This window comes from Ictalurus punctatus, chromosome 3, assembly GCF_001660625.3.
Source record: "Ictalurus punctatus breed USDA103 chromosome 3, Coco_2.0, whole genome shotgun sequence".
Taxonomy (NCBI): Eukaryota; Metazoa; Chordata; class Actinopteri; order Siluriformes; family Ictaluridae; genus Ictalurus; species Ictalurus punctatus.
In genome coordinates, this window is record NC_030418.2 from 30,140,771 (window position 1) to 30,284,949 (window position 144,179).

Below are 144,179 nucleotides of genomic sequence, written 5' to 3' on the forward strand. Positions count from 1 at the left end.
TAGACTAATCAAGAACTAAACACAGAACAGGTGAACACAATAGGACAACAGGTCACTGACAGGATAGGGGCAGAGACAGTATCAAAAAAAGAAACACTCAAGACGTGTCAGCACATGCCACTGTAAACAAAAGCACATGATATGAAAGAAGCACTTGTCAAGCTAGGAACCAGGAAGAATTTGTGATAGTCTTTATGAAAGAAAAAAATCAAAAGTCTTTATGGAATCCAGCAATTAACATTTATACAATGCAAAACTTTTTTGAAATGACTTTATAAACTGTTAACTTAAATGTATTTGCTAATTAAGCTCTAAGTATGCAAATTTCTGAGAATGGACAGATTTGAGATTGCTTCTCAGAGGGTAGAATATGTATTTATCCATAACCTGTACACTGTACAAATGTCTTAGGCATCCTACATTTTAATATAAATTTTGTCTTGGCAATTTTATACCTGCTGCATTAATGTGTCAGAAGAAAATATATTTTTTTAATAAATAAAAAATATACTTTTTCCCATGACAGATTTGTAATATTGGATCCTCAATAAATAAATGAATGAATAAATGATAAATAAATGAATCAAGTATATTATTTGTATCTCAGTTGTTTAACTGGATTCTCTATCTACTTTCAGGACTTGTGTGAAAATGTTATGATGTTTGAGCAAATATTTATGAAGATATATAGACAATTCTAAAGGGTTCACAAACTTTCAAGCACCACTGTGTATAATTCCCCCCTCAAAAAAAAAATTCAATGTTAAAGAGTAATCTTTGTATTTTGTTAATTAATGGACCATGTTAAGTAATAGACCACGTTTCAGTATGTACCTCTCTAAAAATTTTCTATCAGTTTCGCCGTCATTTTAAATCTATCTCGGCCTCAACCATGGCACCAATATGTAATAACCACCTCTTTCCCCCCATCCTTTACAGATTCCACATTCTCTTTGTGGGAAAAGAAGGGTCTGAAATGCTTTGAGGATCTTTTCATTAATAATGTGTTTGCAAACTTTTCTGAGTTGTCCTCGTCGTCTCACCTATTCCGTTTCTTTCAAATTAGGCAATGTGTCTCCTCCCTATTCGCTGGTTTTCCCTCCTTACCTACAAAGTCTGCATGGGAAGAGGTGTTCAAGCTGAATCCTCATAAGGGTGGCATTATCTCACAGATATATGCAACGATCTGGTCACAGGACGATTCTTACAATATCAAAACCATTAGTGCTTGGGAAAAGGAATTGGGCCTGGAGCTTGAGGATGATTACTGGGGCAGAGTGTTAGATAATATACGTACCACCATGTCCTGTGCTAGACTTTGTTTCATACAATTTAAAGTGGTCCATAGAGCTCACTTCTCTCTTGGAGTAAACTGTCTAAAATATATCCCAATGTTCCCGACGTGTGAAAAATGCAAACTTTCGCCCTGTAACCTGAGTCATATGTTTGCACTCTGTCCCAAACTGCAGAACTTTTGGAACTCTTTCTTTGAAACTATGTCCGACGTTCTTAAAATCAAATCGGATGTCTGTCCTTTAATTGCCATCTTTGGTGTTTCATCTCAGCGTCAGCCTCTGAACCATAAATAAGCTAGTGTTGTGGCTTTGGCATCGTTACTTGCTCGGCGTAGAATATTGTTGTCTTGGACCTCTCCACAACCCCCTCAATATCAGTCTGGCTTAAAGACTTAATGTTCTTTTTAAAACTTGAAAAAATCAAGTACAACATCAGAGGCAGGGGTGACTCATTTTTGGGAAAATAGCAACAATTTATTACCTACTTCAATGATGTACGCACCCTGGAGGTGGATTGAGGAGAGGTAGACGGTAAACACTAATCATCTTACCTCTTTTTTTTTGTGTTTTTCTTTGAATGTTTGTTTGTTATCGTCTTTTGTTTCCCCCCTTTCTTTTGGTTTTGGCTGTGCTTGTTTTGTTGGGGTTGTTGGGTGTGGTGTTAAAATGTGTAAAATGCAAATTTCCAATAAAAATTCTATGATCAAAAAAAAAAAAAAAAAGTAATAGACCACATTTCTGATTTGGAGGGGAAAAAACGAACTCTGGGATTTTACCTGCAGAGACAGACGTGGAGCAGGTTCTCCAAGATGCCAGGAAAACAAGCCAATTCCAGCCAAACTGACATGACAGTGTACTCAAGTGAGTTTATGTGGTTTTAAACACAAAAGCAAGTTATGATTTGTTATAGTTTCTTGCTGGCAGTTTTGCTGTTTACTCGATCGAAACTCAACATACTCAATATAAAGTATAATCAGCAGAAAAAGAAGCGTCCTCTCACATTCAACTGCTTTTATTTCCAGCAAATTTCTTACCATGTGTACATTTTTGTATTAATATAAAACTATTCACCAACTGAGACATAAACTGAACAAGTTTCACAGACATTTGACGAACAGAAATGGAATAATGAGTCCCTGAATAAAGGGGGTCAATATTAAAAGTAACAGTCAGTATCTGGTGGCCTCCAGCTGCTTTAAGTACTACAGTACATCTCATCCTCATGGACTGCACCAGATTGGTCAGATCTTGTTGGCAGATGTTACTCCACTCTTCCACAAAGTTCTCGATCACGTCCGGGGGGACACACGGCTGCATGTCATTTTCCACTGCAAGGACGATGAGCTGTCCTCCCTGTCTCCCTGTAGCACTGTCTTAGGCGTCTTACATTACAGACATTACAGTTTATTGCTCTGGACACATCTGCAGTCCTCATGCGTCCCTGCAGCAGGTCTATGGCATGTTCACGCAGGTGAGCAGGAACCCTAGATATCTTTCTTCTGCTGTTTTTCAGAGTCAGTAGAAAGGTCTCTTTAGTGTCCTAAGTTATTGTAACTGTGACCTTAATCGCCTACCACCTGTAAACTGTTCGTGTCTTAAGGACTCTTCCACAGGTGCATGTGCAATAATCGTTTATAGTTCATTGAACAAGCATGAAAAACATTGTTTAAACCCTTTCCAATAAAACTCTGTAAAGCTCGTTTGGATTTTACACAATTATCTTTTAAATAGAGTCTCCTGAAAAAGGGACATTTCTTTTTATACTGAGTATATATACACGCATAACTTTTATACTGTGTGGCATGGTGGGACAGCTGGGTATTGCTCCGGGGTTGTGTATATATAGGCTGGATAAAACGACATATGAACAGTATGGGTTAAATTCCTTCATGCCGTTGTCATCCTAAAACATTTACTAGCAGACAGGTTCATCAAAACTGGACAGTTGAGAACAAATGGTGAGAACAACAAAAAAAAAATCTTGGTTTTGGTCTTTTTGCAGCCTTCAACTGTCCAGTTTTGGTGAGTCCGTGCCCATGATAGCCTCAGATTCCTGTTTTGGGCTGATAGGAGTGGAACCCGATGTGGTATTTTGCTGTTGTAGCTAATCCACCTTAAAGACCGATGTGTTATTCATTCTGAGATGCTTTTCTGCTCACCACAGTCTGGTCATTCTCCTTTGATCTTTGCCATCAACAAGGCATTACAACCTACAGAATTGTCACTCAGTCAATATTGTTGTGGTTTGTTTTTCGCACCATTTTATGTAAACTCAAACCAGCCCATCTGCTACCAACAACCATGCCATGATCAAAGTCACAGAGATCACACTTTTTCCCCGTTCTGATGTCCGATGTGAACACGAACTGATGTTATGGATTGTGCTGCTGTCAGATGACTGGCTGCTTGGTTAACTGCATACAGTAAATGAGCAGGTGTTCCTTTTAAAGTGGATGGTGAGTGTATACAGACACTATAAACAGAGATTAGGTTTAAACAAATAAGAATATTTCTTTAAACCAAACCGGTTGGCAACCTACTTTACTTTAGCTAGGCTAGATAGACTAGAATGCTATTTAAAACAAACAAACAAACGAACACAAAATAAAGTGCGAACCCCGGCATATGGAGAACATCACAGGAATCTCAATTTCTTCAGAAGTTCACCATAGCAAAGGGCTTGTAAACTTACCAGGCAGATTAAGAGGCAACATTGACTTGCAAAAATGAAGCCCAATAAAAACGTTTAAAGCAAGGCTTTGGGTTTCAGTGCTGACAGACTCGTTATACCCATTTAATAGGTAACAATATATCCGAAGAACGCCTTACGGAATATTTCCTTTGGCTTCTGCACTATATAAACACCAGGTCTGCCAATAGCACACTTACTAACCAGCTAATTGTGCATTAGTGTTTATGCGTTCACCACAGCATGATATGGTCATTCTAAGCCTGTGTGTGTCTGGGTGTTTATGTTGAGAGCCTCTCCTCGAGGGTGGTCCACATTCGTTGGCCGAAAGCAAATAAACTACGAGATTAGTGCGTATTGCTTCTCCACAGGCCTGCAGATAGCATCGCTCTTTCCCATTTCCGGGATAACAAGATAAAAGGTGTGTTTGCGAACCCTGACGTACGATTCACAGCGTGCGAGTTGCCATATTTGAATACGTCAATGGGTCAGAGTGCTTCATCTTTCAAACCGGCTTATAGCATCAGTGCGAGAACACATTTGTCTTGACATGTGTTGATATTTATCTCAGAGAGTGCTGTCAGCTTTCATCATGTGACGTGTGTTCATAAGAAATCAGCTGGTGGCCTCTTATAAGAGAAGCATTCCTTCCTACGTTATTTTGGCTACTGCATTGTAATGTACGTATAGCAGTACCTTATGTGTACCTTTTCATACAGGCTTTACATTGACATTTATTCATATTTATCCAACATAGACTGGTAACAGACCAAGATTTATTCGCTAGCAAGCTGCAAATGAGGGCAATAGGCTTCCTGTCACCAGTAACCTTTTTATTCTGGTCAGGATTACAGTGGATCCAGAGCCTGTCGCAGGGACATTGAGAGTGAGGCAGGAATACACCCGGGATGGGACATCAGTCCATCGCAGGGCATCGTGCACACATTTATAGCCATTCCACCCACTAACATGTTTCTGGGAGCTCAATAACCTGGAGGAAACCCATGCAGAACATGGGACAATTGGGACAGACAGTAACCCGAGCTCAGATTTGAACCAGAGTCCACCACTACCCGCTGCACCACTGTGTTGCCCCAATGCATCTTGATATCTTCAAATATCTTCAAATACTTCCTGTGCACCTGCTGTGTCTTTTTCACACACAGGCTATGTACAAACTGTGTGCATCATACACTAACTGAAATATTACATCTAAAAAAATTGTATTTTTTTTTGTCTTGTTGATCTGAAAGGTTCTATGTGGAACTCTGCAGCAGAAATGTCCCTTTTACATAAGGGTCCAATTAGAAGCCTTTTAGGAACCAAGAACTCCTGGGCTGCACCATAGTGCCTTAACACACCAAATCATGACATCATATAGATGGGGCTCGACAGTTAATCGCTACCCATCATCGTCCCTCATGACGCTCTCCATGCCACCCACACACTCGTCTGTCATAAATGCTACAGCCTATGGTTTGATCAGTTGTTGTTTAGAAAGGTGGAATTTCTGATTTAGTTGACATTTTAATCTAAAATGACCTTACAACTGATTGAATCCAATCCTCTGAGCTGAACCATTAAGGGTGTTGCTCAATAGTATTTCCCTGGCAGTCGGTAAATTTGATGTCAGGACCTTGAGGCGCTAAAACTTCAATGCAACTGTCAGAGAATCTTAATCACTGAAACACAATGGTCCTTTGCAGTCTGATGGCATAAACACAACAGATTTGAGCTGCTTGAAAAGCTCAAGTATAACTACTCCTGATTATTAACGATGCATTAACAAAGAATTAATTAACGTACCCTCAGATGATGTGCTCAAACCTGCAAGTGAAACACTACCGGTGCCATCGAAGCAAAAACAATCCATGAGGTGATGCATAAAAAGGCAAGACACATCCCTCCAGCAATGATTATGTAAGATTCTGTGACCAAGATTTGGCGAGTCTAGCACACAATCACCTAATTGTGCTTCTGGAGTTTTACCACCATGCCAACTTTCAGGCCCAACATACACCTGATCCAGTTAATCAAGGCCATTAAGACTGTCAAAAGTGACAGAAGTAAAGATTGCAACTCAACTCTACAGGGTAGAACATCCCCAGAAGCATCACACATTTGTGTGAGGCTGGAACCTCACACAAACCTAGCACCCATCAACAAAAGGGCCCTTGTATCATCCAGGTAGGTGGCATTGTGCAGGAATACTGGCACCATGTGATGCAGCTCAGAAGGTGAGCAACTACACCCTTAAGGACCAAACCAGGAGGGGGAGAAAAGGGTAACTGTCAGTTCCTCCAACCCTCGGGCGCAAGAAGAACCTGGCGTCTTGGGTCCCAGGCTTGTCACAAACCAGATGTGACTCTTTGATGTGAGCAGGCCTAGCTGCTGTATTTGATGTATGATACCCTTATATCCGTGTGATCCCTTTATATCAGGCCCCTGTCTCTCTCACTGGAGTCGCATCTCTGTCTGATATGCAACACCTACAAAAGTGACAGATTAAAGACAAGGACTGTACTTGTTGGGGATTATGACAATTTGGGAGGTCGGTCTCAAGTGTCGCTTGTTTTGGTGCAGATGCAATGGGGCAAATCCTTACAAAAAAAGAAAAGGATGGAAAAAAATAAAAAAAACACTGCATGGAACAGTCGAGCAACCATTGAACCAGGGAATCACAATATCCCAGCCTACACAGCACCTCTTTGCAATAACCAAGTCGCCAAAGCAGTATGGGCTTCATTTACGACCCGAGAAAGGATGACAGGTCACTCTGTCTTCTTTCAAAGCTTTGACTCTGCTCTGCATATAATCTGATGGACACTGCTGTATTGTCTTTTTACAGACAAGAGCTGTATTTTAATGGAAGGCTTTGAATAAAAGTGAAACCAGATGGGGGGCTAGGAGTTAAAAGCAGATCAAGCAGGTCATGCACTTTCAAACTCAACCCATCGCAGAGGCAGATGAGGTCATTCAATATACCACACAGGGTTTATGGTCCATGTCGTGGCTGCATAATGGAGACATGCTGACAATTCTTATTTAACATGGAGAACACCTACACAATGTGACATTTTTAAAGTGGAGGGCATCTCACTTCTTGTGTACAGAATTGGCCTTTTTGCCCCATAAGGGCGAACACACTTCAAAATCCCAAGTCTCAAGTGAATCAGTGTAATCCCTTTCATGTACAGACAGGCAGAAGCAAAAAACAAACAAACCACAAACTCTGCATAAAGATGTTGTTGGGGGGTTGGGTGCAAGACATCATCCTCAAATCTTCTCCTCCATTTCTGATCCTATTGTCCTGGAGTTAGATCAAGATGACTAAGTTCAGTACCAAAGTTCGATCCAACAGTTTGCCCAGGAATCCGCTTCCAAGTGGTGATCATTTGACCTATACTCAACTAGAATAGATCCGACTAATACGGTTACAGATGAGCATGTGGCAACCGTCTAGGCTGGCACAGGCATGCTAACAGTAAAATAGGTGGTGGTTCAGTGGTTAAGACCTTGGCCTACTAAGCAGAAGGATGAGTTCAAAACCCAGGACCACTAAACTGCTACTGTTTTAAGCTTATCACCTTCATCTGCGCAGCTCAACTGTAAGTTGCACTGGATTCATTCAGTAAATCTACACTTTCACATAGGGACCCGTACAAGTTAGAGCTGCCACTGTCTCCATAAGTTAATGTTGATGAGAATGCAAGATAACGGTTCATTTGAATAAGAAGCATTGTTCAGATCAGAGTTCCTCTAACATCTCAGCGAACAACAAAATTTAATTCCAAAAGACCTGGTGCTTTGAATATGACCTACAGCACCGAAATATATGGCTGTTATCTTCAATCCAACTATTTGCACAGCCATTAAATCATCGCTATCATTAAAAAAAAAACAAAAAACATCTGACAATCAATATCAGAACAGGAAATATCAACACTACCATTTCGACGCCACCTAACGGTTATTTTTATTTATATTTTCAGAGCAGAGATGAGATGAGAACAGAATGACATGACTAAACCTGACACGAAAGGAGTGGAATAGAACAAAACAGATCATACAAATAAATCTGAATGCATTTCAGGGTCAATAAAGCTGTGACTATTAACCAGGCAAGCGTAAGACTTCGAAAATGTGCACCACATCAGGAATGATCAAGCATGACAAGCACTAGATGGATTTGCTTTATAGTGAATTGCTTCAGCATAAGCTTGTCCCGCTTCATTTCAAGACTCCCTGTAGACGCAGTCACTTAAAAATTTACTGCCTTATTTAAATGCCTAGAGATACAGAAGACCTGATCAAAGACAGACACTGGTACTGAACTTGATGTCCTGTGAATGTTTTTCATCCAAGATCCAAGGTATGACTCCATAAAGAAGAGGAAAAAAACAAATCCTAGGTTTAGCACTAGATAATATAAACTTCTAAGCATTTCTTTATATTCCTGCTGTGTTTTTGGAAGTGATTCCAGGGCAAATGTTTGATTGCAATTTGGGACTGAAAGAGATCTAATTGAGGAAGGGGGGGGGGGGGGGGGCATTGCTGCTGGGTTCGGACATTACATCGCAGAGCGATATTCAAAAGAAAGGCGAGGCGGCTCGCGAAAGGGCAGGGAATGATCTCAATGCCTTTCACTTTCACAAGGGTGCCGAGTGCATCTGGGAACCATCTGCTTCAAAATGTGTGTGTGTGTGGATGTGCAGCAAAGTCGTCTCTGTCCAATATAAAGTGCCAGAGCTGCGCTTCGACGGCTGTCGGACACAAGATTGGAAAGAGAAAAAAAAAAGAAAAAAAAAATCGTCACATTGGCGAAGCGGTTTTCACAGCGGTGCACACGTTAACCGTCACTCAAACCGAATAGGAGCACGTTTACAATAATAAATCACTGTTTGAATGAGGGAGAGAGAAAAAATAAATCATTTTCACTTGACAATCACATCCTTTTTGGCTTGGGTGTCTTGGCAGGAATAAAATTAAGACTGCTCATAGAATAGCAATTATTACGCCTGACTTGGTCGGTTTGCTTGGAATGGTTTATTGGAGATGATGTAGTAATAAAAGACAGTGCTGAAGAAGTAAGAAAGGTCAAAACAACAGATTAGAAACTAATGAGTAATCCACATAATTAATGGAGTGACTAATAATAATAATAATAACAACAATAATAATAAAAACAATACAAAGATCCAACTACAGGCTAAAACAATGACAATCAGAAACATTTATAGAAACCATCCATCTTAGTTAGGTAAAACAACTAGGGTGTGTGTGGGTGTGTGTGTGTGTGTGTGTGTGTGTGTGTGTGTGTGTGTGTGTGTGTGTGTGTGTGTGTGTGTGTGGAGTGTCTGTGCACATATTAATAGGCTTTGGACAAGCTAAAAGAAACCATGAATGACCTAGATTTTGTTAAAGGCATTTCAATCACATAATCAACCTTACATCATTAAAATACATTATTCCATAGCGTGACCATCTTAAGTTTGGACCACATAGAAAAACTACTTATTTTCAATATCATAAGTATATAAATATATCAGAGATACACTATATGGCCAAAAGTATGTGGACACCTGACGGCCACACACCCATATGTGGTTCTTCGCCAAACTGTTGCTACAAAGTTAGAAGCACACAATTGTATGAAATGTCTTTGTCATGCGGGAACAGGTTTGGGCCTCTTCCAGATGTTGCTGTAGACAAATTGATCTCCATGAAGACATGGTTTGCCAAAGTTGGAGTGGAAGAACTTGAGTGGCCTGCACAGAGCCCTGATTTGAACCCTCAAACTCACTGAACACATTTAGGATGACCTGGAACCTTCTCGCATGACTTCACTAATGCTCTGGAATGAGCGCAAATCCCCACGGCAACGTTCCGAAATCTAGTGGAAAGCCTTCCAAGAAAAGTGGAGGTTATTACATCAAATCTGGAGTGGGATGTTCAACAAGCACATCTGGTCAGGTGTCCACAAACTTTTAGCTATATACTGCATAATCGCTAAAGAACATCCAGTTAGGCTGCAGATGACCAAACCACATCTGCACTCTGATGAGGTCATGTGACAAACAACCTAAAGAAAGTAACATTGGCAGATGACCTGTTCGGGAAACCGTTTTGACCTCATTTGTTCAACTACCTCTGATTAGGGATGCATCGTTACCGATACTGCTATTGGATAACTCTCCATCTACCTGATACTGTTCTCGTTTACTTTTAAATTCTCTGATGCCAACATCCGACACTGATACTACGTGACGTAATCCTAGTGTATGCTGTCATGCTAATGAACAGATGACAGGAACGGTATTTCTGGATTAATTACGGCAATCAAAGCAAAGCAGACTGCAAACCGTGTGATGTGAAAATAGCAAGAGGAAGAACTATACATCTGTAGCAGCTTCCAACAATACACCTAACTTGGAACAGGGAAGATAAATCATCTTACAGTGTTTAAACAGTATCTCTAATACAGAGTGTAAAGATGGCTGATCGCACAGAGCAGTATTAGTGAGTACGGTCATTCAAAATGGGTGCCATGAACTTTTTTTTTTTGGCGCGCATGCAGAAGTATTCGCGAGTGTGGAACCACTGAAGCATGCATGTAGAAAAATTCTTGACAGCACATCATTTCTGTGAACGCTGAGCACTGAGATGAGGGTCTACGCCTTGGAATCGATGCATCCCTACCTCAGATAAACAGTATTATATTAAGGCAAAGTATCATTCTTTAGTTTTTCATCTTTACATCTTGACAGGCTCAGACAGGGAAAATCTGCGATTCAGCCTTAAATCGTGACACCATTATTACAAAATGTGTTTTGTTACAGTAAGATGTTGAAGTGAAAGTAGTTGTGAAAATTAGGATGATTCAGATCATTTGTAGCAAAACATTTACACTTCGATGATCAATTCTTCAACTGTATAACAGCTTAATATTAGTGAACCGTTTTTTTTTCCTTCCTTTGACAAAGCTCTTCACATGAAACCATTTAATAATGCTTCTGAAATACGACATTTTTCACTGTGGAGTCAATAATGTAAGCGTAAAAAGACATGAATCCATCCAAGAACATTAAAATCACTAAAGAAAAAAAAACTAAAGCAAAAGCAGACAGTAACTTAAAGAACCAATAATGTGTATTGTAAGCAATAAGGTAATATTCAATACACCACTTCCCTATGCAAAGCTGGACAGGTTCGAGTGGTCCCCGTGCATGACCATGTTTCAACATAACCCTTCCACCCCCCTTCCACCCCCCACTTGCAACATCTTTTCCTTTCTTTTGACTGTAACAGAACCATCGTCAGCCTTCATCTCTCCACCCAGGTGATGACTTACGCCTTCTCCAGGGATTTATAGTACTCCTTGAGCACAGTCCAGGCTTTCGGGGCCATGAAGCCGTCCGGTGGGTTCTCGCCCTCGCGTGCCATCTTCCTCATGCGCGTGCCTGAAATGAAGTCGTAGTCCTGGTGGCTGCAGGAAACAAGAACGGAAGAGTAGATTTAGAAACACAGAGGAGAAACGAAACGGCACGGCTGCGATGATGATGATAACTGAACGAGACAACAAGGAAATGAATTCATTATTGAACAGATTAATAACTGTCCCGGTCCCTGATTAAATCTTTCTACTGTATCTTAATCAGCCACGGTAATGCTTTTACGTTACGGTTCCCTTAACGAACATGATTTCCTACGTTTAATAAGGAATAAAACATGACAGGTCATGCTGTTCATGGAAAATAATCGACGATGGGGTGGAATGACGCTGCTCAACATGAAGTGGAGTTACTATTCCTACGTCAAAGTTGATTATTTTCCTATAACAGCATGTCCCAGGTTACATTTATTAACATTAAATAACTTTTTATCCATTTATAGTTACGTCCAGGAAATAAGTTCGCTCGTGTTATCGGCTGCCTCTTCGGCCTCTTGTTTTTTCCTTTCTTGAAATTATAAAAAGACAAAAATGCAGGTTTTACCAATAAACAATCAGTTATGAGGACTTTACTGTGTTGGAAATTTTACCACTTTACCTCCGACTGATAAAGAGCTGACATGAAACTAGAAACTACTTCCTTTTAAAAATTTTTTGCTAAATAAAAGTTCTCACAGAAAACCTCACAATTCACAATTATAGTATGTTGTTTGTTGTTGTTCCTAATTTACAAAAATAAGCAAAAACTAAATTACAGCATGTTCTTAAATGGTGATAACATACTAAACTTTCCAGGTATAAATCTTAAAACCCGTTTCAGTGGTTACTCTACAAATTTACACCTGCAAAAATATTCATTAACATAATGAATTAAACTTATGTAACAATACAATATAATACAACGCAATTATTATTAATGTTAAATGTTACTTATGGTGTATTAATGCTGACGTTCATGGCTGTATTAATAACAAGTCTTTATTGGTCACATATACATTACAGCACAGTGAAATTGTTTTCTTCGCATACCCCAGCATGTTAGGAAGTTGGGGTCAGAGCGCAGGGTCAGCCATGACACAACGCCCCCTGGAGCAGAGAGTGTTAAGGGCCTTGCTCAAGGGCCCAACAGTCGCAGCTTGGCAGTGCTGGGGCTTGAACCCCCTGATCAGTAATCTAGAGCCTTAACCGCCAAGCCACCACTACACCAAATTCATTACACGTTAACGTAAAACGCTACCCAATCCTCTTGGTATACTGAATTTTGCACTATATAATATTTCCAACATCAGTGAGTAAAGAACATTATAATTAAGGACACACTAATCACACTTTTTCCATACTTCTATTTTACGTGAAGGAATTTGCTGATACTAATATAGCACTCGCATCCACTTATTAATCAAGCTTTATCTTTACAACATTCAGCTGCAAAAATATATGAAGCATCAGGTCACAGAGTCACAGTTTGTGCCCTGTACAGCATCTGTGCTGTGGCAATGAACCTGGATTCATGGAATAAAATAGGTCAGGTTGGAAAGTGTCAAATCTGTTCTGATCCTGATCCTAGTATCAGCCCTGACACCAATACACCACATCAGATTCCTACAAAAGGAAATTTATACCACTTATAACATTTAAAGTACTCAAAGTTCACCTGGAACCAAATCATACCAGACTTAAAACTGCTTTAATAAAAAAAAAAAAAAAAAATCAGCAAAGAACAGAGCTAGATATGCAAACACTATTTAAACACACTTTCTCCATTTAAACAAACGCTACAAAGAAATAAACAGAGGTTCGGATATCTGATAAATAACCCGAACCCAGTGTAAATAGAATCTCCTGTGGCATCTGCGCTGAACCGAGGAAGTGAACAAGATGCATGCGACAGATTAGAGATTCTTATATTTACAAAACCATGTTAGGAACACAAATAGACTGTGCCGTGCGCTCCTTCTGTACTGGACTTATGTGTACTTTTTCAACCTCCCTAATCACATAATTTTGTAAAAATGTGGTTTCGTTTTGCTGCGGCTCTGCTCGGATGTCGTTCGTCCACGCGAGTGAAGCGTTTCACATGGCTTCGCCGTCAGGAGCTCTGAAAAATGTCAAAAACTTTCAGAGCCACCAAGCAGTGGAAACAAAACACACCACCACAAACCTGGGACCTGAACCAGCCTTGTGTAAACTCCGACAGTCACAGATTTATTTAATTAGCTTTTTTTTTGGGCTCCGAAACGTCCAACAAGGTCATGGGTTTATTTCATTTCGTCCATGTTTATGAACATTCAGATTCACACGCAGTGAGAATTAATTACACGGGAGATAGGGTCGACCAAAGTCTTCCAAAATACTTAAGCTGATACACTTGCATAGCTCTCGGTCATCTGAATGAGGGAACTGCTAAGAGCTATCTACTTCATTCAGAGCGTAAAAGAGTTACTTTACCAAGAACAAAGCCATAACGAATAGAAAAGGAACAAAGCAGCACAGGTAGTTTAGCAGAATCTGTAACGACGCTGCTCAAAATGATACGACGAGCGTGAAATACACTGATTTATGGATTCGAATCGACAAGCTAAAGGGAACTCGAATCAAAACTGCAGACTCAAAATTGCTAGTAACGGAACCGACAAGGGGGAGGTGGAGTAGCAGGCAACAAACTCGAACTCAGACGAGAAACTTAACATACAGTAAAATGAGAAACAGCTTGGCCTGAGGGAGTCTTTAAGGGAGATCGCAGGCAATTAAGCATAGCGTCCGTATTGGTCTCGGATTTGGGCTGGCCCAGCGTCGCTGTGCTTCAGGGACAGACAGAACGCCATAAATTTGCAAAGGCGCCAAGCGGGGCCCTTTGAAATTCAGATGGTGCGCTGCTCTCGTGGCTCCCCTCCCCAATCACTCACTCAGTGCAGGATGGAAGACAGAGCAAAGGAGGAGAGGGAGGATGGAGGAAGGGAGAAAAGGAGGGAGAAGGGAATGTCAAGCAGCATCCAGTGTATGATAGATCTGGTGTCGGCGTAAAACTCACGATCCATCCCTCACAATCTGTACACACTTTAGAAGATTAGACTGCTTAGTTACTTAAAAAAGAAAAAAGCGCACACATCTTTTAACAGAAGTGTGTTAAATGCAGAAAATAAACAGAGAGTAAGAGGTAGGGAAAATAGTCTGCTGCAGATGTGCCAAAAATTTTCTTTAATATTACTTTTTTTATTTTTTTTTTAACCAGACAAAGAGACTGCATTCCTGGCATTCTCACCAAGGCGCATGAGTTGACAGGGAAAAGGTCACCTTGATGAAGTTGGAGCAAGCAACTTCTAACTTTCACTTCTTGCCGCTTCAGTGAAGTGGCCTTTCTGATTAATTTTGTTCTAGATAGATAACTGATGTATCGATAGATAGATAATTTATTTGTCCTCAAAGACATATGTTTCCACTGTGGGTGCATAGAAAAACAAACACACCACCACCATACATATTAACCATCAAAACAATCACAGACAGAGGGGAGAAGGGGACAGAAAGAAAACATTAGGATCATACACCAAATGCCAGAGCAGAAGATTAGCCAAGTCAAACAAACTATATGGTCAAAAGTATACAAAGACATTCTAAACAATAGTGTGTTTCTAACTTTTAGAAAAACCCAACCGTTTGGCGAACATGACTGTGATGGGCAGGTGTCCATAAACTTTTGGCCTTATATACGGTACAGCGATGCATTTTAATTCACATGAATGAACTCAAAACCTTTGCCATTTCCCTTGACAGAAAGTGAGGCTCCCATGCCCGCGCCTCATTCAAGCAGGAAAACCAGGTCAAGATGACGGCACTGGCCAAAACATTACTGACGTGAGATAGGAGGGAGGGGGAGGGGCTTCCACAGTCGAGTTACAATCAGAAAGTTCAAAACACCTGAGAAAATGGCTAATCGGACCCATCTTATTTTTGGTTGAGGGACGGCGTGGTTGTGGCCGTGGTGGGGGGTTGGTTTGACTGTTCTATGGGTATATTTTCTAAGTGATAACTTGCACTTGCGCACTCTAGTAACTCCTTCGTAATATGCGTGAAGGTTGGCTGGTCTGTAAATGCTGCGGATAAAGCGTAAAAATTGGCACCCCTGTACTTGTTAAGATACTTGTCTCTTAACTCTGCCTTTCTAAACACAACCAATCAAACATTTCTGAGGTTTTTTAGTTCTGCAATTGAAAGACCGAGAAAATGTGTATTTATGCTAGCCTGTGATGGACAACATCATGTGATGGCTTGTCAGAACATGTTCATTTGAGAAGGATGACCTAGCATTCCCAAACAGCTCACATCGAGCATCAAAGCCCGAGCGCTTGGGGCAGACCGAAACACGCGACTGTTGTGTTTCCAAAACGATCAGACGGGACAGACGATTAGAGCTGCGCCTAATTTCTTACAGTTGTGCCAATACGAAATCAAACTAATTATGGCCAGAAACATCTTTCGGCACACTTTGATCGGTAAATAATGCGCCATCGTCGTGCTCATGCCGTCATTCTCACACATCCTCCTCGACACGATTCAGTCAGCGTGGTTTCTGGCACGAGACGGCAGCTCGCTTAACAACGAAGAACGCTATTAATTACACGGCACAATTTCCGTTAGTCATCGTCAGCAGCACCCTTACAGAGCACCGTAATTAGTGGCAGCTCTGATTCTTAGACGACTTCAAAGTACCGGAGAAAAGTTTCCTGTTATTCTTGGCGCTACAATTGGCCGTACATAAACGAAGAGGCCAAACGCACATGGTAGTTACGCTGGGAATTAAAAGCGAGATCCAGTTTCGAGCAGCAAAGGAAAGCACACGGATCCCTTTTAATTCGGTTTGTTGAAGATCAGAGTTTTAGAAACGGCTTATGATATCCCTTATGGAGTAAATACATAAAGTGGACAATTACATCCATGTGCCATGATGAAGAGACTTAAAGGAGCAAGGTGTCATATTAAAGCCCTCTTTTGTTTCGTCTCTGCAATGTAAACATCTACCCCACCCAGAAAGCACGTCCAGTTATGCTCTCGTTGCCTTCTGAACAGATTGGGAGGCTCTTTCGTACCATCAGCCATCAGACTCCACGATGCAGCAATAGCCAGTACCTCCTACTCCACTGACTGAGTCTCACAGAAACACACTCTCAACAGTTAATTACAATTTCACAGATCTTGCACATGTATATAAATACTGAGGATACTGCACATATACATATACAAATAGAACTCTAGCATACGTACATACACACGCATGTGTTTTAGCATTTCTATTAATGCTATTGTATAGGTATACTATCTATGGAAATTACTGTCTTTCTTTCAATTCAATTCAATTTGTGTAGCACTTTTAACAATGGACATTGTCTCAAAGCAGCTTTACAGAAACATATAAACACAGGATACAGATTTTAAGTGTGTGAATTTATCCCTATTGAGCGAGCCGGTGGCGTCAGTGGTGAGGGAAAAACTCCCCAAGATGATATGAGGAAGAAACCTTGAGAGGAACCGGACTCAGAAGGGAACCCGTCCTCATCTGGGTAACAGCGGATAGTGTGAAAGTAAAAGAAAGTTCATTATAGTTTTTATATGAAGTCAGTTTTGTTGAACAAGTCCACTGTTCACTAAAGGAGACCTGAGTGCAAAACTGAATGTGGTGATTGCAGTCCCAAGGCCATTGTAGCAAACGTAGTCCCAGCAACCACAGTGAGAATGTCCATGTGGAAATGAGGTCCAAAACAATTTCCATGGTACTTCAAGCGGCACCGTCCTCACCAATCTCCAGGCTTCTTTCTTTCTTTCTTTGATGCGACTCATCCTACTTGTGCTGCTGTGTCAATTTGAATTTCCCCTACAGGGGGCGGGGGTTCAATAATGGTACATCTTATCTTATCTCCCGAAGATATAGCATGTGTTACACTTTACGGTGTCTAATTTTATGTCAGGACTGCATGATATGTCAATCAGGACTGATTGATTACTATATTCATTACAAAATATTGGTAAAGCTGGAATACGGGTACATTTGAAGAATTCTTCCATTTGAACCAAAAACTTTCAGGCTTTTGACCTCTCAACTCTCCAGAAACAGCTGCGCTCATAAGTTTACATACGTGTAAACGTGACTATTTGTGTAAGCTGTTATTATTTTGTCTTCTGGGAAGTATGTAGCTTATGAAGGGCAAACAATACTTTAAACAAAATATTACCAATTTCATCCTGTTCAAAAGTTTACACCCCCCTGGCTCTAAATGTATGGTGTTACCTTCTTGAGCATCAGTGAATGTTTGCACCTTTTGTAATAGTCGTGTACGAGTCCCTCAGTTGTCCTCAGTGTGAAAAGATGGATCTTAATATCATATAGCCGATGTCGAAAGGGGTTAAATATGCAGAAGATGCTAGAAAGCTAAAGAATGTGCAGGAGCTGGAGGATTTTTCTGAAGAACAGTGGGTAGTTTAACTGCTCAGGACAAACACGGGACTCATGAACAACTCTCACAAAACATGATCATGCAGGTAACGACACACGGTATTAATAATCGAGCGTGTGTAAACCTTTGAACTGGTTCATTTGTGTAAAAGCAGTTATTATTGTGTCTTGTGGACTAGATGTAAACATCTGTTATGTGAAATAACTTATTCATGGATTAATAACTAAATAAACAACAACATGCAATTTCTATGAACATTCTTATTTATTTATTATTAACATTTTGCAGATCCTGCAAGGCGTATGGAAATTTATGACCTCTAAGTTTTTAGGTGAGTTTTCTGAAAACAAACTTAATAAAGTATTGGGAATGTAAGAAGAAAAACAGGATGAGCAATCTTACTTTTTGGGCTCATAAAAGTCCATGGCCTTCTTGACTTTGTTGTAGGCTGCCACTCTGAAGGGCACAATTTCCAGAGAGATGAGCCCGGGTGCCATTGTAAGGACCTTGGCGCCGTGAGTAGGGTCATACAGGTCCTTGCCTGTGTCTGGGTGAGGCATGCCAGCTGGGTCTCGGCCTACGATATAGAAGTTGGCACCGGCTACCATTCGGGCTCTGCAGTGCCACTGCACCTGAGGAAAGAAGGTCCAGAAAAATGTCATCAATAAACATTTTATAAACAATTTAGAAACGGTCTCATTATGTAGCGGTGGCAACATTATGAAGAAGAAAATCTTAACAGGTAGAGGAAAAAAAACATTTATTTTACCACAAAATCCCTTGTGGTGGATTAGACAGCTATTTTTTTTTTAAAGGTGTCTGACAAGCAACAGTTAGGAAACCGCAAAACAAATTCTCCTCCACTTTTTTTTTTTTTAAACCAGAGAGACTACACTTCTACCCACTTGGTTTATGTTGGCTCACAAGACCAAGGTTTGTGAAATGGCAGAAAAATTTGGTCTGAAGTCAAAAGAACCACTACTAGACGGAAATGTGGGCCTTTCACATCCCATGGGCTTTTCCTTTCAGTAAAACCAGCTTGTATGCTAGGTGAATTTTAACTGAAAAAAAATGAATCAATCAAAAATCATAAACGCTACGACTAAACTGTAAATGTTGGCACTTTTATATTCCTGATTAAATGATCCGGTGTCCTCCATTTTAAGAAAAAACAAAAAACAAGACAGAAGTCACTTTGAGAAAGAACAGTGAAGGCAAGAAGCACTGCCAGAAATACAAACTGCAAACTTGTGAGGCACCTGCCAGACTGAACCGAGACAAATGATCAGGACTGCTCTGTATCAGACGAGATATGCTGTTGTGTGAGCGGGCGGATCCCTCACTCGTGACTCGTAGCTCATGCCGAGTGTAATGGCCGCTTCCTGTGGGCTGTTTTAGAGCTCCAGATCCATGTCTGCTCCTAATAAAGCCTTAACGTCCCCAGCCAAATGATTAAAGGACAGCGCACTTAAAAACAGATAGACTATGTTCATTTGATCAGTGACGATTTGTGTCAGGGGGAGTTTCTTGCTTTCTCTCTCTCTCTCTCGCTGACTGAAGTGTGTGTGGGGGCCACTGAGGAATCGGGTCTGGGAAAGCTGGTTGTGTTTAGAAGTGGTGCACAGAGGCATACATCAAATGCCACTGATCATGTGTGATGATCCAGGCTCCGCTCGGAGGCTATGCACTTCAAGATGATGTTGGAGGCGGAGGGAACAGCAGCGCAGTGCATGGGAAAGAATGTATTTAGTTCTGAAAGGAACACTTCACCCCTAAATGCTAATGTTTATTACTGAAGCAAAACAGCACTAGAAGTCAGAAAATGTTGGTACGTCATGTTTCTCACCTCAGTGGGTCCGGCGTACATCATGGGTGAGGGGAAGATGGCCACCACGGTGGAGGCGGGGTCGAGCAGGCCCTCCTCGAGCACGGCGGCATGCTGCCTCATGCGCCACGGCAGCGGCACGTCGTCGTCTTTGGTCCAGCCGCCCAGAGGATGCAGCAGCAGCACAGGACGCCGATAGCCGCGGTCCATCAGGCGTCTGCGTGTATCCTGCATCAGCAACGCGTGCCCGTTATGGACTGGGTTCCTCAGCTGGAACGCAAATACGGCATCTGTTGCGGGAAGAGAGGCGTTGCAAACGCTGTTACGTTCATGTGCTACATGTTTCTAAGTTTGCTAAATGTTTTAAATTAGTCATTCGATGTGGGTGATTTGGAAATAATTTAGATCTTCAACCAGCCATGATGGTATGGTGAACAAGACTTTCAGTGATCAAGAATAAGTCATTCTTCTTCTACATACAGTTTACTGTTGGAAGTCAGTTTCGTGACACGGTTTCGTTTTTTTTTTTTTCCAAATTAGAAAAATACCAAAGAAGATCTTGCTAGCTAACTAGCTAAAATTAGCAGTGCACATAAATGCAGGGACGTTGTAATTACGATGTTGCAAGTGACAAACAGATCCATCTAAAAAGCATTAAATGATACAAACCTTTTTTCCATCTCAAACAATAATTAGAAATGTTTTTTTTTTCTGTAGAGGCTTTTCCCTAATAATTAAGCTGCAATCAGTTTCGATTTAAGCAAAAATGACATCACAGCATTGCCAGATGTAACCGATACAAGTGCACAAGCCCTTAAATTAGCAAAACCAGACAAAGCTATATAATTACATGTTGTAACTAGAAATTTTTCTATAGAAACTAATATAGTATAGAAGATAATATTACTAGTATAATATATAATATTACCAGCATATTAGATATTACTAGTATAGTATATAATATTACTAGCATAGTAGATAATATTACTAGTATAGTATAGTAGATAATATTACTAGTATAGTATAGTAGATAATATTACTAGTATAGTATAGTAGATAATATTACTAGTCGATGTCTCAAATTGTTACCTGCATTCAGTTCTTTAAACTTCTGTTTGAGTTCATTGGGAGTGAAGCGGTAGGTGTCCAGGCCATCGTTCCAGTAGATTCGGTCCAGTACCTGCAGATCTCCTCCCACCAGCCAGTCGCCACTCTCCATCACCATCTGAACCAACACAAACACACTTCCGAATCAGAACTGTCTAGAACCATGACCTTTTTGAATGACTTGCACACAAATGCCCAGATTTAATAGAAGATGACTGCAGGGGACATTTGATTGAAGATGCAAATTGCATAACGTGAGAAAACTCCAGATCAAACTTAGAACAAAACAGATTCAATATTGCAACGTTTTGCCTATAGAAGGCCAGTGTGAAGACCTTTCAAACTTGTTAGATTTAGGTGTAAGACGAAGGGATACGATTCACACTCGCGGCTCATTTAAGGGCCAAGCAAACTCCTAAACATCAAAACTACAGGTTTTATATAGTGTGAACACTGGAAAAAAAACCTTATTGAATTTACTAAATTCAAATGATGCATCAGTTCCACTTCACTGAACTGAGTTATATAATCCAATTTGTTTTTGTACATCCAACATATGATTTTCAAAGCCCTGAGTAAAATCGAACTCTTTGCTCTCACAAAGATGTTGGACTTCTGATCAGAAGGTCGTGAGTTCAAATCCCAGCACTGCCAAACTGCCACTGTTGGGCCCTTGAACAAGGCCCTTAACCCTCAACTGCTCAGCTGTATAAATTAGATAAATGCAAGTCGTTCTGGATAAGGATTTTGGATCTGCCAAATGCTGTAAATGTAAGCTGTAAAAGTTTACGTTAATACTAAGTGAAATGTATTACATAACTCTACATAATAATAATAATAATAATAATAATAATAATAATAATAATAATAATAATTAGAGCTGCAACACCAACTTTGTAACAAGTCCTACCGCTACTTGTAATATATATATTAGAGCTGCATAATATAATCAATAAAATTGATAATAATCAATTATGAAAATTGTTGTCAACGAATTTCATTATCCATTAGTCAGTCTGCACGGGGCACATTTACTCACTATGTTACTTCCGTTCCGAAAACACGCATCGAAGAGCAAATACTAAAGTTGCGTCCCAAATGACGTACTATACACTTACACTATGCACTATGTACACTATGCCCCCCCCTCCCCCGATTAATCGATTAAATCCGAAAAAATAATCGGCCAACTAATCTATTATGAAAATAATTGTTAGCTGCAGCCCTAATAATAATTATTATTGTTATAATAATAATAATAATAATAATAATAATAATAATAATAATAATATTCACTCTACATAATTCACTCTACTAAATAGAAACTTGTATAAACAACATGCGTCACGGCTGCTGCCGACATGCGCACCTGTAGAGCAGGAATCGTATTAAAACGACAAGGAAGCTAAATACATAATTGGTCTGATTAGGTAACTTAACAAGCTTTCGCTTCTCCAATCACAAGGCTCAATCTGCTTGGCCCTCTTTACTGTTTTAAAATTTTCCTCTAGTCGAGCGGCAGACAATTAATCCTTACAACCCTAGAACCTATTTTTAAACATTGGTTGCATAATTCAAGAATGTAACTAATAACGGCCATAAATCCGTTCCTATTTGCATCCGTCATCGTAAATACTATGTATAGTACGCCTCTACTGCACGTGACCAGCTGAAGTCTCCCATGCTTTTGTGCACTATAAAGCTGGTAGAGCTTCTGCGTGTTATCATATATCTGTGTGCCTGGACTTCTCAGGCACAGTTCGGTGGAACCTTTGGCACGCTGCTGCTTTCCCTGTGAAGATCACAAATTCCCTGTCAGTCACACAGGCAATGGGAATAAACAGGAAAAGTGGATTTACCACAAGCAATTGAACCCAGGTTATCCAACCCTGGTCCTGATGACAGACATGCTTCAGCCACGGGAATTCAACCCGTGTATACACACACACACACACACACACACACACACGGTCCAATAACCATCAGTACAGTCATGCAGCAATGTCAAACAGATCTGAGGAATGTCTAACAGTAAGGCGTGGACACATTCTTCTGCCAGACCACAGAACCGTGATACAGTTCAACCACGGATTATTAAACACCAGGCCAAACGTTATAACTACAATTTGCACTAATTTAATTTTGAGATATTAACAAACAATCACTTTCGTTTAAACAGGAGGAGAGCGAGCTGGTGCCAGGCCTGCCCTCTCAGTGCCAGTGAAATTCAGCAGAGCCACATTTTCTCCGTTACGGCACCTAAAATCACCTCCATGCACATTCCAGCGCAGTCGCACAGTGCCAAAGCAAAGCTCTGGGACTGAAAAATCATTATATTTTCACTAGTTTGATACTGCCATTAATACAAGCCTCACCGGTCTTGTGAATCTCTCTGAAGCAGACGGGTCGCTGATCTTCTCCACTGGTGCCACCTTTTCTTTTTTTTTTTTTGCTTGAGAAGCATTCGAATCTACCTGAGCCCCTTGTCCTCGCTCCCAGATGGAAATAATTGTTCAGTATTTACCCAGATATATTTAGAGGAGGAAGGTGAGACGGGTGAAAGCGGAGGAGTGAGGGATCTGGCTTAGTGCTATGTAAATAGAATGCTGAGTGAGATTTCCAAGCAAAACAGATGTGTGAAATGGAGGAAGGTAGGGGATAAGAGGATTACGAGTGTATGAGCACAGAATGAGGGCACAGTAGGTATGCCTCCTATCAGAATGAAAAAGATGTCATTACTGGCTACAGCAAAAGTTTACTGTAAATATGACAACGTTGAGTAGGGTTGAGAGAACGACTCTCACAGTGGCCTTAGAACATGGAAAAAAAAAAATCACATCCGGACCATTAACACAGCATCAAAACCAGTCTCCCATCCATCCAGTTTCTGTACCGCTTATCCTACACAGGGTCTCAGGGGAGCCTGGAGTCCATCCCGGGGACTCGGGGGACACCCTGGACGGGGTGCCAACCCATCACAGGGCACTATCTACAGACAGTTTAGATATGTCAATTAGCCTACAACGCATGTCTTTGGACAGGAAACCGGAGAACCTGGAACCCTGAAGAATGGGAAGAACATGCAAACGCATACACTGGGCGGAGGCATGAATCGAACCCACAACCCCAGAGGTGTCAGGTAAACGTACTAACCACCTGCTGCCCACCATGAGTCTCCCAAAGTGTCTAAATCAATATCTTGATAATGTGCTGTTTTTAAAAAAACATTCAATCGAATAACAATACATGCTGAAGTCTTTTATTCCTCTTAAACCACTGCAACTACCCAATTACTACAGCTTCGTATCATTAAAGAACAATACATTGTACTTTTATCCATTTATATTTACATTTAATGTTGTGGAACAGCCATGAAACAACAGCGAGCTCGTCATGTTACCGCGAAACAGGGACGCACAATAAGTCAGCGAATCTTGAAGATTTTCTCACGACCGAAAACGTTTCTTCTGACTGCTACAAAGTGCTGGCAACGGAGACTCCTTCCATAAATGCTATATAAATGTTTCCTCACAGAATACTTCACCACCTAAACATGTTTTTTAATCTGCTTATGTGGAGGGTCTGCCATACAAGTCCCTGTGCAAATTGTTACTACTATTCGTGCATTAATCTTTACCCGTCATATGAATTCCAGCCATCACTACTGCCCGAGTTTCTGCTACAGAAAACTAACCGACACCTTCTAACCAACCAGAATGGAGAATTCAACATCACCGTGGTAAAATGCTGAGATAAGACCTGCCCTTTAATTCGGTCAAAGCAAAAGGTGTGCAGCTGAACGCGTAGCATCGACCAAAGGAAATTTCCTTTCTTCAGTAACTTTACATTTTTGCCAGTGGTTCCAGATGAAAAAGAGAAAGAAAAGATGGCTCCTCTATCACTGAAGAATAGAAGAATCTATGGAAGAATAGATGAACACTCTCCTAATACTCCTCAGTGTAACATACTGGAAAGTTTTAAACATGGCCTGGTCTTTTACCAGTCTTCAGCTGTCCAGTTTTGATGAGCCTGGGCTCACTGCAGCCTCAGATTCCTGTTCTTGGCTGATAGGACTGGATCCTGACGTGTTCTTCTGCTGTTAGAGCCGATCTCCTTCAAGCTTTCAGTGCGTTCTGAGATGATTTTCTGCTCACCATGGTTGTAAAGAGTAGCTACTTAACCGTTAATGTTTATTAATTAACTATATGTTAAGTTAATTATGGCCATTCTCCACTGACCTCTCTAACCTGCAGACCTGCTTCTCATGGGAGGGTTTTTTTTTTGTGCGCCATTCTGTGTAAACTCCAGAGACTATTGTGGGTGAAAATCCATCACGAAAGCTCCAGGAAATACTCAAACCAGCCCATCTGGAACCGACATCTACGCCACAGTAAAAGTCACAGAGATCGCATTTCTTACGCATTCTGAGGTTTTTATGTGAACATTGGCTGAAGCTCTTGACCTGCATCTGCATAATTGCATACGCTGCACTGCTGCCACATGATTGACGGATTGCATAATTGCAGGAATGAGCAGGGGTGCACGTATCACTATTACAGTGGCCTGCGAGTGTATACCTGAAATGTATATTTTACAAATACACACTACAGTGTACTGTATCTGTACAACAATTTACCACTGTATCTGTGTATCAGTTTACTCCCTTAGCCCTTATGTCTTCTACATTGATGCTGATTCTGATGTGTAATTTTCATTAGATAAGATCCAATTACTCTACACAACGCTATGCCAGATTGACCTGTTGTTATCGGATATGTGCTGTCTTGTCTGTAAACGCAAGTGCTGCAGTCGATGCCGTGTGAACCGTCCTGACCTTGATGTAGGGGTGGTCCTTGCAGGTGGTGCCCCACTGGCGGGCACAGCGCTCCTCCTTGCGGTGCTCGTAGAACTCGGGGTTGCGGAGGATTGCCACGCGCCGGCCACTGTAGACCAGCGCCACCGCCGTGCAGCCGTCTAGACGCTCCTTGTCTGCGCCGGAGACGGGCAGGACCACCGGCACGGACAAGTTAATAACTCCGCCTGTGGAAAGAGGGTGAAGGTCAAGCGCTCGCCTCGTACATCAGCAGCACACGGTAAGATCCGGTGCTGTGAAAAAGCCCCAAGAGGTAAAGGTAGGTACGGTTACGGATAAGCAGGAGGGCGGTTGGGGGGGTACCTTTATTTGAGGATTGAACGTGAAGGCTAGGGTAGCTTATATGAAGGGCTGGGATGCTAATATTTTGGCTGATTCATTGACCTCTATATCTTGAATGAATCAGCATGAGGTGGGGAAATTTTTAAAAGTGGGGAAAAATTTTTTAATAAAATGGCCCTGAGGATCCTCAGTAGAGCTGCCCTCTGCCTTCACAAAGTAGCTAAAGCAGCTGGTTCCTAAAAGACAAAAACCTCTGAGCATCCCGGCACTGGCCAAGCAGCACACACACACACACACACACACCTCTCCACTCATCCTGGCTTTTCCAAAAGCTCACTCAAGGAGCAGGCTGAAATCATAAATGCCGAGCAAAGGACGATCAATCATATGAAGCTGGAGGTTTTACAAAGCAGGAAAAGCAATCAAAAAAAAATAAGTTGAAAAATAAAGATGTCAGCTGTTGATAAAAAATGAGCGATGAAAAAGTAGGAGGAGAAAGCCAAAGTTTTCGCTGAGCTATTGTGCAACAGTGATATGAAATAACGGTGCCTGGGAACGATATGGAGGGATGGTCAATACGAGAAGACAATATTATCACAATAAATAATTACAAAACCCTTTTCTAAGAATATTATGAATATTATTAGTACTTCTACATCAACACCTACGCTCAATTCAATTCGATTTTATTTTATTATTATGGAAATGGTCACAAAGCAGCTTTTCAGAAATATACCAATTCAAGATATATATTTTAAATGGATAAATTTACCCCTAATGAGAAAGCCAGAGGTAATGGTGGCAAGGGAAGAACTCCCTGAGAAGCCTTGAGAGGAACCAGACTCAAAAGGAGACCGGATTTCCGTTCTAGAACTGTATACTATATAGTCAAAAAGTGCGTAACTGTATAATGAGCTTCCTGGTTATAGTTTTCGCATGCAGTTATCCACTGTTCACTAAACTGCACTGTTACACAACTAAGAAGCACTCAGTAGGATGTTAAAACTTGCTCGCTGTTGTTTCATACTATGGTTCTGTAGGTGGTAAGTGCACTAGATTTAATTTCAGCAAAACTAAACATTGTCAAATATAACGTGTAGTCGAAACATCAGTAACTATTGTGATGTGATACCTTGGCCATATTTCCCACTCAGAAATATACAGATGACCAAAAAACAATCCTAAAAGAAATTTATATCCAAAGGTAACTGTGCATGTGTGTGTGTGTGTGTGTGTGTTGGTGAATGCTGGAACACTTGGCAACCCGATGCACAGCAAAAGGATCAACGTTTTTGGAGCAATAAAATTAAATTGACTCTTTTTTGGAAACTTAAACTGGACGTGATGAATTGTTGTAATTACACAGCTTTATAAATGAAAGAAACAGATTACCGCCTAAAGCCCCTCAGCATATCTGCAGTTCCCATAATGAAAAAGAAAAAGAAGAAGAAGAAAAAAAAAAAGAAAAGAAGAAAAAAAAAAGAACACAACGTTCCTTTTTATTTCGCCTCAAATACGTTTCAAGAACTCACAAAGCTCCGGATGCAAAAGAACAATGTGACTCAGGCCTGAAGGGAAAGAATGTGAGACTTGAGTTTCCAGTCCTAATTCACTTTTATACTGCGTTTAATGCAATTTGCTTCAAGTTGCTCACTTCCCTCCGCTCTGACCACCTCACATAACCACTGAGTGAAGACCATTCTAAAGAGTGTGTGTGTATACAGCTTATCAACAGCGCCCTCTAGTGCTACGCTTTAGTCACAGTGCACTTGTGGAAAGATTTATTCATTTCATCAGTCTGTGAAAGTAGGCTTGTGCTGAAATTCAGATATTGGATATTCGGTATACCTGCACAACTCCGAGTGTGATGCTGCTTTTATACTACAGTTCTAGAAACAAAAAAGGAATATCAATTATTTCCGACACAATATGGTCAAAGCTACTCACTTTTATAGCACGTCAGCTAGCTCACTAGTTCTCATTAAAGGTGCTTATGGTGAAACTGGCGTCTCTTCTTCCTTTTCATCTTCATCTGACGAGCTTTCGTATTTTAAGCCAAAAGTTATATTCCTGAAAATTATCGCTTGAGATGATGTTGCTAATACTACCGTAGTAACAGTTTCGAACTAGGAAGTGGAATTTCACGTTGCGAACACAGACGATTGAAGTGATACAGTGGAATACACTAGTGTGGTTATAGGAATTATAGGCACTCTTAAAACGCTGCTCGTTCAATAAAATGAATCAGTCCGTACAGGATTTCATGTAGGTTTTGCTTTTGCTGCACCTTTTTCTAAATTTGCGATACAACTTGCAGCGTTTTTTTTTTTTTTTTTTGGGGGGGGGGGGGGGGGGGGGGGGTTGGGTTTGAGAAAAACTACTTAAATTGGCGAAATAGCAATTGTATGAAATAGTTTTGTACAGTCTTTTACAATGATGTTTGGGGGTAAACGAGACCTTGGACGGCTGTGGTTCAGGTGGTAGTACGGGTTGTCCACTAATCATAGGGTTGGTGGTTCAATTACCGGCCCACATGAGTCCACATACCGAAGTGTCCTTGGGCAAGACATTGAACCCCAAGTTGCTCCTGATGGCAAGGTAGCGCCTTGTATCACAGCTTTGCTATCATTGGTGTGTGAGTGTGTGTGAATGGGTGAATGAGAACCAGTGTAAAGCACTTTGAATAAAAGCGCTATATAAGTACACCATTTACCATTTGGCTGTATTCATGTTCAATGCACGTGAATCGAAGAAAGCTTTAGCTGAAAGCCTGTCGTGAAGACGGAGCACAAAGCGTCTTGGCCCGAATCTGAAGAAATCTGTCCATAAAGTGAAAAACCGCAAGCTCCTCCGAATATTGCAAAGTTTGCTTGAGTTTGCGTTCATTTCTGCGATCGCAAAATCCTGTAGGGACTGAATCGTGGGCCTTAACCAAACGTTGTCTAAACAGGATTATACCATGGTGCTGTGAATTCTCACATTTGATTGGTCAAAAAGTGTTGGGACAGAGGACTTTGTGCGTTGCGATTTCTCAGTAACATGACAAGTTGTGTATTGTTTTTTTTTTCTTATTGGCTTTAAGAGAGAGAAAAAGACAGGCTGGTGAAGGATCGAATGATTAGAGCTTCTATATACTTTTAAAAGCACGACATGTCATTCTTTAATGATTTAATGAATAAAAAATTGTCCTTGGTGAAAAAATTGCTGTGGTACAAAAAGAACACAGTGCGGTTGTTGAAAAATAATCAACTTCGACATCATAAAAGGAACTCCCACTCCATGGCAGGCCACATCACAACAACAATAACAGCGCACTCCATTGTTTTAATCCTTACTTAAAGCAGATGCTCACAGCTGCCACTACGGCCTGAACCAAAATCAGATGTGGCTAAACAGGAGTTCAGACAAACGGCTTACCATCGAGCAGGCAGTCAAAGTGCAGGCACTGGAGGTACTCCCTCTCTCGCATGAAGCCGTTGAGTGGAGTGGCCCAGCCCTCAGCCAGCACCTGAACCCACTGCATGTCCACCTAAAAGCACAACAGCATAAATGAGCAAAGCAGCAGCATAGCAGAATTCTCTACATCTCAAACATCACATTAAAACATTAAAACACCCCTCAGGAAATTTGAACAGGTTTCCCCATCAGGCTTGGCGGTTAAGGCTCTGGGTTACTGATCGGAAGGTCGGGGGTTCAAGCCCCAGCACTGGCAAGCTGCACTGTTGGGCCCTTGAGCAAGACCCTTAACCCTCTCTGCTCCAGAGGCGCTGTATCATGGCTGACCCTGCGCTCTGACCCCAACTTCCTGACATGCTGGGGTATGCGAAGAAAACAATTTCACTGTGCTGTAATGTACACATGACTAATAAAGACTCATTATCGTTATCCTAATATAACCTGAAACTTGAGAGATTTTTCATGTCTGATGTTCGCTTCCCTCACTGGAAATGAGCTTCACTGTACCTACAAGTCAAATGTAGCTTGGAAGTAGCTATGAAAGTCACCCAAATTTGTAAACTGTATATATTTGTCCAGTTTAGAAGTCATCAAACTAACAGATACATAATTCTATAAAGCGTCTATAAACATGAACAAACCTTTAGTCTGTATCGTAATGCTGTAACATTATGTGGACAGCTAATAACTCAGACAACCAGAAGAACTTTTTTTTCTTAGCGCGATTTGGCAAGCTCATTTCCCAAGGGCTGAAGAGGAACAGAACAGGAAGTTAAGCGTATGATAATACACGTTAGTGTTCCGCTTTTAACTCACCCAAGGGATTTCCCCTATTTTGAACATTTGCCTAAAAATATGATTACATAGATTAATGACGTTGATTGAAGCAAGGATATGAAGATTTGGACGCTACAGTGGTGCTCATAAGTTTGCATACCCCTTGCAGAATCTGTGAAATGTTAATGATTGAAAAAACAAGAGGAGTCATTAAAATTGCATGTTGTTTTCTATTTAGTTCTGCCCTGAATAAGTTTTTTCACATAACAGATGTTTACATATAATGCACAAGACACAATACTAACAGAATTTACACAAATGAACCAGTTCAAAAGTTTACACACGCTCGATTATTAATAACGTGTGTCGTTACCTGGATGATCAGCGACTGTGTTTATGTTTTGTGAGAGTTGTTCATGAGTACCTTGTTTGTCCTGAGCAGTTAAAATGCCCAGTGTTCTTCAGAAAAATCCTCCAGCTACTGCACATTCTTAGCTTTTCTAGCATCTTCTTCATATTTGAGCCCTTTCCATCAGCGGCTATATGATGTAAATGATGTAATGATGTAAATCTTTTCTGGATGATAAAAATGCTTCAGCTTCACCAGAAGCAAGATGCTTGAAGAATCAGGAGACGAAGAACCAGGGTATACTCAAAGAGATGGTTTATTATGCACGCAAAGACACCCTTGGCACTACAGCATTTCGTAGTCGTAATCTCTTAATCTTAGTCTAAACATAAGTTGGATACAGTTGGCTTTTATACTCATATGTACGTGCAAGCAACATACCCAAGGCTAGTTAAAGAAAACATCAAACAAAAGACAAAACACAAAAACACCTTGACAAAAACATAATCCAAGGACAGAAACCCAAAAACATCATGAGACTATGAGTAAGCAAAAATCACATTGAACTGATCTTAAATGATTGAATCATAATCATGGAAAATAAGGAAAAATATTTCACAAGATCCGTCTTTTCACACTGAGGACGACTGAGGGACTCGTACACAACTATTACAAAAAGGTGCAAACATTCACTGATGCTCAAGAAGGCAACACGATACATTAAGAGCCGGGAGGGGGGGGGTAAACTTTTGAGCAGGATGATTGGTGTAAATTGTTGTAATTTTGTCTTCTGGGAAACATGTACATATCTCATGTAGCTTCTGAAAGGCAGTACTAAATAAAAAAATTTAAAAAAAAGATCTTTAAACAAAATAATCTTTCGCATCAGTGAACATTTGCACCTTTTGTAATAGTCGTGTACGAGTCCCTCAGTTATCCTCAGTGTGATAAGATGGATCTCAACATCATATAGCCGCTGATGGAAAGGGCTCAAATATGCAGAAGATGCTGGAAAAGTAAAGGATGTGCAGGACCTGGAGGATTTTTCTGAAGAGCAGTGGGCAGTTTAACTGCTCAGGACAAACAATGGACTCAAGAACAACTCTCACAAAACATAAACACAGTCGATGATCACCCAGGTAACGACACACAGTATTAATAATCGAGTGTATGTAAACTTTTGAGCTGGTTCATTTGGGTAAATTCAATTATTATTGTGTCTTGAGGATTATACATAAACATCTGTTATGTAAAATAACTTACTCAGGACAGAACAAATAAAAAACAACATGCAATTTTTATTAGTAACATTTTACAGATTCCGGAAGGGGTGTGTAAATTTATGAGCACAACTGTATTTGTAGAAAAGACTTTTTCCTCAATCAGCTCCCTAGGTGATGAATCAGTATATCGTGTACACGTGTTCGGGCACTGGCAAGAACCCTGGCTCGCTACACACTGGGACACTGATGAGGCTGATGGTCTTTTCCGAGCTGAGAGGCTTCAGAAAATGTCATTTCTAGTAAGGGGACATAGAAAGATTCCTGGTTTTTGCAGTGCATTGTGGGAGATTTTAGGGCACGAATGTTCCAGTGAACTGGAAGGATTTTGCGATTGAGACAGCCCTTAAAACGGCCGACTCCCTGATCAATGTCCTGACTACTGAACTAGGGAGCTGACTGAGACGCACCCTTATTCTTTTTTTATTTCGTTTGTTATTTCTTAACTACATTAGACTCGTTCTTCCAGTGCAAAAAAGAGAGAGCATACGGCAGACACCACATTTGATTTTTCACCAAACCATCCATTTCAAATGAGCAAGCGTGAGAAGCTGTGACATGGCAACCATCAAAAATATCACAAATTTTGTTTTTGTGGAATTCACGCTGTATACTAATACTGCCTCTCAGTCTTTTTGCCACTCGGTGGGCGTGACCGCTGTGAGTTCCAGCTACAGTGACGTCACGTGCGTACCCTCTATAGATCAGACGTCGTCCGCTGGGGGACTCAGCAAAGTACTGCAGTGGATTAAACACTACTCAACCAATAAAAATAAGAAATACTGTAGCAGATCCTCTGTTGCGCCTTATCCGATCACACGCACAAACCGACAACGTAAACCGAATTTTGAAAGACGATTGGTTCAAATCTGTCAAAATTGGTAACGTGAGGCGCAGATCAGAAGCAAAACAAAACCACTACAAACTGATGGGTTGTATTCACAGCCATGAATTTACAATTTAGCATTAAAAGGCACTTGTGTACAAAGAAAGTGTGTGGGTGGTGTAGTGTGTAGTCTGTGTGTGTGTGACCTTTCCAATCTCAATAGCGGGCAGAGTCTCTGCATCGGCCTTAGCCAAGTCCAGTTTGTTCTCAGGCACGTAGAGCTCCTTCACCTCATAGGAAGCGTCGACGGGTACAATGTCCTTAAAGAAGACAGTAGGTTACTAGAAAAGGTTGGCATGCATTTTCTTTTCATGTAGAGATACTAACGTGTCTAACCATGATGACAAAATACTTGGCATCAGCTGCAATCAGCTCGTTACACCCAGGATTAACATTCTACTGCATTGCTGTATCGCAAAACCAACATTACTCATAATGATCTCACCCACAGATGGTAAACTCTACCATTTATGACTCTCATACTTAACTGACATGTTTACTGATCTGTTTGCTCTGTGGTACATTTACTGTTGTACTACAATAGCATGTGTTACATCTGATATTTGATTAAAATAAATAAATAAAGTAAAACAGCATGTGTTATGGGAAACTAATCAATGATGGGGTGGTGTGCTGGGGCCTGACATGTAGCAAAGTTGATTTATATGAGGCAGATACTAAGAATGACCGAAATCTTACTGTTCTTATCAAATGCAGTAATATGTAGCACTATATAGTGTATCAGCATGCTGTGTGAGCTCACTCTCTCCTGCAGAAGATCAAGCAGCTGCTGGATACACTCGTTCACACTGCAGGAATCAGTCTTCAGCACCAGCTCAGGAGCCTCGGGCTTCTCGTACTCCGAGTCGATTCCTGTGAACCCTACAACGACAACATAAACGCATGTAAGCTCGGTCAGTTATTTTAAAAAATGAATCAGTCTTTGACTGATATGAATCAGTCAGTAACTGGTATAAATCAGTTGGTGACAGCTATTGATCGGTCAATGACTGATATAAAAGCAATTAGTGAGAGGTATGAATCAGTCGGTATTGGCTATGAATCAGTTGATGACGGATTAGAATCCATTGGTGACTGTAATGAATCACTCTGTGATATGAGTCAATCAAATGAATCAATCAGCAACAGCTATGATCCAATCGGTGACTGGTACAAATCAGTTGGTTGGATGGTTACAAACCAAACTGTCTGTCTCTTTAGCACCAACTCACGAGCGTCAGGATTCTCATACACAGAGTTAATTCCTGTGAACCCTACAATGACAACAAATGCATATCATCTGAGTCACCAATCAGTAATGGATTTGAACTAAACAATCAGTGACCCTTATGAATCAATCGGTGATTCGTAACCCATCATTGATTGATTCATAACCATCGGTGATGGCTATGAACCATGTGGGCGATGACTAGGAATCAATCTGTGAAGGCTATGAATCAATCACTGATGCCTGCCAAGCAATCAGTAATGGCTAGGAATCAGCTACAGATATGAATCAGTCAGTGACGAAGTTCAAAGCACATCAACTTTGCAAATGAAATTACAAAGAAAAACATTTCCTTTGACGCAGGACTTATCAGAACAAATTCAGGTCTCATTAAAATGGATTGAAAGGACATGTTAAGGACAGCTGGAATAAAAGCACCTTTCAATTAAAAACATGTGGCAGTAATGGCGGAGATTCAAACCTCTGCAAATGAACAAATTTAAAAACAAAAAACAAGATACTTCCTCTAAGGTTGCAACGATAGCAATCTATACTTCACTTCCCGTTCTCTAAGTGTTACCACACTACATTGGAAATCTCACTTTTCATTTTCACACACTGGATAAGAAAGGAGGGGGCGTAAATTTCGCCTCAACGTGTTCGCCATGACAGCATTGTAATCATCTAAGCGTGCCAGGAGATTATTAGTAGTCACAAAAACTAAGCTCAAGACAGACATCAAATCTGGGGCACTAGGATGGCAATGCACCAGAAAGACCAAAAATAAACGTGATACCAGTGATATAAGAGTTCCCTGTACGTTTTCACATTTTTGATTTGACGCATTAACACATTCCAGATGATCATAACGAGCTGTCCTTCACCTCTGATCTCTCCAGCTCGGGCTCTCTTGTAAAGGCCTTTCACGTCTCTTTGCTCGCACACATCCAGCGGTGCATCCACAAATACTTCGAAGAACGGGAGGCCCGCTGCCTCGTGAATCTTTCTCGCGTTCAGGCGGTCCTGCACGGGAAGAGCACAAAAATACAATGCGAACTCAAAAGGAATAAGACCTAAACATAACAGGATAATCCGGCATTATGGAAGGGACATTTAAACTTGTACTGACGGTACCATACAAGCTTTACAAGCCTGGACAAGCTTTCTGGGAGAAAGAAACGAGTCTTTAAATGTGACACATGTTCACCAACAAGGATGTGTTTTACACCCTATTTTATTCTCTTATTATACGCAGCACATGGCCCTGCAACGTAGTTCAGCTACACAAAATGGAAGACTGGATCAAATACACAAAAGCTTGCAGAACCTGTCTCCTGAATTATGATTTCAGCCTAGTGCTTAATAGCTATGCTGGAAGACCTTGCTGTAACCCTCGATGAAGGTCTATTTTTGGATATTTAAATAAGATAAGAAATGAGAAACTAAAGATTAGCCTATTCCTGATATATTCCTGGCTGTACTGCTCTCTAAATGAGCTTTGTCTAGTTGAGAATGCAGCATGTGACGCTATAGAGCAACGTATTAACGTGTTCATGTCACATAATACAGACATACAACTTATCAGTTATAGGTGTGGTTTTGGGAGATGACATACTTTCATCTTTCAAAACTATTCTTCCCTGAGCACTGGCTATGTACCTAAATCTTTTTTAATAGCGGTTATCAAAGCCCTGATTAAAAAAAACCTGACCTCGGCCCTGGCTGTCCAATATCAAACTTCCCCTTTATCTCCAAGATCCTAGGAAAGGTGAAACAGTCCTTCATGGGCTTCACACACAGCTGCAAATTTAACAATGCACTTTGTTTATTCCAGACTGAACAGATAACAAATTTGTGGTTTTTAAGATTATATCTGCAACACAGGATGTCCGAAAAGTCAGGAACTAACGGGAATGTGTTGAGTAAATATGTCGATCTGAACAAAATCAGCAAAAACATGATATACTGGCTGAGAAAACGCATAGATCATGAGGGTGAATATGTAGAGCATGCAGTGTTGCTTGAAAAGTTTGTGAACCCTTTCGAATTTTCCATGTTTCTGCATCAATATGACCGAAAACATCATCAGATTTTCATACAAGTCCTCAAAATAGATAAAGGGAGCCCTATTAAGCAAATGAGACAAAAATATTATACTTGGTCATTTATTTATTGAGGAAAAGGATCCAATATTACATATCTGAGTGAGTGAGTGGCAAAAACATGTCAGCTTCTAGAATTAGCAGTTAATCTGAAGGTGAAATTAGAGTCTGGTGTTTTCAATCAATGGGATGAGTGAGTGACAATCAAGTGCATGATCCAGACCAAAGCGTGAGAATGTTTTTATATTAAGCGCTTCAAATAAACTTGTGAGTTATTAACGTGGCTCGTCATGTCAGATCCTGTGACAGATGCGTTTGCTGTTTAATGTGTTCCAGACGTGTTTTTTTCAGCACAGAAATGACGTTTTTAAATTTATATCCTTATCTGTAAATGTCCGAAATTCACGCCAGTATTTCCATTTTACGTAAAGCCTCATCCTGACAGCGAGCGTGTCTCCATTAATCTTCACTGAACAGGCGCAGGTCCGCGCATGCGCGTCAATCAAACAGCGCGTGATAGAAAGGAAGCTCGAAAACTCTGAAATATTCATTTTGATCAGATATGCTGTTTGATGCTATACTTAGAAACTAAAGTAATGGTGTTGTTTATGAGAGTGGTAACTGTAATGGGGTTAGAACATGCCATTGTATATAAAAGTGTCTTACATTTACAGTGAATGTGTGCATTACTGCAGAACATTCAACCTCTTACCAGTTAACACTTAGTTTTTCTTTTTTTTATAGCATTTTTAACATTGTCACGTCTCAAAGATGGTTGCGGAAGCAATCGCAGATTTTAAACGTTTTTATAAATAAACCAACAAAACACAAAAGATACTATGACTAATGCAAAACACTGTGGCAAGGACTAAACATACACTAACAGGACCAATACACGGTAACATGGACAACGGTAGTCTAAGACAAACGTAAGACAGAGAAGCAAACAATGGCTATATATAAGCGTGCACGTTAACAGAAACGTGATTCAGGTGCAGGTGGTCATGTGACATATTGTAGTACAGTGCAGTGGCTGATGGGAACTGAAGTTACCAGAGTTACCTCCTTGATATATGACATAGTGATTTAACTTCTGCTTTAAAGCTTATAAACAATCAGTTGTTTATTTGTTTTCAAAATATAATGTTAATATATTTTTTAAAATCCTTTGCACAATGTAGCATAGCCCGCATAGATATATTTAATACCTTTATCATAGCCTTCAATTTGCACAATGTTTGAAGAACAACATCTCGCAGAATGTGAAATAACGTTTTTTTTCGAAAAAATACAGAAGATAAAAACTGGCCTTTTAAACCCGACCAATCGATTAATCGAAGAAATAGTCGGCAGATTAATCGATTATCAAAATAATCGTTAGTTGCAGCCCTACTTGATAGCCATCGTGATAGTTGGAATCCATTGGCGACTCGTGATACTATCGCCAATCGTCCCAAGCTTAAAGTATATGCAACTTTACTCCCATTGATTCCTGTTTTTTCAGACACCCTGTTTTATCGACAACTCGTTTAGAAATTCATCTCACTCATATATGCAAACACACACAACTCCTACAATCTCTCACCCTGCTGTATGGGGAGATGAAGCTGGCGATGCACACGAGACCGGCATCGGCGAACAGCTTGGCCACCTCGGCTATACGGCGGATGTTCTCCTCTCGGTCTTCGGGGCTGAAGCCCAGGTTTTTGTTCAGGCCCTGTCTGATGTTGTCGCCATCCAGAGTGTAGCAGGGGATACCATGGCACACCAGGTGCTCCTCCAGAGCCATGCTGACCGTCGTCTTGCCTGCTCCAGACAGGCCTTTGGACAGACAGAGAGAATATTTACTACATACCCTGAATAATTTCTGGATACCCAAAGGAATACAATCATGTGCTCTCGGTCTTGAATCATCTGTTGGACTGCACACTGTCCTGCAGCTCAGTTTGACATGAGGAGGGCAACTGGAGGCAATAATTTGGACAACTCCTATTGCTCATTGTGCAGTCTATTTCCAGAAATTATGCATCTCATAACCTACTCATCACATCCTTAAAACATCTGGTAGTACCAACAACTAGACCTGTCTGTACAGATTTTTTCTCAGACCTGATTTTTTCTTTATACTTCTGTAGAAGTAATGAAGGCCTTTTCAGTGGTGAAACTTTGTGGTTTTCAAGATTATACCACAACGCAAGTTGCCGAACCTTAGTGCTTCGACACACCCGAATAAAATTGATCCAAAAGCCTGAAAACGTTTCATTTTGGATGTAGACGCATATTCCTTCCTAGCTGATGTGCTACAGTTGAACAAATCAAAGCATTTCATTGCTTGTAATACCTGAGAGCCAGACGGTGCATCCCCGGAAGCCTCCTCGCGTCCCGACGGCTTGTCCGCGTTTGTTTCGGCTCACGTGGTGAGCTTGGTAGGTGACATTAGTAGCCCGTTGCATCCCCTGAAAGAGACACAATCCCATTTACTCCACGAGACAATGCATGTATAATGGTGATCAAGCTAACTTAGACATAAAACGTGTAGGAAGAACATACTGCATGTGACATGCAATCAGAATTTACAATTGCTACATTATCAAAACATGTACAGTGGTGTGAAAAAGTATTTCACATAGATCTCTTTTGTTTTTGTGTATATCTCATACTAAATAGTTTTAGATCTTCAAATGAAATACAACATAAAACAAAGGCAACCTGAGTAAACACACAATACAGTTTTTTTTTTTATTGAAGCCAAAAAAAAAAAAAAAAGTTATTTAACACCCATCTCCAATGTGAAAAACTAATTGCCCCCTTAAACTTAAAATCTGGTTGTGACACTTATAGCAGCAATAACTGCAACCAAGCTCTTCTGATAACTGCTGATCAGTCTTTCACTTACTTCTAGGACTAGGACTTACTCCTGTGCTTTGGATCATACAGTGCGTTTACATGGACAACATTAATCTGATATTAACCTGATTAAGACAATATTCTGATTAAGAAACTTGCATGTAAACAGTGACAACCGATGACCTTAATTCGGCTAAAGTCATACTCGAAGTAAACACAAATGGAATTAAGACGTGTGGAGTATTCCTGCTTTAGTCGCATTATCGACGTGCATTACAGACATGTACACACCTTAATCACACTATTAACATCGTATGGGGGTTTTCACCGCATTTTGCGACAGGACACGTACACACACGGCAGTGCTCAACCGTTTGACGGCAAACAAGAGAGCACAGCTGCATCCGAAGCTAAATGCTGTAAACGTAATAAAGTAAAATAAGGAATGTAAATTCGACAGTATTTTCCAGATATAAAAGTGCAGTAACTTACAGCAAACGATATGATTTAAAGTCGATCAAGTCAAGGTCTACATTACCTGTAAATTTACTCACACTCAGAATCACAAGTAGAATACAAAGTTTTTCTGAATTTGCGGGATTTTCATGAATACCTCATTTCCTTTGTAAAAGCGCTTATGAAAGATTTGCGCATAAATCTATGCATAAATCCAGCTTGCTAAATGAGGCCCAATGAGCCTAAAAAGCGCAATATGGCATCCAACAAGGTTCTGTTTTAGGCCCCATTTTATTCTCAAACTACAGAATTTACACTAAGAGGACTTGGAGGTCACAAACTTTCTTCCTCAGACACCTGACGATTACGGCTCCATCTGATGGAGGCTGAGGTCATGTTGGGAACAAAAGATAATGTTGACAAACAGTAAACTGAAGAAAGTCATTACCAGTGACTCTGGGAATCTGCTAAAGCTAGCAGCATCACATTATGTGCTTATGATGTCATGCGCCAACGACTAGGAAACAGCTTATACTTCAGGTTCGTAAAAAACCTGCTAGTGTTCCATTTGAAACAATACAACCCTTCTAAAATTCATACACTAGATGGTAGAGTACACAGTACATAGTGCAAGTGTATAGTACGTCATTTGGGACACAACTTTAGTATTTACTCTCCATCTCTTCAAGCACCATATACATATACACTCGATATATGTTTAACAGAACAAAGTACATTAATATACATTTCAACAGAAATTACAATCTCAATTACAAAAGGGGAAATTAAACATCAATCAGTAATACACAGCTAACCCGGTGAGAAAGCATGGTTTAAACTGAGATTTAAAGACAGAAATAGAGGAGATGCCATGGAGGCTCTGAGGAAGAAAGTTCCACAGTTTAGGTGAAGCTACACTGAAGGATCTCCCACCAAAAGTGGATAGACAAAATCTAAGGACTGGCAAGATCGACTACAAAGTCCTGCCTATGACGTTTAAAGCTCTGAATAGCTCAGCTCTGGTGTATATTGCTGAACTCTTGAAGCAGTATAGCCCATCCCAATCACTTCACTAAGATAAGGCAGGTCTACTGTTAAGCCTAGGGACTGAACTATTTTTTTAATTTATTTATTTTTTTAACCAGTGGAAGATGTTTCTCTAACAGCTGTATTAAAACTAAACTAAACCCAAGTCACAATTCTTGCATCATTTATAAAGTTAAATATAGATTTTAAATTAAGGAACAAAACAACAAACCATGCCACTATACAAAAAGAATGCAAGCCAGAACAACAACAAAAACATCATCACAACACGATTATAAGAATTACTTTGTTAAAGGGTCTGTTTATTGTTAGTTTTAGATAATGAGGAACGTCTCTGTGTATGAACATTAATATTAACGCATTAACGTTACAGCCGGAACTACCTGTGCTGATATGAAAACAACGCGCACCTTCTGTCCAATCGGATTCGAGCATTCAACGACGCTGCGTTATTATGATTTGTAATTCTTATAGATTTATTATGAATTAAATAGTGATGGTAAGCAGTGTGGATTCAGAATGAAAAGCATCATTATGTGGCTCTAATGAGCACATTTTCTAGGTCAGCAACATCATACTCGTTTCCTGGAAGTGGTTATTTATTTATTTAAATAACTGCTTTAACAATGATCTGGTATGAAGCAGATAATCTGGGTGAACCTCTCCATTGCCCGATGGGTTTACACAACAACCAAGAAATCTGCGCAGAGTATGCAATTATAGCTCTCACAAACTTAATCCAGGGTGTTGAACTATTTGTGCTGCTATCATGATGAGTCATTCCACTACTTTTTTAAAACAGGAGGATAAGTGTACGATAAGCGGTATGGAAAATGGATGGATGCTTTACGTTTGTCAGATTGTTAAAGACCAAAAAACCATCAACCAATGTTTTTGTTGTAAACAAAAATCGTTAGCATTCACAGAAAAATTATATTTTTTAAAACAAAATCTAGAAAAAAAATACACAATGATTCTGGACATTCACAAGGTACATTAATCGTGAAGTCTGATACAATTTTTTTTCTTTAGGTACAGATGAAGCAAGGAATAAATCCCATTGCACCGCAACACTAATGAACAGGCAGTCAAACAGCACTATGGGTAATTTAGTGAAAGTAAACCAACTCAGAATTTCATTCAATCTTGACTGGCCATTGAACATAAGTATAAAGTTGTTCAGTGTAGTTTTTCTTCTTTCTTTAAAGTTCTCTGATTCACTTCTGATTTAAAACGTGAATTTGTGTAGTAACTAAAGGGTTCTTGCATTTTCTATTTAATAATAAAGATATTTCAGTTCAGCAATGTAAATCCCCCAGACTTTTCCTACACAGCTAGAACAGCGAACAAATTAACATAATTTGCATTAGAACACACTACAGATAGTACACTATATGGCGAAAAGTATGTGGACACCTGACCATCACACCCATACGAGGGCCTTCTTCAAACTCATAGCACAAAGTTGGCAGCACACAATGGTATACAATGTGTTTGCTTGCTGTAGCATTTCAATTTCCCTTAACTGGAACTAAGCGGCCCAAACCTGTTTCAGTATGACAATGTTGCTGTACACGATGAAGACATGGTACGCCAAGGTTGGAGAGTAGAAGAATCCTGACCTCAACCACACTGAACTCCTTTGGGATGAACTGGAACGTCAGACTTCACTAAAGCTCTTGTGGACGAATGAGCATAACTCACTACAGCCATGCTCCAAAATCTAGTGGAAAGCCTTCCCAGAAGAGTGGAGGTTATTATATGGAAAATAAGAATAGAGCATGAGTGTGATGGTCATGTGTTCACAAACTGTTGGCCGTATAACAGGCCAGGTAATATGTAATATATGCATATTAAATATGTATATACACACAGTACCGGTCAAAAGTTTGTGGACGCGTGACTGAAATGTTTCTCACGATGTTAAAAAGCTTTTGATCTGAAGGTGTGTGATTAAATGTGTGAAATCAGTGTTGTAGACAAAAATATAATTGCATCAATGTATTCATTTCTTTCATTGGAAAACTAACATTTTATTTACATAAAAATCTTATTTTAAACGAAGCGAAATATTCCGAAAATCAGCCGATAAGAGTCTAGTGAACTCCTTTAATACTGTTTAAAAAGCATCTTAGGGAAATTCCTCAAGAAATCGGTTGAGAAAATGCTAAGAATACATTTCTGGAAATTCAAGGCAAAAAGTATGTCTACTTTGAAGATGCTAAAATACTAAATTATTTTGGATTTTTTTTTAATCACAACATAATTCCCATAGTTCCATGTGTGTCACTCCCGGAGTTTTGATGACTTTATTATTCTTCTAAAATGTGTGTGTGTGTGTGTGTGTGTGTGGGGGGGGGGGTAATGATAAAGAATAAGTGTGTCTAAACTTTTGACCGGTAGTGTGTGTATATTTACAAAGCATCTAAACAAGAAAGTATATTTGCCACAAACACTTTTTTTCCCCTTTGTTACTCCCTAAGAGGTAAAAATCCAGTAGTAATGCATTACAGATAGTACTTTACTAGTACAAGACTACAGTACAGTACCAAAATTAATTTTCAAAGCCCCTTTCTTCCTGCTAGGATTGTAAATCCCACTTTTATTCATTATAGGAGTTTGAAATGAAAACTGGAAATTAACTAGTTACTAATAAGAGCCTGTGTTTATAAACAGACCATAGAAACTGATATAGAAATGCCCACTATGACCAGTGTATCCATTTAGTCTGTGTAAACAAACACACTCAGTGTTAGTTACATGTATCAGTGTTACAGTAACACTGTAACTACACTGGAAGCTACACCAGTACCTGGGGCACAGGGAACAGCTCAGAAGCTTTACTCACCCAGTTTTTAACTGCGTTACTCAATTTCTGTTTCTTGTGCGAGGTTGCAGAAGTCTCCATCTCTGCCATTTATCACCTTACACGAAAATAAAATGTCTCTCCGAGCCGGCTTGGTAATGGACGGCCAACACCAGCTCCAGCAGCAAGGAGGCGTTACACGTCACGACGCCACGACACCGGAAGTGACGTACTTAAACCTAGAACTGTGTCTTAGTGCCACCTAGTGAGCGGAAATCTTTCTGCGCTGGTGTGCTTATTATTATTTTTATTTTTTTTCAAATTACGCTTTTTAGCCTGAAGTTTTTAAGCAAATTTTAACCAAACCCTGTCGTGAGGGTTTATCCCCTCCTCCACCACACCTAAATATTGCCTAAATATTAATTAAACAGACTGTTGTTATGTAAGGAATAAACATAACACCTTGGACTTGATTGTTTTCCTAAAACAGCACGTCCTGAAGTATTGCATTAATACTTATAGCCTGCTATAGCAATTTGCCAGTGAATGCAGGTTTCACATTTGTTAATGAATGAAGTGTACATATGCTCTGCAGAATTTTCAAAATGTTAATTTTATATATATATATATATATATATATATATATATATATATATATATATATATATATATAATGAAAATTGCATTGTGTTTTTTATTTAGTTCTGTCCTGAATAAGTTATTTCACATAACAGATGTTTGCGTATAATCCACAAGACACAATAGTAACTGAATTTAAATAAATGAGCACTGTTCTTCAGAAAAATCCTCCAGGTCCTGTACATTCTTTGCTCTTCCAGCATTCTGCATATTTGATCCCTTTCCATCAGCGACTATATGATATTGAGATCCATCTTTTCACACTGAAGACGACTGAGGGACTCGTACACGACTATTACAAACAGTGCAAACATTCAGTGATGCTCAACATCAGTGATTTGAACGGGATGATCAGTGTAAATTGTTATTATTTTGTTTAAAGATCTTATTTTTTTCCATTTAGTACTGCTCTTCAGAAGCTATATAAGTTAATACTAACATAATACTTTATTAATCCACAGATGGAGAAATTAGGGAACATAAGATGTTTATGTTTCTCAGAAGACAAAAATTTACACAGCCACTAAAAACCATTTACAATACATTTCGCAGCAGGTATCTTGTAGGTATTATAATTAGATCCACTCATCTGGGAAGGCTTTTCACTAGAATTCAGAGTGTGGCTGTGGGGATTTGTGCTCATTTACCTTCAAAAGCATTAGTGAGGTCAGGCACTGATGTTGGGTGAGAAGGTCTAGGGTGCAACTGGCATCCCAATTCATCCCAAAGGTGTTCAGTGGGGTTGAGGTCAGGGCTCTGTGCAGGACACTCAAGTTCTTCAACTCCAACCTTGAAAAACCATCGCTCTGAGCACAGGAACATTGTCATACTGGATGCACAGGTTTGTGCCCCTTAGTTCCAGTGAAGAAGAGAAATTGTAATGCTACAGCAGACAAAGACATTCTAGACAATTGTATGCTTCAACAATGTAGCAACCGTTTGGAGAAGAATCATATATGGGTGTGTGGTGGTCAGGTGTCCGCATACTTTTGGCCATGTCGTGTATAAATATGAAAAAAAAATTTTTTGTATTTTAAAAATAAAAACACAAGAAATATCACCAGGGTTCTCTATGACTGAACTTAGTAACATAGGTCGCGAAATTAAAAGCATAATTAAGGTATTTTAGAGATCATAAAGTCCTATTGGCTGTTGAAAATGTCCCTCATAGTTTCTGTCCAATCAAGGAAATGGGGGCGGATGCAATAATGACTGTTGCCTAACAACAGGAGAAGCATAACAAACGAAGGCTATGCAATCTTTTTAAATGTGAAATTCCAGTAAAAGTGTACTTTATATGGTATGAAATAATGTTTTTCAATCCATGTAGTGCACTATAGCCTTTAAGTACGAAGGCGCCATTTGGTACAACAGATATTTTTGTTGTTTGCTAATTTGCTATGAAAGTGTTGTTGCAATATATCTAAGAATTAACGTTTTTCCCCCCACAAAAACCCCCCAAACAGATTAAACAAACAAACAAAAAAGTAAAAAGAATTATGTATTTTAAATTGGAATTTTTGCCTCTTTTATAATCAAGAGAGCACAAGATCTCTCCAGATGTTCACAAGCAGACGCCATCCGCGGTCGAATCGGATTCCTAAACTAACGAGACCCGGGACGCGTCCCAAACCCGTTGTATTCTACTAAGTAGTCATGGAAACACAACGTCACCTCTTATGGTCATCACGTTCGCGCGTGAATACTATTTAGTGAGGCGGTATGCTATTTGGGACACAGCCGTGGAGAATTTGGGGGAAGACTAGTGGGAACAAGATGGCTGATACAGGACGAGAAGAGTGTTTCGCCTCTTTTTGACAAAATAACCGAGGACTTGGGCATCCGAAAATACTGTGGAATTTATCATTTAAGCAGTAGGCGTTTAGTTAAGTGTTTTGTTTGTTTGTTTGTAACTTTGGTATTTTTTCCTCACTAAACCGCTAACTTCATACCAGGGTGAAGTTTTTTTTTTTTTTTTTTTTTTTTTGGACGAAGTTTTCCCTTTATGTATTTCTGTTTAGTCAGTAAATAATGCTATTTTGTAATATTTTACAATATTGTTGTGTTTTAACAGTTTACAAACCAGTTTAAAACAATATATATATATATAAAGTTAGCATAGCATACTTTGTTAACTTTGCGGACGTTGAAAATTGTTTTGCTTGAGATGTAGGGTTACTTTTGTTTTTCTCCACTTAGCGTTTTTGAAACTGTTCATACTGTTAATACCTGGCTTTATATCACAAACTATGTTTTTCTGAAGCTCCCACTTATATTAAAAAAGCAATATAAATTAAACTCGAGAGAGAGAAGAAGAAGAAAAACAAAAAATGAGCTCTAGTCGAGCCCGTTGTCAAACAGCCAGAGCTCCAAGCTCTGCGCATGCGCACAAGCCGCCGCCGGCTGAAGGGCTGGAGATGGAGAGGATGGAGCCGCAGGGAGAAGTGGGGCTCGGGGTCCCCGAGGATCAGTCCTCTCCGTCTTCTAACTCCAGCTCCAGACAGGCGTGGAGCCGGGACAACCCGGGATTCGAGCCTGAAGACGGCATGGAGGCGAACTGGAGCCCCGGGCGGAGGTCCTTATCCGACACTTCGAGCAGCGGCAGCAGCGGACTCGGGAGTTTCACCGGCGGGAGCAACGCGCGCATCCACCGTGGACTTTACCCGACTCCTCCCGCTGATGGACTCCATCACGAGCCGCCAAGCTTGGGAGCGAGGATTCTGGAGAAAATCAGACGTAATGCATGCCTTCTGAGCTCCTGATCATTGCTTATTAACTTTTGAGCTTAACTGTTCATTATGTAGTGCAATATTTCAAAAGTTTGACCATTTTCAGGGGTGTACTGCAAAAGTAAAGTCACTTATTCCCAGAAAAGTATGGATTGTCATTAATTAATCACCAGAGCCATATCTCCCTACAGTTCTGGACTGGTTTCCTACTGAGGCTAAGCAGGGTTGAGCCTGACCAGTACCTGGATGCAAGACCTCATGGGGAAAACTAAGGTTGCTGCTGGAAGTGGTATTAGTGAGGCCAATAGGGGGCGCTCACCCTGTGGTCTGTGTAGTGACACTATACTGTAAAAACAGCACTGTCTTTCGTATGAGATGTTAAAAAAACGAGGTCCTGACTCTCTGTGGTCAAAATCCCAGGATACTTATGGTAAAAGATTAGGGGTGTAACCCCATTGGCCCTTCTCTATCATGGTCCCTTAATAATCCCCATCACCACTAATAGCTGGTGTGTGGTGGGTGTTCTGGAGCACTATGGCTGCCATCGCATCATCCAGGTGGATGCTACACATTGGTGGTGGTTGAGGAGACACAACCCCCCCCCCCCCCCCCCCACAATGTAAAGTGCTTTGAGTGTCTAGAAAAGTGCTATATAAATGTAACTGTACCTAATATCATGTAAACATCTGGTATTAAAATACATCTTGAGCGATCCGATTACAGGTGGACATCCTAGGTGGATTTCTGTTTCCGCTTCATATCTCGGACACCATGCAGACACATGTTCGCACTTATGGTCAACTAACAGTAGCCAGTCCACCTATGTGCATGTTTTTGAGAGGTGGGAGAACTTGGGAGAACCTGGTGCAAACCCACGTGGAGAACATGAGTAGCTCAGTGACCACTTGTGATGGGATTTTCCAGTTTTGCCCATGGTGCTGTTTAAATAGGCAGTTGATCGTATGTTGCATAGATGCCTTCATGTTCACGCAGTGGAAACGTTACATGGTGTTCTATTTGGGTCCAAATATACTGCCTATAGAAGTGGTTGAGGGATGCCTCATGCACCAGACCTTACACTTTGATTGTCTGTGATGAATTTTAATACCATGTGTGAATGGAGAATGAAGTTCCAATCCTTGCAAATGAATCCTGATTCTGTAAACTCGTACAGTAATATCCCAGAATGCACGTCAACTACTTAATGTACAAATGAGATACACTAACCGGTACAGAATACCTGAAAGTTCTTAGGAAGTAAGGCATCATTCCATACGCAGTGTTACCTTGTTTTGTGAACGTTTATGAGACAATACATTTGGTAATATTGTGTAATTGTAATATTGCAGTTTGATGTTGAAGTCTGCTCGATGATTTCAGTTCTGTGGGGTACACGTCTTCTGGAGGAGAGGGACAGCAGCAGAGAGATGTACCTGAAGAATGTACTCCGAGAGATGATCACCTATGTCCTTTTCCTCGTCACCTTATGCATCTGTAAGTGAAGCACACTGATGCATGCTAAGCTTCTCCTAACAGGTTTGCACTTGAAAGAATTACTACTGCCACTATAGTACTAGGTGTTTTCCAAAATATAACATGCAGTATTGATGCATTTTGCAAATTATAACTAAGAACTAAATATTTTTGGTATAGTCGTTGCAGTGAAAATTTATTTATTTTTTTATCCATTTATAGTTACAGCATAAGTTAGTTCCTGGTATAATTTACAGTATGCTGTAGCAACTACAAACAGTCGTTTCCTCATCAGCCTCTCTTTTTTTTTCTTTCTTTTTTTTTTAATACAGCAGCATTACGTTCCACAGAAAACGAAAAGCCCTCTGTCTCGAAGACTTTCCCATCTTTGTTATAGAAAACTTTATTACAGAAATTAATTACATGTTTTCTTAAAATCTATGCGGAGTGGCTACCATACAAGGCCTGGTGTAAGTTGTTACTATAGAAACGATAACACACTATTATATACAGTGCTGTGCAAAACTCTTAGGCACCTGATTTTGTTTAAGTGCAAACTTTGTTATAGACTTTTATTTTATGACTTCTACATTTTTGAGTCAGTACAAACACATTTTAGATTTCTTAACATTAGTTTTCCAGCACAAAATTAAATGTTAAAGATTTTTATTTTTTTTTTGTATGTTATTGAAGAAAGCAGCATCTTATGTAAGAGACCACTTTTCAGACACAAAAAAAAAACAAACATAATGAAGGCTGCTGGGTTCTGCTGCTAAAATGAGAAGTAAGTGTGACAGTCAAGAACCGTGTCTGGTTCTGCAAGATGCTCAGTAAAACGTATAGCTCATTTCATTATATAACTGTACTAATTAGTAGTACCTGAGACTACTCTCCCTTTTTTTTTTTAAGCAAAGGGTCATCATTCCAAATATTGACTTTGTTTCATTTATTGCTGTTTATTGCTCTTTTTAGTATTTTTAAAAATATAGAAACATTTAATTTGATTGTTTGTGAAGGGAAATTTGCTCTACAGCATAACTTTGCACGTGCCTGAGACTTTTGCACAGTACTGTTTACAGTATATAAACCTGTGACTTGCCTTGCAGCTGGAACAACTTTCAGAGCCGCGATTATACAAAATTAATCAACACCTTCTGACCAATCAGATTCAAGAATTCAACAGCACCGTAGTACAGTAGTACTACACCGTAGTCATTGGCTTAGTGTTTGTATTTGTGTACGATTGTAACTGGACTCTACTTCATCATCACTTTATGGAACTTCTCAAACTGTGCCAGTGATGACAGCACAAAAGTATTCTTCTGTCTGAAGAAGACTGGAACTAGACGAACAATTAAAGAGCAGCAGGATGACTTACAGTCGCATTTTTCCAGTTGATTACCTGCAATCAGAAACATAATATGGAGATTTGAGTATTCTGAGTTCAGTAATAAGGAAAAACATATGGTCCTGTTTTTTTCCCTACTGGTTTAAAAGTCTGGCTTTGGCTGGATCGTTATACAGTTTCCTGGCAGAACCATTTTAGCACATGAGGCTAGCTCTGAGGGAGCAAAAATGGAAAAAGGGGAAATACTCCTAAAGCCATCTTAGAAGAAAAGCAGGCCTGTGAAGGAACTGCAAATTTTATAGCATTCCAGTTCTATATATATATAAAAAATAAAAAGACGCAAGAAACGAATTTATGGGAAGATTTATTTATTTATTTTTTAAAATCTTTTTTTTGTCTGAATGCGTTTCAGTAACATACGGGATGGTGAGCACTAACATGTACTACTACACCAAAGTCATGTCTCAGCTCTTCCTGGACACGCCGCTGTCGAGGGGAGATGCCACCACCTTCAGGAGTCTGTCCACCATGGAGGACTTCTGGAAAGTAAAGACCTTTGTATTGTATTTCAATTAAATAACTTTGCTCATGTTCTTTTTATACAGGTGCATCTCAATAAATTTGAATATCATGGGAAATTTTTTTTTTCCGTAATTTAATTCAAAAAGTGGAACTTTCATATATTCTAGATTCATTACACATAAAGTGAAATATTTCAAGCCTCTTTTTGTTTTAATCTTGATGAGTATGGCTTCAAAAATCCAGTATCTCAAAATATTAGAATAAAGAATTTATAAGACAGAAATGTCGACCTGAGAAGATCTCTAATCAGCTAATAAACTCAAAACACCTGCAACCTGAGCCATTAATCTCTCAGTCTGGTTCAGTACACAATCACAATCATGGGGAAGATGGAAGTAAATGCTGTATTTCATTTGGAAATCAAGGTGCCAGAGTCTGGAGGAAGAGTGGAGAGGCACAGAATCCAAGTTGCTTGAAGTCCAGTGTGAAGTTTCCACAGTCAGTGAGGATTTGAGGATCCGTGTCATCTGCTGGTGTTGGTCCACTGTGTTTTCTCAAGTCGAGTCAATGCAGCATCTACCAGGAGATTTTAGAGAGCTTCATGCTTCCATCTGCTGACGAGCTTTATGGAGATGCTGATTTCCTTTTCCAGCAGGACTTGGCACCTGCCCACAGTGCCAAAACTACTAGTAACTGGTTTGCTGACCATGGTATTACTGTGCTTGATTGTCCAGCCGACGCGCCTGACCTGAACCCCATAGAAAATCTGAGTCACCAGACCCAACAATACAGACGAGCTGAAGGCCGCTATCAAAGCGACCTGGGCTTCCAGAACACCTCAGCAGTGCCACGGGCTGACTGCCTCTATGCCACACCGCATTCATGCAGTAATTCCTGCAAAAGGATTAAAGCCCTGACCGAGTATTGAGTGCATAAATTAACATACTTTTCAGAAGGTCGACATTTCTGTATTATAAATTCTTTATTCTAATATTTTGAGATACTGGATTTTTGACTTCCATGAGCTGTAAGCCATAATCAAGATTAAACCAAAAAAAGGCTTGAAATATTTCACTTTGTGTAATGAATCTAGAATATATGAAAGATCCACTTTTTTAATTAAATTACGGAAAAAACTAACTTTACCAAGATATACAAAACATTTTTTTTGTGTATACATTTTTTTTTTCTACATCTGTTTTAACATGTGATCATTAAATGAAGTAAGCCCTTCATTTCAGTACACAGAGGGGCCTTTCCTAAATGGGATGTACTGGGAAGTGTGGTACAACAACAAGAGCCTGCCGGAGAACCAGACCCTCATCTATTATGAGAACCTGCTGTTGGGAGTCCCGCGCCTGCGTCAGGTCAAAGTTCTCAACGAGTCCTGTCCTGTTCACGAGGAGTTGAAGGACGAAGTGTACGACTGCTACGGAGTCTATGCAGCTGCCTACGAGGACAAGAAATCATTTGGACTGAAAAACGGCACTGCGTAAGACAAAAAAATCAATTCACTTAGAATGTAAAACTCAGTGTTTTATGCATTTACCATAAAGTGATGTGTATTATGCCGTATTTTGTAATTAAGACTGTATGTTATGTAGTATAGGTACCTTTTATTGTATAGATTATCTAAAATAGCAAAGCTCCTAGCAACATGGTTTCAATTGTGTAAAAAAACAAAAAAAACAACATTTTTTTGTGATTTGTAATTTAATAAGCTTTTACCAGTAGTAAGAATTCAAGTAGTATATATCCCTAACAATTGTTTAATTATAACTGAAAGCTGTAAAAACTCTCATTTTCTATCTGAACAGAACTGTGGGCATGTCACATCACATACTGATTGACAGTGGGGACTTACCTTGATTTTTAACACTTTAATATCTACAAAAACCAAACCAGTGCAAAGAATTTTACAACAGAATTATTTTTCTTCTGCAAATGAGAAGGGTTTATTTATAATATATATTTTTCTTAATAACTATAGATTCTTTATATAGAGTATATTGTATAAGTGTTTCCCAATCCTGGGCCTCAGCAACATTGCACATTTTAATGTGTTGAACTAAAGATCATAAGTCCGGACATAAAGTGTGTAGTTAAATCATCCATTGCGCTGGTTTAAAAATTTGTCCTGCGATCTTGTGTACTTCCACAATAAAAATGGAAGCATGAATGCAAAACAGTCACCAAGAAATGAATGATCAAAAGGGTGTAGTCTGTCACAGAACACATAAAACACAAAATGACAGTGGATTTCATTTTCTGGAAGATTTTCCAGAGTAAATTTGTGCTGGGCGGGGGGTCTATGAAATTTATTGTAAATGTAAAAGGGTCTCTGGTTCCAAAAATGTTGAGAACTGCTGTACTAATGTTTAAATTTGATACACCAGCTAATATACTCAATGTAACTAGAGGTCGACCGATTTTTACCGATAAGTAAGTTGGACGGTATCTACCTGCCGATAACCGATTCATCAACCATTGATTGATTTTTTTTGCTTTGATGCTGAATGAAAATGCAGCACTCGAAGTAAAATATTGCTGAACTTTATTACAAAAACAAAACGTACTTACTGTACCATGAACATGTACTGTATTTTAAAATAAATGAAATAAATATTAATATATGAACTATTAATAAATATTAAAGTAAATAAAAAATATACATCCAAACTGAACCAAAAAGTAACACCCCAAATAACAAAAAAACAGAGACATCCAAAATGAATCAAAAAACACTTCAAATAACACAACAAAATTTGTCAGTGATAGTTTTTATTTCTCCTCTAGAGGCCGCTAGAAGTACCGTATAAGGACTGCGGACCCTTCTCAGCCACTTCTGCATCAGACGCAACCGGGAAAAACTATCCGTGTAGTTTTTTGCCGATAACCCATAGTTCCAGCAATCGGTTATCGGTGCCAATTAATCGGCAAAACCGCTCAATCTTTCGACCTCTAGGTGTAACTGGTTACACTTTTAGTAGTTTGTAATCACAAACATAGTGGCACATTCACACTCTGCTACATTAGGCTTCTACGAAACAGTCTGAACCCCTGTGTGTGTGTGTGTGTGTGTCTGTCTCAGGTGGGTGTACTCTGAGGAGAGCAGCCTCGGGGAAAGCAGCTACTCCGGTGAAGTGGCCACATATAGAGGAGGAGGTTTCTATCAGGATCTGTCCCGCACCAGAGACGAGTCCGGCAGACAGCTGCAGGAGCTGAAGGCCAACCTGTGGCTGGATCGAGGCACCAGAGCAGTGTTCCTCGACTTCTCCGTCTACAACGGCAACATCAACCTCTTCTGCATCATCAGGTACACACACAGATCCACAGGAGATCTCACTCAAGCGATAGTTGACTGATCAATCAATCAGCTGAATCAGAGTGAGGAAAATATCTGCTGGTTATTGAGAAAAGGATATTTACCTACAACAACTTTATTACAAGAAACTATTTCTAATTTAATTTACAACAAAAATAACTACTGACCTAAATGGCACCGAACGGATATCAAAAGAAAGATGTACACATTTCTATAGCGGTAGCATTTATTAGTGTACCCTAATTTCAATTCCATTGATTAAAGTAAAATTTAAATAGTAAAATTATGACATAATTTTAAAAAAAAATCACAATAGGGTGCACGGTGGCTTAGTGGTTAGCACGTTCGCCTCACACCTCCAGGGTTGGGGGTTCGATTCCCACTGGGGCCCTGTGTGTCTGGAGTTTGCATGTTCTGCCCGTGCTGTGGGGGTTTCCTCTGGGTGCTCCGGTGCATCCTCCCCCAGTCCAAAGATATGCATGGTAGGCTGATTGGCATGTCTAAAGTGTGTATGTGATTGGCACCCTGTCCAGGGTGTACCCCGCCTTGTGCCCGATGCTTCCTGGGATAGGCCCGTGACCCTGAAAAGGATAAAGCGGTATGGAAGGATGGATCTCCATTATATCCATTAGAATAATATCCATCTCAATATCCATTTATATTCTCAGTATCTCAGTAAAGTGTATTGTGACTACATGTATTGTGTGTATTTTATCATGATATGCTAGTGAACTGAAAAAACGTGCTAGGCAGCATGTGTTGGGCAGCTAAAAGTAAAAAGTCAGGATTTTTAAACATTCAAATGGGGATTGTTACCTTTAAGTATGCAGCCAATGAAAAAATTGCGTCTTTTACGTCATTTACAGATTGCTGGTGGAGTTTCCAGCCACAGGGGGCGCTGTGACTTCATGGCAGTTCCAGACTGTGCGCTTGGTGCGCTACGTGTCCAGCTGGGACCACTTTGTGGGGATGTGTGAGGTCATCTTCTGCTTCTTCGTGCTGTACTACATGGTGGAGGAGGTGCTGGAGATCCGGCTGCACCGCCTGCGCTACTTCAAAAGCTTGTGGAACTGCCTGGATGTGCTCATAGTAATGGTACTGCAGCATACTGACTTAACTTGCACCCTGCCCGTGCAGTTGAGATGTAGCGGAGAGTTTTTTTTGTTTGTTTTTTTGTTTTTTTAAATTTTAAATCCAGTGCGGGTCCTGATGGATATTTCGCTGTGTTTGCTTGCTCTAATTATCAACTTCATTATTGAGAACTTCCAGAGTTTGAAATGAGTGTGTTGGAGCAAATAATGCTGAAATATGTAGCGCAGGAAGACCAGGAGTAGGATTAGAAAGTACTGAGCTACAAAGACTGGTTTAACTCTATTCTTGGGACAGTCATGCCTCGTCAACAGAGACATTGTTATTTTTAGTTACACTGAAAGTTGGGAGAATTGGCGATGAAATATTTTACATTCGTTAGATTTCCTTCCTAACAAGACAAATGTTTCCCCCATGTTGTTTTTCTCACTTGCCTCCCAACTTGCGACCCGATCGGTAAGGAAGTAAAAAAAACAAAAAACAACACTTGACATAACTGCCCATTTCTGAAAAGATGAACAACCTTAAAAGCAGTCATGTTACGTCACTTCCCGTAGGATTACGTGGAAATTTAGCGCCGACATGTTTGAGAAAGTGAAACGTTCCAACGTTGCATCATAATACTGCATATCTCATAATACTCAGCCCTGTTTCTCTGCATATCTCTCTTAGCTCAGCGTGCCAGCCATCATTATGAACATCTACAGGACATCAGCAGTCAGCAACGGGCTGAAGTTTCTGCTGGAGAACCACAGCACCTACCCGAACTTCAGTCCGCTCGCTCGTCTGCAGGTTCAGTTCAACAATCTGGCCGCCGTCATCGTCTTTCTCGCCTGGGTCAAAGTGAGCCTCTTATCTTAGCCTCTATATCCGTTCACTGTTTATCCTCTGTCCAGTTCACATGTTCAACAGCAAACTCGGTCACTTTTTCTGCAGCTATTCAAGTTCATCAATTTTAATAAGACCATGAGCCAGCTGTCCAGCACCGTGTCCCGGTGCGCTAAAGACCTGCTGGGATTCGCCATCATGTTCTTCATCGTGTTCCTTGCCTACGCGCAGCTGGCGTACCTGGTTTTCGGGACACAACTCAACGACTTCAGTACCTTCCAAGCCTGCATGTGAGTCCAGGAGCCCCTTAACTCTGATGTCTGCCGGTCTATCTGTTTCTTTAAGCATTTTATCGCAGAATATAACACATTAAAGTGAGGAATAAAACACTTAGTGGCAACCATTCATAGGAAAATGCAGCACTACACAAAGCAGAGTTACTGTTCTACAACAACAACTGATACTTTTCCTATAACAGCGCATACCAAAGTGTTTTTATTTATTAAAGCATGGCTCACCATACATTTTATTCATTTGTTGTTGCATTTAATGTCAAGGAAGGTCCATGTTATCTAAGGTAAGTTCCTGTCATCACTTTCATTATAGTAGATAGTCGTTTATAGCTTCCTCTCTGTAAAACCTGAGAAACCACAAACTCAACTTAATCCACCCAGTCAACATCATCTGACCAATCAGAATCTGTAATGCCTCAATTTATGTTGCATAACTTGTGGTAGAGAAAGGCGACCTTGGATTGAGAGAGTCACTATCTGAAATAACATTATTATTATTATTATTATTATTATTATTATTATTATTATTGTTGTTGTCCAGGAAGTTTAAGTGTTGCATAACCTCTTTGCAATAACTTGGTTAAGTAATTGAAAATGGATCAGTAATCCTCAAATGATTCAAAGTTTGCCATTGCCCTGTGTGTTTGTTTTTAAGCAATTGTAATATAGCATTTACATTAAGAGAAAAAAAATTAATAATTCTTAAAGTGTCTTCTCATACTTACTTTCTCTCACCGTCTCCCTGTGCAGTTTCACACAGTTCCGGATTATTCTAGGAGACTTCGACTTCTCGGAGATCGAAGAGTCCGACAGAGTCCTGGGGCCGATTTACTTTACCACCTTTGTTTTCTTCATGTTCATGATTCTGTTGGTGAGGAACTTCAGTTGTTAAGGAACTGGAGTCCATTGGGCTTCATGAGTGAAAAGAAAATCAGACTTGTATCTGTTGCTGATTAAAGTAGGAGTATGTTTACAATATAACGGTCGTTATTTGGTTTAAACAACATACTACGATAACTTAAATCGGATCAAAGCCACGGGATTTCAGGAAATTCAGCAGTCTGTATTTTAGTGTTTCTTTCCCTTTACTACATCTTTACATGTATACAAATGTAAATAAATAGAGAAGAGCGCCCACACATTAATTTAAGATGATCTAAAGCAACATTATTATTATTATTATTATTATTATTATTATTATTATTATTATTATTATTATTATTTAAATGATGCTAAAATAAAGTTTTTGCATTCAGGGAGAACTTTGTGTTGCGCTTTTACAGAGGGTTTATAGGCAGCTTGCAAATCAAACGTAGAGGCTAAAATATTATGCCATTAGGAAATAATACAATTATTCTGCAGCTCATGTAGACATAGTCTTCCCATTATCAGATGATTTATGTGCATGTAATCTCAATAGTTGAATTGTGGCCAAAACTCTATTAGTTGAATGAATGAATGCCTTTTATTGTCACTATACACATGTACAATGAAATTAAGAGCCACTCCTTTTTGTTTCGTGCCAACATGTACAAAAACTTAAACAAGATAAAATAAAATAAAATAAATAAATATAACAAAAATAAATAAATAGATAGATAGTTAGTTAGTTAGTGAGTTAGTCAGTTAGTCAGTTAGTCAGTTAGTTAGTTAGTGCCCGGGGGGTGGGGGGTACTATAAAATGCACAGTTCTGAGACACTATATACCTATACTGTGAAATCAGTACATGTATGTGTTTAGAATGGTTATAGTTTTGGGGGAATAAAACTATTCTTGAATCCATTATATGGCCAAACATTTCTCACCTATATGTGCTTGTTGAACTTCCCATTCCAGATTTAGTCTCCTTTTTCTGTTATAAGCTCCACTCTTCTGAGAAGGCTTTCCACTAGATTTGGAGCATGGCTGTGGGGATTTGTGATCATTCAGCTACAAGAGTGTTAGTGAGATCAGACACTGGTATTTGGATGTTGAGGAGGTCTGGGGTGCAGTCGGCGTTCCAGTTCGTCCCAAATGTGATCAGTGATTTTGAGGTCAGGGCTCTGTGCAGGACACTCGAGTACTTCTACTCCAACCTTGGTGAACCATGTCTTCATGTAGCTTGCTTTGTGCACAGGGGCAACAGATTTGGGCAGCTTAGATCCAGTGAAGGGAAATTATAATGCTACAGCATACAGAGACATTCTATACAGTTGTGTGCTTCCAACATTGTAGCAACAGTTTGGGGAAGAATCACATGTGGGTGTGATGGTCAGGTGTCCACAAACTTTCGGCCATATAGTATGAGTATATATACAGTAGTTCTATAGAGCCAACTGGTTTCTGTAATGATGACCTTTTTGTTAATTATTCCCTCTTTCTCTCTTCAGAACATGTTCTTAGCCATCATCAATGACACGTACGCAGAGGTGAAGGCTGATATGGCACAGCAGAGATCCGAAATGGAGATTACTGACCTCATTAAAAAGGTATTTTAAGCACATGGCCTTTGCACCTAGCATTCATTTGCTTTGAGAAAAAAAATCTCAGGACCTAAATCTAGAGAAATGCTAAAAATTAAAAATAAAAGAATGGAGAAATGCATAAAAAGTGGTGTGCTTTATTAGGGCTACCACAAGGCCATGGTGAAACTCAGGCTGAGGAAGACGGCGGTGGATGATATCTCTGATAGCCTTCGTCAGGCAGGAGGGAAACTCAACTTCGACGAACTCCGGCAGGACCTGCGAGGGTGACCAGAACTTTGCCTTACTAAAATTCTTAACGATGATGAAAGCACAAGATTGATGTGCGTGCTGAGTGAATATGCGCTGGTGCATTTGCAGAAAGGGACACTCGGACGCTGAGATTGAAGCCATTTTTGCCAAGTACGATCTGGACGGAGACCAGGAGCTCACTGAGCACGAGCACCAGCAGATGAGGGACGACCTGGAGAAAGAGAGAGTGAGTAAATAAATGGAAAGTTAATGGGCCTGATTTATGAATTTATTTGTAAATCGTTTACAGGAGCAAGAAAAGTGTAATGATAAATTGTACGTTCGAGGTAATTCGGATTATTTTAATTTTGTTAAATCCTGACTGCTGTTTTAATCTACTATTTTGTGAAACTGTTTTGTAAAAAGAAATGTTATTTGAGGCAAATGTGTGACTTATTAGTTAATTATTACTTATTAGCTACAAATTTACAAACAGCTGGTTGGGGGAAAATTTCTATTTTTATCTGAACTTTTGCATTAAGAAATATTCTTTGTCATTAAATCAGATGAACACACACATACAAACACACACTTGTACAGATGCTCAGTGTCTCTCACACACACGCCAGGAGGACTTGGATTTGGAACGCAGTTCGCTGCCCAGGCCTCTGAGTGGGCGGAGCTTCTCCCGTAGCCAGGACGACTCGGAGGAGGACGACGACGAGGACAGTGGACACAGTTCCCGTCGCCGTGGCAGCAGCTCCGGGGGTGTGTCCTACGAGGAGTTCCAAGTGTAAGCTTCTCATTTATGTCATGTCTAGAAACAAAAATATTAACAGAATATCTTAATCATATCAAATCAAAACAAGCCAAATATGAGGTTTTGATTTGTGACCTAGCAAAAGTGAGGTGGATGTGTAATTTATTATTTTTTTTCCTTTCTCTTCCCCTCAGCCTGGTGCGGAGGGTAGACCGTATGGAGCACTCCATTGGCAGTATCGTGTCCAAGATCGATGCTGTCATTGTGAAGCTGGAGGCCATGGAACGGGCCAAGCTGAAGAGGAGAGAGGTCCTTAGCCGACTGCTGGATGGTGTAATGGAGGTGAGGCCTTCACCATAAAGACAACTGAAGGTTCTCTACGAACCAGTGACAAGGTGCGACAAGTAATCGGTTCCTACGAAATCCAGAGAAACGAGGGGCTGTAGTCATGTGCTTGACTCCAGGGAGCCGAGGGGCTGTAGTCATGTGGTTGGCTCCAGGGAGCCCAGATTAATTTTGATATTTTTGTTTAGAATTTTTGCTACTTATATCCAAATTTTCTTGTGTGCACATTCATAAGAAATTTTGCATTTTCACTCCTTCGTATTATGTCTCTCTCTCAGGATGAAAGGATGGGAAGAGATACGGAGGCTCACAGGGAGCAGATGGAGCGGCTGGTGCGAGAGGAGCTTGAACGGTGGGAGTCGGACGACGCCATCTCCCAGGTCAGCCATCAGCAGGCTACTCCTGTTGGTCCAGGAGCTCAGCCCCGCCCACGCAGCACCCGCCCCTCCTCCTCACTGTCCACTGAGGGCCCAGACACCGGAGGCAATGGAGGTGGACATGTGTAAGACCTCTTCTACTACCCCCATGGCCTTATTAAGTATTCCAACACTAAATGATCACCTTATGTCAGCATTTTCCTTTGTTTTATGCACTCTGTGTATGTGTGTATATGTATGTGTGTGTGTGTGTGTGTGTGTGTGTGTGTATGTATGTGTGTGTATGTATGTGTGTGTATGTATGTGTGTGTGTGTGTGTGTGTGTGTGTGTGTGTATATATATATATATATATATATATATATATATATATATATATGTATGTATGTATGTGTGTGTGTGTATGTAATATATAAAATGGTACATTGATTATTAAGCAGGAGTGTATTCTGAACATTAACTAAGGTACAGTGGCACAAACTTTAATCAGCTTTAGACCAGGCACTAAGCAAAATAGGTCTAAGTTTATGCATTAAGGTCATTTTTGACAAAATGATGCAAGGTATTGGATTTTTTTTTTCTTTTCTCACACACACACACACACACACACACACACACACACGTGTGTATATATATTTAAATAAGTAATTTACTTATTATTTTCATGAGGTCCATTTTAGCATGAAATTATTTAATCACATTCTTAGTTTTCTATACCAATTAAATTGGAATGAGATGGTTTTAATAACCCAAAATATTTCATATTCAAATGCATTTGAATATTTGAGACTATATGTCTATACTGCCACAAACAGAGTGAAAATTAGCATCAGAAATACACTGTATATTGAAATCACATTGATGATAGTGTGCTCGTGATTTTCTATGTTTAAGAAAGCAACAATCATAAACTTTAATGTTTGGGATTTCTTTGCCTACAATAATGCTTGCTGTGTTTGTAAAATGTTGCTAGTGTTACATCTCCATTGCCACCAAGAATACGGGTGAAAATGTGCCATCCTAACTCATTTTCAGAAATGTTTTATGTAATTCTTTCATACATAGTGTCCTTATACATGGACAGTTCACTAGCCAGAAACTGCATTCAAACAGTCCGAGAAAAAGATGAAGGATTTTATACACACACACATTTGTTATTTCTGCATTTAGTTACTAATTTAAATGAACACATCATACAATGAATGTCCCTCATTTTCAATACCAGTAATCTGAATTCAGTTATATAGGGACTCATAAAGGTCACAAAGTACTTTTGTATTTGTATTTAAAGCACAAGCATTCGACCATGCCAGTTGGATAGATATTTGTCACACATCTGTAGCTGCTTTCAGTTAATATAGTTGCATGAGCAGCATGCGTTGTCATGTAAACCTATACCAGATGATGTATTCCTTATTAATGTGGTTTTTTTTTTTTTTTTTTCTTCTTCAATTTTATGCCTAATGTAACTTGAAACAAACTTCGATTCGGAGTGCATGTGCTTTCATGGGAAGCTTATCGTGTGTTATTTGACTTGTATAGCTGAAGTTGCAAAGTTTTTCGCTGATATTAGTTTTGCCTCACCAGAAATTCAGACATTCATTGTCAGTAACTCCTATGTTACAATTTCTGTACCAATTTCATTATCTTTACCAAGATTTTAAAAAAAAAAAATTTGTGTGTGTCGGTAATTTTGTTCAAACTGTAATCTCAACATGCATATTTTTTGACACACCTCTTCTCCACACTGCTTTTGAATACTGCATTTGTTTTGTTTTATGTATTTTATATTCCTTTATTAAGGCTGATATTCAGTATGGCGCTATATTTTTCTATTTGCCAACGTATATGTACAATGTGTGCTCATATTCCAGTGAGAGCAGAACTTCTATCAGCAAACAGCTCTGGAGATTTGGCTCTGTATTTCTGAATGTTTTTAATCAGTATTACCGTTTTAAAATCTGCATTGTTTTGAGAATAAAATATTTGCACATAGTCATAGTGCTGGGTGATTTTCCACAGGGATAGAAAACCATGAACCATGACACTGGATAGTGAGAGAGTAAGATAGAAGTCTGCAGTATCCAGGTGAGATTATGAATCAGGAAGGTGAGTTAGAAGAACGGGGGAGTACAGACACCAATCCAAGAATAACGTTGGTAAAAATAAATCAAATAAAAAAAGCTGTGTCAACTGAACAGAACCAGCGGCTGGATAGAAAATGGGAGCTAAACTCAGTTACATGGAGAGACAGACGGTGCTGCAGATAAACAGTTAATAGTCATCTTTTCTATAGTTAAAAGAATGCAGCAAATCAAACCACACTTCAATTAACAGCCACACATGCCTACAAATGACATTTCCAACTTCAGTGCTATTTTCAGTGCTCAGCAGTTAAGATCATGGACTTCTGATCAGAAGGTCATGAGTTCAAATCCCAGGACCACCAAACTTTCACTGCTGAACCCCTGAGCAATGCCCTTAGCCCTCAATGGCTCAGTTGTATAAACGAGATAAATGTAAGTCGCTCTGGATAAGGGTGTCTGACATGTGCCATCAATGTAAATGTTACACAATCTTAATACTATAACTTAAAATGCACTTAGCTCTGCTCAAATATTTGATTCTGGAACTGAGAGCGCGCAGCATGGAAGCTCATGTCCATTATCCGAGCCCTGCTTACATCTCAATGACTGGCCTTCTGTGGATGGAGAATTTGATGTATACAGCAGTGACTGGGAGGCGCAGTCGAGTGCACACCTCTACATTTCATACAAAGTGATATGAAACGGTTACACTAAAAAGAACATTTTTAAAAAACTAAGTTGTACAGTTTGTAGTTGAATGTGGAATTGGATTCATCAAGACTGAAATCCATAAAGACGTAGCACCATAACACCACGGCTTCCATCTCAGTGTACATTTAGCCTGCTTTCTTTACTGTCAGCCTTACTGGTTTTTCCACCACCCAAACTAGTGGACATCTTCACAACGGTGACTAGTCTATGATATTCCTATTACACACACAACGGTGCAGGCAGTCAAATAAAACAATGGACAAGCTAGGAATAGAGGGCCAAGTCATAAATGATACCCATGATCAACAAGGGTCAACGATCACCTCAGCAGATTTGATTGGTGTACCTTAGGCACAGTGAGGAACAGGTTTAGGCAGCTATTATTGCTGGATTTTGTGTGAAAATGTGTGTCTGTGTGAGGTTGAGGTGATCTCCGGTGTGGCTGATGTGTAGTGAGGAATTAGGCCATATTAAAACAGATTAGGCTGCTTTGAAGTGCAGGATTAAATAGGTTAAGTCTGGACTGTGCTCTCACGTTTACAAATCCCACGTGAAGTATTTGTGTCCTGCGAGTATCGTGTTTTGTTGAAACTGTCAATGTAAGATCTGTGCAGAATGTCAAATAATTAAGCTGTGTGATGTATAAGGGCGGCTCACTGGCACTGCTCCAGGTTCGATCCTGAGTTTGAGCAGAGTTTAATAACAATAATTAGTTTTGTTCAGCTATTTACATGAGTTTTACGTTAATGAAAGCATTAAAGATTGTATCGATGTAACTCAAACTACAATAATAGTTAATAATAATGTTCTGTTTAAATCTAGAAGATGTCAAATTAAAGGGAGATGCAGCAGGGATTGTTATTAGTGATTGGAATTCAGAGAAATTGATCAAAATGGATTTAACACTGTTAAAAGTAGACCTGTTCAGTATGAAGTAACACTCCTTTCAAAACATCGAGGAACACAAAATCAGGAATAAAACAAATCTGAGGTTCAACCAAACATTGTGTGTGCAACTTGAGCGATGCTTCATTTAATGTACAGTATCTCATAAAAATGAGTACACCCCTAACATTTTTGTAAATATTTGATTATATCTTTTCATGTGACAACACTGAAGAAATGACACTTTGCTACAATGTAAAGTAGTGAGTGTACAGCTTGTATAACAGTGTAAATTTGCTATCTTGCCACTGGAGTCCTCTTCCACTCCTCCATGACGACATCACGGAGCTGGTGGATGTTAGTGACCTTGTGCTCCTCCACTTTCCGTTTGAGGATGCCCCACAGATGCTCAATAGGGTTTATGTCTGGAGACATGCTTGGCCAGTCCATCACCTTCACCCTCAGCTTCTTTAGCAAGGCAGTGGTCGTCTTGGAGGTGTGTTTGGGGTCATTATCATGCTGGAATACTGCATACTGATCATGCTGTGCTTCAGTATGTCATAGTACATGTTGGCATTCAAGGTTCCCTCAATGAACTGTAGCTCCCCAGTGCCAGCAGCACTCATGCAGCCCCAGACCATGACACTCCCACCACCATGCTTGACTGTAGGCAAGACACACTTGTCTTTGTACTCCTCACCTGGTTGCCACCACACACGCTTGACACCATCTGAACCAAATAAGTTTATGTTGGTCTCATCAGACCACACAACATGGTTCCAGTAATCCATGGGATTAGCAAACTATTTGCGGGCTTTCCTGTGCATCATCTTTAGAAGAGGCTTCCTTCTGGGACAACAGCCATGCAGACCAATTTGATGCAGTGTGCGGCGTATGGTCTGAGCACTGACAGGCTGACCCCCCACCCCTTCCACCTCTGTAGCAATGCTTGCAGCACTCATACGTCTATTTCCCAAAGACAACCTCTGGATATGACGCTGAGCACGTGCACTCAACTTCTTTGGTCGACCATGGCGAGGCCTGTTCTGAGTGGAACCTGTCCTGTTAAACCGCTGTATGGTCTTGGCCACCGTGCTGCAGCTCAGTGTCAGGGTCTTGGCAATCTTCTTATAGCCTAGGCCATCTTTATGTAGAGCAACAATTCTTTTTTTCAGATCCTCAGAGAGTTCTTTGCCATGAGGTGCCATGTTGAACTTCCAGTGACCAGTATGAGGGAGTGTGAGAGCGATGACACCAAATTTAACACACCTGCTCCCCATTCACACCTGAGACCTGGTAACACTAACAACTCAGATGACACCGGGGAGGGAAAATGGCTAATTGGGTCCAATTTGGACATTTTCACTTAGGGGTGTACTCACTTTTGTTGCCAGTGGTTTAGACATTAATGGCTGTGTGTTGAGTTATTTATACTCCAGACCTAAACCCTATTGAGCATCTGTGGGGCATCCTCAAACGGAAGGTGGAGGAGTACAAGGTCACTAACATCCACCAGCTCTGTGATGTCGTCATGGAGGAGTGGAAGAGGATGTGAGCGGTGTACTCATTTTTGTGAGATACTGTATGTGTTTGAAATAGAATTGTGAACACCAATTACAACATTAAAAAAATAGAAGCTACATAGTATAAAACCTGAATCATTTTCACTATTTACGATTATGCTAATTGGACTAAAATAATAATAATAAAAAAAACATTATTAAGAATCTACACAGAAAAAGCACAACTGTAAGTACTTTGTTTCATAACTTTGAAATAAATACTGAGAATTTAGCTGCTGACTGAGTAGACAACTGGCCTCAAGGTATTATTTAAGTGTCGTTATGTCATTTAGAATAAATTTCCTTCATCATTACAATCAACTTGTGGCAATTTGACCAAATGCAGAACCTTTCAAGCTGTAGGCCTCAACATGGGAACAAGTGTTCTTGTTACTCCTGAAATCTTCAAAAATCCTGCAGAAAAGAAAAGAATGCAGCGAATCTCCAGGAAAGACAATTCAACAGAACAGGCGTCTCAGCACTCAGGAGAACTTGCGCATGAACCTCAGCTTGATGTAGGCGATGATGAGGAATATGATGGTCATAATTATCAGGGCCATGTGGTTCTGCCATAATCCCCATGTAGAGTAGTCGATTCCTTGGGCTTGGAGATGTTGCTCACCTGTGCAGCTGAGGAAAAAATTATAATTTTTCCCCATGTTCATAATTTTGTAAAATTTTCAAGAAGGATTTCATTAAAAATGTACAGTTGCGGTCAAAAGTTTAGACACACTCATTCTGTATTTTTAACCCCCCCCCCACGTTTTATAATAATAATAAAGTCATCAAAACTCTGGAGTAACACAAATGGAATTATGGGAATTATGTGACAAAAAAAATCCAAAATAAATCAAAATAATTTAGTATTTTAGCATCTTCAAAGTAGACGCCCTTTTTGCCTAGAATTCCCAGAAATGTATTTTTAGCATTTTCTCAACCGATTTCTTGAGGAATTTCCCCGAGATGCTTTTTAAACAGTATTAAAGGAGTTCACACCTACGCTGGACTCTTATCGGCTGCTTTTCGGAATAATTCTCTCCGAGTCGTCCGTTTAAAAAAAAAATTGCAAATAAAACGTTAGTTTTCGAACGAAAGAAATGAATACGTGGGAAGGATTATATTTTTGTCTACAACACCGATTTCAAAGATTTAATCGCACACCTTCAGATCAAAAGGATTTCATGATCACGAGAAACATTTCCGTCGAGTGTCTACAATATTTTGACCGGTAGTGTATAAAACATTGAAGCAGTATAAATGTCCAATTATTTGATTAGGGGGAAAGTAGTTTTAACATTATTACAGTATATTACATTCGTGTCACACTGAAAAACAAAACTTTACGTCACATTATGTCTCGCATTAAGTGAAATACAATCAGAAGAGGGTTGCTTTTTTAAAAAAAAGAGAAATAAACACGGAATCTGAGTCAGAAGTGACTGTAATTCCCAGTTGCATTGCGTTTCAGTTTAATCAGCATGACGGAGTTGTGCTGCACTGAAATGCAATCACTGTCCAGTCACAGCCATAGTCACAGTCATAAGCCATACATGAGGGGGTGGCTGTAATCAGAGAAGGGTAAACGTGTGTATTCCCATGACTTATTACTAAAGGTATTAATATGATTAAAAATACTTTTATCCTGGGATCTAGGAGTGCCAATGTTGTGTTCTGCTTGGACATGATCACAACGTTACAATCATCTCGGTGCACAAACTATTGATGCTGTAAAAGAAGGCAGTGCTACAAATTTTTGTTTGTCCGGACATGTCGAAGCTGACAAATCTCAGCCAGTAGGTGGTGCAACATTCATATTTCAAAGGCTATTACAGCACTCAGTCACATGGAAACTGGCTTTAAGTATTGAGTAAGTGTGTGTGTGTGTGTGTGTGTGTGTGTGTGTGTGTGTGTGTGTGTGTGTGGTTTACATACATGATTCCCTGAGTGGTGTTGGATATTAGTTCATCAGAGAGATTCCCACAGAATTTCAGTCCCACAAACTCGACAATCTCTAAAGCCTGTTGAGGCGCACCACAATCATCATACTGCACGTCTTAATGCAAAGGTCCAACATTTCTGGCTTTGAATGTATATTTTTAAGGACATTCTGGCAAATGACGATTAGAAAATAAAGACTGAAGTATTTTAGGTATGCTAGTAGATGTTTTTAAACTACGCATTTGTCATCGTAAGTGTAGCTTCACTAGAGAGTCTGGTACATTTCGTCAATAAACGTGTCCATAAAACGCCTACTTTCACAGGAAGAGGCAATCTGACTGACATAGTCGATGACTACCCACAGACTTTTGCCTGTACCTGTACATGTCTCATTCTCGCTGTCCCATCTATTAAAGTCTAGATTTGGTAGGAATTTAGATCGACCTGAAGCTGTCTAATGACAAATATGTGATTATAGACAAATGTAGTGTTTGAAATTGTTTGAGTAGGAAATAGGGGTTTTATTGTGAAATGGAAGTGCATATCCTGTAAGTAGTTATATCATACACTTTCTGTCAAACTGTCAATCAAAGTGTTGTGTGTGATAATTTAATACCCTCTGTGCTTCCCTGACTGGCAGGTCTGTAGGGGTGGTGAGGGGGGTAACCCTATGGAGTTTATCAGATGATCAATCTGGCTCCTTTGTGTCTGGGGGTGTTGTGGAGAGGTGTGTGTTGGGGGGGGAATAGTCCCCCTCCCAACAAAAGGTGTTTATGTTAATGAGTTTGGTTTTTGGTGGGGTGAAATACGTCTGAAAAGAAATAATGTTTTTAATATGGGGATGTGTTTGTGTTACTTTGTGGCGTTATTTCGTTTGTGTAAACACACTGTTAGAAAAGCATGATATTTGAATGTGTACATATATGAGTAGAATATTTGTTTTGTGAAGTAAATGAAAACAATTGTTGATTATGTTTTTTAGGGATACCGGTTTACCATTGAATAAAAAGTTTAGGAGTTAAAGCTTTTTTTTTTTTTTTTTTTTTTTTTTTTTTTTTTAAAAGAATCTGTTTAAAACAATCGTTTTTATTACATACATTCTAAACACAAACCTTTAGGATGTAAAAATGATTAAAACAGCTGTTTAAAAAGAATCCGTATTACTAGGCTTCCAAAAAAAAACCACATAAAAACTTTAGGAGGTAAAAATGGTTAAAGAGCTGTTTAAAAAGAATAGCGCATATTACACGGCTTCTAAACAAAGATCCTTACGAGGTAAAAATGTTAAAGTGCTGTCTAAAAGAATCTCCGTAATGTTTAAACTAGGAGAGAAGTATTTTCCAGAGATGTCTTCCAGTCGCTGTGTTAAGCAGTAATGAAGTTAAACTGAGACGCCTCCCTCTCGCTAAACCCCTCCCACACATACGTGTTTTCAGACACGCCCCTCTCTCTCTCTCTCTCTCTCTCTAAACACACCCATTCACATGTTTTCATCGTAGCCAGTACGTGCTGTCAAAATGTCAATCACGGCGGTAGAACTAGAGGGCTAATTTATGGCCTAGTCCTTGTCAGGCCTGCGTTTCTCTAGGAGTGCTTAATTTATGGCCCTTTGTTTCTTCCTGACCAAAGAGTTTTTTTTATGACTAGGGGGGTCGTGGTGTGATCCTACAGATTGTTTATGATAATGAGTGTCTGCGGGGGTGTTAATTGCTTTACGACACACCCTACAATAAGTATGCTTTATGTTTAAAAGTAGGGTCAGTTACGCAGAAGTCTATAAGATCGCGGCTGTGTATCAGAGCGCTGTGTAATTTTAGGCGAATCGTCGATTCTCGTTTTAACTCACCGCTAAAGCTTTCTATTTTATTTTGGAGGATACTTCAAGGAGGAGATGGCTGTCTGTCGTAACAGTAAGTGTTTTGTTTTTATTATTATTATTATTATTATTATTATTATTATTATTACACATAGTTAAGAATGTTTTTATTTATAAACGAATTTATGGGTTTATTGTGGTGAATAGGTGAACAGGTATCTAACGATACAGGTGATACTGACATTGTGTCTATCCCGGACATCGTAGACGAACTCAGGTTTCTGAACAAGGCAAGCGGTACGTGCGTTGTTATTCTTTATAAGTGTTCGATCCTGTGTATGATGTGTTTGTGTTTAATGATTTTACTTCTTTTTTTCACAAAGGGTCGAACACAGAAGTCCCGCGAGTCAGGTTGGAAAACACAGTGCTGGGTAAGATCTGTAATAATGAGATATTTATCTGTTATGTTTAAAAGCGGTTTAAGATGTTTTCTTATGTATTGTGTTCGTTTGTTTACTGTTCAAGGCTTGTCAAATCTTGTAAACAAGATCGTTGCACCCGAGTTCAAAAATAGTGCTGCGGTTTCCACTGAACGCGGTATACCAACGAGCTCTGGAAAGGCCAAGCGTAAAACAGTCGCTCAGGTCCACAGCGCGGGTGTCGCTACGTCTAAACGTAAACGATCAAGATCTCCCCCACGATCGACAGACGGTGTGTAGCATGTATTTTTAATTTTATTTATTTTTATTTTTTTAAAAAAAGAGTGTTTTATCATCCTAATTAGTGCCGGTATCCTAAGCAATGTTTTGTGTTTTTTCCCCCCAACAGAGTCAGCTGTGAATGAACCGAGCACTATAGACTCTTGTTTGAACTGGAATCAGGAGCTGTTAGATTCGTGGGACGCCTGTGTATTTACCCCGGTTCCTGGAGACGATCTGCCTTCAAACCAAGAAGCATTTGGTCGCGAGGCTACTGATGTTATAGACAATAACAGAGACTCGGCGGAGGTGATACGAACCGGGTTCAAGGCCATCGAGGATCGTACTGCTGGTTTTGAAAAGACTTTTGCCAGCGTCACCGAGCGTCTGGACATTATAGAGAAGAATCAGCGTCTTTATAATCAAAGTCTTGTGGAAACTTTACAAAACCATACCATCACACATAAAAAAATCATAGCAACCCAGAGGCGTCTTGCTGGGGAGATTCGTCGCGTTGATCACAATCAACACCTGACGGCGGAATTGTTAAAACAGTTTGTACAGTTAGTTAAAAACAATTAACTCGGGTGAGTTGTACAATAAGTATTTATACCCCTGTGTGTGTGTGTGTGTGTGTGTGTGTGTGTGTGTGTGTGTGTGTGTGTGTGTGTGTGTGTGTGTGTGTGTTTATTTGCTGGTGCGTATCTGGTTTACTGTGTGTGATTTTTTTTTTTTTACTAGTTTTTGTTTCAATAAAAAAAAAATCTGTAAAAATGTCAAAGCGGTGTGGTGAAAACTCGTGTAATCTGGGAGCAGCAATTAAATTTAGAAGATGCGACGACGATGGTCTGTGTACTTTTGAACAGCGTGGCAATACAGAGACGTTACAGTGTTTAATTCGGACAATGGAGGATCTGAATAGACAGCAGTCTACCACCGATACTTTGTTGGATATATTAAACATTGTTAGATCAATGGCTGAGGTTCAAACAGAACCGTTGCCTAATTCGTTGTTAGACATCGGTTCAAATTCGTTCTTAGACAGCGATTCAAATTCACAGCAGGTGGGGTGGGGGTCAGACAGTCAATCGTTTAATCCTTCGGAGCCGAATTTTGGGTTATCCGAAGCCGCTATTGAGTCTATCGTAAGAGAGGGTGGGTCTGTTGGTGGTTATACGGTGGTACCGAGACGCAGATTTAATGGTTTGGAGATACGGCGTCGTATAAACATGCGTGTGATAACCGCTCCAGACCTGGCAGCGTACGCTATATTTCTGCATGATATCATGTCTGAAATAGTGCGTTTTCCAGACTGCTGGCCGGCGATGGGGGCTTAATCAACATTACCTTGAGAGGCCCTAGTCTACCCTCTGACGTTAACGCTGTCTTATCACCTGATAATGATTACGATTTGCACATATTCACACAACAACTAGAGAACATTATGCAAAGTAATTCTGACTTACGGGCTGATGAATGTCTAGATCTGTACGTGTCTATAGCTCGCGGTAAACACGGTGGTGCTTATCGAAAGATACTTGATTTAGCTCATAACGAGGTGATTGCCAGAAACAGAATGAATCTGTTCTGTCCCAACAACATATCTAACAATCTGTGTTTTGCGATCTGTCTGTCCCATTTTCTACAACCGCATACGCCATGTGGTGAACTCGAGTCGTTAGCAGCGTCTCTACAGAAAACTGCAGGGTATTCGGTACAACAAAAGATAGAGTTTAATGACATCACACGGTTTGAACGGTTGTTACATGTTAAAATAGTGGTGTTCCATAGGACATGTTCTGGTCTGTTGGAACACTTTACGAACAATGACGAGCCTCATAATAAGACCGTGTTCTTGTATTTACACAACGAACATTATTTCTTGATTAAGAACCTAAAAGCATTCATCGGTACACCATACGTGTGCGTGTGTACCGATGAGCACCAATACTGCTATCGTGGTTTTACTAGCCGCAGAGACCACAGGTGTAAATACGTTTGCGATGTATGTAATGCACCTGATTGTCATAAATACGCTGGCAAAACGAGGCAATGTCACGATTGTTTGCGGTACTGCAGATCAGCCTACTGTTACAACGCGCATAAACAGACGCAAACAGGACAACAGTACGATCAGTGTGATGTCAGTAAATACTGTCAGAAATGTAATAGGCGATATCACGTCAACGGTGCAGCACCAAAAAAACATGTGTGCCCTGCAGAACACTGTATCCATTGTAAAGCTGAATTGGTTAATGACGGAGTACACCAATGTTTCATACAACCGATAAAAATAGAACCACCTAGAGACAAATACATTTATTATGATTTTGAGACACAACATATGGACGGTAAACACGTAGCAAATTTCGTATGCGCCATTACATTTAAAGGGGAAGAGTTCACAGCCGCTGGTACAGACTGTATAGATAAACTTGTTAAAAAGTTTAGACAGCCTCATTATCAGAATTACACATGGGTTGCACACAACGCTTCAGGGTTTGACAATTTTATACTATTGGAATATTTTGCAAAAGCAGGCCTAACACTCCAAATTACTATGCAAGGCTGTCGGATCATCTTAATGTATGATAAGACATTCAAGCAACGTTTCATCGATAGCTACTCTTTCATCCCTATGCGTCTGTCCATGATATCCGCCGCGTTAAATCTAACCTGTGCTGAGAAAGGTCATTTTCCACATCTGTTCAATAGAACAGAAAATGAAGACTACGTAGGCCCATACCCTGATAAGCATTTCTACGGCTATGAGACAGTGTCTGACAAAGAGAGGGCTCTGTTTGATGAGTGGTATGTTACGGTGTCGGGTAAGGTTTTTGATTTAAAAAAAGAGCTCGCCATGTACGGCAAGAACGATGTCGTTTTGCTCCGTGAGGCATGCATGAAGTACCGTGACGAATTCATACAATGTACCAAACTCGACCCATTCAGATACACCACTTTAGCAGCGTGCTGCATGGCCGTGTATAAAACCCACTATCTACCTAAAGACACATTTGCTCTGACCCATAACAATGCATACACAAATCAGAACAAGACATATTCAGCCGTTTCCATTGAATGGCTTGAATATGTCAAAACAACACGAGGCGTGAACATTCAGCACGCTTTAAATCATGGAGAGATGGTGATTGGAAAATATCATCTCGATGGTTATTATGAAAAGGATGGTGTCAAATACGGTTTCGAATTCAACGGATGCATGTTTCACGGGCATGAATGTCGTTATAATCCAAACCATTTACATCCGTTATCAAAAGTGCCCTACGGTTTGCTCAGAAGACAGTTTGATGATAAGGTCGAAATTTTGGAAAAGGCGTATGGTCTCGATGTTGAGGTGATGTGGGAATGTGATTGTAATATCGCTAAACAGAATGATGTCGCTGTAATGGCGTTTATGTCCACTTACACACATTCTGAACGATTGAAACCGCGCAACGCGCTATTTGGTGGTCGTACTAACGCCTACAAATTGTATCACAAAGCCGACAATAGGGAAAAAATACGATATGTCGACTTTACAAGTTTGTACCCCTTTTGCCAGGCCAAAAAATGTTACCCCATAGGACATCCACAAATAATTTTCAAGGATTTTGAACCTCTTGAAAATTATTATGGGTTTGTCAAGGCTACAGTACTACCACCACGAAAACTGCTTCACCCCGTCCTTCCCTATAGGACCGGTGGTAAGCTTATGTTTCCACTTTGTCGTACATGCGCCGAACATCAGAATCAGACAGACCCGTGTGGTCATACTGATGAGGAAAGAGCTATTTCAGGGTGTTGGGTCAGCATAGAGCTGTTGAAAGGTGTGGAAAAGGGTTATATTGTAACGAACGTGGACGAGGTGTGGCATTTTCGACAACGGTCAGAAACTTTGTTTTGTGATTATGTTAAAACATTTTTACAATATAAACAAGAGGCCAGCGGTTTCCCCGCACACGTTATGACAGACGCAGACAAGGAATCCTACATCTCACACTACTTTGAGAAAGAGGGGATTAAGATGGACGCCGGTAAGATAAGTCGCAACCCAGCACGGCGTTCTATTAACAAACTTCTGCTGAACTCACTTTGGGGTCGTTTCTCCATGCGTGAAAACTTGCCGTGTACAGAGTTAATTTCGGATCCGGAACAATTTACACAGCACATATTCGGTGACGGGTATGATGTTAAACACTTTTCCTTCGTTTCAGACAGCGTGGCTCTAATTCAGTGGTGTTATGCGGATGGGAAAGGGGGGCAGACTCGCGACATCAACATCTTTCTTGGGGCTTTCACAACAGCTCATGCCCGTCTAGAACTTTACGAATTAATGGACAAATTGGGTGACAGGCTGTTGTACAGTGACACAGACAGTGTGATCTTTACATCTAGAGAGGGCGACTGGGAACCTCCGTTGGGCCCCTATCTCGGTAATTTAACTGACGAGGTTGGAGCTGGTGATCATATTGTAGAATTTTGTTCAGGCGGCCCGAAAACATACGGCTACCGCACTGCGAAGGGTAAGGTTTGCATGAAAGCCAAAGGTGTTACGCGCAGTAAATTCAAAAGCCATTAGATTAGACACCCTGATTGGACTTGTCGATCACTACGTCGTGGGGGAGGATAATAGTCGTCATATACTGGCGTACACAGATACCATTGTTAATTTGTTAATCCTCGATGATCTGATGAAAGAGGCCAGCGGGAGCAGCGAAGTGGAGAAGGTCTTCACCCAATATGTACATCATAGAAATCTTAGCGCTATTTATATTGCACAGAGTTTATTTTGCCAAGGGAAAGCCAGTAGGACCATCAGTTTAAACACAAATTATCTAATGTTGTTTAAAAATCCCCGAGATGCTAATCAAGTCAGTGTTCTAGGAAGACGAATGTATCCCGGCAACACAAAATTTTTTATGGAATGTTATCAAGACGCAACCAGCAAGCCTTTCGGGTATCTGCTGATTGATTATAAAACAAAAACTCCCGAACACTATCGGCTCAGAACAGATTTACTTGCGCCACACCCTGTGGTATATCTCCAGAAAAGAAGATGTCTGGCGAAATGTCTGCCAGACTTTGTAGAAACCCGCCGCTTTTAAAAAATATTATTAAAAGCGTCACCCAAACAAAGAAGGCTTATTTTACAAACTGCCACAGACGTGCTCATTGCGACATTGTCTGAAGTAGCTCTTAATGTTCTCTACGGCAATATACCTCTCACATCTCAACAATATCGTAATCAAATTTGTAGCGGATAAGACTGTTGGTGTTAAAAGAAAGAGACGTGTAATAAATCAACAGGGGGGCTTTCTTCTACCGCTCTTAAGCGTGGCTATCCCTTTCATCTCCAGCCTGATTGCATCTAGATAACAGAGGAAATGGAGTACGCAGAGAAAATGTTTTTAGTCCCGCAGCACCAGTTGGACAAACTAAAGACCGGGACAGCACGCGAATCTATTCAGCAAATCGTGGAGAATGATTTGGACATGTCTATAAGAAATATCTTGCACCGCTCTGACTTGGACAGTTATGAAAAAGCGAAGATGTACACAAACGTTTTACAGCGCTTTTTAACAGTCGCTAAACAGGGGGACCGTGAAAACAGTACATTAACATTGACACCTATGCAGACTGAGCATCCTGAAAAAGAAAAGCCGTCTGCGCCGCCCGGCGTAAACCACCACGACGGTTTAGATAACGTAGCGGCGGATATTTTGAAGAATATGCCGCAGAGGAGTGTAAAAAAGCTCGCTACATTTTAGATAAAATGTCTAAAATGAAAGATGTCACATCTTGGGCCGATTCGGGGGAGTTTGTGTTTAACGGTAGAACTATTGCTCGATTTAGTTAAAGGCATCACGGCTCCGCAAAAGATTTCTGATGCCCGAAGACCTGTCGGCTGGCTTGAATTTCTGGAGGCTTTTGCTACTTTAAACATACCATACTCAACGGTGCCAAACCATTATGTCAGACACACAATTAAATCTTTCAAAACCAAATCGACTTCGCCTATAACCAACTCATCTAAGAGGCGTAAAAAACAGAAAATACTTCCGAGCACACCATCAGCACAATCAAATTATTCAGATGGCCCTGTATTCAAATCACCCACTCTTGACACGAGTCAGTGGCTACGTTTTTAATCCACGAGTTTTCTTTTGTTTATGATCTTGTTATTATCTGTATTGCTGTATGTGGTGTTTGTATAACAATAATAATAATAATAATGTTAATAATAATAATGTTAATAATAATAATAATAATAATAATAATAATAATAATAAGAGGTCTATAAAAAGAAATCTCTTTTCTTTGTTTTTATTGAAAATATCTAGTGTTAGACATAAACATTTCACCTGTCTGAACACAACGAATACATCTGAAAACATTTTCATTACAAAGACCTTTTTTTTAGTTTTAGTTTTTTCATAAATGCTGACACCATCTTGTCATTTTTAATAAAATCGCCGGTATACATCTTCAGCACTCGGTCATAATCATGTCCCTTCACCATGTGATAGAGAAAAAACACACAATGCTGCCCGCAGGTCTCTGATGAAAAATCTTGGACTTGTACTGCTGAATGTTGAATCACTCTAAAATTTCGGTTTAGAAAGTTTTTGATATTCTGTGGAAAACGATTGTCATCTGGTTTATTACCAATGCTGTCAAAAAAACAACCCACGCCGACCTCGTTTATGTAGATGGCTAGCCAGTGTTCACCCGGGAGTCCTGAAGGATGCGTGTTGAATATCACCATGGATGGTAATTTTCTCAAGGGGGCTTTTGGTAGGTGGTCACACGGTAGTACGCCGAGAAAATGGGTGTTACACGAGATCTTATCCATTATTGCCGTAAGCTGGATGGTGTCCATTCTGCCGATTAATAGTAATCAACCAGGATCTGTCTGCGATTTGACACTTCGATGATGCTGTCAAATATGGCATAAACGATTAAGTTGATCGTTCGGGGTAGAGGTTGTCTAAAACGTGCTTCTAGCCTAATGTTCCCAGACTTGATAAGCGACACGTGTTAACTGCAGTCTTCGTCCGGGGTGAGATTAAACGCATAAAGGGTATACGCATGCAGAAAATCCTCCCTATCAATAGCTAGAGGTTGATTTTTAAGACTTTTTTCAGGTCTGCTGTCATGTCTCCTGACATGTCGACACTTTAACAAGCACAAAAGAATAACACAGATGGTCTTAAACGTCTTGGTATTTATTTCAGTAAAAGATCATAAACGTTATCATACAACATCATTGAGGGAGTGTAGGAATTTTATACACATCACAGTGTTTTTGTCAACCACATACGCTATAAATGCGTCGATTATTTCACAGACATCTGTCTGGTCATTTCTCGATAGCAGAATTTCACACACACCATGCACATACGTACACATACATAAAATGTGTGCAATTCTAATACGTCTGCCACATCTAGTCACAAGATCTAGTATTTTTGTGATAGAAAACAAAATCGGTTCGCATGCGTTAATACACATATGTACCAAAGCAGTCCAATCACACACCGTACCTCGCACAAGACACATCTGATTCACGAGATTTGTTAGACGTCTCGGGTCAACATCGCATCCGTTTACAACTACGGATACACCAACACAGTCCGTAAGACATTTTTACAACAGACTAGACATCTCGAACCTAATACGGCGTTTAAGCAGACTCTTTGCTAATCCTGTAGCGCTGCACACATTCTCCATCTCAAACGGTTGGTGTTACTCTCTTCCAGCTGTCCACGGCGTCGTAGACGATCTGCTCGCTGCTGACATCCACAAGTTTCTCTCTGACCTCGTTAAGCCTTTGCACGATGTACACTTCGTCCGGCAGCTCGTGTAGAACGGCATCCACCGATCCTTCAATTCTCTGTGGGTTAACCCTCAAACCAAAAAGACTCAAGGCTTGAGCGATGAAATGTTTAAGCCCAGGTTTGAGCAGATCACGCGATAGTTCCTCAAAGTATTTGTCAAAGAAATACGCAGTCAGGTTCGAAGAGACAAGAGTGTCTAAACTGACTCGGATGATCCACTTCGCACCCCAAACAGAGATCTTTCAGTTTTTTACTGATAACATGCTCCAGAAGGACCACGAGTGTCGCTTTTATAATCTTGAACGTGTCAGTTCAAATACAGCCGTCTGTGTCATCAACACCGATGTAGGCCGAGGCGCCAGTTAAAGAGCCCCTGATTCCGTACGGAGTTGCGAGGAAACTTAGGTTGTGATATCCTAATTCCTTGCAGGAATTATCCAACCACTTGTTGTCGTATGTTTGCGGAGTGGATTCTAGCGTTGTCGCGTTGTCGTCGGGCAGAGCCGGCGCTGTCTCCGGGGTGTTGCTGTAGCAGGCGTATGTAGAATCTTGAGACATCTTCGTAATATGTGTTTAACTGTGACACAGGCCACCCCGTTTTAATCATCACAGCATGAGGGCGGTCTTAAGAGAGGATCTCCGGAGGTGGTAACGCTCTGCTCGGGGTTAAACTACAGCTCCTTTACAACCTCATCACCCACACGAAGATTTTTTGACAAACTAATACAGTGTTGTTTTTTTCTTGGAGCGAAAGTTAGCTCCTCAATCTTTTCATCAGAGCCTCTTATAGGCGTGATGCAGAACCGTCTTCTAGAGATATTAGGAGTTCTCGGTGTAGCCATTGTAGCAGTTAGTTACAGACTGTCTTCTGTGTTTAACCATAATGTCTTAACAAGCTATTTAAAAACCAATTAACACCCCCGCAGGCACTCATTATCATAAACAATCTGTAGGATCACACCACGACCCCCCTAGTCATAAAAAAACTCTTTGGTCAGGAAGAAACAAAGGGCCATAAATTAAGCACTCCTAGAGAAACGCAGGCCTGACAAGGACTAGGCCATAAATTAGCCCTCTAGTTCTACCGCCGTGATTGACATTTTGACAGCACGTACTGGCTACGATGAAAACATGTGAATGGGTGTGTTTAGAGAGAGAGAGAGAGAGGCGTGTCTGAAAACACGTATGTGTGGGCGGGGTTTAGCGAGAGGGAGGCGTCTCAGTTTAACTTCATTACTGCTTAACACAGCGACTGGAAGACATCTCTGGAAAATACTTCTCTCCTAGTTTAAACATTACGGAGATTCTTTTAGACAGCACTTTAACATTTTTACCGCGTAAGGATCTTTGTTTAGAAGCCGTGTAATATGCGCTATTCTTTTTAAACAGCTCTTTAACCATTTTTACCTCCTAAAGTTTTTGTGTTTTTTTTTTGGAAGCCTAGTAATACGGATTCTTTTTAAACAGCTCTTTTAATCATTTTTACATCCTAAAGGTTTGTGTTTAGAATGTATGTAATAAAAACGATTATTTTCAACATATTCTTCTTTTTTTTTTTTAAAAGACGCTTTAACTCCTAAACTTTTTATTCAAACATAAACCGGGATCCCTAAAAACATAATCAACAATTGTTTTCATTTATTTCACAAAACAAATATTCTACTCATATATGTACACATTCAAATATCATGCTTTTCTAACAGTGTGTTTACACAAACGAATTAACGCCACAAAGTAACACAAACACATCCACATATTAAAAACATTATTTCTTTTCAGACGTATTTCACCCCACCAAAAACCAAACTCATTAACATAAACACCTTCTGTTGGGAGGGGGACTATTCCCCCCCAACACACACCTCTCCACAACACCACCAGACACAAAGGAGCCAGATTGACCAGCTGATAAACTCCATAGGGTTACCCCCCTCACCACCCCTACAGACCTGCCAGTCAGGGAAGCACAGAGGGTATTAAATTATCACACACAACACTTTGATTGACAGTTTGACAGAAAGTGTATGATATAACTACTCCTGTACATGCAAGTGAGAACAGCCAATCAGATTGCAGCCTGCAAGATCCTGAAGTGGCCAGAAAAGTGTACAACAGATATAATTTACTTTGAACCCCAGGGGGCGGAGCATATGAAGCTGACACTAGCACCAGTGTGATGCAGTGAAGGTAAATATGTAGCATTGATTTCTGCTGTATATAAATGTTCTCTGTATGTTAGGTTGTGAGCGATTGTTACCGTGAGTCCGTAATGCAGGATGCTCAAGTACTTAAGCCAGGCGAGCCAGGCCATGACGCTTTCCAGATTCACCAGCAGACCAGTAAAGATCTACAAATAAGCAATTTCTTACAGTTAGACAACTGCTCTATGCAAAAAGCTCTTACTGAAGGAAAAGCCAAATAAAAGATGTAACAAACATGCCAACTATCCATCCATCCATTTTCTATACCACTTATCCTACACAGGGTCGCGGGGAGCCTGGAGCCTATCCCAGGGGACTTGCGGAACAATGCAGGTGGACACACCAAGTGCAGGGCACAATCGCACACACAGTCACAGACTGTGGACAATTTAGAGATGCCAATCAGCCTACAACGCATATCTTTGGACTGGGGAAGGAAACCGGAGTACCTGGAGGAAACCCCCGAAGCACAGGGAGAACACGCAAGCTCTGCATGCACAGGGCAGAGGCAGGAATTGAAGCCCAACCCTGGAGCTGCGAAGCAAACGTGCTAACCACTAAGCCACCGTGCCTACCCCCCCCCCCCCCCCCCCCCACGTGCCAACTAAAGGGATAAAATAAATGAATATAAATAAATATGCAAGTGAGTAAAAAAAGTTTGATTATTCTGGCTCAGTAATACGTTTTGTGCATAAACAGTTTCATAAGTCTGTATTAAAATTAAATATCTGGCACACACCTTTACACTTTGTAAACCTTCTTAAACTACACCAACTTACCATCATAAAGACAAAGGCCAAGTTCTGGAGGATGTTTGCGACGGCCACATTAGACTGACCAACAGAGACGGCTATGGTCATAGCTGTGGCTGTGTACACCACTAGAATCACTGTGAACAGGAATATGAAGAATGCTGCTGGTGTGAGCTTGAATCCTACACACACACACACACACACACACACACACACACACACACACACACACACACACACACACACACACAATGCCGCTGTGAGAAGATATTCAATAATATGGGTTCTGCATTTAAAAAGTGACCAACATCAAAATCTAACGCTATTATGCACCAGCTCTATTTCTCACCAATCATAAAGTAGATGATACAGGTGAAGACTACAGCAAGAATCGTGCGCAGAGTGATTATGTCAGACAGAATCTTAGACAGGAAGTATACAGACACGCTGTAGTAGCCGCTGGTGTATTCATGTCTGAAGGAAGGAATGGAAGAATGTCAGGATTGTATCTCAGTTAGATAAATGATAGCTGAAAGATGCAAACACAGTTACAGAAATGCACCCGAAAGTATGGTGAGCGTCGCACGTACATGAAGAGCTTCCTCTCAGTGTTGAAACGCTCAGCAGCTGACAATGTACTGAAACACTGATTTCTCACGATAAAGAACAGAGCCCCGAACCTGTAAAGCAAAACCTCACATAATTACACAGATATGTTTATCTTATTACTGGCATGTAATGCATGTAGACTCGCTGAGCACTTTATTAGGAACACCTGTTCACCTAGTCATTCATGCAATTATCTAATCAGCCAATCATGTGGCAGCAGATCAGTGCATCAAATCATGCAGATACGGGCCAACACGATCGTTTGTGCCAGACAGGCTGGTTTGAGTATTTATATAACTACTGATCTCTAGTGTCTCTAGAGTTTACTCAGAATGGTGCAATAAAGAAAAAACGGAAAGGACGGAAACACCTTGTTGATGAGAGAGGGTCAACGGAGAATGGCCGGACTGGTTCGAGCTGACAGAAAGGCTACAGTAATTCAGATAACTACTCTGTACAATTGTGGTGAGCAGAAAAGCATCTCAGAATGCACAACACAAAAACTTGAGGCGGATGGTCTACAACAGCAGAAGACCACGTCTAGTTACACTGTCAACCAAGAACAGAAAGCTCAGGTTGCAGTGGATACAGGCTCACCAAACCTGGACAGTAGCCTGGTCTGATGAGTCTTGATTTCTTCTGAGGAGCACAGATGACTGGGTCAGGACATAGTGGCACCAGCATGAATCCCTGGACCCAACATGCCATGTGTCAACAGTCCAGTCTGGTGGATTTGGAGTAACGGTGTGGGGAATACCAAATCAATCAGTCATTGCTTGAATGTTACAGCCTATTTGAGTATCGTTGCTGACCATGTGCACCCCATTCATGGCCACAATTTACCCATTTTCTAACTGCTACTTCCAGCATGATAGTGCCGTGTGTGATACAGCAAAAGTCTCAAAGTGGTTTCATGAACATGACAATGAGTTCAGTGTTCTTCAGGGGCCTCCCCATTCACCAGATCTGAAGCCAATACAACACTTTTGGGAATGTGGTAGAATGGGAGATCGACAGCATGAAAGTGCACCTGAAAAATCTGCAGAAATTGTGCGATGCAATCATCTCAACATCTCAACAAGGAATGTTTCCAACATCTTGTGGAATCCATGCCATGAAGAATTGAGGCTGTTTTGAGAGCAAAATGGAGGCCCTACCTACTTTCAGTATCGTGTTCCTAATAAAGTGCTCAGCAAGTGTATGTCGGTCATATAGTTATTCCAAACACAGTACATGAAATATATGTGAACCATAAAGGGCTGGAGTCTCCATAAGTTACATCAGCATCATCAATGATAAAGACCTAGATAAGGTGCTAGAACTTCACGTGGGTCTCTTTTAGCTTATCTTGTGTATAATTTAAAGTTACAGTACCTGGCACAGCCTAACTTGCATGCAGCTGTTCATGTACAGGTAGATCGTAATGGAGATACAAAAAAAGTCTAAAATGTATGCTACATGTCTGCTAATCAATGCAGGAAATATTGGAGGTGCAGTTCAGTCAAGTCAGGTTTTGTTATTCTGATTTAACACCTATGCCAGGAACACTCCAGCATGACATGCTAATACACAGAGAGAAAACCAAGCTCAGGATCGAACCTGGGTCCTCAGAGCTGTGAGGTGTCAGTGCTATTTACCCAACATAATGCTATTTATCACTCTCGCTCTCTCTGTCAGTTTTGTTCATGAGTATGATGAGGTAATTCCATAGCACTGGAAGCAGATAAGATTCAAGTTTCAGTGGACCAAAGCACCATTTACTTTCTTCTTTCTTTTGCTTTCTTTTTGTTCCTGTTTCTGAAGTATAGTGCCAAAGCATGCACTCAAATAAAAGCTCACGTGTGCAATCACCCCAAGTCTTCTGGATTCCTGAGTAGCAATTCCTTTGTCACTGCAATACTAGTGCCGAAAACCAAAAGCTACTCAGACCACAACAGATGCGAAATGGAGCAGAGTTTTTGCACAAATAGTGCAGTCATTGGCCCAAATGCAGGAGCAGCAACATCAGGCTCTTGTCAAACTGCAATGGAAAAATCAAGACATGTTCACCCAAATAATGAACAAGCAGGTTGCAGATTAAACTGCCCTGAAATGTCTCTTCACCCTTTCCTGCAAGCCTGTCGTTAAGTTCTCAAACTCAAATGATGCAGATGCATACCTGGATACATTCAAGGCCACTGCCTCGGCCTGTGGTTAGCCAAGAAGTGAAGGGGCTTCTGATTAAAACCCTCCTGATGGGAGAGACCCAGCTGCCAGCACACAGACTGCTGCCTGAGTGCCAGCTGGATTATCTGACAGTCCAGAGAGCAGGGTTCAAATGGGTCTCTGGAGGGACACTGCTGGTGCTTCCACTCCACGACACTGGAGGAAGGGGATCCACTCTTTTACCTTCGCCTGAGACTGTTAGACTCAAAGCGATGGCTGAAACTGGACCCAGCCCACTACGAGAAGATCATTGAATGGGTGATGACCTTCAGAGGATCCACAGCATGAAGGATGATAATGCATGGATTATTCCTTGGTATTTGGCATTACAGCTGGTTAAGTTGGTGGCTGTGGCTCAGTTGGTAGAGCGGGTTGTCCACTAATCATAGGGTTGGTGGTTCGATTCCCAGCCCACATGACTACACATGCCGAAGTGTCCTTGGGCAAGACACTGAACCCCAAGTTGCTCCTGATGGCAAGTTAGTGCCTTGCATGGCAGCTCTGCTACCATTGGTGTGGGAGTGTGTGTGTGAATGAACCTTCGCCTCAGTCTGAGGTCCAGAGCGCTCTGGAGCAAGTTTTCATCAAGGATGTCTCTGTACATTGCTGCATTCGTCTTTCCCTCGATCCTGACTAGTCTCCCAGTTCTTGCCACTGAAAAACATCCCCAAAGCATTATGCTTCCACCACCAGGCTTCACTGTAGGGACGGTATTGGCCAGGTGATGACTGGTGCCTGGTTTCCTTCAGACATGACGCTTGCCATTCAGGCCAAAGAGTTCAATCTTTGTTTCATCAGACCAGAGAATTTTGTTTCTCATGGTCTGAGAGTCCTTCAGGTGGGTCCTTCAGTCCTTCAGCTGTGGTTTCCGTCTGGCCACTCTACCATACAGGCATTATTATTGGAGTGCTGCAGAGATGGTTGTTCTTCTGGAAGGTTCTCCTCTCTTCACAGAGACACAGAGTGACCATCAGGTTTTTGGTCACATCCCTGACTAAGGCCCTTCTCCCCAGATCGCTCAATTTGGTTGTGCAGCCAGCTCTAGGAAGACTCCTGCTGGTTCCAAACTTCTTCCATTTACGGATGATGGAGGCCACTGTGCTCATTGGGACCTTCAATGCTGCATAAATGTTTCTGTACCCTTCCCCAGATCTGTGCCTCGATACAATCCTGTCTCAGAGGTCTACAGACAATTCCTTGGACTTCATGGCTTGGTTTGTGCTCTGACATGCATTGTTAACTGTGGGACCCTATATAGACAGGTGTGTGACTTTCCAAATCCTGTCCAATCAACTGAATTTACCACAGGTGGACTCCAGTCAAGTTGTAGAAAGATCTCAAGGATGATCAGTGGAAACAGGATGCACCTGAGCTCAATTTTGTGCATCATGGCGAAGGCTGTGAATACTTATGTACATGTTCTTTTTTTGTTTTTTATTTTTAATAAATTTGCAAAGATTTCAAACTTCTTTCACTTTGTCATTATGGGGTACTGTTTGTAGAATTTTGAGGAAAATAATTAATTTAATCCATTTGGAATAAGGCTGTAACATAACAAAATGTGGAAAAAGTGCAGCGCTGTGCATACTTTCCTGATGCACTGTAGGTGTCAGCATGACCTCACTTACCTGTTCTGTATGCCACTTTGGTCGTATTTCACTCCAAAGAAAACGGTGCCAACAGTGAATGCCAAGAAGGTGGTCACTGCAAACTAGGGTGTGCACAAGGGTCAATGTCAAGCTTCACTATTCAACTCACAGGAAAATCAGGCAAGTATGTAGAATAGGTTTGAGGTATATATATATATATATATATATATATATATATATATATATATATATATATATATATATATATGCACATTTTTATTCTTATAAGGTATGTTTCACAGTGTGAGAATAGTAAATCCCTGTACATTAGGAATAGTATATAAAATGACAGTGTGAGAATAAGGCTGTGAGACCTTCTGAGTTTGGAGCAGTAATCTCCTAAATACGGATAGATACTGACAGGTGACTTGGTGGCACGAAAGCATTTGCAGTGTGAAAGGCTAATCTAATTGAGCAAATAGGACCAAAGAGGCATTCTTCTCTGTAGGTGGGAGCCACACAGTCAGGTGATAAGCGGGCCAGCTCTGTCTAGCTTTTCTCCAGCCATTCTTCCTCCCACTCTCATTCATTGTATCACTTCAGTCAAGAACGAGGCAATCCGCTTAGCTTAGCTTGCCCCTTATCTTGGGGTATTAGCCTCAATTAGCTGGGGCTGGTTAAATGTTAAAAATTCTTAAAGTGAGATTCCAGTGGTGCATTTGACAGGTAATGAGCATGTAATGTCCCTGTATGGAAGAAAAGGGTATGCGGACTGAATGGGTTTAAGATGCTAGGAATGTCGCTGGTAAAAGAGAATATGTAATAAATGTCTCTGATGGATAAAGTTTCCATGTTTGTACCAAAACAGATTAATCTGTTACTTCAAATTTAAATGAGATTGCAATACCAGGAACGGAGGTCAATTTTTAAATATGCTTATGCAATATAGGCCATTTTTGTAAAGACCTGATCAGGATGTTTATGAACTGATTTATTTTGTTAAACTTCTTAATAAAAGTGCAAAAAAAAAAATCTATCCATACTGAGACTATTCATACAGCAATATATTGGCAATATACTAGATTCCTATTAGATTTCAGTGCTTAAAATCTTCTCATTCATATATCATTTTATTTGTTTTTTTTGTTTGTTTTATTTTTAATTTTGTGCTACATGAATTATATTCCACAGCAAAGAGAGAAAAACAAGAGAACATTATGTCCTTCTTCAGTCCTTCTTCTATGCTTGATTTTTTTTCTCAGGCCTAAAGGCTAGTGCTTGTGCTTAAAAGTGGTGGTCTAGATGCTTTGAAAATCTCACCACACTGACTTGACACACATGGGTTATCTGAATGGGGAGCCCAGAAAATCAACTTAAGCATGTATAGGTATGTACCCAGTACCCAGACTACAATTCTGTAAATGTAAATATTGATGTAGCTTTTGGACTTAATTTAAAAACTCTACATATGACCCCTAGTGTGCAACATCATAAACCTACTTTTAGCAATTAGCCACATCATGAATGCCCAAACCTGTGCAATGGAAGACTGAGGGTTCAGTATCAGGTTCCGGAAAGTTCTCTTCACGACCCAGTTTAGCTGGTGGAAGAAACCGCAGTTGTAGGTGATGGTGCGGGATTTGGGTTTGGTGCTGTACTCTTTGCCCCTCATGATACGCTCCAGTTCAGCCTTGGTTTCCTGAGCATAGCTGCTTTTCTTGTATTCCTCCACCAGATGCTCTTCAATGCTCTGCCTTGTGCTTCCAGGCTCTTCAAGTTCTATATCTGCATCACAGGATCATGCAGGATTTTAGAAGATATATTTGCTACTAAATGTACACATAATCCAGTCTGACTCACCGAGAGGGTCACATTTACTCAGGAATATCTACACATGAAGTGAGAAATCAAGATTCACAAAACTTCAGATGCCAATTCTTTTCAGGGGAAATTAGCCAAGGCATTCTCCAAAGTTGCTAGAAGTCACCTGATGATGACGTGTTTTTTTTTTTTGTCATGATCATTTAAATATCAAAATGTGTTATATGAAGGAGGAAGATTTTCAAAAGACTTTGAGGACAGAACAGATTACAGTAGAGAATGATCCAAATAGAAATGAAAAGATTATACCAAAAAAGAAGCCTTTGGTCATGGCACAAGAAACTATTAATATATTCATAAAATATTAGAATTTCTATCAAGACTGCAGATAAAAAGAAGCAGTGGTTATTACATTTATTTATAAATATTGCCAGGAAGATGAGTGATTGGTCATTGGGATTTGATGGTGGTCAGTGATTGGTCATTGGGAACGATGTGTTCAGTGCTTGGTCATTGGAAACGATGGTGATCAGTGATTGGTCATTGGGAATGATGGTGATCAGTGATTGGCTGTTGGGAATGATGGTGATAAGTGATTGGTCATTGGGAACGATGGTGATGAGTGATTGGTCATTGGGAATGATAGTGATCAGTGATTGGTCATTGGGAACATTGGCTCAGACAAGTGCAAGTCGTCAGGTTTTACTATAGCTATAGTGTGCTCAAAAGTCACCATATTTGTTGTTAGGCAAAATAACTATGCTAAAGGGATCTAAATGGTCACCACATTTATTTACAAAGTCACTAAGTTGGCAACACTGGATGGAAGATGCAAAATGAAGAATGGTCCTCTCACTATACCTACACATAAACAGCACTGGAATAATGATGTTATATAAACGCTAATCATAAATTTGCACGTTTATGCAAAGCAAATTACTAGATATCACAGATGCCTATGGTTAATCCACGTACAAGCACTGGTCCACCATTACAAACAGTCAGATTATTACAATACACTATCTTATAGTTCCAAAACTCTACATATTTGAAAATAGTGACAGTTACATAAGCCTTAGCTATGGCTAAGCATGAAAAGCCCTTCACAATAATCAATAATCTAATTAAATCAAGCATTTTGGATTAATTCTGTCTTTGATCACTTCCGAAAGATTCCAGAACCTGACATTAAAGCAATGAAGAGTGTGAAACTGAAAATGGTGGTGGTAGGCCACAGGCAAATCTGGCTAAAATTCAAGATGTCATGGGTTTTGTGTATGATTTAAACTCCTGGCTATTGGCGCTGTGCCCTGGAACAAGCTATCCAATAGTGTTGTTTTCTGTAGATGCAAGGTCACACTGGGGAAAAGCATCTGTGAAATGTAAATGAATACCTTCTGCAGTCTGCAGCTTGGCCATAGACACAGCTATGGAGTCTCCATTAATGACATCCAGGAAGAAATCTGCTGGGTTGTTATGGGCTTCACATTTGTAACCTGGAACACAATATCAAAAGCAAACATCATAAATGGGAGGCTCCATATGTACTGTAAGAGTATCATTATTCATTTTATAGACACTCTACAGGTCATTGTAGATAATTTGGGGGCAGAGATTTGGAAGCATGGGTGGGGTTTGTGTGTATGTGTGTGTGTTAACCATGTGTGTGTTAACCATGGTGTGTTAAAAAATGGACTTTTTTTTCCAAATGGACTTTTAAGTGCAATTTTCTCATATTTCAGAACTGTTCATAGTAGAAAATGGCAAAATTTCACCATGTGAATGGCTTTCCCAGACTGCTGTATAGTTATGATATTGTCCCCCTTACTAGTGCTAATCGATTGACCCCTTATTAGTTTATATGCTCCATGTGTTTTGCGGGCATGTGTATTTCTGAGTGTACCAATGTTGGCAAAGTAGTCCAGTGCATGGTGGGCCGGTCCATGGTAGACTTGTTTGCCGCTGACCAGCAGTGTGAGGTTGTCAAAGAGCTGGTAGATGGAGTAGCGTGGCTGGTGGATGGACATGATAATAGTATGTCCATTATTGGCCATTCTGAAAACAGGAAAACATTAAACACTACCCACATAACTAATCAAACAACACTTAATTAGGTGTTAATAATCCAATTTAGCAGCATTATTGTGATTATTTTCCTATAACAGCATGTTTGGCGTTTTTTTTTTGTGCAAATTTAACCATGTTTTTATCCAAAGTAAAATTGATACAGGATACACCTAAGGACATTTTCACTTAGGGGTGTACTCACTTTTGTTGCCAGCTGTTTAAACATTAATGGCTGTGTGTTGAGTTATTTTGAGGGGACAGCAAATTTACACTGTTACACAAGGTGTACACCCACTACTTTACACTGTAGCAAAGTGTCATTTCTTCAGTGTTGTCACATGAAAAGTTATAATCAAATATTTACAAAAATGTGAGGGGTGTACTCACTTTTGTGAGATACTGTATGTGTTTAAAATAGAATTGTCAACACGAATTACAACATAAAAAAAATAGAAGCTACAAAGTATAAAACCTGAATCATTTTCACTATTTACGATTGTGCTAATTGGACTAAAATAATAATAATAAAAAAACATTATTAAGAATCTACACAGAAAAAGCACAACTCTAAATACTTTCATAACTTCAAAATAAATACTGAGAATTTAGCTGCCAACTGTGTAGACAACTGGCCACAAGGTATTATTTACATGACGTTATGTCATTTAGAATAAATTTCCTTCATCCTTACAAGCAACTTGTGGCAATTTGACCAAATGCAGAACCTTTCAAGCTACATTGTTTTGAGATACTGTTGTTAATATAGAAATGATAATGAATTGGAGCGAATGGATTAATATACAATGTGATTTGCCTTGCAGCCTGAACTAAAGTCAGCATTGCAGTTATAGAATCAAAACTGAGAATTGAGTAGCGCTGTGGTATAAAACACTAACAAATCACAGAGAACAGAGAACAGAGAACGTAGGATTACAGTGAACCTAAAGATGTTTATTATTCTACTGTGTTTCTGGCTTGTTTTCTCTTAGCAGCAAGGAGAAGCAGCATGACCACTGACCGTTTAAGCAGCAGTAGAACAGAGTTGGCGGTGCTGGCATCCAGGCCTGTAGTGGGTTCATCCAGGAACAGTACAGAGGGGTCAATGATCATCTCCATGCCAATGCTGGTCCTCTTTCGTTCACCTCCAGAGATGCCGCGATTCAGCTGAGTGCCCACCTGAATGACCAAAAGCGTGATATTGTAAATCACAATGCATGCAGTACAATATATATATATATATATATATATATATATATATATATATATATATATATATATATATATATATATATACACACACACACACAGACACACACACACATATATATATATATATATATACACACACACACACACACACACACACACACACACACACACACACACACACACATATATATATATATATATATACACACACACACACACACACACACACACACACACACACACACACATATATATATATATATATATATATATATATATATATATATATATATATATATATATATATATATTGCACTGATTTATTTATTTATTTATCACCTAAGGAAAGTATGTCAGGATTATCCAGATGTTAGAAGGAATGTTTTAGATACTTTCAGACTAACCTCTACATTTAAAGAGTTTTTTAAAGCTTTACAAGAATGTGCTTGTTTTAGTGTATAGATTAACAACAACAAAAAACAATTAGCCTGATTCATTTCCATGCTATTTGCACAGTTCTGTTGAGTGTGGCTAGATGTAAAGTGCAGGTGTCTGTTTGCATGTGTGCGAGTACCCTTCTGTCTGCCACTTTACTGAGGCCTAAGTCGGAAATGAGACGATTAACTCTGTCCTCCTTTTCTTTCATTTTTATAGCAGATGAAAGACGAAGGGCAGCCGAGAAACACAGATTCTCTCTCACGGTCAGAGTGCCCATCACCACGTCATCCTATCCACACAATCAACAAAGGTCACATACAGTAACAGTAACACTCATCCTCAAAGTACAGCAAAAATATACCTTAGCATGTGAAAATACCTTGGAATATAGTCTAATCTATCTGGAATTTCTCATTATACCACAGAACTCTCAGAAGGTATTGACTAATTTTCCATAAGAGCAACTGTGGCAGTCGTTCTGGCTGTAAGGTTAAAAGGCTGTAAGGCTGTAAATCACAGGTTAAAATTAATGCGCTCATTCTAATAAGTTGCTGTTTCTGTAGTAACATCTTACAAAAGGAGTGTTGTATTTTTGCGGCAACAAGTTTGCAGAGAGACAGAGAGAGGCTGCTGATGGAGCGACTGATTATAACTGATAGAACGTAAGTGATAACAGGAATTAACTTGTTTCATGGACATTCCATAACATTAAACACAAATATAAACTGATTAAAAAAAAAAGTTCAACTTGACGTTCTTTTAAAATGAATACAATATTGCTGCTGTTGTATAAGATGAATAAAATGCTTTGGGATGTGATGTTAATGGAAATATTTGCCATTGTTGATTATTTTATTATTTAACAGATAGGGTTGGGAGGGTCACTGTAAAAATGTATTCTGTTACAGCTAGAAATTACTTCATAAAAAATGTAATTAGTAATTGAATCCAATATGAAAGTAATGTAATCTGAATAATTTTGGATTACTTTGAGGTCACATATTTAAATAAAGTCAAGAGAAAAGCAATATGATCTAAAATACTTTTATTTAGAGCTTATTTTAGAGATTAAAAACATGGGGGGGGGGTGTCTTAGTGTTCAGAACAGTGTTACTATGAATGCAGGCTTTAATACACTGAAAAATACACACGGTTAGTGTCACACACACACACACACACACACACACACACACACACACACACACACACACACACACACATATATATATATAAAATAGTTTTCACTCTGCCCACATATTACATTTTTTCCTACATTCTTTTTACTGTCCATGGAATAAAATAAAATATCAGATGCTGTGAGTGAACCTTCTGCCATCATTTACACATGTGAATGACCATGTGATATGGAGCAATGTGATAACATGAAATTAAAAATGACCTTATATGGCCATAGGCATTGTTTCGACTCAGGACAGCTGGCATTTGCTGAACTGTTTGACGTTGTACACAACAGCGCTTCACCTTCGAGCGTTCACTGAGACTACGCTAATGGCTGAGTGGCAAGAATTTGGGCAATAGTTGCTGTAAGCCTTTTATAATCGACCGATTGGTGTGCGAGAAGGCGGGAATTACAGAGAGGGGTTAAAGCAATGCAAACATGCACACACATGATGCAGTATTAGACCATAAGCACATCATAATGAAACTAAAGCTGAATTACGGACATTTTCTCAAATCTAGAAATCCCGGCCGGACGATTTTTTTTAAGGTCAGAAAAGAGACATGTCCGGGAAAAAGAGGACGTAAGTTCACCCTAACAAAAGCATTACAGAGAACAATTTGTGTTAATTTCTACCAGATTAACTTTGCGCAAAATTCATTTGCTCCGGGAGGTTTCTCACGTGAGCCATGATTGGCAAAAGAGAACCAGAACTATAATCAAGCAGCTGTCTATATTGTGTTATGTCAAAAGATTCATTTCTTTGATTTTAAATGGCATTTTTTTTATCCTGATCGTGTTCCCTTTTTTTTTTTTTTTTTTACAAAATGCACCTGTAATGTGATTACTTTGTTTTTGACATAACTTTCACGCATTACAGTTTGCCACTTTTTTGTATCCTGATTACATAACGCCATTACATGTATTCTGTTACTCCCCAAGCCTGTTAACAGAAGATTATTTTATTCTCTTTTAATGTTTTAGTCTATTTTGATCTTATTTTGGTAAATGGTCTGCACTTATATATCACTTTTTTTAACCTTAGCAGTTCTAAAGCGCACCAATGGTAGCAGAGCTGCCATGCAAGGTGCTAACTTGCCATCGGGAGCAACTTGGGGTTCAGTGTCTTGCCCAAGGACACTACGGCATGTGGACTCATATGGGCCAGGAGTTGAACCACCAACCCTACGATTAGTGAACAACCCGCTCTACTACCTGATCCACAGCTACCTAATTTTTTTAGACCAGGGGTGTCCAAACTGCAAAACTGTTCAGTTTTCATTCCACTCAAGCGGAAGCCACACCTGATTCCACCTGTTTAATCAGAGCTTGGCTTTGAATAGACTCAGGTGTGGCTTCTGCTTGATTAGAATGAAAAACTGCACCCACACCGGGCCTTTCTTTATAAGATTGTATTAGTATTAGACCATTCTCTTGATTTTGTGGATTTATTAACTTTTATCTTGTCTTATTGTGTTGGTTAATGTTATTCGGTCTTATCCCTATGGAATCATTTGTAGAGTTATTAGTTCTACTGTACAGCACTTTGGCAGCCCTTGTAGTGTTTTAAATGTGCTTTATAAATAAAGTTGTCTTGACTTATCTAGATATTTTGACTAAATTCAACTCATTTATTTTTTAGAAAGAAGCTAAACTACCAAATACATTAAGACCGTTTCAACCGCGAAATTTTCTAGGCAAGTAAAAACTGGCTTAATTATCTTAGATTTGTTTTATTGTAACCTCACAATGAGAAATGTTCGATAAATTCAACTCATTTTAAACTACTTCCTCTTTTCTTTTTTCCAGTGAAGCTCATGTGTGTTGTTGTACCTGTGCAACGTAGCCCGAGAGACATTTGAAATTGGATGGCTGTGGAGCTCCATCGATCAGGACTTCACCAGAAAGACCTGAGGGGTCCTTCCTTGCTGCAAGCACATCCAAAAACCTGAAAATGAGATGGCAGAAATGATCACCACATACAGTACATTTCAAATAATACACATTTTTGAACAATATCAGCTCTTGAATAGGATGAAGGGGCTTTATACAGTATACAGTCCAGTACAAAGGTTTGTATAAATTTAAGGAAAAATAAAACAGATAAAATAATGTCATTTATAGTAAATGTCATTTAAAGACAAATGACCAAATAGTGTGTGTCAAGATATGGATTTAAAAAAAAAAAAAAAAAAAAAAAAAAAAAAAAAAAAAAAAAATATATATATATATATATATATATATATATATATATATATATATATATATATATATATATATATATATATATATATGTATTTGTATATATATTTCCGATTCTAAATGTAATATAAATATTTTCTGATAACCTATATGACCAAACATTATAACTGGAATTCAAGTTACATATTACCTTTTCTAAATATAAAAACATGGGGATGCAAATGTTTGTCCTCAATTGCACATAAATAGCTAAAGATTGTGATCTTAGTTGGAATAAATCAAACTTCTAGGGACAATTTTTCCATTTCATTTTCAGCTGAACTTGAAAGAGAGAGTCATATTGGTACTCACGAAGATTTGCCACTTCCACTAGGGCCTAAAATGGCATTTAAACCATGTTTCATAATTCCGCTGTGGAGAAACAAATAACAGTCATTCACTCATTTTAGAGGAATTTGCTGTAGTGCCAGGAACATTTTTATCAGGAACATGTCAAATTTGAAGTTGCATTTTTAGTTTTATGGAGTCAAGTTTGTCCTTGAAGTCACTTTGTATGACAGACTGTATACAGTATGAGAAAACTGCCTTATACACTATATGGTTTAGTTAATTAATTTATTTATAAAGCACATTTAAAAACAACAGAAGTTGAAACTAAAGTGCTGTACAAGTAGTACAAAACATATTTATAAACAAATATTAAATAAAAAATCAAATACCAATGGACAAATGAAAATTCTACACCCTAAGATTGAATTAAAAGATATCGAATAGAAGTGGGTCTGAACATAGCAATAGAGGGGGAAGATCTAATATGAAAAGGGAGACTATTCCAGAGCCTGGGAGAGAGATAGTTTGTATATATTGTAACTGTATTTTTGACAGACGTAGTTAATGATATCTATTGTTGCACATTAGTTTCTATAGATTAATCATATTTTTTTGACAGGTTTTGGTCAAAAAGGTCATCACCAACGTCAATGGACAGACGTAGTTAAAAATACATATCAGTTGTAAACTTTAAATCTGGTTCCGGTGCGCGCACGCGCACACACACACACACACACACACACACACACACACACACACACACACACACACACACCCCTGACCAATCAGAACAAACGAAGTTAAATTTCCTCCATCCGGTAGGTGTCGGTATAAACACCATAAGTTTATAGAAGAAGAAGAAGAAGAAGAAGAAGAAGGACTCACCCACCCTCTAGGTTTAAAATACTCTGTACTTCATGTGTGAGCTTACAACATGGCTGATGCTTGTCCTAATGCCCCCAAAAAAGCTCACTCTTTTTTGGAAATATTAGAAAAAATTTTTAGAGCATGAAAAGATTCAATATTGGGAGCTGTGCTACTGACACACATGAGTTTTTTCACATGATTTAAAAGGAATTTGCATTCCCACAAATATCTCCTGTTTAGGCTAACACTCATCAGTCAGACCTAGGTCAAAAAGGTAATCACCCATCTCGACAGACGAAGTAAAAGATAATTATTGTTGCACGTTCTTAGCTATAGATTAATCATTGATTTTGACAAGCCTTGGTCAAAAAGGTCATCACCAATGTCATTATCTGGACAGATGAAGTTAAAGATACATATCAGTAGTAAACTTTAAATCCGGTTCAGGTTCATACATACATATACGTACATGCAAACATACACATACACACATATACATACACACACACACACACACACACATACGACCCTGTATATAAAAGCGAGCACTCTGTTAGTTGGACAATCGGCAAAGAGTTGAAAGAATTTCCAGACTCTATCCTTCAAAACTTCCAGACACCATGGATTTCTCAGCAGGTAAGAAGATGTATTTTAAACAATTAAAATAGTTAATTATGAATTAAAATAGAATGTTTATGTAATTATCCATATGATACTGATATTGATATAACCCTAAAACTGATCTTTCTGAGTACAACAATCATCATCCTTATCTGGTCATTATGTAATCTGGTACGATATTATATCTAAAATTTATTCTTCAATACACTTATATTACAGTGCAGGACCGAACTGCTCATCTGATTCTAGTGTATAGGTAATTAAAATGTGTCTCTTAGATCTGTGTAGTGAGCTAAAAGGGAATTGTTAAGTTATTAAAAGTATGTTTTATTTGCTTTACTCTTTTTTAGACAACAGCGTTGCGATTATTTCTGATGATGTGATTCCCGAAACAACCGCTCAAGACCTTTTGAATCTGAGCTCCACACATAAGTCATAACATTAAATTATGAATGTTTCATGCTGTAAAGTCTTTCATATGTATACATTTTTTTGTTTGTATCAAATGAATGCATTTCTAGTAGGTAATTAAAATTTGCCTCTTAGATCTGTGTAGCGAGCTAAAAGGGGGACTGTTAAGTTACTAATAGTATATTTTGTTTGCTTTACTGTTTTTAGACAACAGCATTTTGAATATTTCTGATGATGAGATTCCCGAAACAACCGGACAAGACTTTTTCAATCTGAGCTCCACACGTAAGTCATAACATAAAATCATGAATGTTTCATGCTGTAAAGCCTTTCATACATAATTATAACTTTGTTTGTGTCATATTCAGAAGTTGAGGGCATCATGACTATCAATGCTTATGACGGAGATATTTCAGGTGAGTTGACATATTTTACATTCTGTTTACCCCGCACAAAAATAAAAAACCAACCAAAAAAAATGTTCTGTGACTTATAGATACAAGTGATGCAATAGAAGACCAAGAGGAATTAAACTCAGAAGCCGACATACAACACGACCTCGAATCTGCACAGCGTGGCGTGAATTCTTCCAAGCAAAGACTGCTTTATTGGAAAACTTTGGACAGCTTGATAATACATTTCAATCTGGTAGAGGATGGAATTTGTCCCTTTACTGTACACACATTTGAATAGTTGCCTCACAGTGAACATAAAGTTTATTAGAATATTGTATGATAGATATGGCGCAGAAACAACCGAAATGCAGTCTGGATACAGAGACAAAAAAAATGAGAACCGAAAATACTCCATTACCCAATGATTTTTGTTATGATGCAAACCAGAGTTATTCAAATGGTCTGTTACATCGTGATCCGTACACAACCCTGAACCCATGTTTAACTGAAGCAATCAACCAACTGAATGAAAGTTTAATTCCGTCACACCAGGTTGTTAGTGAGAGATCTAATCAGAGTCCAAATTACAACTTATCAAACACTCCGGTGATGCCATACAATATATTTACTGAATTAAATCAATGTCTGCTAGAGTTACAAAATAACCTAAATGAACACGATCGTTCAGTACAATTAAACCCTGATCTAAACGATATAGTCAATCAGTTGAATGAAAATTTAAGATCGCCAGACCAGACCAATACTCAAAATGAAAATCCCCGCTGAAATCCCAGTCAGACTGTATCAAGCACATATCAAACATATTTTTCTAATGAAATCAATGTCTGTTAGAGTTACAAAATAACCTAAATGAACAAAGACAATCTATGCAGATAAATCCTTGTTTAATAGATGCTGTGAATCACCTCAATGAAAATATGGCATTATCTCCCGATCACAATATCTGGCTCAACTCCAGAAATCGCTCAGGAACCTGGACCGTTATCTTCTCATGATATGATATATGAGCTTAATGAAAGTCTTATGTGGATAAATGACAGTCTAGTTAACTTAATCAAAAACCCCGCCAATATTCCACAAAATTCGGAAAACGATAATGAGTACAACTGTCCAATGGAATACATGCAATCGCCCGATATCCAAGATTCTCAAATGGAAAACATGCAATCGCCCGATATCCAAGATTCTCAAATGGAAAACATGCAATCGCCCGATATCCAAAATTCTCAAATGGAAAACATGCAATCGCCCGATATCCAAGATTCTCAAATGGAAAACATGCAATCGCCTAATATCCAAGATTCTCAATTAGAAATCACGCAAACGCCTAATATCCAAGGTTCGCAAGATGGGGATGGGTTGGATCCTAATATTAGAATAATTAATCGTGAAAGATTCAACAACACTGAGATTAGGAGAAGAGTGAATTTTTCTTCGATCGCTAATGTCGACAGCTTTGCAGATTTTTATAATTATGTTTTAGAGATTTTAAACAGTATGATTGAAATTGCTAACAATTTAATTTCTGCTGAGGATGTCGTCACCGTTGAAATCAGAGGTGATACGATCAATGTTTCATCACACGTTCAATTAGACAGTGGTGTCATCGATTTACATTCTTTTCTGACCATGCTCGAAAATGCAATTCAGAGTAAATGCGTAATTTTTACTGATAATACCCTTGAAATAGTCGTCCAAATCGTCCGGCCACCTCGGGGTGGTGGAATTAGGAAAATAGGCCATGTATTCAATTCAGAAACCATACAGAAGAAAATGAAGCATCTATACATTTTTCACAACAGAGACAAAATGTGTTTCGCCTTGTCCATTACCCAACTTTGGAATCGTGAAAAAAATGATTTTGAAACCGAACAAATCGCTAGACAATTGCGGATAAAAGAGTGTCCTTAGAAAGAAAAAGGAAAGATATTAATCAATCTGGAGGATTTCTTCTGCCTTTGCTCAGTGTAGCCATTCCTTTTATAAGCAGCTTAATTGCATCCTGCAACAATTAACATGGAGACCGCAGAGAAAATGTATTTAGTCCCTCAACATCAGCTTGATAAACTAAGAAACATCTCTGCAGAGAAAGAAAGCTTAAGAAAGACTGTCGAAAACAACTTGGACAATGCAATATGAGGTATTTTATTAAGGACTGATCTGAACGATTATGATAAGGCGAAACTCTACATATTTCCAGACTTTATTAATGACAAATGTTATCCACAATCGTCATCAGGATTCAGGTTGAATATGAATAAAGTATAGCCGTTCAGGTACTCTTCTCTGTTTATTGACAAAGCCTGATCTTTCAGCTGCTTTCCTGATCCTAAAATTAAAGAATGGAATTCACGGACCACGTTACCGGACTGAAAAACAGGCTGAAACGGTTTTGCAGGATATTGAGCACCATCTACGTAGAGTGCGATGAACTCTGCATCGTAATGTTTAAAATTAAAAGGGTTTTTATTGTACGACCGGCTGAAGACATCGTTGTCTACCATCCCAAAGTTAATGGTTTTAGGTAACGGGCCGAAGAAAAGGTTCTCTTGTGAACAAATGCGGCTCCCTGCAGCTAGACTGATGGTCTTCAAAGAGACTCTTTTGATCGGGTACTTGTCTGTGGCACTGAGAAGTGCTTGCCCGTGACCGATTTTTACAGACGGTGAGATTGCTACTTTCTTCACAAACAGAGAAGCATTGAATACTTTCAGAATGAAATTTGCATTTCCTTCCTTCATCAAGCAGAATTCAGCTTTGCTGAGAACCATTTTAATCCTCAAATCGATACCGTTCAGTAAAAGTTTATCCTGAAAAAATATATCCGAGTGAATGTGTCCAATCAGGTCAAAGGTGTTGCTTTCAGCACTGAAACTGGCCCTTCTTTTGAGACCTTCGTTTCGGCCGTCTGGGTCTGTGGCTTCCATATGCCCAGCTGTGTCTTTGTAGAATAGCCTGGTGCAAAATTGTGTTTCCAGAATATAGTTTCCAAACTATCTTTTCCATAGTTGACAAGACTTTCAAAGGTAGTGCGGTATGGGTATGTACTGCTGGATTGAAAATTAAGACGATCCCCGAGCATGACATCCACTTGTGAAAAAAGTGGGGCTACGGGATAGTTAACAACCCCAACCTTTGCATCGTTAGCTATATTGGAACTGTCGGGGTTCACGATTTTACAGGCCAGATTTAAAAAATGTTGTTCAAGTCGAGGTAATACTCCCCGTTTCCAGCCATGTAGAACTCCAGGGGCCCGTTGTCTGTAAGAGTGGAAAGTGGAGGTATTTCGACATACGTGTACTTTTTGATACTCGTTTGGGTATAAGGTAATGTGAAAATATCCAATTCTGTCTTGGTACACTCTGAGGATAGACTGTGTAAGAAAGCCATGATGTTAGAAAATGTTCAGCCGCTTTCTCTTGTAAGAGATGGAAGGATGCCTGTTGCCTCTCTGCTCTGTTTTTTTCACACTGGTCTTGAGTTTAACAACCTTACGTCTTTTATTTGGAATCACGTGTCGACACCCTGGGAGCCTTTTAGATTTTTTATGCGCAATCAATGCAAGGCCCGACCCGTCTTGATTTTGTGTCTTGCTCATAATGTTCCTCACTACGTTGCTTACGAAACCTTTAGTCGCTGTTTTTAAATGAGGTTTTGCAATAGCAAATCCCCTTTTGAGGAAAGGGACCGCCATTCTAAAAAGTCCCTTGAACAGACCTCCTAGCCCCGACCCATACATGGTAGGGGCGCCTTGAAACCCCGGAAGGCCATTTCCAGCCTGGTGGACATAATAATCCACGTAGGGCTGCAGATGAACATAGCCCCTGTACATCATTTTACATACGGAACGAATGTTTAGCAGGTCTAAAGTGTAGTTTAGCTATAAATTTCCTGTAACTAAAAGGTATAGGCTTGTTCTGATCCCTTTGGACTTCGATTACTATATCAGTAATGTGGTTCTTGGTGATGTAGGTTGTGATGACTTTGTTGTTTTCACCCATTATATGTACGCATCTCAGTAACGGGGCAAAACTGTCACCAACTCGTTGATACTTGATAACGTCTGTATATACATACATCGTGTAAAAGCCTGCGTGAATATCAGCGGGGTTAGGCGCGTCTGGTTCTCGGGTCGTTATCGGAACACCGGGGTTCATACTTAGCATATATGCTAATTTTCCAATAGTTTTGAACACAGAATGTTTTGGGGACACGATGTGTATTTTATTTTTCATAGGGTTATAGGGTTATCTCTATTCCAAGTTCCAATTTCTTCATGTTTTTGTTGATTTCACTAACCAGCTCTTCAATACTTTTACAAAGTCCTTGAATGATATTACAGTAACTGTTTTGTGTTTTCTTTCCATCCCTCTGGATAATATGACACGGACAGTCTTCCTCTGTTAATGAGTACCAACTCTGGATATATTGAACCTCTGCGAACGAGACTTCCCATATTCTGTTCAAATTGATTGGTTTGGCAAATTTAGTAGTTTAATGCGCGATCTTATTATTAGGGTAAAAATCCAACGACACATTGCTTGGAAGGGTCACAAAGAATCCACACTCTTCCATGGTTTAATGAATATAGATTTCAGCTTTGTTCACGACGATCCTTTTGTTATGTTAACTACGTCTTCGACCGGAACCCAGGATTTAAATTTATCGGGTCACCCCACACATTTCACCAGGCAAACTTTTTTCCAGTTTCGGGTCTTTTCAGACAAGATTTTCTCAATTTTAAATGTCTTGTCCTTCCCGATAATGATCTTTTGTAACTCGGGTTCATACAATGTTCCCTCAATTTTTTCACCATCATAGTCTTGTAATTTATATACCGGGGGATCTCTCTGTATCTGTTCGGAGATTGTAAAATATTCATCCATAAAGTTTTGCTCGTATCCTTTTTCAAACTGTCTTTTTAAAGGGGAAATTCTAACGATATCACCGACTTTAAACTTGAATTTTAGTTTTTTTAAATTTAGGTGAGAACAGCCCGTAGAGGGTTTTAAATACTCTGAAGGAATTGGCTTCGTTGACCTCGGCGGGTTTCATTTTGATGCTGGAATAGTAATTGTGATTGTACGCTTGAATCAAATCCTGGACTATGTTGGTGTATTTTTTCGTGTTAAAAGCGGTAAAATATCTCCACATCTTGGTCTTTAGCGTTCTGTTGAACCTTTCACACACCGATGCTTTTTTCCCTGTACCCATAGAAAAGTGAACAATGTCATGTTTTTTCATTAATGTTTGAAATTTTTTGTTAAAAAACTCCTTCCCTTGGGCAGTTTGTAGTTTTTTGCGGACTCTACCTTCCTTTAGAATGGAATCAAAGGCTTTAGTTACCTCGAGTCTGGTCTTGTTTCGTAAAACACGTACCCAAGCATATTTGGTTAAAATATCTATAAACGTGATCAAAAATTTCACGTTGTCATTACTCTCTGACAGGTTGCTCATATCGAATAAATCAGCTTGCCATTGTTCATCGATGTTCTTTACAAAAACCTTGTTTCTTTTAAACTTTGTAGATACTGGTTTATGTAGACTGTACGCATCCTGCTCTGCTGACCAGTTTTTTATCTCACTATCATTAGCTCTTTTACCTATTATCTATTTTCTCAACAATAACTCTTTGCAAACTCTCAACGCCACCATACGAACAAGGTTCTTATGGCGTATAATATATATTCTTTGTCAGTCGTTCAGTCGTTTCAAGTGTCAAGACAAGAATGATCAAACGCGAGTATAAACACATGATTAGTTTTACATTCAAACGTTTGAGCAATACATGTAAGATAAAACTTGATACACACAAATGTGTTAAGGACACACGTTATTTACGAATGTCTTCAGCATTTTTTTTGTTTGGCTTCAGGCCTTTCTCTCAGTCAGAATAGACGTGTCGTGTTTTGAAGTTTCCCATGTATGCGGCGGGTCAGCGGGTTCCAGAGATGAGTGCAAGGTCCAGTAGTCCACAATGTCTTCGTACACCTGCTCGTTGAAAATGTCTTTGGTTTTCTCCTTGACCTCGTTCAGCATGGTTTCGATGTGAGGCTCGTCTCGCTATTCACACACGATTGCTTCAGCAATACCTTGAATTTTTTCCAGAGATGGAGTCTGTTTGATACCACACAATTTTGGTTATGCCTGTATGCATCGGGGGAAAAGAAGTCCATTCTAACAATGTAGTCAAAATCCTTGCACAATTTTCGCAACTTTTTCCAGTCACTCTCGTTAAAAGTTACGCTCTTAGTACCTTTGATATTAAAACGTGAACGAGGGACTGGAAGGAAGAGTTGACTGGATGATGGCTAAAGATTTGTGACCATCACACCCATATGTGGGTCTTCCCCAAACTGTTGCCACAAAGTTTGAAGCACCCAATTGTGTAGAATGTCTTTGTATGCTGAAGCATTATAATTTCATTTTACTGATCTCTAAGATGCCCAAACTTGTTCCAGCATGACAACACCCCTGTGCACAAAGTGAGCTCCATGAAGACATGGTTTGCCAAGATTGGAGTAGAAGAACTCAAGGGGTCTGCACAGAACCCTGACCTTCAACCCCACAACACCTTTGGCATGAACTAGAATACCAACTGCACATCAGACCTCCTCAACATCCCAACATCAGTACCTGACCTCACTAATGGTCTTGTAGCTGAATGAACACAGATCCCCACAGCTACTCTCCACAATCTAGTGGAAAGCCTTCCCAGAAGAGCGGCAAAGTGGAGACTAAATCTGGACTGGGATGTTTAACAAGCACATATGGGTGTAATGGTGAGGTGTCCACAAACTTTTGGCCGTATAGTGTGGTGTTTATTCCAGCTTTATTAGGTAAACCTACTATGTAAATCACGTTGTAGGTGTACAATTACTGACTGTAGGAAGGTGGGAGGAAATTGAAGAGCCCAGAGTAAACCCATGCTGACATGGAAGAACAATCAATCGATACTCTTCACAGACATTAAACTGAGCTCAGGATTGAACTGTATACAGTTGTGAGGATAAAACTGGAGCTGTACTGCTGTAGTATCTTCTTCCAGATGAAAGATGTTCTCTTAATAGTTAAAGAAATGCCAATCGTATGTCAACTGGAGTCGATCTAATCAGATGTGGGCAGAGTGCAGCATCACACAGAGATCAGATCGGCTGTGACAGGTCATGTGTTTTCCTCTGTACTGTGGCGTAAACACGTTACCTAACCAGGGCAGAACAGCAATGGCTTTTCACCTGCTTGTTTAAGGTGTGGAGTGACCTCACACCTTTGTGTTTACATTATTGTGTGTAGTGTAATGAATGCTCAGTCACACTTTCTATTACATGCATTATTATTATTATTACTACTACTCAGTCTAAATGAGATGAGCATGAGATTAGACTCACTTCAGGTCCACCAAGATGTCCTTAGTGACACTCTTCTTCTTACAGGAGCTACTTTTTATCGTCACACTGTACTGGATGTTGTGGAAGCTCACAGTGGCTCCGTGCTGCCGTGCAACCGGATCTTTGGTGATGACTCTTTGTCTAGACGTCCCATTCATATGGCCCACATCCTCAATCATGTGAATGCGGATATGATTATCTTGACCCTCCATTTCATGAGGCTTTCACTCTGCATAAATATATATATATATAGTTTAAAAAAAGGTAGTGTTAACGGATATGATAATCAAGCATGATAATACATCATAGAGACTTAGTTCCTCAGAGTGCAAAAGTTTGCACACCCTTAGGACAAACTGAAAAAGACTTTAAAGCAATTTACTTTAAGAAGATATTTAGAGTTAGGTTTCATGGAGGTTCATTCATTATTACAGGTAACAAAAAATGGTCAAATGGTGCATGGGGCCTATCCTTGGGGAGTTGGGGCAGAAGGCGAGGGACACCCTGGATGGGGTGCTAACCCATCGCAGGGCACAATCGCACACACAATCAAGAACACTATGGACGATTTGGAAATGCCAACCAGCCTACAATGCATGTCTTTGGACTGGGGGAGGAAACCCATGAAACACGGGGAGAACATACAACCTCCACACACACGGGAGGTGGGATTTTAAGACCCATAATAAGAGGGAAAAAATAAATGATGTTAGAAGTTTGTACCCCCTGATTAACTTCATAATGCCTTCCAACATTTCTTGTATCCTCTGATCATTCAGATCGCCTCAATTACTATTTTTCCTGACTTCCTATTTTTCTGTTAATTCGGCCTTTGGTTTTGAACTGTCGTCACGTCACATTTCTTTCGCAGCTAACAACAAACATTATCAGAACAACAGTTAAGTTGCTTCCACACTTTATTCACAATTTTCCAACCATCAAGGCATCTTTTACATGTAATCCAGTGGGAAGTGGAAATTTCTATGACAAATTGAATTGAAAATATTTCATTGCCAATATTTCAAAGATGCAATATATTTAAAAATAACACCGTCCACCAGTACGTGATGTAGCATCTCTCTTGACCTATTGCATGCTACATTCAGTTTGAATAAGCAACTCAAATTCTACCATGCCGTGCATATTAAGACGATTCAAACAAGACTAATGACACCGTCCAGACACAGAGAGATCATCAAGAGAAAAAGATTATTATTCAAATGTGTGCCACAGTAATTTGTTGGAACGATGGCGTGTTTTATTCCTGAACACAATAGGTGCACGTTGTACTTTTATTGAGTTATCGAGGTTTTCATTAAACTCATTCGATTCAAATGACCAGTCAAACAGGCTGATAACTATAAGAACTAGTAATAAAATATAACACTGAAATCATTCAATCAATCAATTAATTAATTTCACAGAAAAAAGAGAAAACTAAATTATATGTTATACAAATTATATAAATGATAAAATTATTATAAAAATGTGAAAAAAAAGAATACAAGTGCAATAATTCAAATAATATAAACATAAAGGTAAATGTAATGTGCCAGTAAAAGTAAGGAAAATAATAAATAAAATAATAATAAATATGTTCTGTCAAATATTCAATGATAACGTTCCACATCTTCCACATCTGCAGAAACAAAATGCTGTTACATCACTCTTTTTAATGTTTCCTACATGGAACACTAGAGATAATTAGCACATGATTTGGAACATAGATGATCAGGCATTCAGAGACGTATGAAGGCTTCATGTTATTAAGAGATTTTAATAACAAGTAAATAATATTTCATAGCCAGTGGAGTGATACTAAAATGAATAAAAATATAATCACAGACCCAACTGATATAAAAGAACACATCTGAATTAAAAGAGGAGAGATAAAGGTTAAAGACAAGGTCGTTCCTGATATCATATGTCTTCCATATGACTAACAAATGATAGTTATTTTATAATTGAGGAAAATAAATCGAATAAATCACCTTCCTTCAGTGTTTCTTGTCTCGCTGCAGGTCTTTTGCAGTCACTCGAGGGTTTTTCACAACCTGCCTTCTAAGAAATCTGCTTGCAGCCATTGATAGCTTCCTTTTTCAGCTCTGTCTAGGTATTTCATGAATTTTCTACCCCTAACCAGTTCAGGTATTTCATGTATTTTCTAGCCCTAGGAAAGTTCAGGTATTTCATGTGTTCCAGCTCAAGCAACTTGTGTTGAACTATTTCAATTGCTTTTGTTTGATTTGTTCATTGCAAGCAGCTGAAAGTCTGTAAATTTTGACAATAAACCTGATTTGCAATGCGGGTTAAATCATTTTGATTGCAACTGTATCTTTTTTAAGTGAGAAAAAAATCAATAAAATTATGAAAATACAGTTATTTTATTTTTTAAAGTTTATTTTAGTTGTTTTTTGTTTTTTTTAAGAAAATGGTCAAAAATTATTACCATTACAGACCACATTGTTACACCCCAATTACACAATCTGTCTAGCTATCTCTCAACAGTGTTAAAGTATACGAACGAAATTATTCATATTATTAAAATGATTTAAATTTTTTTTTTAATTATTTGTACCATTTTAGAGTGTAGAGTGTAGAGAAAATAAATAAATAAAAATAAATAAATAAAAAGCAAGAAAGATCAAATGGCTCCACATACTTTTTAAATCTGTTAACTTTGTAGTAAACTATTAATGTGTATAAATATCATGCCGCTCCTGTTTTCCTGCCATTTCATTAAGAAGGCTTTATTTGTCACATGTACATTACAGCACAATGAGCACAGGGTCAGCAATGATAACGCACCTCTGGAGCAGATAGGGTTAAGGGCCTTGCTCAAGGGCCAATAGTGGCCAGCAGTGGTGGCTCAATGATTAAGGCTCTGGGGCTTGAACAGGTTGGGGGTTCAAACCGAGAGCCTTAATCTCTGCGCCACCACTGGCCTAAGATTAAGATGCTATTAAAGGAAAAAAAAATCTATATTAAATATAGAAATTTATATGATAAAATCTGCATTAACGGTAGAAATAATAAGTTCTCCAAAGCAAAATAATATCAGAATAATGATCTGCATTACCAGTCTAGCATTATTTCTCCAAAAGATGTCAGAATTAAAATACTAAATTAATCTTTGTACCAAAAATAGTGTTGTATCAAAATTTGCCTGTTACACAAACAATTAATATTTAACATAGAAACAGATACTCACATACATTAACCAGTTGAAGGACGAAAGTAAGACACTGGGCTCGTGAGTGAGAGGCAAGGGTCCAAGTTTATTGTTGCATGAGATCACACAGTTGAGATGTCCCAAGGGTGATCTAAAAAAAACCAGAGCTGAAGCTCTTCTATTTATACGGTTTTCTTAGGGTCAGGATGAGCCAGAGACCAATATGTTTAGAGTTAGCTGTCCCAGAACATTATGTTCGTTAACCCTTATCTCACAGGTACAGCTTGGCTCAGAAATATATTTTGCCTTGTTTCACTCTTTAAAAATAACCTGACCTTGTTTGTGTCGCCTCCTGACTGGATTTTCCTCGAAAAAGGACACTTTCAAACACACCATCTCTACATTATGAGTAAGTTTTATGTTCGTTCTACATTTCTTTTTTTTTTTATAGTGCTTGCATGTACATTACCCTATAATAGTTTTTCATGAAACAGAATATGAAACAGATTAATTTCTGTTTTCTGCATACATACCAGGCCAGACTGTGTTTTGGCAGAAGGTAGCTGGTCAGTTTTGGATTAAACATCAAATCCATTCGCATTTCGTTGTCTATTTCTAGACATCATAAATGATCGGTATATAAGAAAACAACAAAAAATGGACAACAAAAATAAATATTTGTTTGTAAAACATTGTGCATGCAGATTCCATGGTGAAGCTGTTTTTTGTACCAGAACATCAGTTTACAGATACAAGGGTACCAATCCAGAACTGAGTCACTGTTACAGTCTATTACAATTTAATAAAGTCAGACACCTCTTCACATCCATACAACAATGTATATTTATATGTATGTGTGTGTATATATATATATATATATATATATATATATATATATATATATATATATATATATATATATATATATATATATAGATACAGAAGTATATATAGATTTTTTGAACATCAAAATATATAAATATTGTTATATACAAAACATACTGTAAAAAAGTAAAAAACAAACCTGTACCAAATACGCTTATGAGGACTGTTCTCTTACAAAAATGTTTGTGTACGAGCTCAAGCCATAAGTCTCTATTTTTAACGAGTCTATATTAGTGTTTTAAACTATCAAATCACTGCGCTTGCATGGGGAGAGTTAACCATTGAAACAAAAAGGCACTAGATGAGTAGAACGTTGTGCTAACAGTGGTCCAGATTAACTTTATTGTGAGACGGAACAGTTTTGAACAGTTGAGCGATTTTGTCAGAAGGTAGCAGGAGCTACCCAAGTTGCCTGCAAAACCATGCCCCCAAAACCACATGCGCACTCAATCTTGGCTAAAACATCTGAATCCTGGTGGAAGTTGAGGATTTTTTTTATTTTTTATGAAAAATTATATTTTTTATTTCACCGTCGTGTTTGTGTACATAAATTTCACTCACTGAAATCCGCTTGGTCTCTGGTTCCGCGATGACACCAGCATTTTTCAGGTCAAAGTCTCCAATGTTCGGCGTCATGGCCAGTCGCCCGTTTACGTGAGGTTGGCCCAGACTGTTCCACGTCACGAAACCTCCATTCTTACGGATCCTACCACACATGGGCAATCATTCAGAAAAGTTACTGTAATAATCATAAAAAGCTGTGGTCTGCACTGAAAGGCTTCTTCATCAGGAGATGTGCTATTATAAAATGCAAATCAGGACAAGTAGTAAAATATTTAAACAGAATATTATTATATTTTCAAGTACAAGATGCACCCTCCTAAATTGCATCTGCTTAGTCAAGTAAAAACAAATAAACAATATACACGTTATTTCAGCAGCTAAGACTCAATAGTCTACAGGATAGTAGCCTAATTCAAATTAGGTGACTCCTGAGATATGCAAGAGTCCTGGGATGAGCACAGGATAGTCTCATGGTTGCAGCAGTAGTTCATAGGTACATACAGTATCCAATTGATCTTATTCACTGACGCAAGTGTGAGACTTGGGTATAAACTGTTTTAGTTCCACCTATCAAATAAACTATTCATATAGTCATATAGCGTGTTTGAAACAAATACAAGTGCATGTATGAATAGGAGGTGCTCTAAACCCCCCCCCCCCGCCACTAAACAGATACAGGAATTGTGTTACACCCCTAATATTCACAGAGTGATAGGCTAGAATAGGAAAAACTGTTATGTTTGATGTTAGGTTAAGTTGATTGGGACTATAGGTCTGTGTGTCACTGTTTAATGTTAGGATATTTATAGGTTTTACAGATCTTAGACACAAGTTGTAAGTGGGGAAATGGTGGATTCGTTTATAAGAGTGTAGCACTGCATATACTATTAAAAGGTAAATAAAATTGCCTTTATAATGGAATGAACTATCACGTGTGGCATCGGTGGCCATCCCTCACCTCTCTTTCTCATCCTTCCTCTCAGGTGTGTGGTCCACGGTGAGTTTAAGTGCCTTGCCCTTCCGGCAGAGCATGGCATGACTGTCTCCCATGCTGGCCACCACCAGTTCGATGCCGTCCCACAGCAGCGCCACCATAGCCGTAGATAAACACAAACACACATCAACAACACTGTTGTGTTTGCACACACTGTTGTATTCACACAGGTCGCTACGCTCGCTCACACACAGCTTTGATGAACTCCATAGAAAAATACTAGCAGAGAGGAAGTGTTCAGGGATACTTCCAAAAGAGAGTATGGGGAAAGAAAAAGAAAAAAAACATTACACATGCAGGATAATATAGTATCTTAGGTAGAGAAAATTCATAAGAGAGAAAGAAAAGAAAATGATTGCAAGTACAGCATGCCAAACTGCAGAGGAACGAACATGTGTTGAATGTGATTGGTTAATTCTGAATGTAACAGGTACGGAAAAAATTCCATAAATTTAATGTGTAGAATTACACAAAAGGAGATGTGTACCTGTTGTGGCTGTCTGTTTGTCTGAGTATTTTTCCTTTCCTAGTCTACAACCAGTTACATGAGCACAGTCACATGCTCCATTATAAATGGGTGTGTACACTTGTGCAACCAGGTTATTGCAATTTTTTCTTTTTTTCCTGCCTAAACCGTTTCTATTTGCTTTTCATTTGAGTTTCAATGGTTTCTATTTCGCATCCAAAGTGGGAAAAAAAAATGTCGGACATGATTTCAGATGTTTTCTCACAAAAACCTGCAATTCTAAGAAGGGTGTGTAGACTTTTTATATCTATTGTATAGCGTAAATGTATATAATAAACTAACAAGTAAGTGCAGTTTCTTTCTTCAGTATCCATTGTGTGTTGACAAACATAACAAACCCTTAACACATCTTTAGTCAGCACTTTAGTCGTTTTTGTGTTTTCCAGTTATGTGAGGACAAAAAGGGAGTAGCTAGGAGAGACTTGGAGGAAGAGAGAGATTCAGAAAGAAAGGGAGAGAAAGTTGAGGAAACATCCAGAAGCCCATGCAAGGTCCCGCTGGACCAATCTAGCTCCTTGCCTTCCAGAAAGGTAGCGCGGAGCTGCCGCTCTTATGGGTTCTTAGCTGATTCCGAAGCGGTCATAACATGCACACACACACAAAGGGCAAGGTTGTACATTGCAGGCACCAAGGCCATGATCGGGCCACACAGTATAAGAGTGACATAGTGAGGGTTAATTATACCTAACGTTTCGATTTGCAGGGCTTGTGTAGGTCTATTTTGTAGCTTTTGAAACTAACTGGCTAAATCAATAATGAAAAAGTATACACCTTCACTCTTTAAGGTAGAATGTTTAATATTACAAATACACTATTCTAAACATAGTGTTCACAGCATTCGTGAGAAAGGACAACTGTGTGAATATATATATATGGGAATTTAGTCAACGGTGGGCAGAACACAGACACACAGGAGCCTGCTTCGGGTGAACACGTGGAGAATTTTATTTACAAAAGTCTGTGAGAGTGTGTGTGTGTATGTGTGAGATTAAGTGCTCAATCGTCGTGGGGCTGCCGGCATTGTGCTGGGGTTTTCCCCAGTGGGGGATCCTTTTTTTTTTTTCATCAGGCAGTACCGTGGGTGCAGTCAGGGGGCGGAGTCTCCGATTGCATCGGTCTCGTCGGAAAAAAAACACAACATGGATTAGTGCACGTTCTTTGTGAGATCCGGGTGGGGGGGGCTACAGAGGAGAAGTTAGGCACAAACCGAGAGTAGTACCCCGCCAACCCCAAGAAGGCACGTACCTGTTTTTTTTGACGTAGGTCACTGCCTCAGTTTCCTTTGCCTGGGGCTTGTGTAAGCCCCGGCCAAAACGGTACCTGAGGTACTGTGCCTAGATTCTTCAGCCCAGCCTTACAGAGCTCCTTCAGAACCTCCCCCAGGTGGAACAGGTGATCCGACCAAGTGGAGGAGTGGATGACCACATTGTCCAGGTTGGCGGCCGCGAAGGCACGATGGGGTCGCAGGACAATGTTCATCACCCACTGGAACGTTGCAGGTGCTCCATGGAGCCCGAAGGGGAGAACCCGGTACTGCTAGTGGCCATTCGCCGTGCTGAAGGCCGTCTTCGGTCTCACCTCTGGGGCCAGCGCCACTTGCCAGTACCCCTTTGTTAGGTCTAGGGTGGAGATGAGCCGAGGACTCCCCAATCAATCCACTAGGTCATCCACTAAGGGGAGGGGATAGCTGTCAAACTCCGAGACCTGGTTTAGCTTCCAGAAGTCGTTGCAGAGGCGCATACTGCCGTTGGGCTTTGGTACAACTATGATAGGGCTGGACCATGGGCTGTTGGACTCCTCTATGATGTTGTCCCGCAGTATCCGGCTGACCTCCTCCTCGATAGCCCTACGGTGGGCCTCCAGGACTCGATAGGGCCGCTACTGCACCACCACTCCTGGGTGAGTATTGATTTCGTGTTGTACCAGCTGCGTCATGCCTGGGGAGATAGAAAAAACATTGGTAAATTGACCCACCAACTCTGTCAGCTCCTGCTTTTGTGTGGGAGTGAGCTCTTCGCCCAGTTGGACTAAGGTGCCCTGGTCATGATCTGTGTCTAGGGCCGCAAACGCAGACAATACAGGTTCTGGCTCTATCCACTTCTTCAGCAGGTTTATGTGGTACATTTTTGTGTCTGCTCGCTTACCAGACTGCTACAGGTGATAGTTCACGGGACCTCTCCTCTCGAGGACTGTATATTTGCCCTGCCACAGAGCTAGGAATTTGCAGGAGCTGCTGGGTACTAGCAGGAGTACCCGATCACCAGGTTGGAACTCGCAGGGTTGTGCTGGATGGTTGTACACTCACTTCTGTTCCTCCTGGGCAGCTCTCATATGTTCCTGGACAATCAGGGCCACTTGGTCGATCTTCTCCTGCATCTCCTGTACATACTCGATGACTGAGAAGAATGGGGAAGGCTGGCCTTCCCATGCTTCCCATGCCACGTCGAAGGGTGTGAAGCCCGTGGATGCCTGGGGGCACTCTTGGATTGCGAAGAGGACGTATGGCAGGAGGAGGTCCAGGTTTCTCCCTTCCTCGTCTACCACCAAGCGCAACATCTGCTTTAAGGTCCAGTTGAACCGTTCGACGAATTTTATTTACAAAAGTCCGTGAGAGTGTGTATGTATGTGTGTGTGTGCACAAGGGTGATCGTGAGATTACGTGCTCAGTCGTAGCGGGGCTGCCGCTGTTGTGCTGGGGTTTTCCCGAGTGGCGGTGATCCTTTTTTTTCCGTCAGGCAGCGCCGCGGGTGCAGCCAGGGGGCGGAGTCTCCGATCAGATCAGTCTCGTCGGAAAAAACCCACAACATGGATTAGTGCACGTGCCCGGAGAACCTTCTGTCCTTTGTAAATGGAGTATCGGCCCTTTTATACTCTCCCGTCGCCTGCTGGATGGTGGAATTTTCCCGTGCCGCCCGCCATTCAGCAGCCGTGTGTGTGTCGGCGGCCCCGCCGCACTGGCACGCGTTCTCCGGTTGTCCAAAACATTGGTGGTGCTGAAGCGGAGCTGTCACTTCAGCACTACAGCGGCAGTCACGGGAGGAGCGATCTCTGTTTCTTGTGCGTCAGCGGCGGGCCTGTCGCCAAAATACATATATATTTACACACACACACACACACACACACACACACACACACACACACACACACACACACACACAATGTGTCCTTCTTTAATGAATACACAACTGATCACAATTTGCTGTGGTATAAGAGAAATAAAAGACTTCCAAACAACACATGCTGTTATGGGAAAATATTTCCCATAACTTTAATATTTATTACTCATTTTAATAATAATAATAATAATAATAATAATAATAATAATAATAATAATAATAATAATAATAATAATACTTAACTTTAATATGACATTATTATCATCCTGTAACAGCATGCTTTGCCATATGTCATTACCATCATGTTTTAATATGCAAATTTGGATTTCTTGATTAGGGTAAAAGTATAGGTGGCTTTTTTTTTGTTGTTGTCTAATCAGAATTTTAAAAATGCCACGGTAAACTCAATATAAAAATACTTTTATGGAGATTTTTAGGCAAGTCACATACAAATAGACACTAGATGCATTGACATATACAGTACACACTACATTATTAGGCTCAGGAAATTTCTTCGGCCATTGCGTCAGGAAATCTACAGCCAGGTCCATAAATATATGGACACTGACAAAGTTGTTATTTCAGCTGTCAACCGTATACAGGAGTTGCAATTCAATAATGATTGTTTATTGATTAAAGACTTTCAGCTTTAATTGAGGGTATTTACATCCGAACTGGGTGAACGGTGTAGGAGTTACTGCACTTTACGTTGTCCTCCATTTTATGGGACCAAAAGTAATTAGATAAACTCACAACCAGAAATTAAATTGTCATTTTTAATACTTGTTACAAATCCTTTGCAGTCAATCCCTGCCTGAAGTCTGGAACCCATAGACATCACCAGATGCTGGGTTTCTCCCCGAGTGATGTTTCTGCCAGGCCTTTACTGCTTGTTCTCGGGACATTTGTGAAATGCATGCTCAACTGGGTTCAGGTCTTGGCCATTGCTGGAAATGTCACTTTTTTGCCTTAAATATGTCTCGGGTTGCCTTCAAACTATGCTTCGGGTGATCATATTGCACTGTGAAGCCCCGTCCAATGAGTTTTGAAGCATTTAACTAAATCTGAGCAGATAATATAGCCCAATACATGGTAGAGTTTGCTCTGCTGCTTTTGTCAGCAGTCACAGCATCAATACATACAAGGGAACCAATTCCTTCGGCAGTCGTACACACCCACACCATAAGATGAGGTGGTATGCTTTGGATCATGAGCAGTTCCTTCCCTTCTCCATACACTTCTCTTCCCATCATTCTGGGACAAGTTGATCTTTATCTGATCTGTTCATAGGTTGTTGTTCCAGAACTGTATATTGTATGTTGTTTTGTTTTCTAATCTGGTCTTCCTGTTTTTGAAGCTTGTTTAGAGCTTGTGTTAAACCCTCAGTATTTACTCGGGTGAACTCTTCTTTTGATTGTTGGCTTTGACACAGATATGCCTACCCCCTGGAGGGTGTTCTTGATCTAGCCAACTGTTAGGAAGGGGGTTTTGTTCAAACGGGAAAGAATTCTTCTCTCATTCACCATAACTGTTTTCTGTGGTCATCCGGGCCTTTTGGTGTTCCCGAGCTCACTAGTGCATTCTTTCTTTTAAAGAATGTACCAGATTGGCAACACCTAATGATGTTTTTGCTGACTCCCTGATGTTTTCTGCTTACTTGTAGGTGAAATAATGAAGGAATAACATAGCCATGGCCATGGAAACAGCTGAAAAGCCATATACAACACATATATAAAGCATGGAAATTTCTATAGTGTTCACCTGATATTCATCAGATGTACATACCCCCAAATTAAAGCTGAAAGTGTGCAACTTTCCTCATTATTTAATTTTAAATCCTATATACTCTGGTAGACAGCTAAAATAAAAAATAACTTTTTGATAACTTCCAAACATTTATGGACCTGACTGTAAATGTAGTAAATGAACTCCTACGGCATAATGAGATGCATATTTATAGTACAGTATTAAGCAGGAGACCTAAACTGGTTAACTACAGTATCCACACTAATCTCTCAACCTGAAATCCCACTCCAGCAGATTCAACAGCAGTGAGGTTACCTACCATCTGCACTGAAGTGAAGGTGCTTCGCTAATGCTTTGTCCACATTTAGAAACACGTTTGTCAGAACGACCTCTCGGTTGTCCTCTTTTGCCACGGGCTCTCTGCAAACAACACAGTACTACGAGTCTACATCAACACAGTGCTTCAGACTATATTCAGGTCATACATATACACACACACACACACACACACACACACACACACACACACACACACATATATGTGTATATATATATATATATATATATATATATATATATATATATATATATATATAAACAATGACTGATCTGTTGGAAAGAGGTTATGCAGGTCTGTATTAGAGCTGTAACAACCAATTGATAAAATTGATAATAATCGATTATGAAAATCGCTGTCAACGAATTTCATTATCGATTGGTTGGTCTGCACTAGGCATGGGGTACAGTTACTCAGTACGTTACTTCTGTTCCGAAAACATGCATCGGAGAGTAAATACTAAAGTTGTGTCCCAAATGACGTACTGTACACTTACACTATGCACGGGGTAATTCTGCCGTCAAGTGTACATATTTTAGAAATGTAATATCATCTCAAAAACTAGCATTTTTTTTTACTTACCCGGAAGTATAAGCCATTTCCCAGTCGACGGCACATGACATCATACATACGCAATGTGACGCCACTAGCTTTAGCAGACGCCCAGAGTCAACGACAATGACTTTCTTCAGTTTACTGTTTCTGTCAGCGTTACCTTTTATTCCCAACATGACCCCAGTCACCATCAGACGGAGGCGTAATAGTCAAGTGACTGAGGAAGAAAGTATGCGAACCAAAGTTCTCTAATGCATTCTATAATAAACACCGCGAAGAACAAACTTCATAAAGTGGAGTTTTGTGTGGCACTAAAGCACAACAGTGATACATGAGCACAAAGTGATGTTTGTATCGATTAGTTGTTGCAGCTCTAAAATATTCAATCCTAGGCAGGGAACAGAGTTTTGAGATTTGTGTCTGATACCTCAGTGGGAACACTCACTTAATATACTGCTCCATGTACTTATGGCAAAAGGTCAGCAGCCTGAGCACTGCTGTGGCCATCGAACACCGCGAAATAAAGGATGTCATTGGTCATTTGCGACACCTGATAACGGTCCTCGTTCTCTTTGCACTGGCTGATCTGCGAAATGTAGCCCACTTTGAACAAGCTGACTTTGGGGATGAGTTTGCCGTAGCGGATGCTGGATGGCAGCAGAATCGGCTCATCAATGCGACTGTCCCAAATGCCGAACGAGTCCCAGGTGGTGGGGCGTCCACTGTTGTCCGGGTCAAAGCGTGAATTGCTGGTGCGGGTGCCTGACGGGCTGTGCAGTGACCGCGCCAGCTTGTCCTGAATAAAATGGACTCTGTTTAGAACATTATTCTGAATAAGACGATATTCTGATTAAGGTGTTTACATGAGTCGCTTTTAGAATACTCCTTTCATGTACCCGTTTTACATGTTATAGAACATAGATTGATTAACAGCGCACATCATTACGTCACCGCATCACACTGTCCCCTCCAGAATTTCACGTATCGACATACAATTCGTCTTCGTTATGGTACCGTATACAGTTTTGGGTGTTTTTATTTTTAATTTTTACGAAAGCTTCAAGTGCAGTTAATTATTTGTCATGCTATACATGCAAATAGACGACTGCTTGAAGCCATGGGCTGCTTCCCAAACCGCATACTTACCTACTGTATAGTAGCTCAGATGCATGTATTTCTCCTACTATATAGTAGGTAAGTACACGGTTTTGGACGCAGCCGTGCTCTCTTTGCTGTCAAACGGTTGAGCATTGCCATGTGTGTACATGTACTGTCACAAAATGCGGTGAAATCTCCCATACGACATTAATAGTGTGATTAAGGTGTGTACAAGTCTGTAATACACGTCAATAATGTGACTAAAACAGGAATGCTCCATGTCTTAATTCAATTTGTGTTTACTTCGAGTATGACTTTAGTCGGATTAAGGTAATCAATAATCGCTGTTTACGTGCTAGTTTCTTAATCAGAGTATCATCTTAATCGGGTTAATATCGGATTATTGTTGTCCATATAAACATAATGACATTAGTTATTGTCAAAACGTATGTTAGTGTCAAACTGCATTCCTGTCTTTTACCGTCTCCTTAATTCCTTACTCCACTGGTTCTCATTCCTTTAGTGTCTGGCTACGATGCCACAAACATTTCCGAACCTCTTTCCTCTGGACCTAAATCATACCACAGCAACCTCCGTTTCTCTGTACAGGCGGCGCGACTACACTGAAAACCCTTTAATCTGCTACTTGTAAACAAGTGACACTGATACCTCTGCTATGTTCCTAAATTTATCTCACATGACCACTATCAAACACAAAGAACAACAAAGCATTGCTGACCTTTTGGATAAGCCATGCACACTGCCATACTAGTTATTTTATTTATTTATTTTTTGGCCAAGCACACTACCTTTCCCCCTCAGCCCCTCTCTCTTTCAGCTTATAATGATGACGTGATAAATACAGACTCAATAACACCTTTCTTTTTATTGTCTTTAATTTATTTTATTCATTTACATGTGATTCATTTTCATGTGATGCATTTTCATGTGATTCCTTTAAGTATGATTAATTTTAATGTGATTCATTTACATATGATTCATTTACAGATTTGCTACTCTTTAAATCCAGTTTTAGACTGTAATATTACAAAGGTCTTTCCAGATTAATACTTACTACTGTATGAGATAACCCCAGTAAAATTGCCTGAATTCTATAATATAATTTGTTCACCATGTTAGGTTTAAATCCTCTAAAAACAGATTCGCAATTAAATAACATTACTCTGTTCCAATTCACATCCTTCAAAGCATTGGCATGTTCTGCTTACTCTCACAATCCACCAAACACCCACACACCCAAAGTCTCCATAAACAAATGAGACAGCAGTGTATCCTACAAAAACCGAACGTTGTCCACAATGTGAAAACAACTCGGAGAGCAAGCTGAACTAACCAAAAAATTACCAAGACAAAAAGTTCCAGTAAGAGAAAAAGCCCCTACTGACTTCAAGTCTGATAAACAGTCTGCGCACAATAATAAATATAATGTCCTTACCTTTTAAAGACTTGTAACAAATAATATAACAGTGTAGCACGTAAAGCCAAGGAAAAAAACACTAATACATTTAAATAAATAGAAACTCTAACCTGGTCAGAGCATCAAAACAGATAAGCACATTAACACAGAAGTAAATTTTAAGAGGAGTAAGTCCACAAAATCTAGGTGAAGTAATGCAACAACAATATCTTCAATCAAAATCCGAATACTGCAGAGCTGGAAGGCCGAGTGCAAGAAAATAAAAATAATAGAAGAGTGAAAAAGACGCCGCTGTGTAGGTGATGCAGTTCACCCCGATATCAAGAGTTTCCTGCTTCCTCCGCTGAAATAAAGTCCTTCTGGACACCGTTATATGTAACGTGAAGCCGAGCTGGGTGAAGTATTCCATAACGAGCACCCTCAATACCACGAAGTTGACACCGAACCTCATTAAATGCAGCCCGGGCCCAGGCTATCTTGGCTGTGTAGTCAGGGAAAATGGAGATGGTCAAATCCCTCGTTTTAATCCGCTGGAGCTCTCTCGCACGGCGTAAAATGTCAACACAGTCACTGTGATGGTGGAATCTGCACACAATAGCTCATGGTCATTCACCAGGGCAGGGCTTCGGCTGAAGGGTCCAGTGGGACCTGTCCAGAACCGGCTCCTTCTCCAGACCAAATGCCTCTTTTAACAAGGCCGCAACAGCATCAGTTGTACATGTGTCAGTGCCCTCTGGAAGTCCAACTATCCTAACTTTATTACGCCATGACCTCGACTCCAAATCCTCACATTTATTCTCTAATTGAGTCACGGTCGCCGTGAGCGACTCAATAATAATCTTGATATGAGCTATTGTTGTAAATGATTTAGTATATCGAATAAAGAAAGTAAGAAAAATAACCACAGGACAGGGTAGTAGTATGTTACCACATTTACTGGGAATAAGGGGGACTAGTAGGAGAATAAGAAGGACTAGCAGGAGAATAGGATGGACAGAAAGACTGATGATAAGGAGTAACCCAGCCAGCGTCTGGAATTCCGTGGACAGGCCAGGGACGCCTGACCGACCTGGAATTCGCCGACGATATTGTGCTATTGGCGCAGAATGGGAAAGTCTTACAGGAGATGACCACTAGCCTGGAGCACGAAGCAGCCAAAGTTGGGTTACGGATCAGCACTGACAAGACCAACGTCATGGCCGTCGGCCGGATGACGCCGGTGCGGATCACGGTGAGCAACCAGCTGATCGAAGAAGTCAAACAGTTCACCTACCTTGGCAGCATTGTGGCTGCGGATGGTGGGACTAACGTGGATGTCAATCGCAGAATCGGCAGAGCATTTGCAGTCTTCCAACAGCTACAACCGATTTGGGCTAGGCGAACTATCCACACCAACAGCAAACTTCGCCTGTTTAATAGCATCATCATCCCAACCGCCATCTATGCATCTGAAACTTGGAAGAGCTCGAGGGCAGTCATCCACAAGCTGAATGTGTTTCAACAACGATGCCTGAGAAGAATACTCGGTGTATCATACCGTGATCGTATTTCAAATGAAGAAATTCTAAGAAGAACAAACTCCCGCAGCCTGGCAGAAATGGTCGTAGAGCGAAGAATGCGCTTTGCAGGACACATTCTACGGATGTCTGACCACCGCCACGCAAAGATCGCGCTGCGCTGGACGCCGCCACGAGGGAAGAGAAGAGTAGGGCGGCCGCGGAATACTTGGCGACGAACGTTCATGGAGGATCTACGAGCGCTCGATGTCAAGTGGGAAGATGTGGAAATCGACGCTTCCGACCGAGCCCGCTGGCGAATGCTTGTTGCCCGATGCGCCCCGCTGCGCGGACGGAACTAACTAACTAACTAACTCGGGTCAGGCCCCGCAGGACGGAGGAAGGATAGAGTTGGTCTCCAAAAGAGCCCAGTTTAACTGTACTGTACTACAATTGGGACACAGTTTAAGGAAGTGAGTGAGAAAAGGCAAAAGATGATGTGTCATGAAAAAGTGCTTGACTTAATGTAACAAAAAGAATAAGTGAAATGTGTGTTTGAAGTGCATGTGTGAAAGTCCTGCGATACCGCTGAATTAATAGATTCAGGTCTGCAATAGAGGCAGGTGGTGAGGCCTCACAACCCCAGATACCGGCCACATAAAGGGTGGTGACTGCCTGTTGGGGACCCCTGATACCGCTGGAGTGAGTCCAGGTCTGCTTAGAGGGGTATAAATCCTGGGCCCAGGTCTGGGTAAAGCAATACCCGGTGAGTGTATGAGTAAAAATAAAAGTGTTTTGAATTAGGGAAAGTCAGGAGAAAATATGAAATGTGTTATGTGTAAAAGTGTATAATAACGTGTGAGCATTGTAGTATACAGTCAAAAGAAAACAAAAGCTGGGCCGAGAGGACCAGGGGAAAAGGAAAAGGACGCATAAAAAGGAGGGTGAAACGGGAGCAGCTAGATAAGAGAAACGCATTTGGTTGCCTAGTATGGCTGCTGAAACGGAAAAGGGAAGGACAGCGCTGGACATTATTGTGGAAAAGCATAAGACGGATGAAAAAGATATTAGACATTATTGCAAAAAATGGAATGAGAAAACGTGTGGACTATGGAAATGGCCTAAAACGGGTAAGTTTGAAGAAAAAGAGTGTCAAAAGATGAAGGACCGAATTGTCATCTGGGGAGAACAAAAGAAGGGACAAAAGGCGAGAGAGAAACAAGTCAAACAAGAGAAGATAGCAGACTGGTTTTACCAGGAGGGAAGGGAAAGAAGAGACCGAGAAAAGGCTTGGAAGGAGAAAGAGGAAGTGGATGAAATGGAAAGAAAAGAAAGAATGGAGAAAGAGATAGCAAGAAAGGTGCAGGAGACGATGGAAAAAGAAAAAGCAGAAAGCAAAAAAGGGGACGTGGTGCCCCAAGCCGAAAAGCAGGGAGAACGGGGACCCCCGCCCCCATACAACCCCCAATTTAAACCTGAGATAAAACCATGGAAAAAGAACCCGCCGGTGAGAATATACCCACTGTTGGAAAAAGGATTAGAGGGAAGGGAGGAATGGGAAGAAGCGGAAGTAGAAATGCAAGGAGTTTTCAAAGGACTGCAAAAGAAATCTACACCAACCCGAGGAGAACAAATGGTGGCTGAAAGAATGGAAGGTAGAAGAAAGCCACCTGTGTAGAAGAGTGGAGTATGGACTTTAGCATACCAAACGTTGAGGACCAAGAAAGGCAGAAAATGGTGGAAGATTACGTCAGGAGCCAACAAGGGAGGCAAGAGGAACAAGAACAAAGGGACAAGTGCGAGCAGTATCTACGAGAAGCGAAGCAACACGAACAAGCACAAAAGAAAAGAGTGGAATGGTACCTAAAGGAAGTGAAAAACGAAGGCACCCCTATGCCAGGAATGAGTTCTGGGGGGGGCCCTACCAGCACCCCGAAACCTAGTGTTCAGAGTAAAAGAGGGGAAAAGGGGCAGCAGGAAAGGGAAGAAAAGGAAGGGCACCAAGGGGGAAAGGAAGTCAGAAGAAGTGAGGGACGACAGGACTTTGTGGATGGAGCATGGGACAGAGTAGTAGAGAAAAGATGGATGAAAGGGAAAGGAAGGAAGGTGAGACTGGAAGGGGATGTTATAATAAATCCCTACCTGGGATCAGATGACGAGGAGATGGAAGACCAGATGAAGAGAATGGAAGACGTGACCATATATGACGAAGGAACAATGAATAGAACAATGAATAGAATGGAGGAGCTGGCCGATTAGTCTAAGCAAATAGCAAATGTAGTCACAGGGTTAAGGACCCAACAGATGGAAGAATTAAAGAAGTTACGGGAAATGGAGCAGGTGCTGAGCCGATCCATGGCCCAGCAGAAGGAAGGTCAAAAGGTATCAGTAGAGGGAGAGGAAGAGATGGACCGGTTTCCGCCAGTATCAGATTTGGATGAGGAAAATAGAAGGAACACCGGATGAGAGAGTGGGGCAGAAAACGACAGGAGTGGTAAGGACGAGTATGGAGGAACCCAGGGAGAAACATTAGAGGAAGAGGAGGATAAAAAAGGGAGGCAGCTGAGAGACCGAAAAAGCCTGAAACCTCCACTCAAATATCGCAAATATCCTGCAAGAGGGAAACATGTGAGCAACAAGCCAGGGGAATCATCAATAACGCAATATCCCTTGATGGTTAAGGGAAAAACATTACAGTACACTCCATGGAATTGGATCACTCATGGATCTGACTGGATTAATACAAAGGTTACCCAGCATGTGTGAAGGAGGTCAGAAATGGATCACACAGTTTGAAGAAAAAACAGCAGGGCAACACCTGGCTGTAGGGGACATTAACGCCATTTTATGTCAAACAGTGGGAAAAGGACGCACTGAAGAGATCCTGAAAACAGCCAGTATAGACGACTCACTGGATGACCCGACAATAGATCCCGTACCTTTCGGTGGAATGCGGACGACGATATGGGATACTATTCCAGCAATATATCCGGCTAAAATGGACCCAGGGAGACTAGAAGTAATCAAGCTAAAAGAGGATGAAAATGTGTTAGCCTTTGTTCAAAGTTTCCAAGACAAATGGAGAGACGAGACGGAAGCGAAATGGGATTCCTCGGTAGCGAGTGTAGGACTGTTCAAAATGCTGTTGAAAAAAGCCCTACCAGATAAGGTACAGAAGAAGCTGGAAGAAGTGGTAGGGCTAAGTTCAATGGAATGGAATACATTTATGGCACACGTAACGCACCACGTAGAACAGTATAGAAAGATGAAAAAGAAGGCTAAAGATGCCACAGAGACCCTATTGACCCAATTATACAAGGCACAGCTTGGAGAAATAGCCAGGACCAAACAGGAGGAGAAAGAGAAAAGAAAATAGAGTGCCAAGCAAGCGGCTATGATGGTGCCTACACAGCCCACAATCCTTTCTGGAACAGCTGTAGAAGCAAAGGGAGCGGACACCCAGGGATATCCCCAAGTGCAAGTGACGCAAGGGCCTGTGATGATGCACCCGACCCCCTACGATCAGACGTATCCAATGGGTCCCCCCGTGTATTCCGGACAGCCATATTGGAACAAGGGGAGAGGATATGGCAGGAGCAGGTTCATGCCCCGAGGAAGTAACCAGACTGAGGGATGCTGGGAGTGTGGGGACCATAACCATTTGAGAAGGAACTGCCCGCACCTCTCCAGACCGACATGGGGTGAAAGGGTGGACAGGGCTGAAAGGCGAGGGCAGGTGTTGGGGCCTAGAGTTCCCCAACCAATGCCTGAAGGCAGTAGGACACAACTGCCCTGGCGGCCCCAGGTCCCGGTACCTCCGGGAGGCCACATGTATGGCCCCAGTGGAGGACAGGGACCGAACCAAAGTTGAAGATGCCCAGAGAAGCCAAAGGGGGAGCTGATGCAGTATGCCACCACACTGCACCCCGAACAAGAATCCGCAATAATGGTAAAAATAGGAAACATGTTTAGCACATTTTTCATGATCGATACAGGGGCCACCTATTCAAGCATCGGGAAAGAAGACTCCCAGCTCCCCCTTTCACGTAAGGCAATACAAACAATGGGCTTCTCAGGGAAAACACAAACCTTACGATTTACTGAGCTTCAGGAATTAACACTGGATGGGGTAACAATTCAGGCCCCGCTTCTGTATGCCCCAGATGCACCTGTCAACTTATTAGGAAGAGACACTTTGTGTAAACTAGGGGCACAAATACGGTGCGAAGCAACTGGCATGTGGGTCACGTTTCCAAAAGCTAGGGCTATGCAGTGCCTCATCGTACTTGAAGGAAAATCAACAATACGGGAAGTGGACAAGGTGTACTGGTTGGAAATACCAGACTTACATCAGTCGGAACTATGGAAAAAGTATCAAGAATGGCAACCGTGGGTCCAATATATGCTACCAGAGTACAGGGAAGCAAGCGTTCCACTGCACTGCACCATCAAATACGATAGAGGTGGGCAGGACCAGGACTACGCACAATTATGGGAAGAAATGGAACAAGGACAGAAAATGGACATCAAGACGCTGGATGTGGTCTGTGGACCTCAAGGAGTGGCAGCAATAATTAAACTCCCAGATAGGATAATGAATTGCTACCAGGAAGAAGAAGCCGCTCCCCATGTCAACCTCATGGTGGCACACGATTTTGAGCCAAAAGACTTGGGACCCATGGTGAAACAAGCAAAGGAGGTAAGGGAATGGAAACCCACTCAAAATCAATATCTACATACATCACCAGATGGGAAATACACCCGCATCTCGATAGCAGCCATTGACATGACAGTTGCAGGAAGTATGGAGATGCATTGGAGGATGGACAAACAGAGCAGGCAAATGGCTGTAGTGGAGCCGGACAGTGACACTACCCAGGATCTGCTGCACGATATACCCGAGCAACTATGGATCAAGCACGCAACGGATGTAGGACTAGTAAAATCAGCAGGACTAGCAAAGATATAGATCAAGAAGAATGCAAAATTGCCCTATCAACGACAATATCCGCTCTCGGTGCAAGCCAGGGAAGGTATAAAGCCAACCATACAGGGACTGCTGGAAGCAGGGATCCTTGTTCCCACCAGCAGTCCTTGCAACACACCCATTTTTCCGATATAAAAGCCGGGTACAAACAAATGGAGGTTGGTCCACGATCTGCGTGCCGTCAATCAGGTAGTAGTGCCAGAAACGCCCATAGTACCCTCACACATTGCTGATGAACATCCCAGAGGGAACAAAGTGGTATACAGTCATTGACTTATGCTCAGCCTTTTTCAGAGTGCCTTTGCATCCAGAATCGCGGCACCTGTTCGCCTTCACGTATGAGGAGAAACAGTACACCTATATGAGGCTGCCGCAAGGATATTGTGAAAGTCCATCAATATTCAACCAGGTGTTGGCCCAAGATTTGGCCACCCTGGACTGCCAGAGCATGGTCCTGCAATATGTCGACGACCTCCTGCTATGCAGTTCCTCGAAGGAAGAGTGTCAGCGAGATTTGCTGAAAGTATTTCGGCTACTGGCAGACAATGGCCACAAAGTCAGCCGGGAGAAGCTACAGTTTTGCAAAACCAAAGTGGAATATCTAGGTTGAATATTACAGGGAGAAAGCCACACAATAGCTCCCAGGCATGTGGAATCCATTAGTAAGGCCCCTAGGCCGCAGACAGTATGACAGATGTTGGCTTTTTTGGGTATGGCGGGATTTAGTCGTCCGTGGGTATGCGAGTTTGCTTTGAGGGTCCAACCCTTACAGCAGACCATACGCAACCGAATGCTAAGTTGGAGTGGACACCTGAAGGGGACGCAGCCTTTATAGATATAAAGGCCGCTCTGGCCACGGCACCAGCCCTTGCTAATCCAGATTATAGAAACCCGTTTCATTTATATGTTTCGGAAAGAAAAGGATACGCGATTACTGTACTAACCCAGCAACAGCAAGGCAAAGGAAGACAAGCTAAAGCCTACTACAGTACGGCCCTTGATAACGTAGAGAAAGGCATGCCACCATGCTATCATTCTTTGGCAGCAGCAGCGTTCGCATACCAGAAGGCATCTTCAATTACGATGGGGCATCCAGTCACCCTGTATACAACTCATGCTCTTCATGCACTCTTGACCAGTCAGAATTTTGTAATAACAAATTCGCGACGTACAGGGTATGACTCCATACTCTCGGCCCCTGAACTAACTATAGAAAGATGCACTACGGTTAACCCAGCAGAAAAAATGATGACGCCCCTAGATGGAGAACCACATGAATGTGTCAGTGAGTCTGAAAAATTCTTAAAAGTGCGGCCTGACTTAGAAACTGATGCTTTACACAATGCGGAGCGCACATTCTTTGTAGATGGGTCCTGTTTGCGTACCAATGAAGGGAATCGGGCAGGGTATGCCGTGATAGAGGCAGACAAAACTCCCTCAGCGTTTAGGGTAGTTTTGAGTGTTCCCCTTCTGCAACCGTGCTCGGCCCAGCTGGCAGAGATAAAAGCCTTGGCAGCTGCTTGTAAATTGGGCAGTGGACGATGATGCAATGTGTACGAGGACTCTGCCTATGCACATGGGGTATGCCATGTTTTTGGTCCTATATGGCCACAGAGGGGATTTCAATGAGCCGACGGGTCTACTGTGACCCATGGAGGGGTGATCTCGGACTTATTGTATGCCATGAACTTACCATCAGTGGTAGCTATTATCAAATGTAAAGCACACAAAACAGATGGCTCTTTTATTACTAAAGGAAACGCGTTGGCAGACGAAGCCGCCAAGAAAGCTGCAGTAGGACCGGCCCAGATGATGGCACTCACGCAGCCAGAAGAGATCTCAGTCCGTCACCCGATGGAGGACAACATAGCACAAATAGTGGAAGTGCAAAACACAGCCGGGGAAGCAGAACTCTCCACATGGATAAAACGGGGGCGAAAAAGGATAAGGGAACTGGCCTTTGGCGTAGCATTGATGGCATGTGTGTGGCCCCTGCTAGTCTCCTACCGTTACTGATAAAAGACGCCCACGGTCTTGACCATACCAACAGAGCAGAGACGATCCGGAAAATAAGACAAGAATGGTGGTCACCGTATTTGGAGAGTGCTGTGGACCAGGTACTCAATAACTGTGAAACGTGCATAAGAAATAATGTGTGAAAGAATTTCACCGCAACCCTAGGGCACATTCTGCCGCCAATGGGTCCGTTCAGACATTTGATGATGAACTATGTGGATATGGGGGCCGAAAATAGGAAGGAATCAAAACGCTACATATTCGTAGTAGAGGATCGGTTTAGTAGATGGGTAGAGGCTACGGCCACTTCTAGAGAAGACGCTAAATCTGCAGCCAAGTTTCTCTGTCGAGAAGTCATTCCACGTTTTGGTATTCCAGACTATCTGAGCTCTGACAATGGAGCTCACTTCGTCAATCAGACCATTGAATTGATTACCAAGGCACTGGGGATTGAGCACAAATTGGGAAGTGTATATCATCCCCAGTCCCAAGGTATGGTAGAACAGGCCAACGGCATATTGAAGAGTAAATTGGCAAAAATATGTGACAGCTCACGAATAACCTGGGTACAGGCCTTACCCCTAGCCCTGCTTAAAATGCACTCCCAAACTAGCCGAGTGACGCACCTTACGCCCCATGAAATGCTGACGGGGCGCCCGATGCCCATGGCGTTTACACGTGCCCCGTACACGGGCCCCTCGTTAGAACAATTGGAGGGTGAAATGAAAAGTTATATACGCACCCTCACATAAATCCACAGACACTTGTATTCGCAGGTCCAAGAGGCGGTCCACGGCGAGGAAGTGCCCCGGGTGAAGCAAATCGATACAGGAGACCACGTCTGGATCCGAGTCTTCAAAAGAAAGAACTCTCTAGAACCACGGAGGGAAGGGTCGTTTGAAGTGATGGCTGCCACCCCAACGGCGGTCAAAGTAGCGGGACGACCCCACTGGTATCACTTGGACCACTGTAGCCGAGGAGGATTTGGCAAGGGGCCATTACTTTGGGAGTCAACTGGCGAACAACCGTTGCCCCCTGGCGAGCAACCCTCAGCATCAGGAAAGACTCACCCAGCCCAGCCCCCTGAATACTAGGCTATGGACTCCAGCACGGACAGTGGTAGTGGTGTTGAAGAAGACCGTAGCCTGGCGCAAGGTACAAGGGCGCAAACCAAACGACGGGCAGACCGACAGACCCCTAGCCCCAACTCCAGTTCCGGCAAGGGTTGGTCAAGAGAGCATCGAGGCACGTCGCATTGCGTCACGTCATCAAGGCCGACCTGATGGCGTTTTTTGGCCAGAAGGATCCCCCTTGACCCGCAGTAGAGGTCTCACTCCTGTATATGGCCACCCTGTCGACTGTCCACTCCTGCGAAATATTTTGTGCTCTGACCCTGATTACTCTCGCCTATCAGGCATCATTGCTTCGGGGTAGGCCACATGTGGCCTTCTACGGCGCTGGTTACAACTCCCTGAACCTCACCATAGGCCACCTCAAGATCACGGGGATCCTGACGAGTTGGTGGTGCCGCTTCAACCAGTCGCACCCCGTCTCCTCGAATGCCTTTGGTGCCTTGCCCCGTCTCCCCTTTCATTGTACAGTCGATGCTTGTGTTACCCGCGGACCTGAGACTTATTTGTTCTCTCACCATGCTTCTGTCCCCATAGCTGTGCAACTTATTCATGCCGATGCCTTCATGAAATTGCAACGTTACTCTATGTCTATGGCTGACACACCTTTAACTGAGGATCAGACTAACCTGTATCTCACCTGGATGTTCCATACTGCCCGTGCTGTCACGGATCGTTCATGCCTGGTCTGTCATGACCGGGCATCTGCGCCACATCTCATGTTTCCCCTAGGCGACATCGCCGAATGTCTCTCCGCCCCATATACGGAGCAGTTCCTGTGTCCCACGGTCTGTTTACTGGGATCCCTATCTATGGCCTATGGCCCTGACTGGATGCGGAATGCTAGTGCCTCGTGTTTGTTTCAGCCGTTGCAAACGCATGACGCTGCTTTTGTGTCCGTCCATCAGGAATTACCCCCAATCTTTCCCCTGTGCTTGTGCTCCCCGTTTGGCACCTATAATGTCGGTAATCTATCGGCCCGCTGCAACCTCATCCTCCCCTCAGAGGATTAGCGTATCCCCATGCTTCTGTCATATAACTCCACAACAGACAATTCTAGTACGCTGCCAGCATACGTTGATATCCCTATACCGGACCTGGTCTTCGGCAACTGGGCAGTAGCGGATGTGTTCTGGTATTGCAGGGGGGACCAGGTCCGCCAAAAATTACCAACTGAATGGCAAGGGTGCTGTGCCCCTGTCCGACTTGATGGGAAGACACGTGTAATTGTACTGTCTATCCCCACCGGGCCTCCTCCTCCTCCGCGCTCCCGCACACGCCGTGATACTGTGCTATGGAGCCAATACCTTAGAGATGCGGACACTATGAATTACACGGACTGGGCAGCTGACACGGTAGTCACCTTGAACTGGGCAGGTGCTCCAGTTAATATCCCGGAGAAATATAAGGCCATGGGGTCGGTTGGGAGTGGGTTTGCCACCACCCTGCTCCTGGGAGTGCAGGTTGTTCACAACACCGCTTGGATCAACTATCTGTGGTACAATCAGCAGAGGTTCATTAACTACACGTTGGGCGCTTTGGGTCTTATCCGGGACAGAAAGACTGATGATAAGGAGTATGCCCTGGTGAGGGAATTGGACTCAGCGGGTCATCAGAATAGTCAGTACTGGGGGAATCCATTGCCTCGTAATCATCAGCAGAATACAGAGAAGGCGTATTGACGACAGGACCCGTCTGTGTGGAGGCATCAACAAGGGTAGCAGCTGGGCTCAGCCGATATCGTAGAGGGGGAGGAAAGGTAGACGTTGTAGATGGAGTGCGTAGAACGTCAACCAGAAGAGCGAGGTCTGCAAATAAGTGTGACAGCTGGTATCTAGTGTTGAGATCGAAGCCCTCCAGTCCCTCTAGGGCAGCGAATAGGAAACCAAGTCCCACGTTGTGAGCTGCATACCAGTAGACATAAGAGAGGCATGTAAAGGAGGGCATTCACCATGTGCACCTGGTCACTAGTAGCCAAAATAACATGCAGCACTAAGTAGCAAATGGACCACCAAAAAAGGAAGGGAATGAGGCAAAAGCAGGGAGCTATCTATAGGTCTATGAAAACACACACACATACACACAGAAGGCAAGGGACAAAAGACGTATGGAAAATAACACCGGGATAAGTATAAGTAAACATGGACAGTCACAGTCGAAAGTAAATAATCTAAAACACTCACCCATGTTCAAATTAGTGGGAAAAATATATCCAAAATGAAGTAACAGAGATCCTCTTTGTCCTACGACCAGAAGCCAGGTGATGAACAAAACAGGAAGTACGGTTTTAAAAAACCCAAACCGGGCTGGGTCGAATTTAAGGGGATTGGGAAAAGGCTGAAACAGGAACATAAGGGGTTAGTGAAATAGATAAAATACGATTATAAGGGTTGCTGAAATGTGGTACTGAAGAAACATAAGGGTTGTTAGAACCTGTACAAATATGGACATAAAGGGAACGGCAGGCAAAAATAGCTAGACATATTGGTATTTGGAAATAGAACAAGGGGCGGAGGCTCATAGGACAATTGTATAAAAGGGGAGCCCCGCTCCAGGCTAGTCAGATCACTCTTTGGGATATCTCAAACAGTTTGGATCTCATGTATTTGCGCTAAATAAAATTGGACCTTTGCTTTTCCTCACTCACTGATTCTGTGTGGTATTTCTTGAACCTGAATGAAGACTCAACTGAACTAGCGTGAGTATATCTTTGCTGAGAAAATTCTTAACTTGTGTTATATCTGTGCTGCATAGTGGACAAAGAATTGTTCCACACTATGTCAGCGCTTTTACATGACCTTACTCCGATGTCCTATTTCAGAAGGAAATACGTCAACACACAGAATCAACTAAAGAGCTCTAAAGCCTTGGAAACGTCTTAAAGTATCACTCACTTTTCAGTAACCGCTTTATCATGATCAAGGTCATGGTGGATCCGAAACCAATAACAGGAACACTAGGCACACATGTAGACGATCGAGAGAAAACAATCTACCAACCACCATGTTTCTGAGAGGTGAAAGGAAACCTGGAGGAGTGGGCACATATGAACATGCATAGAAACTCCACACAGCCAGTGTCCAGGACCAAATCTGGGACTTTGGAGCTGTAGACACCATGTCTTTGAGTACCATGATATATACACACACACACATACATAATATATGTATATATATATATATATATATATATATATATATATATATATATATATATATATATATATATATATATATATATGAGGGATGTCACGATAACAAAAATCTAACAGTCGGTACCGATACCACCAAAAGTACACAATACTCCATACCAAAGTCGATACCATGGTGTGGTTTTTAAAAAAAAAATAAATAAAGATTAAAAATTAAATTAAAAACTCCTGGAGGACATCATCCTCTGGCTAATACTGGCAAAATAAGAGAGAGAGAGAGAGAGAGAGAGAGAGAGAGAGAGAGAGAGAGAGAGAGAGAGAGAGAGAGAGATATTTTAGTTATCAAACACTGTCTGACAATGACTAATGAAACAGTGCTATGTGCTAATAACAAGTGCTAAGGTGCACTCCTAAACGCGTGCACACACACACAAACACACACCCCTTATAATCTGAATGCAAGCGTTAGTTTAAATTCACTGATATGGTGGCAGGCCAAAAAGATTTATTAAAAGCATGAACATTTGAATATTTATTAGTGACATTAGGCTACATTCAGCTGACAGGACACAGGCTGAATGGCGATGCATGGTGGTCCATTAGGAGGTAGTTTATAACACTGCAATTTGTTAGTGTCGTTAAAAATTAACTGGCTATCGCTAACAATACATGGAGCATAACATTAGCTGGTTTCACAGCCACAATGTCAGCTGCCCCAAACAAACATAATATAGGGATCGTCTTTCAGGTGCTTCGCCAAATTCCAGGCGTTTCCTCGCTTTGTTTGAAATGAACGATAGCATCGGTTACACACCGGCAACCGAGGCTACCTTTCCTCTCAACAAGCTTTCCTCTTTCTGTCTCTTAACGAGTTGGGGCAGAGCTACACTTCTGTAGTTTTTCCCATGTGCTTGTTGCCGTTTTTCTTCTTCTTTACCACTTGTGGATCGACTAAAGCACTTGCGCGTATTTACTGCCCCCTTCAGTTCTGGAAGAATTGGTAACCTCGGTACCTTCATTAATACCCGTACCTATGCTACTGCAGAAAAACAAGTACCATCACGTTTTAAGAATATTGGTTAGGAGTATTGGTTTTCATGACATCTCTTTATATATATATATATATATATATATATATATATATATATATATATATATATATATATATATATAAAATGTATGTATGTATAAAATCATTGGCGTGGACATCTTTGCATCATAAGAGGAAATTGCATATGTATATGTCCATTGCTAAGGCACTTCTAGTAGGGATGCACGATTATGGCCAAAATGATAATCCCGATTATTTTGATCAATATTGAGATCTTGATTATTTGTCATGATTATTCATTGATTTTAGGGACAACATATTTTTATTGTACTTTCACATTTAAATAAACAGACCGCTGCTTTCACCTCCATGTTATGCTACATTCCTGCTAATGTACAAATCTTTGCATCAAATTAGACTGATCCTTAAAGTGCATCATCTCGTAGAAGCCAAATATTAATAAAATTGTACCCAAAATATAGGATTTTATATTAATAAAAATAAAAATAAAAATGCCATCAACCAAACGAAATATGCATCAAATATAACAATATTCAACAAAATGAAAACAATTCAGGTGTATACAGAAAAGGCAATAACAGTGTTTACAAGAGGAGAGACACAAGACAATTTCTTTTAATTACAAAAATTTAGGAGCACAGTTGAAGTTGAGCTTTTTTTTAAAAAAAATGTATTAATATTATTGTTTTTAGAGATGGTACCATTAATGTGCCACAGTATAACACACAACTAGACATGAGAAAACTTGAGCTGGTCAATTATGACAGAATTTAGGAACATAGTGTGAGCCATGACACATTAATTAACCTTCTGATAAACTAAATGTAACGGTCATGGTTCTGGGCTGGAGCCAATTCTCAAACCTCTCTGTGTATATTGTGTATATATCGGAATAATCTCATATAGGATGTGATTTGGTGAGTTCAGTTACCAGTCAGATGCAAAGCGTTTTAGTTTAATGGTGTTCATTAGAGATGCACCGATCAGGACATTTACGACCGAAACCGATCCAGATAACAGTCATTTTTTGTTTAAGCTTTAATCAGGAGGTCTGTCATAAACAGTTAAATGTAAGATCTCTGCTCATGATATAATGTAATTAAATGTAATGTAAAGGTAATTAAATATTATTTCATTTCTCATTTTATTTTTATTTTATGAAGTTATTATAATATCTATTTTTTAAAATATTAAATTATTTATTTACAACCAAGCACATTTTCTGTCTTTACATTTACATTAGTTTTCTGTTTGTCTGTTTATCATTTGTTGTTTTTAGATCGGTTCCCCAGTACAGTGTTGCAATGTCTGCTGATAATATTGTTTTTTGGGGGATAAAACCAAAATATGGAAACTTTTCTAATGATATCTGGCAACCCTAAGTTTAAATGAAGTGAATACGCTATGTATTTGAGTTAGTGAAGAGCGTGAAGAAGAGCAGGAGCGTACTCCTTCTGAACAGTTGCTAATCTTGATTATGTTTGGTGAGGAATTATTTAATAAAGAAGTTTGAAATAAACCCACCTTGTGTAGCGTTAGCATTATTATAAATTTACTCCGCCTGACGCCGCTGTGTCTACACGAGCAGGTGAAAGTTCGGGTAATTTTGTGGGATCAATAAAAGATGGCGGTTGTGAGATCGGGAAGTTGAGAGAAGTAGATGATGCACAGACTTACGTGTCATCATAATGGCTTCTCTGCAGTATTTACACACTTGTTCAGTTGACTGAGGAGATGAAAAGCAGTGGGAAAGTAACTGTTGCTCGGTGTAGATGCATTTTGGACTTCCTGTAGTTTTTATTCCGATTGTATTATACAACGCCGAATAGGTCACTCGCGCCGGTGCAAATAAATATTTATTCACAGTCGCACAAAGTACTGTTCAGTCGCAAATGCAAGTGAAATGGTCGCACTGTAGAGCCCTGAGTTTATCTGCAAAGTTTTTTTTACTGTTTGGCGTGATGACGTTTAATGTCCCTGACAACATCTGTAGTGCCATTTAGCATCATGCTAGTGTCATGATTTCCCCTCTCGCAAGCGCTGGAGCTCGCAGTGAAACTGGCAGCTCGAGCACTAAAATGCTAATCCCTTTTCGGGGTTTTGGCATTACAAAATGACGTCATCCCTGTGCCGCACTATGTGATTGGCTGTAAGTTTAGTATGCGCTTGATTTGATCTGCAGTGGAATTTTCTATGAGCGGAGGACGAACTTTAAACGTCAATATCGCAGTCGATCATGCTCATTTAATCGTGGGCAGTCAAAATCGTAATCACAATCGATATCCGATTAATTGTGCAGCCCTAGGCTGTAGTCATGTGGTTGGCTCCAGAGCCCTCCATGGCCTTATTAAGTATTCCAACACTAAATGATCACCTTATGTCGGCATTTCCCTTTATTTTATGCACTCTGTATATAAATATATATATAAATGGTACATCGATTATTAAGCAGGAGTGTATTCTGAGCATTAACCAAGGTACAGTGGCACTAACTTTAATCAGCTTTAGACCAGGCACTAAGCAAAGTAGGTCTAAGTTTATGCATAAAGGTCATTTTTGACAAAATGATGCAAGGTATTGGATTTTTTTTTATTTTCATGCACACATGTGGATATATATATTTAAATAAGTAATTTATTTATTACTTTCATGAGGTCAATTTTATCATGAAATTATTTAATCACACTCTTAGTTTTCTATACCAATTAAATTGGAATGAGATGTTTTTAATAACCTAAAATATTTCATATTCAAATGCATTTGAATATTTATGAGACTATACGTCTATACTGCCACAGACATTAGCATCAGAAATACACTGTATATTGATATATGTGCTTTATTAAATAAAGAAAATCACGAGCACACTATCATGAATCATAAACTTTAATGTTTGGGATTTCTTTACCTACAGAAATGCTTGCTATGTTTGTAAAATGTTGCCAGTGTTACATCTCCATTGCCACCAAGAATACAAGTGAAAATGTGCCATCCTAACTCATCTTCAGAATTTTTTTTTTATGTAATTCTTTAATACACAGTGTCCTTATATATGGACAGCTCACTAACCTTTACATTAAAACATATTTTTAGTTGAAATGAAAATGCATATGACTTTTCATGCAAATCTGAGCAATCAGAATAATAATAAAAAAGATTTTTCATAGGATTATTTAAACAAAATTTTCATTAAAATTTATTTAAATATTTATGGATGAAAACAACTCCAACACATAGTTAGACCAAATGGCTTTCTATGCACTATATTTCTTCACTACATAGGGCATAACATGATGGCATTGTAGTGCATTAAAAGCCCAATAGAACACCAGTTTGAAAAGTGAGTAAGTGCCTATTGGAAATAAACTATTTAAATATGCTGGTTTTTATATTTCATTACAAATTCAATACATTGGCTAATTACAAAAATATATGAAAATTAAATATCTTAAATGTAACCCAAAAAAAACAAAACCCCTTTTCCTATAAAAAGCTAATTTAGCTAATACATTTAGGGAACACATGATGATAGTCATACTTTAAGGCTTTTTTTTTTTTTTGCTTTTTTTTCTGTAAATCTAAAAATCAAACTGCATTCAAACAGTCCAAGAAAAAGATGAAGGATTTTATACACAAACACACACACACACACACACACACACACACACACACACACACACACACACACACACACACACACACACACACACACATTTGTTATTTCTGCATTTAGTTACTAATTTAAATGAACGCATCATACAATGAATGTCCCTCGTTTTCAATACCAGTAATCTGAATTAATTTATATAGGGACTCATAAAGGTCACAAAGTACTTTGTATTTCTATTTAAAGCACAAGCATTTTCTCAGTACAAAGCTTTTCTTAATTCAACCATGTCAGTTAGATAGACTTTTCTCACACATTTGTAGCTGCTTTCAGTTAATATAGTTGCACGGGCAGCATGCTTTGTCATGTAAAACTATACCAAGTGATGTATTCCTTATTAATGTCTTTTTTTTTCTTCAATTTTATGCCTAATGTAACTTGAAACAAACTTCGATTCGGAGTGCATGTGCTTTTATGGGAAGCTTATCGTGTGTTATTTGACTTCTATAGCTGAAGTTGCAAAGTTTTTCGCTGATATTAGTTTTGCCTCACCAGAAATTCAGACATTCATTGTCAGTAACTCCTATGTTACAATTTCTGTACCAATTTCATTATCTTTACCAAGATTTTAAAATATATATTTTTTGTGTGTCGGTAATTTTGTTTAAACTGTAATCTCAAGATGCATATTTTTTGACACACCTCTTCTCCACACTGCTTTTGGATACTGCATGTTTTTTGTATTTTATATTCCTTTATTAAGGCTGATATTCAGTATGGCGCTATATTTTTCTATTTGCCAATGTATATGTATAATGTGTGCTCATATTCCAGTGAGAGCAGAACTTCTATCAGCAAACAGCTCTAGAGATTTGGCTCTGTATTTCTGAATGTTTTTAATCAGTATTACTGTTTTAATATCTGCCTTGTTTTGAGAATAAAATATTTGCACATAGTCACAGTGCTGGGTGTTTTTCCACAGGGATAGAAAACCATGAACCATGACACTGGATAGTGAGAGAGTAAGATAGAAGTCTGCAGTATCCAGGTGAGATTATGAATCAGGAAGGTGAGTTAGAAGAACGGGGGAGGCAGACACCAATTCAAGAATAACGTTGGTAAAAATAAATCAAATAAAAAAAGCTGTGTCAACTGAACAGAACCAGCGGCTGGATAGAAAATGGGAGCTAAACTCAGTTACATGGAGAGACAGACGGTGCTGCAGATAAACAGTTAATAGTCATCTTTTCTATAGTTAAAAGAATGCAGCAAATCAAACCACACTTCAATTAACAGCCACACATGCCTACAAATGACATTTCCAACTTCAGTGCTATTTTCAGTGCTCAGCAGTTAAGATCTTGGAATTCTGATCAGAAGGTCATGAGTTCAAATCCCAGGACCACCAAACTTTCACTGCTGAACCCCTGAGCAATGCCCTTAACCCTCAATGGCTCAGTTGTATAAACGAGATAAATGTAAGTCGCTCTGGATAAGGGCGTCTGACATGTGCCATCAATGTAAATGTTACACAATCTTAATACTATAACTTAAAATGCACTTAGCTCTGCTCAAATATTTGATTCTGGAACTGAGAGCGCGCAGCATGGAAGCTCATGTCCATTATCCAAGCCCTGCTTACAGTACATCTCAATGACTGGCCTTCTGTGGATGGAGAATTTGATGTATACAGCAGTGACTGGGAGGCGCAGTCGAGTGCACACCTCTACATTTCATACAAAGTGATATGAAACGGTTACACTAAAAAGAACATTTTAAAAAAAACTAAGTTGTACAGTTTGTAGTTGAATGTGGAATTGGATTAATCAAGACTGAAATATATAAAGACGTAGCACCAAAACACCACGGCTTCCATCTCAGTGTACATTTAGCCTGCTTTCTTTACCATCAGCCTTACTGGTTTTTCCACCACCCAAACTAGTGGACATCTTCACAACGGTGACTAGTCTAAGAGAGAGAAGATAGTTTGTATATATTGTAACCGTAGTTTTGACAGGTATAGGTCAAAGGTCAAAAAGATACACATTCTAACTCTCTATATCTAGATCAAAGGTCATGATCATAAAAATATGAATAGTTATGTTAAATCTGGATCACATCCATTCGTGACCATATATGGTGCTGCCATGTGTGTTTTTCCGCCCCACACGTTGCGCACACCTGGTACATCTTTTCACATAGAATATGAAACTCTCTGTGGTAGGACATAAAAATATATATAGTTTTGTTAAATCTGGTTCACATCCAAATCGTGACCATACCTGGTACGACCATTTGTTCCCCCCCCCCCCCCCCCCCCCAACCAAACACACACACACAGACAAAAGTTGCATACTCATGTTTTTCCTCTTCACATAGAATATGAAGCTCTCTGTGGTAGGTCATAAGAATATATATAGTTTTGTTAAATCTGGTTCACATCCAAATCGTGACCATACCTGGTACGACCATTTGTTCCCCCCACCCCACCCCAACCCCTCCCCAACCCCTCCCCACACAGACAAAAGTTGCATACTCATGATTTTCCTCTTCACATAGAATATGAAGCTCTCTGTGGTAGGTCATAAGAATATATATAGTTTTGTTAAATCTGGTTCACATCCAAATCGTGACCATACCTGGTACGACCATGTGTATCCCACATCCAAACAAAAATATGACGCACACAAACGCACTTTATTTTCACATTATTTAAAAGGAATTTAAGTGTTATGTACTAAATTACCATAATTATGAGCACAAGTTGTTAAGTTGACAATCATTTTTAAAATTACGTTTCTCCATTTAGATTGTCTGCAGTAGAATGCAGTCTTTTAATCCAGGAAAAATGACTGCCTTTAAGTTTTATAACAATAGTAAGTAAAATCCAGCGTGATTTACATTACAAATCTCATACGTAACATCTCTGCAGGATTTATAGACGTTAAAGCACTGAATGAAATGAGCAATATAGACAAAAAATAAACACTCTGTGTCTACTACTTTTATCTCTCATAGAACTATCCACAGTCCAAAGGCTGTGGAGCTAGAAGGCTACGCGTGCGAATGACAAAAGATTTTTAAAAATAAAATAAAAAATGTATCAATACATGAAATTAGATTACACAATGTAGTTGAGGTTTACATGAATAAGCAGAAATGTAATCATGCTTATCTTTCCTATAGCACAAATGAAAAGCCCTCTCTAGATGAACAGATTTGTCAAATGAAACTTTTTCCGTCTTTTCCACTGCTACGGTAAACTAAAGAGTGGATATTCAAATGACACTGCTAAATATGACTAGCATTAGCTACGTGTACTAGTGCAAAATAGTCCATCAAATGTATTAGCCGGTGTAGCCTATACACGAGTCCACTATCGGTCATATCGCAACTGAGAACATGCCCCAAATTCATTGCTTTAGTAGAATTTAATGGTAAGTGAAATGATAATCACATTGTAATGTCCTTAGTATTTGTTCAGTCTACAGGTCCTCTAACACTCTGTTAAATGAATAAATGTAAATGTACTACAACGTAAATTTTGTTTTAAATCAATTAACGCAGAAATTACACACAATATTAAGTTGATGTAATTATCAACATTATTATGTCAACACCACTCATCAAAATAATGTGTACAACTTTAAATATTTAATTAATTCAATAAATTAGAATTTTTATCTTGCAAACACACATTAAATTTAGTTTGTGGGGGTTTGTTTTGTATAGCTCCGCTGTTAGAAAATACACGATGGTTGAATGTGAACATAAATGAGCAGAATGTAAGCTTGTGAAATAAATTCAACTTTATTGATTGCACTTTTTGAGAAAATGACATGACTTTGAATAAAACTTTACTGAAATAAATACTCGAAAACATTGATATACCCGAAGAAATGTAAAAAAGAAAAAATAATAAAAAAAAACTTTTTACATACCTTCTAAATAGGTCCCTTTAGGAGGTAAACGTTTTAAAGACGGTGTTTTATAAGAAACGCGCGTATTACATGCCTTCTAAACCTAACCCTTTAGGATGTAAAATGCTGCTTAAAAGAATCGAGAGTTTTGTTTAAACTAGAAGACACAATTTCCGGGGAATGTCTTGTAGGCCTATACACATTGTCCTACACATCTGAGGTGTGTGTGTGTGTATGTGGGTGTGGGGGGGTGTGCGTGCGTGTGTGTGGGTGTGTTAGAGAGAGAGAGAGAGAGAGAGAGAGAGAGTCGAGTGTTTCCTGGGGGTTTGCTGACCAGACTGCTTACAGTGTGTTTATGTTAATGAATCAAGGTACGAGTCGTGTGTTTTAGGGTTTAACGATCCCTACCAATGTGTACATTTGTGGTTTAAGTGAATCTTTGTTTCTGAAATTACTTCTGTGGTAAATATCAGTTTGTGTAACTAATCTATCAGAAAATACTAGACCTGGTGACTGAATGTGGTAGATGTATTAGAATTTTGGACATGTTATGCATGTGTAGCTCCCTATGTGTATGATCTATGTGTAATCCTTCTGTCAAGAAATGAGCAGACTGAGGTTTGTGAAATAATTGAACTGTTTATTGGCTACGTTGTTGAGAAAAACACTGTGATGTGTAAAACATTTCTACAGTCCTTCAAGGGTTAGGAGGCAGAAAAACATTTAAAGACGGTGTTTTGAAAGAGTCGTGCATTTTGTTTAAACTATAAACAAGATTTCAGAAAATGGTCCGCCAACGAGGATACTTACACAGAACTGTCGCTAAATACATAAGCTTTCGTCTATGCTTTGACATCCCGTGTCCCAGCAGTACATTTATGACCTCTGATGACCATGTGGGTGTGCGGGGGTGGGTGTGTGTGAGAGAGACACAGGTGTTCTTTCGGGGTTTTTGCTGACCAGAATTCTTACAAATGTGTTTGTTAACGAATTAAAGGGAGTCGTGTGTCTCAGTGTTAAAATAGTGGTTAAGACGTCGTAGTGGGTGTGGGGGGTGTGCGTGTGTGTGTGTGGGTGTGTTAGAGAGAGAGAGTCGAGTGTTTCCTGGGGGTTTGCTGACCAGACTGCTTACAGTGTGTTTATGTTAATGAATCAAGGTACGAGTCGTGTGTTTTAGGGTTTAACGATCCCTACCAATGTGTACATTTGTGGTTTAAGTGAATCTTTGTTTCTGAAATTACTTCTGTGGTAAATATCAGTTTGTGTAACTAATCTATCAGAAAATACTAGACCTGGTGACTGAATGTGGTAGATGTATTAGAATTTTGGACATGTTATGCATGTGTAGCTCCCTATGTGTATGATCTATGTGTAATCCCTCCGTCAAGAAATGAACAGACTGAGGTTTGTGAAATAATTGAACTGTTTATTGGCTACGTTGTTGAGAAAAACACTGTGATGTGTAAAACATTTCTACAGTCCTTCAAGGCTGTATGATATCGTTGTTCTCTTTTACTGAAAGAAAGGTCAAAACCATCGGTGTTATTCGTTGTGAAGACTGAAGTGACAATATGTCTGAAGAAAATGAAAATATGTATTACATATCCTACCTGCTAACCAGGTTATTTTAAGGGTGAAAAAAACTTTTTTTAAAGACGGTGTTTTAAAAGAGTCGTGCATTTTGTTTAAACTATAAACGAGATTTCAGAAAATGGTCCGCCAACGAGGATACTTACACAGAACTATCGCTAAATACATAAGCTTTCGTCTATGCTTTGACATCCCGTGTCCCAGCAGTACATTTATGACCTCTGGTGACCATGTGGGTGTGCGGGGGTGGGTGTGAGAGAGAGAGACACAGGTGTTCTTTCGGGGGGTTTTGCTGACCAGAATTCTTACAAATGTGTTTGTTAACGAATTAAAGGGAGTCGTGTGTCTCAGTGTTAAAATAGTGGTTAAGACGTCGTAGTTAAAACACAGAAGAAACTCTGCAACAATCTGTTACAATGTCTGCTCCGAGAAATCCTAATACCCTTAGAAGATTGCTGTGTATTCACCAACAAGAGGACCTGTTGAAATGAGAGAGGACCTGACTTTTGCTCCAAAAATTTTTTATTTTTTTTAAAAACCAAGAGGTTAGTTTGACAATTTATTAATGAAGGTAATGTAAATACGTTGTTGTTTAACCCTGAGCAGGGCGTCAACAGCTCCAGAGATCCTGTCTTAAGTCGGAGGGTTTAGTTAGGAGGTAGAAAAACATTTAAAGACGACGTTTTAAAAGAAACAAGTGTTTCATCCTTAATGGTAAAAAAGAAAAATGGCTGTACTCCAATATGAAATAAAACGGCGGAGACACACTGAGTACATTTCTGTTCCACAGTCTATAAGGATCCCCAAACTTCAAGTAGTGTGGAAAAATATATACACCCTCCGTGACTACGTTACTTATGGTTTAAGCATTTTTATTTTGTGATGGCAGCAAGACAAAACGGTTGTGCATTTGGTATGTGGTGATTTTAGAATTAGGCCCCAAATGTCAAATATGTTTGTGTATGGTTTCGTCAGGCAAAGATCACGATGGTATGGAAAGAGTATACAAGAGTAATTGGGGTGATCTAATGCTTAGGACTTGTACAGTACTTCAGCTCGGGAACGTCCCACCATGGCGTTCGGAGAGGCGTTATCTATGGTACACGTATATATAATATAGATCAGATCACCAGTCTGTCTTTACCCACTACTGATCTGGGGGTGGGTGGGATGGGGATAACAGTTCAGGCATATTTCCAACAGAACAGAATATTAGACATTTAGTGTAAACTAGTGAAAAATAAATAAAATCTCTGAAACATTTCAGTGAAAATAGTGGTCCATATTTAATGCATTATATTAGAAATGATAGTACAGTCTTTGTTGATCAGTTACCAACTCATACTTTATAATAATTTGTTTAGGAGCATCTGAATCTGGCAAATAACTTTTATTGCATTTAGGCATACAATAAAAGTTAATAAAAAAATTAGGAAGAAATGACTTGTGCACTACTGCTGCGGATATTAAGTCAAACCATTTTGTTCAAACTTCAGCATGACCCATAGAGAAGCAGAAACCTATGGCACCTTATGAATACCATGTGAAGGATTACGTTGACTCGTCCCTTACAGTTACAAAGACGTGTCCGTGTGCAGGATCACCTTCGCACCAGCATCGGACCCCTCTTATCCCATTTCAACGTATAAGAAAAGGCAAAATGTAATATAAGATGTATAAGAATATATTTATAAAATATAACACATTATGAGGAAGAAACATAAAATATTATTTAACAAGGTCTGCCGTTCAGCCCTCTTAACTGTTAAACGCCCTGCTCAGGGTTAAACAACAACGTATTTACATTACCTTCATTAATAAATTGTCAAACTAACCTCTTGGTTTTTAAAAAAAATAAAAAATTTTTGGAGCAAAAGTCAGGTCCTCTCTCATTTCAACAGGTCCTCTTGTTGGTGAATACACAGCAATCTTCTAAGGGTATTAGGATTTCTCGGAGCAGACATTGTAACAGATTGTTGCAGAGTTTCTTCTGTGTTTTAACTACGACGTCTTAACCACTATTTTAACACTGAGACACACGACTCCCTTTAATTCGTTAACAAACACATTTGTAAGAATTCTGGTCAGCAAAACCCCCCGAAAGAACACCTGTGTCTCTCTCTCTCACACCCACCCCCGCACACCCACATGGTCACCAGAGGTCATAAATGTACTGCTGGGACACGGGATGTCAAAGCATAGACGAAAGCTTATGTATTTAGCGATAGTTCTGTGTAAGTATCCTCGTTGGCGGACCATTTTCTGAAATCTCGTTTATAGTTTAAACAAAATGCACGACTCTTTTAAAACACCGTCTTTAAAAAAAGTTTTTTTCACCCTTAAAATAACCTGGTTAGCAGGTAGGATATGTAATACATATTTTCATTTTCTTCAGACATATTGTCACTTCAGTCTTCACAACGAATAACACCGATGGTTTTGACCTTTCTTTCAGTAAAAGAGAACAACGATATCATACAGCCTTAAAGGACTGTAGAAATGTTTTACACATCACAGTGTTTTTCTCAACAACGTAGCCAATAAACAGTTCAATTATTTCACAAACCTCAGTCTGTTCATTTCTTGACGGAGGGATTACACATAGATCATACACATAGGGAGCTACACATGCATAACATGTCCAAAATTCTAATACATCTACCACATTCAGTCACCAGGTCTAGTATTTTCTGATAGATTAGTTACACAAACTGATATTTACCACAGAAGTAATTTCAGAAACAAAGATTCACTTAAACCACAAATGTACACATTGGTAGGGATCGTTAAACCCTAAAACACACGACTCGTACCTTGATTCATTAACATAAACACACTGTAAGCAGTCTGGTCAGCAAACCCCCAGGAAACACTCGACTCTCTCTCTCTAACACACCCACACACACACACGCACACCCCCCACACCCACTACGACGTCTTAACCACTATTTTAACACTGAGACACACGACTCCCTTTAATTCGTTAACAAACACATTTGTAAGAATTCTGGTCAGCAAAAACCCCGAAAGAACACCTGTGTCTCTCTCACACACACCCACCCCCGCACACCCACATGGTCATCAGAGGTCATAAATGTACTGCTGGGACACGGGATGTCAAAGCATAGACGAAAGCTTATGTATTTAGCGACAGTTCTGTGTAAGTATCCTCGTTGGCGGACCATTTTCTGAAATCTTGTTTATAGTTTAAACAAAATGCACGACTCTTTTAAAACACCGTCTTTAAATGTTTTTCTGCCTCCTAACCCTTGAAGGACTGTAGAAATGTTTTACACATCACAGTGTTTTTC

At 40.1% G+C, this 144,179-nt stretch overlaps 5 protein-coding genes across 8 annotated transcripts; 2 read left to right on the forward strand and 3 right to left on the reverse strand.

The window, feature by feature from the left end:
* Positions 1-9,015: 9,015 nt before the first annotated feature.
* papss1 (3'-phosphoadenosine 5'-phosphosulfate synthase 1) lies at positions 9,016-43,415 on the reverse strand. Of its 2 annotated transcripts, none has more exons than XM_017463308.3 (12): positions 43,247-43,415; positions 38,390-38,504; positions 37,634-37,869; positions 34,831-34,969; positions 33,482-33,600; positions 32,865-32,978; positions 29,388-29,499; positions 25,650-25,855; positions 20,798-20,933; positions 19,730-19,998; positions 18,286-18,515; positions 9,016-11,470 (listed from the first exon to the last, which is right to left on the reverse strand). In XM_017463308.3, exons 1-12 carry the CDS (start codon positions 43,313-43,315, stop codon positions 11,332-11,334), a joined length of 1,884 nt encoding a protein of 627 aa, XP_017318797.1. In that variant the 5' UTR covers positions 43,316-43,415; the 3' UTR covers positions 9,016-11,331. The 2 variants fall into 2 exon arrangements, with proteins under 2 accessions (XP_017318797.1, XP_053535849.1); XM_053679874.1 differs by lacking the exon at positions 43,247-43,415 and adding an exon at positions 41,945-42,091.
* A 2,158-nt stretch (positions 43,416-45,573) lies between these two features.
* pkd2 (polycystic kidney disease 2) lies at positions 45,574-61,619 on the forward strand. Of its 3 annotated transcripts, none has more exons than XM_017463300.3 (15): positions 45,574-46,579; positions 47,953-48,066; positions 49,806-49,939; positions 51,157-51,407; positions 53,007-53,231; positions 54,107-54,335; positions 55,002-55,172; positions 55,266-55,447; positions 56,201-56,321; positions 57,821-57,919; positions 58,058-58,179; positions 58,274-58,391; positions 58,711-58,937; positions 59,099-59,246; positions 59,528-61,619. In XM_017463300.3, exons 1-15 carry the CDS (start codon positions 46,174-46,176, stop codon positions 59,753-59,755), a joined length of 2,775 nt encoding a protein of 924 aa, XP_017318789.2. In that variant the 5' UTR covers positions 45,574-46,173; the 3' UTR covers positions 59,756-61,619. The 3 variants fall into 3 exon arrangements, with proteins under 3 accessions (XP_017318789.2, XP_017318790.2, XP_017318791.2); XM_017463301.3 differs by having other exon boundaries at positions 58,774-58,937; XM_017463302.3 differs by having other exon boundaries at positions 58,777-58,937.
* Positions 61,620-64,843: 3,224 nt separating this feature from the next.
* On the reverse strand, positions 64,844-103,668 carry LOC108262954 (broad substrate specificity ATP-binding cassette transporter ABCG2-like). Its single transcript, XM_053679877.1, has 15 exons — positions 103,469-103,668; positions 93,787-93,846; positions 93,067-93,181; positions 90,190-90,342; positions 89,425-89,582; positions 88,243-88,394; positions 87,734-87,835; positions 86,053-86,303; positions 84,558-84,640; positions 80,706-80,795; positions 80,465-80,589; positions 80,143-80,297; positions 79,420-79,509; positions 66,833-66,887; positions 64,844-65,527 (listed from the first exon to the last, which is right to left on the reverse strand). The coding sequence occupies exons 1-15, from the start codon at positions 103,645-103,647 to the stop codon at positions 65,352-65,354; spliced, it is 1,944 nt and encodes a 647-aa protein (XP_053535852.1). The 5' UTR covers positions 103,648-103,668; the 3' UTR covers positions 64,844-65,351.
* Positions 67,988-71,266, forward strand: LOC108262965 (uncharacterized). The gene is made up of 5 exons (XM_017463326.3): positions 67,988-68,717; positions 68,831-68,920; positions 69,007-69,054; positions 69,149-69,334; positions 69,452-71,266. Exons 1-5 carry the CDS (start codon positions 68,699-68,701, stop codon positions 69,901-69,903), a joined length of 795 nt encoding a protein of 264 aa, XP_017318815.2. The 5' UTR covers positions 67,988-68,698; the 3' UTR covers positions 69,904-71,266.
* A 4,239-nt stretch (positions 103,669-107,907) lies between the features above and the next one.
* Positions 107,908-117,228, reverse strand: ppm1kb (protein phosphatase, Mg2+/Mn2+ dependent 1Kb). Its single transcript, XM_047152732.1, is given in 7 exon segments — positions 107,908-107,997; positions 108,087-108,231; positions 109,048-109,218; positions 114,787-114,891; positions 115,809-115,840; positions 115,842-116,159; positions 117,223-117,228. Coding segments are annotated over 7 exon segments (867 nt in total).
* Between the last annotated feature and the right edge of the window lie 26,951 nt (positions 117,229-144,179).

What these genes read in the sequence shown, in the direction of transcription:
- papss1 (XM_017463308.3), bottom strand. Translation starts at nt 43,315, where the DNA reads ATGGCAGAGATGGAGACTTCTGCAACCTCGCACAAGAAACAGAAATTG. An exon ending in CCGAGCTGGAGAGATCAGAG is followed by an intron (nt 33,601 to 34,830) that starts GTGAAGGACAGC and finishes TTGTCGTTGTAG; the next exon opens with GGTTCACAGGAATCGACTCG. An exon ending in TGTACGCCGGACCCACTGAG is followed by an intron (nt 18,516 to 19,729) that starts GTGAGAAACATG and finishes TTCTTTCCTCAG; the next exon opens with GTGCAGTGGCACTGCAGAGC.
- pkd2 (XM_017463300.3), top strand. Translation starts at nt 46,174, where the DNA reads ATGAGCTCTAGTCGAGCCCGTTGTCAAACAGCCAGAGCTCCAAGCTCT. An exon ending in AGTACCTTCCAAGCCTGCAT is followed by an intron (nt 55,448 to 56,200) that starts GTGAGTCCAGGA and finishes CTCCCTGTGCAG; the next exon opens with TTTCACACAGTTCCGGATTA. An exon ending in CTCCGGCAGGACCTGCGAGG is followed by an intron (nt 58,180 to 58,273) that starts GTGACCAGAACT and finishes GTGCATTTGCAG; the next exon opens with AAAGGGACACTCGGACGCTG.
- LOC108262965 (XM_017463326.3), top strand. An exon ending in GTTGGAAAACACAGTGCTGG is followed by an intron (nt 69,055 to 69,148) that starts GTAAGATCTGTA and finishes TTACTGTTCAAG; the next exon opens with GCTTGTCAAATCTTGTAAAC. An exon ending in TCCCCCACGATCGACAGACG is followed by an intron (nt 69,335 to 69,451) that starts GTGTGTAGCATG and finishes TCCCCCCAACAG; the next exon opens with AGTCAGCTGTGAATGAACCG.
- LOC108262954 (XM_053679877.1), bottom strand. Translation starts at nt 103,647, where the DNA reads ATGATTGAGGATGTGGGCCATATGAATGGGACGTCTAGACAAAGAGTC. An exon ending in GGACTACTTTGCCAACATTG is followed by an intron (nt 87,836 to 88,242) that starts GTACACTCAGAA and finishes ATTGTGTTCCAG; the next exon opens with GTTACAAATGTGAAGCCCAT. An exon ending in CTCAGTCTTCCATTGCACAG is followed by an intron (nt 84,641 to 86,052) that starts GTTTGGGCATTC and finishes TGCACACCCTAG; the next exon opens with TTTGCAGTGACCACCTTCTT.